The sequence below is a fragment of the Lethenteron reissneri genome, chromosome 18, assembly GCF_015708825.2.
Source record: "Lethenteron reissneri isolate LAM-NWPU_2019-01 chromosome 18, ASM1570882v1, whole genome shotgun sequence".
Lineage (NCBI taxonomy): Eukaryota > Metazoa > Chordata > Hyperoartia > Petromyzontiformes > Petromyzontidae > Lethenteron > Lethenteron reissneri.
In genome coordinates, this window is record NC_083796.1 from 273,114 (window position 1) to 413,592 (window position 140,479).

The following is a 140,479-nucleotide window of genomic DNA, read 5'->3' on the forward strand; positions in this document are numbered from 1 at the left end:
AGAGCCGGGTGTAGCTACTAGACTAGAGCTGGGTGTAGCTGCTAGACTAGAGCCGGGTGTAGCTACTGGACTAGAGCCAGGTGTAACTACTAGCCTAGAGCCGGGTGTAGCTACTAGACTAGAGCCAGGTGTAACTACTAGCCTAGAGCCGGGTGTAGCTACTAGACTAGAGCCGGGTGTAGCTACTAGACTAGAGCTGGGTGTAGCTGCTAGACTAGAGCCGGGTGTAGCTACTAGACTAGAGCCAGATATAGCTACTAGACTATAGCCAGGTGTAGCTACTGGACTAGAGCCGGGTGTAGCTACTAGACTAGAGCCGGTGTAGCTACTAGACTAGAGCCGGGTGTAGCTACTAGACTAGAGCCGGGTGTAGCTACTAAACTAGAGCCGGGTGTAGCTACTAGACTAGAGCCGGGTGTAGCTACTAGACTAGAGCCGGGTGTAGCTACTAGACTAGAGCCGGTGTAGCTACTGGACTAGAGCCGGGTGTAGCTACTAGACTAGAGCCGGGTGTAGCTACTAGACTAGAGCCGGTGTAGCTACTAGACTAGAGCCGGGTGTAACTACTAGACTAGAGCCGGGTGTAGCTACTAGACTAGAGCCGGGTGTAGCTACTGGACTAGAGCCGGGTGTAGCTACTGGACTAGAGCCGGGTGTAGCTACTAGACTAGAGCCGGGTGTAGCTACTAGACTAGAGCCGGTGTAGCTACTGGACTAGAGCCGGGTGTAGCTACTAGACTAGAGCCGGGTGTAGCTACTGGACTAGAGCCGGGTGTAGCTACTAGACTAGAGCCGGTGTAGCTACTAGACTAGAGCCGGGTGTAACTACTAGACTAGAGCCGGGTGTAGCTACTAGACTAGAGCCGGGTGTAGCTACTGGACTAGAGCCGGGTGTAGCTACTGGACTAGAGCCGGGTGTAGCTACTAGACTAGAGCTGGGTGTAGCTGCTAGACTAGAGCCGGGTGTAGCTACTGGACTAGAGCCAGGTGTAACTACTAGCCTAGAGCCGGGTGTAGCTACTAGACTAGAGCCAGGTGTAACTACTAGCCTAGAGCCGGGTGTAGCTACTAGACTAGAGCTGGGTGTAGCTGCTAGACTAGAGCCGGGTGTAGCTACTAGACTAGAGCCAGGTATAGCTACTAGACTATAGCCAGGTGTAGCTACTGGACTAGAGCCGGGTGTAGCTACTAGACTAGAGCTGGTGTAGCTACTAGACTAGAGCCGGGTGTAGCTACTAAACTAGAGCCGGGTGTAGCTACTAAACTAGAGCCGGGTGTAGCTACTAGACTAGAGCCGGGTGTAGCTACTAAACTAGAGCCGGGTGTAGCTAATAGACTAGAGCCGGGTGTAGCTACTAAACTAGAGCCAGGTGTAGCTACTAGACTAGAGCCGGGTGTAGCTACTAGACTAGAGCCGGGTGTAGCTATTAGACTAGAGCCGGTGTAGCTACTGGACTAGAGCCGGGTGTAGCTACTAGACTAGAGCCGGGTGTAGCTACTGGACTAGAGCCGGGTGTAGCTACTAGACTAGAGCCGGTGTAGCTACTAGACTAGAGCCGGGTGTAACTACTAGACTAGAGCTGGGTGTAGCTACTAGACTAGAGCCGGGTGTAGCTACTGGACTAGAGCCGGGTGTAGCTACTGGACTAGAGCCGGGTGTAGCTACTAGACTAGAGCCGGTGTAGCTACTAGACTAGAGCCGGGTGTAGCTACTAGACTAGAGCCGGTGTAGCTACTGGACTAGAGCCGGGTGTAGCTACTAGACTAGAGCCGGGTGTAGCTACTGGACTAGAGCCGGGTGTAGCTACTGGACTAGAGCCGGTGTAGCTTCTAGACTAGAGCCGGGTGTAACTACTAGACTAGAGCCGGGTGTAGCTACTAGACTAGAGCCGGGTGTAGCTACTGGACTAGAGCCGGGTGTAGCTACTGGACTAGAGCCGGGTGTAGCTACTGGACTAGAGCCGGGTGTAGCTACTAGACTAGAGCCGGGTGTAGCTACTAGACTAGAGCCGGGTGTGGCTACTAGACTAGAGCCGGGTGTAGCTACTAGACTAGAGCCGGGTGTAGCTACTGGACTAGAGCCGGGTGTAGCTACTGGACTAGAGCCGGGTGTATCTACTGGACTAGAGCCGGGTGTAGCTACTGGACTAGAGCCGGGTGTAGCTACTGGACTAGAGCCGGGTGTAGCTACTAGACTAGAGCCGGGTGTAGCTACTAGACTAGAGCCGGGTGTAGCTACTAGACTAGAGCCGGGTGTGGCTACTAGACTAGAGCCGGGTGTGGCTACTAGACTAGAGCCGGGTGTAGCTACTAGACTAGAGCCGGGTGTAGCTACTAGACTAGAGCCGGTGTAGCTACTAGACTAGAGCTGGGTGTAGCTACTAGACTAGAGCCGGGTGTAGCTACTAGACTAGAGCCGGGTGAAGTCTCTGCGCTTCGGTCACGTGTTTGTTCAAGTGAAACGTGTCCGGCTGTGCGAGCACGTGACCTTGAGGCACAATGTCAGATGGTTGTATCTGATCCCCCCCCTCCTCCCTGCCATGAACCCCCTCCACCCCCACATAAGCTAATCTCCCCCACCCCTCCCACCCATAGAATCATTGTTGAATCACTGCCCCTGTGCCCTTGTCCATTGGGCCAATCGCCCTTTGCACGGCGGCAGGAGGCGGTGATGGACGTCGTGATAGCGATGGTTGTGATTGTGGCGGTGATGGGTACCGTGATTGCATGAAGTGTTACACGTGAGTTAATGTCATCGCTGATTAAACGCAAGTGTTATTTGTAGCCGGCACAAGTCCCGCCTGTTGCCGGACACCCAAACCCGTGGTGGAGGCCGTCCGCATGCCCCACCGCCTGTCCGCTGCCGCCCCTCCGGACAATCAGCGCCTTCCCACAGCCGACACTCAACACGGAGGGCAGTCTCACCACGACGACGTTTCAGACAATGACCCTTCATAGCACATGAATGTGTGTCCCCGCCATCCCGCCCCCGCCACCAGGTCAGGATGACTTCGAGATGAGGCGATCCACGCGCCCTTGTCCAGCACAGACCCTTGAACCCCGACCGTGATCCACAGTGGAATTTGGAAAAAAAAGAATAATATACACGTGTGTGCACAAGCGTGTGCGAGTGTACGTGAGTGCGAGTGTGTATGTATGCGTTACACGCATACGTACAAAGACAAAGACCCCCCCCCCTCCCATAGCCTTAACAGACTGTTGAGGTCAGTGCTGTTAGTGAGCACTTATGAAGGCCAACATACATACACACCTGCACTACGTACCCCTCAACCCCAGTTCCAACCCGGTGGTCCAAGTTGGATTTCTGCCCATGGCCAACACGAGTGACGATTATCTGAACCAGTCCTGGTCCTCCCCTAGGTCGACTCAACCTCAAATAAGTACCTGGTGTGGTGCGTAAACATCGCCACTCGGGATACAAAGGCGGTCGAACGTGGTGCTGGCCACTCACCCCCTCGTATGCCGTGCCAGCCTTCATAGGTGCTCGCGAACAGCACTTGTCCCTACAGTCTATTCAGGCTACACGGGGGATATTTGTCTTTGTGTAACACATAGCACCTGGATCACTTCAAAGTGCATCTAGCCCGGCACGAGCGCTGTGGTGACGTCTCGGCCATTGTGTGGCGACTGGCGGCTGCTGTTGTGTTGTCTTTATATATATGTGTGTGTTTGTGTCTGTCTATTTTTATCTGCACATTCTTGAGGTGTGGAAAGCTGACTCCCATGCTACTTGTGGGCTCACCATCCTATCCCAGCGAAGCGAGCAATGCTGGGGAAGTAGTGTTATCGTTTGATGTCGAGATTAGCAATCCACGACGTCAAGTGAGACACAGTGAATGGTTGTGAAGCCACCGGGAATGGACTTCTAAGGCCAGGAGCCCCTAAGTTAATCCATTCCCAGTGGATATTTACTGCTTCAACCGAGATCCTAAAGGCAAGGGATTTGATCGCTTTCTTGACGATAACTGCGCAGGGTTTCCAATTGGGCAAACTTGCTTTAGCAGGAGGACCACGCGAAGGTTCCCGTCTCACGCCGAAAATGAACATCAGTTAGAGAAATGGAGTCGGCAAGGCTGCTGATTCATATGACTTCAGTGATTTCCTGTCCCAGATGATGGCGAAAGTGGGCCCCTCGGGATAGGTCATCTTGTTAGATGGCTTTTTTGCCAGTGGGGGCCATGATGCAGGCAGCTGTCAAATACCGCGTTGTGCAATATTCAACTAAGGGCGCTCGCTGTACTCTGCATTGTTGATGTTTTTGTGTGGCCTCAGTGCACGCTTTGTGGTGACGTCACTACCACTTAGTGGCGAAGGGCGGCTGTTATTGTGTGCGTGTGTGGTGGCGTGTGTGTACATAAATGTGTGTGTGTACATGCGTAAGAGTGCGCATGTGTATGTACTGGCCAAATCACCCAGCCACGTGTGGTGTCGGCCTTTGCTCGCTATCATAACTTCCCCCCCAGTCTGTGAAAGGCTATGCGGGATTTAATTTATTTATTTTTTATTTTAATTACATTTTTCATCTACGTGACTTTACCGAAAGAACCAAAGAATGCTATGGGGGAAATTTATCTTTGCAAACGTCTGCGTCTTATTGTGGAGGCGCAGGAGTTTGCACATTGAAGTTTGAACCCCGCCAGCCGAGTTCAGTTGCGGGTCAGGGACAGCATCAGTGGCGCGTTGTGTGAAAACCATCGGAGGAAATGTAGGACTGCATGGGTCTTCGCAATCATTGGGGCTCATCAGTGAGCCGATTCCACATTAGAGCTGCCAGAGAGCGCCCAGGGTTAAATATGACGTCGTGATTGTCAGGGCTCATCGTTGAGCCATTTCCAGCCCCTGGGCACCTAACGATTACACTTTAGAGCTGGGATATATGATCCAATACTGGCCCCAGACGTGGAACGATGAGTCCATTATTATGATGATGATGTCAATTGACCCAGCAAGGCCTGACTGTGAGTCTCAATACTGTTCTTCAGGAGGGTCATGCACAGATTTTGCAGCAGTAAACGGTGTTGCATTTACTGCTGCTGTGTGATCCCAGTTGAGTGATTTGCAGATAAGTATTCCGCATTGGGGATGTGATTTGGCTAATACCAGTCCTCCCCTTCAGGACAGATGAGGACACAAACTCAATACAGAAAGGCAGCGCCAGAATTGAGAATTGAACCCAGGGCCCTCTTACTGTGAGGCGTGAGTGTCACCACGGCGCCGCCAACACCCTGCATCAATTGTTTCCGCCCAGCTGTAATTCGGATCGGTGCATGGCGAGAAGATCTCAGGCTGGGCACAGTTGCTGGAAACAGAATGAACATCACACGCAGATGCACAGCATCGCGCGTACACAGGTTCTATCCAGACCAGCAGCTGAAAGTAACTGCAAGTGGGATACATGTCATTTGAAATCCAGTCCGAGCTGTAAATAAACTCCAATGTTCGTGTGGCTGGAGGTGGATGTGAAGGTTGAAGCGATCCTCTGGCGAACATCTAGCGGCGCTGCGACAGTCGAAGGGGGTAAATGATTACACGCCTCGTGCCGAGTCAGCGACCCCAACCTGGACCGCGATCAGTACACAAAGATAACGATCCCCCCACATAGCCTTCACAGGCTGATGGGGCAAGAGCTGCAGACGTATAGCTCCTATGAAGGCCGGAACGGCACACTCATGAGGGGAGTACTGTGACTAGCACCACGCACGCCCGGCCGCCTTTGTCACCCCATGTTAACACCACACCAAGTAGTGGCTTTATTGACCTCGGGGAGCTCCAGGACAGGTCCAGATATTCGCTACCGACATTGGCCGTGAATGGGAATCGAACCTCGGTTGCTTCCTACTCAGAACTGTGTTCGTAGTGCGTTTCTCCCGGTGTGAATCTTGATAATAGACACACTCGCCATTAACTGGCTGAATACATCCCCAAGTAAGGAAAACCAATGCGGCAGGATCCTGTTGGAAGCGAGGCCTCCTGCTTGTCGTGGCTGGCCTGGATAAATAAATAAAGCGAGGGGCATGGAGGTCGAGACACCCCATCGTGGCCTGCGGCAAGGTTTGTCCGCGGTGGCTATGAGATGTTAACTACCTCGCCTGGTATACAGGAGGTCGAGGGATCTATCCCGACCCTGACGCCTGCTGCTGCTGTATATTTTGAGTTTGCGTGTCTCTCTTCCCGTGGCCATGTGGATTTTTCTCCGGGTCCTCCGGCTTTTTCCTTTCCATTTAGATTCGACGCGTGTTTAGATAATTTGGCTGCTATACATTCCCACGCGATAAGCCACTTCGCTGAGCTATCATCTGTGGCCAGGTCTCCTCTGAAAAAGGCTATATAGCTCAGTGAGCCCAACATGGTAAAGAAAAAATGTTTCATTTAGTTTTAGTTCCGCTGCCACAGATGACTGCATGCGCCGGCATTTCGCCGCAAAGTGAAGGTGAGTGGGGCAAGGTGAGGGGGGCAAGGTGAGGGGGGCGAGGTGAGTGGGGCAAGGTGAGGGGGGCGAGGTGAGTGGGGCAAGGTGAGGGGGGCGAGGTGAGTGGGGCAAGGTGAGGGGGGCGAGGTGAGTGGGGCAAGGTGAGGGGGGCGAGGTGAGTGGGGCAAGGTGAGGGGGGCGAGGTGAGTGGGGCAAGGTGAGGGGGGCGAGGTGAGTGGGGCAAGGTGAGGGGGGCGAGGTGAGTGGGGCAAGGTGAGGGGGGTGAGGTGAGTGGGGCAAGGTGAGGGGGGCGAAGTGAGTGGGGCAAGGTGAGGGGGGCGAGGTGAGTGGGGCAAGGTGAGGGGGGCGAGGTGAGTGGGGCAAGGTGAGGGGGGCGAGGTGAGTGGGGCAAGGTGAGGGGGGCGAGGTGAGGGGGGCAAGGTGAGGGGGGCGAGGTGAGTGGGGCAAGGTGAGGGGGGCGAGGTGAGTGGGGCAAGGTGAGGGGGGCGAGGTGAGTGGGGCAAGGTGAGGGGGGCGAAGTGAGTGGGGCGAGGTGAGTGGGGCAAGGTGAGGGGGGCGAGGTGAGTGGGGCAAGGTGAGGGGGGCGAGACGGCGTTTACACGAGGGGACAGACAGGTTTACGATCACACGACGTGGTGAGGCTGAGAGTGTGATTGTGTGTGCGTGCGTGCGTAAGCGGCGCATATCTGAACCGGTCCTGGACCACGTCCCCTAGGTCTACTCGGCCTTAAGTGAGTATGTACTGCATATTTGTGCGGTGTGTAAGCATCAGCAATGGGGAGACCAAGGCGGCTGGCCGTGGGGCTGTGCCAGCAGTCTGTATAAACGTCGCACGGGCGACGCGGAACCATTGCCTCTGTGTTGTGGGCGCCTAAGTTCACAATACAGTACCGTACAACCACCTCTGTTGTCAACCGCTCCCACCCCTTCCACATGTGGGGGGCGTGGCGTTGAGAGGGGGGAGTGGCTTCAGAAAGGGGCGTGACCTCTAGGCAAAGAGGCGTGGTCTTCGTGTCTGGGCCTCGGCGTGGAAGGGGAGTGAGGGCGTGGCCTGTGTACAGCGGCGAGGCGTGGCTTGCGTGGCGGGGGCGTGGTGATGTCAGAGCCCCGCCCTCCACGCGGAGCACGCGGCAACTCCAACAGCAACAAGTTGGGGGCTGCTGCTGCTGCTGCCGTGGAGGAATTCACGGTGGTGGTGCTGGGGCGGGTCCCCTTTTCTCTACCGAGACCCCTGAGCCACGCACCCCTTCGTCGCCGCTCCTCTTACCTCGAGTGCCACCCCGAGCGGCGGCGACCCCCGAGGGAGGAGCGGACACCCCTCACCCCGTCCCAATCACCCCTCACCCCGTCCCAATCACCCCGTGAATACGTCTCGAGACAGCGAGGGGGACGCTCGCCGCGCGCCCGTGGCTACCATGCTGCCTCTGCTGGCCGCCGTGGTGGTGGGGGGCGCCCTGCTGGTGCTCCTGCTGTCGGGGTACGCCCCGAGCCGCGTGTTGTCCGCCTGCACGGACACGCTGTACGAGACGCGGCAGCTGTTCCGCACGCTCCGGATGGCCGCGCGCCTCGCCGGCTACGCGCGGCGTCGGCCGACCTTCACCATCGTGCAGCGGCTGCTGCAGCAGGCGCGGGAGCGGCCGCGGCGGCCCTTCGTCGTCTGCGACGGCCACGCCACGCTCACGTACGAGGCCGCCGAGCGGGAGAGCCGCCGGCTCGCGTGGCTGTTGAAGCGGCGCGCCGGGCTCGTGGCGGGCAGCACCGTGGCGCTGCTGGTGGGGAACGAGCCGCTGTTCGTGCTCGCGTGGATGGCCCTGGCCCGGATCGGCTGCACCGCCGCCTTCCTCAACCACAACCTCCGCGCGCGCTCCCTGCTGCACTGCCTCTCGTGCAGCGGGGCCACCACGCTGCTCGCCGGGCACGGTGAGGGGCGAGGGGTGGAGGATGGAGTGGAGGGAGGGATGGAGTGGAGGGAGGGAGGATGGAGTGGAGGGAGGGAGGGAGGATGGAGTGGAGGGAGGGAGGATGGAGTGGAGGGAGGGAGGATGGAGTGGAGGGAGGGAGGGAGGATGGAGTGGAGGGAGGGAGGGAGGATGGAGTGGAGGGAGGGAGGGAGGATGGAGTGGACGGAGGGAGGGAGGATGGAGTGGAGGGAGGGATGATGGAGTGGGGCTCTGAGACCAGACCACAGGTGTCGTACTGTGTGGGGGGCGGTGGTGCAGCGGTGAACGCCGCTGCGCTACGAACCCGGCGACCCGAGTTCGATTCCCGCTCACGACCAACACCGGTGACGATTATCTGAACAGATTCTGAGCCTGCTCTAGGTCGAATTGGTGCGGTGTGTAATCAGCAGCAGTGGGGAGACAAAGGCGGCTGGGCGTGGTGTCCTTAGGGGCCATCCATGTAGTGTAGTAGTAAGTTGACAATCTATCAACTTGACCCCCCTCCCTGTGCTCACGCGGACTTCTTACACCCCCCCCCCCAGCTGCGTACGTACAGCTTGACGCACCCCCCCCCCCCCCCCCCCGAATCCTATAGAACGGCCGATATTTCATCCACGCAGAAACTATCCAGGATGAATAATATTAACGTGCTTAAGCAAACAGATAAGTCCACCGCCGGACTATCTAACTCATTTGAAGGCCAATGTAGACACATTATTGAGGCTCCACTCCCCCTCCCCCCCGTTTCCTATGCGCACATTGTCAGTAGAGCCCCCATACGCAAGTGAACGCGTTTGGGTTAACACCCCCTCCCCCCTCCATGCGTACGTACTAAATGGATGGCCCCTTTATTCTTGGTGCTTTCAGGGTCCCTGACCCTGCCCTTATAATCATAAAGGACCTTGATGATGATGGGCAAAGCTGCGTGTCGGGAGTCTGAGCCATTCTCTCTGTTTCTCTCTCTTGGGATGCGACGGCGATGTCCTCTGGTCCCTACACCATTGAACATCTTCTCTGACCACACAATTCGAGACGCTTGCCAAGGCTGCACCGGAGGAATTTCCATCTGGTACAGATACAAAGGGAGGCTGATTGATGTCCGGGTGCAGTAAAGGGATGGCTCTCTATTGGTCAACCACGTTGTGCATGCTGATGATCTGGTAATTACTGCTCACTCTGAGGAGTTGGAAAATATGGTAGTGCTATGGTTACTGCACTGCAAATTCGATTCCTGCTCTTGACCAAAACCAGTGACGATTATCTGAATCGGTCCTGGGCTTCCCCTTGGTCGACTCAGCCTCAAATGAGTACCTGGTGTTGTGTGTGGTAAACATCGCCACTAGGGAGACAAAAGCGGCCGGCCGTGGTGCTGGTCACCCACCCCCTCGTGTGCCGTGCGGGCCTTCATAGGAGCTCACTAACAGCACTGACCCCAACAGTCTGTTAACAGGCTTGACGGGGGTCTTTGTCCGCAAAGGTTGAGATGCCACTGACTGCCTCGCCCTGTCCCCCCCGCCCGCCCCGCACCACGGTACCAGCCACTGAGACAGGCTGGGGACCTGAAAGTTAAAACTTATAACGAAACGATGTAAAATGGGGAATTTTCCCCTATATGAAAAGTGGGAAATGGGGGATGGATATGAACTGTAAGAAGGTAAACATTGCCTGCGTGATCTAAAGCGGGTGCAATTTCACCCATAAGAAACAATAGATTAAGGTTGGGATAGGGACCATAACTTAGGGAAATGTTGTGCTTCATAGCTAGCAACCAAAAACACTTGTCCAATACCCTTGGTTCTTTCGGTAAAGTCACGTAGGTAAAGAAAATAATGAATAAAAATAAAATAAAACATAACAGATAAAAATGAATTAAATTAAATCACGACGTTTCGATTGCAACACAAGCAATCGTCATCAGGTGTGAACACCACAGCAAGAAAATTGATACTAAAGTGGGAGAGATGCCAGGAAGCTATATAAGTCAAAGAGGGGGGAGAACGGAGGTGGGGGGGGGGGTAGGGAGCGAGGGGAGGGCGCCTCGTGGACGCCAGGGACTGGGAACGCGAAACTGGGCGGGTGGGGGGGGAAGTTGGCGGGGCCAGAAGCGAGAGGCGGAGTGAGCGAGAGGCGGAGTGAGCGAGAGGCGGAGTGAGCGAGAGGCGGAGTGAGCGAGAGGCGGAGTGAGCGAGAGGCGGAGTGAGCGAGAGGCGGAGTGAGCGAGAGGCGGAGTGAGCGAGAGGCGGAGTGAGCGAGAGGCGGAGTGAGCGAGAGGCGGAGTGAGCGAGAGGCGGAGTGAGCGAGAGGCGGAGTGAGCGAGAGGCGGAGTGAGCGAGAGGCGGAGTGAGCGAGAGGCGGAGTGAGCGAGAGGCGGAGTGAGCGAGAGGCGGAGTGAGCGAGAGGCGGAGTGAGCGAGAGATGCACGGGGAGGGAAAAAGAGAGCGACGCAGCAGCTACGAACTGCTGCCAAAACCAATGAGGGCACCCAAAGTGAAATGCAGCGCTGCTAAACGCTGGGGATGCAATTAACTCGGTAAAATAGACTGGTATCCGATAAATAAGATGGGACAACTATGAACAATTTAATGTTTTCACCTGGTTAATAACATCTTTCCAATGATTGCTCAATTTGTATCCTCGGTTGAAGTTATGTCTATGTATATCTGGATGGCTTCATGAACAAACCTTTGATAGTAGCCAGATGGCTTGCAGAGCACTTTGGTCTCGGAGAAGACAATATCATGAGAGCCCGCAGCATTGTAGCAATGATCAGCCACGGCGGAAGAGATCGTCCTGCCGTGTTTCAAATCTGCCTTGTGCTCGCAAATACGGTCTGATACATGTCGTTCTGTTTCCCCAATGTAACAATCGCCATAGATGCAACTCAGTTTGTAGACTCCAGGGTATTGCATATCAGGAATTACATCCTTTACGGATGGGATTAGATCACGGATTTTCTGTACTGGATCTTGTGTTTGTTTAAGATTTTGAAAATCTTTTTGGTAACTCCTGCTATGTATGGTAACGTGATGGTTTTGATCGGAGTCTCATGGGGTTGTTTCTCCATAGTTGGAGAAATAGCTTTGCGGATAATACGGTCCGAATATCCATTCATCTTACAACACAATGTACACCTTTAGAATACATTTTGAGTTCAAGGACCTTTAAACAGCATATATACTTACCAAATACTTAATTGAGATGTTTTTTTATGATAATTTCCAAGCAGCCCTGTACACTTGAAAAGTTTTCCTACTTTTTTTTTATAGAAAACTTCTTTGTGACATTTTTAAACAATGTCTCAAACAGGAAACCATTTTTAGCGTAAAAAAGCACAGAATCTTAAGCAGCATTTTTACGACCTTACCTTGAGGAGTGGATGAGTTGTGCTTGATTGAAGAATTTGTTGGGAGAGGATTAGGCCGATTACAATGAACACAACGCGAGAGAACACGATGGGACTGAGAAGCAGCAGCAGCAGATAGTATGCTGGGAATAGGTGCTAAGATGGTGGTGCATGTGTGAAATACAAGTTACAATACGTTTTCTATACTAAGCTGAACTGACTCGAAAGCGATGTATGTGCAGGCACGTTTTACGTTGGGTTTCTCAAAAAGTCAGCGACGTGAGTGCGAAACGTGTATCGCGGCGACGTACATTGGGATCCCCTTTATAGTACTTCATGTACAGTATACCCATGAAAGGCCAAAACTAACCCCCTGCGATAGGTCGAAAGCACGAACGATAAACTCGCGATATTCAAGGGTCTCCTGTATTTGTGAAACTACATAAAAAGGGGAGACTTAAATCGGGGTATTACTATATCTTTTCATCAATTGTGTAACACTGTACATAAGCTACATGTTCTGTCTTTCCATACGAAGCTCCGGTTCTTCTCAGCCTACAGTTATGCCCTCCCTTCTTGCTCTATGCTTGCGAAATGTGGAGCCCTTTGAATTAACTTTGCCAGTTAAAAATATTCAGGCTGGTCTTCCGACTATCCATCCTGGGTTTAACCAGACTTGATTGCAGTGTGAGGAGTTCACATACCCTAGAAATATCTGGAAACAATCCCATGATTAGTGAGCTCCTCCAGCATGCAAAGCTGTGTTTGCTGGGTCATGTTACCTGTATTCCCAGCCACCACATGCTCAAGCAGCTTCTGTTTGGCCAGATGAAGGGGCTAAACTGCCACAGCACACGCTAGAGCACAGATGGGCTGATGTTACAGGAGGATGTGGAGCTGAGTAGACTTGCTAATGACTGGTACCAGCGGTGTCAAGATTGGTCTCTGTGGAGGAGGCTCGTAAAGGACTCTACTGGGCAGTTGGAGGCAGTCGCCCTCCAACAACAGCGCAGAGCAGAGGAGCGCTCACAACAATGAGCAGAGCGCCATGCGGCTAAAACACAGCAAGTTGGCACAGAGGGGAGCACAGGTGGTGCTTCTGCCAGTCATCTCGGTCAGTCAACCCATAACACCCGAGTCTTTCCTATGACCATCTGCCAGCAAGCCTTCGACACTTCAAGGAACAGCCTCGGAGTTCACCTAGCTTGGCACAAGTGCCGTGGTGACGTCACCTCCACTTAATGGAAAACGGTGGCTGTTGTATAATGGGTGAGTGCAGAGCTGGGCCAGGTACAGAATACCTGGTTCGGTCAGGGGGAGGGCCTCTGGGCTGGAGGGTGGAGACTGTGGGGGAGGGGCTGCCGATTTTAATCTGGATGGGATCATCCCCGATGACGTCACCGGATCCCTGGACAATTAGATAGAGTGGAATTAGGGGTGGAGGGAGCGAGGTGAGCGTGGGGTGAGGGAGAGCGGAAGGTGGAGTGAGGTGAGGGTGCAGAGAGAGGTGTCTACCTGTCCATCATTGCAAGGTCACCTGATTAATAGTAGTGGAGCAGTGACAGTAGTGATGCTGTGGTAGTGACCAGTGGACGTGCGGTGAGGTCAATGGCTGGGGAGGCACTGGCTCGTGTCAGAGCCAGATTTACACACTGAGGGGGGCGTGGCCTCACGGAGGGGGCGTGGTCTCACGGAGGGGGGCGTGTTAGACACGTCCCCCTCAGTGAGGCATTTATGATAGCTGCCTCCCCTGGTGCTTTTTCATTGCAGTTTCATGACGAGACCAGCGAACCTGAATATCTTTATACACATACGTTAAATAAGTAACCTCAGGCATGTCCAAAGTCCGGCCCGGGGGCCAATCACGGCCCGCGGTCAGAGTTCATACGGCCCGCAGCTTCGGTCTTATAATGTGTTATTTATGGCTCGCTAGCTCTGTCAGAATAAATAAATCATTAAACTTTAAAGATGTTATTCCTCTTTCCGCCACACGGTGGCAGCACCATTATAATGCTCTCTGCTCACACCAAGGCCTTTGGAACCAAACTGCAACTTTTCCAAAGACACTTGTCCCAAACAGAGCCCTGCACCGCGCACTTCTCAGCTTTGAAAGAGGTCATTGACAGTTTCCCACAAGACAACATCGGTGCGCAAATGAAGAGTTATGCAACAGCTATCGCATCTCTTTCTGTGGAATTTAACAAACGCTTTCGGGACTTTGCAGTTATTGAAAAGGACATGTTGCTTTTCTCTTCTCCCATCTCCGTGGACCCTGATGATGCTCCTCCACAGCTGCATCTGGAGCTCATTGAGCTGCAGTTTGACGATGAGTGCCGCGGGAAACACCAGCAGTGTTCTCTTGTTGACTTTTACCGGCAGCTGGACAAAAGCAGGTTTCCAGAAATGCGGTCATTCGCTAAGAAAATGCTGATGTTATTCGGCTCTACATATTTGTGTGAGCAAACATTCTCAGTCATGAACTTAAATAAGAAAAGATTTAGGTCAAGGATGAGTGACTCCAAATTGCGTGGCATTTTATGCATCTCAACCACTGCCCTCAAGCCTGACCTGGTCTCTTTACTGAAATCTAGATCTCAGTATCGCCCTTCTCATTAGTGTCAGCAAGTTATCTGTTCCTTGATCAATCTGAAATTGAGTGTTTTGAACGGTAACATCTGTCACTAATAACAGTGAAAAGCCTAAAGCACACTAATGCACTTGGACTTATGGCACTTGTTTTTATTAAACTCTTGAATAAGATTTGGTTATAACTGTTGATGTTATGTACCTGTAGATGTGACACAAACTCTTGCTTTCTGAAAGATCTTGTAAAAGACAAAATTCACTTGTTTTAACGTTTAATGATAACAGACCACGTTGCATTACTTATAACTCCTGTTTAAAATGTTCATGAGGCAAATTAATTTAACTAATGGAAATTTAAGGAATTCTATACAGTTTGTTCAATGTTACATGACTGAATGAAAGGCAGAATTGTGTATTTAGAGTTGTTCACGTCTGCCTGAGCGGCTTATATTTGGTTACATTGTCATTTGAAAAATAAAGGTAATTTTGACAATGATAATTGTTTTATAACGGTGTGTTTTCACGTAACTTTTGAGGTAAAAATGTCGGAAGGAACTATTGGCCCCCGGGCATCTTCACTTTATCAAATTTGGCCCTCTTTGCAAAAAGTTTGGACACCCCTGAGTTACCTGGAGTATGGAAAGCGAGGACATGAAATGAAGGGGTCTACAAACATTAAATTGGTGACAGACGCGCGCTTATTGCCCACGCTCCATCCAGTTACTGGACGGGGATGGTGCTTTTTCTGTAGGATTTTATTGTTTATGTATGCGATGTTTAGATTTGTGTACAATGAATTTTAGGTGTATCTTGTAATCTTCTTGTTTGTTGCGGTTGCACCCAAATCAAGAGCCGAATGGCTCGCAGGGTAAATCCTAATAAATGAAACTGAAATACTGAGGGGTTGCGCAATCAGAGGGGAGGCTGAGCTCGTCACAGCCTCACCTCTAGTCTCTTCCTGTATTTGTAGCGGAGCTCCGTAAATTTGGCGATTTTTACTATAAAAATTTTGGAATATTACAGAAATGACATAACACAGATCAGTGGGGAAATGTTAATATTTATTTTATTTGATTATTCTTTTTATTTATTTTTTGTAACAGCTATTTTCATTGGAGTATGTCAGGTGAGGCTCTGCCTCCCCTGACTGCACGTCCCTGGTAGTGATGTGATGATAGTGTAGTGGGCTCAAATGGAGACTCAGACGGACTCATGGAGGCAACACGTGTATTTCCATTAACACAATGCGAAGGGGTAACTGCCCCTTCACCAGATAGTACCTATGGTGGTGGACCACCGGGCTATCTACTCGATAACACTTCTAGCTCCAGCGGACCCGACCCCAGCTCGGGTCCGAGTCCCCGTGCTGTAGAACGTGGAACGTCGACGTGTCGTCTTAGGATGACAACAGCAGCAGGTGCCGCTCAGCGCTCCGGCTTATAACCTCTGTGGCGGGGGTCGCTCTGCCCCTCGCCACGTCCACCTTTCCCTGTAGGGGCTGGCACTGCACGCAGAGTGTGGTACCATCCCTCACTGTCATACAGTGCTCACCGAGCCCCACCTAGGGCTGGTACTGTATCCCCAGCGATGTCAATCCATCGCACGCCATGCCACTTCTGGCCCGGCTTCACACAGTGACATCCCACGATGTCACTACAATAGTACTGTGGTGGTGGTGGGGTGGTGGTTGTGAGCTATGTGGTGATGCGGCAGTGGTAATGTTGCGTTGTTGTGCGACGCGGTATTTGAGTAAATGTAGTGTGGTGGTGTGGCGGAGAGTAAATCTGTACGGTGTGGTGGTTGTGGTAGCAGTGTGGTTGTGGTAATAACGCTTTGATGTGGTGGCGGTGGTGTCATGGTAGTGATACTAGCGTGTGGCAGTGGTTGTGGTGGTGGTTGTAATACTAGCGTGGCGGTGGTGGCGATGGCACAGACATGGCGGAGCTGCTGGAGCAGGTCCTGCCGGACGCGCGCAGTAGCGGCGTCACCGCCTGGTTCCTCGGCTCCTCCTCCCCGCTGCCCGGGGTGGGGGCCCTGGAAGGACCTGACGACGCGATGAGGGGCCCGGACCCCAATGGGGAAGCCGACGGAGGGGACCCCCTGCCTCCACTGCCGGAGGACAGCTGTGAGGACGTGAAGATGGACTCCAGCTTCGTGTACATCTACACGTCTGGGACCACGGGTGCGTGGACATCCTCGTTCCGAACCCTAGGCCCGAGTCCTCGCCCCGAACTCTTGACTCGAATCCTCACCTTTGCTTCTAACTCAGAGACCTTTTTCGTTTACTCTGGCCATTTTGGTGACCCCCAGGTCAATCAGACAAATGAGACTCATCTTGGTCTCCTGATTTCTCACTGGTAAATTGAACCCTTTGCTCTTAATCTCTTACCCCAAACTACAACCCCAAAACCCCTAGTCCAAACTAGAACCCCGAGAGATAGCCTTTAAAGTCTAACCCCGAACGCGAACCCTAAACTCTAAGCCCCAACCCCTACTCCTGACGCCGCAAGATTCATCACCCCTAACCGCTACGTTCCACACCGTCAACTCTCTCCGCCCCCCGCCCTCTCAGGTCTCCCGAAGGCGGCGATTGTGAACCAATTACGGTTCTGGCGCGGCGCGATGCTGCTGGAGGCATGTGGTGTGACGGAGCACGACGTTGTGTACTCGCCTCTGCCGCTCTACCACAGCGCCGCGTCGCTCATCGGCATCGGAGGCTGCATCAACCTGGGTGTGTGCGGGAGGGGGGTGGTGGGGGTGGTTCACATGTGGTAAACGTGGTGGCTAGGGTGGGTGGTGGTAAGGGATGGGTGGCGGTGATTAAGGTGGGTGGTGGTGGTAAGGAATGGGTGGTGGTGGTTAGGGTGGGTGGTGGTGCTAAAAGCCACGTGTGTCGTCTGTACGGGCCACGTGTCACACGTCTGCGCATGCATGTGTGCTTATGTAGCACGTGTGTGTGTACGTGTGGTTTGTCAGCGGAGGTCTCACTCCGAATCAGTCGAGCGGCAATATCTTTTTATCGGTTGCGTAACTATGTATGGAAGCTGCCTGGTCTGTCGCTCCGCACGAAGCTTCAGGTCTTCTCGGCCACAGTCATTCCCTCTCTTCTCTACGCTTGCGAAACGTGGACCCCCCTAATGGAGCATCTTTGCCGGTTAGAAACATTTAGGCTGGTCTGCTTACGATACATCCTGGGTTTAACCAAGCTGGATTGTGTGAGGAGCTCACAAATCCTTGAAAGATCTGGGCAAAGTCTCATCGGTGAGCTCCTCCGGCAGGCAAGGCTGCGTTGGCTGGATCATGTAGCCTGCATGCCCAGCCACCGCATGCCTAAACAGCTTTTGTTTGGCCGGATCGAGGGGGCTAAACAGGCGCAGCATGGGCTAGAGAAGAGATGGAGTGATGTGGTACAGGAGGACGTGGAGCTGAGTGGACTTTCCGATGACTGGTACCAGCGGTGTCAAGATCGGCCTCAGTGGAGGAGGCTCATGAAGGACGCTACTGGGCAGTTGGAGGCAGTCGCCCTCCAACAACAACGGAGGGCGGAAGAGCGACGCTCACAACAACGAGCGGAGCGCCGGGTGGCTAAAGCGCAGCAAGTAGGCACAGTAGGGGGCACAGGTGGTAATTCAGCCACTCATCTCAGTCATCTCAGTCAGTCGACCCGTGGCACCTGGGTCTGCCCCGTGACCTCCTGCCAGCGGGCGTTCGACACTTCACGTGGCCTCAAGATGCACATGGCCTGGCACAAGCGTCATGGTGACGTCACCGCCACTTACTGGCGAATGTCGGTTGTTGTTGTACGCGTGTTCTTGTACACGTGTGTACGTGGCAGGCGCCACGCTGGTGCTGCGGAAGAAGTTCTCTGCAAGCCACTTCTGGAGCGACTGCCGCAAGCATGATGTCACCGTGGTGCAGTATATTGGGGAGTTGCTGCGCTACCTCTGTAACCAGCCCAAGGTGCGTGTGTGCGTGCGCACGTGTGTGCAGGTGTTAGGAGCGGTGACGCAGCAGTTATCGCTGCACTCCGCTATGAACCCGGGTAATAACTGGTGAATGTTTTAATTGATCTTGGGTCTCCCCTAGGTTTACTCGGCCTCAAATTAGTACCTGGTGTGGTGTGTAGACGCCATGCAGCCAGCCTATGGTGCACAGTGCACACGTGTGTTTATGCGTAGGCAGAATTGTGTAAATGTGTGTAGAGATGGGCACTATCTAAATGACATGTAATTTAAACATGTGTAGTGACATTGAATTGGTCACTATGGAGCAGAGCGCTGGTTGCTGGCAGAGAAGGGGATCTGCAGTTGCAGCAGCCCTGTCTGTCAGCAGGTCACGTGATAAGCCAGAGAGAGGGATGTAGGGGAAAGGTTACAGAGGGCGCACGTGAGGGAAGCCCGGGAACCCGCGAGTAGCTTCTAGAAAGGGGGTGTGGCTGGGACGGAGCGAGGCCACGCTGGGAGGATAAAAGGGGACCCCGAGCAAGAGCTCGGGGCTGTCGCCTGGAGTGGGATCCCCTCATCGTGCTGCTGGAGTCTTCGCCGCCGCTTCACCTGCTCGGCGTCGTCAGTCAGGCAGTCTGCCAGCTGTTGATCGTTTGTGTGGACTGTGAAGGCTGTTAATAAATAGAGTGCCTCCTACGCTTAGTGTCACTACACATGTAATTGAATCACATTTGTAATTGGTAATTTGTGCCTACGTTGCATCACTCCAGTAATGCTACCATGTTTTGGTCATCTCTGCCTGATGCGTGTACACAAGACATGCGTGTACAAGTGGCAAATTGCTGACACGCGCACACAGAGGCAGCCGTGTGGTGTGCGTGTGGGGTGTGTGATATGTCAGGTGTGTGTGTGCAGTGTGTGATATGTTGGGTGTATGTTAGGTGTGTGTGTCAGGTGTATGAGTGTATGTGGGGTGTGTCGGGTGTGTGGGTGTATGTTTCGTGTGTGCGTGGGGTTTGTGGGGTGTGTGTGCGTGGGGTGTGTTAGGTGTGTGTCGTGTGTGGGGTTTGTTAGGTGTGTTGTGTGCTAAGTGTGTTTCGTGTGTGTGTGGGTTTGTCGGGTGTGTGTGGGGTGTGTGTGTGGGGCATGGTGTGTGTGTGGTGTGTGTCTGGTGTGTGTGTGGGGCGTGGGGTGTGTGTGGTGTGTGTGTGGCGTGGTGTGTGTGTGGTGTGTGTGTGGGGCGTGGGGTGTGTGTGGGGTGTGTGTGTGTGGGGCGTGTCGGGTGTGTGTGTGTGGGGTGTGTGTGTGGGGTGTGTGTGGATTGTGTGTGTGTGTGTGGGGTGTGTGTGGGGCGTGTCGGGTGTGTGTGTGGGGCGTGTGGGGTGTGTGTGTGTGGGGTGTGTATGTGTGTGTGTGGGGTGTGTGTGTGTGGGGTGTGTGTGTGTGTGGGGTGTGTGTGTGTGTGTGAGGCGTGTCTGGTGTGTGTGTGGGGCGTGTCGGATGTGTGTGTGTGGGGCGTGTCGGATGTGTGTGTGTGGGGCTTGTCGGGGTGTGTGTGGGGGGTGTGTGTGTGTGGGGTGTGTGTGTGTGGGGCGTGTCGGGTGGGTGTGTGGGGTGTGTGTGTGGGTGTGTGTGTGTGTGGGGTGTGTGGGTGTGTGTGTGTGTGGGGCGTGTCGGGTGTGTGTGTGTGGGGCGTGTCGGGTGTGTGTGGGGGGTGTGTGTGTGGGGTGTGTGTGGGGTGTGTGTGTGTGGGGTGTGTGTTTGGGGCATGTCGGGTGTGTGGGGCGTGTCGGGTGTGTGTGTGTGTGGGGTGTGTGTGTGGGGCGTGTCGGGTGTGTGTGTGTGGGGCGTGTGTGTGGGGCGTGTCGGGTGTGTGTGTGGGGGGTGTGTGTGTGTGTGTGCGGCGTGTCGGGTGTGTGTATGTGGGGCGTGTGGGGTGTGTGTGTGTGGGGCGTGTCGGGTGTGTGTGTGGGGTGTGTGTGTGTGTGGGGGGTGTGTGTGGGGTGTGTGTGTGTCGGGTGTGTGTGTGGGGTGTGTGTGTGTCGGGTGTGTGTGTGTGTGTGTGTGGGGCGTGTCGGGTGTGTGTGTGTGTGGGGCGTGTCGGGTGTGTGTGTGTGTGTGTGGGGCGTGTCGGGTGTGTGTGTGTGTGGGGCGTGTCGGGTGTGTGTGTGTGTGGGGCGTGTCGGGTGTGTGTGGGGCGTGTCGGGTGTGTGTGTGTGTGGGGCGTGTCGGGTGTTTGTGTGTGGGGCGTGTCGGGTGTTTGTGTGTGGGGCGTGTGGGGTGTGTGTGTGGCGTGTGGGGTGTGTGTGTGTGTGGGGTGTGGGGGTGTGTGTGTGTGGGCGTGTGGGGTGTGTGTGTGTGTGGGCGTGTGGGGGGTGTGTGGGGGGCGTGTGGGGTGTGTGTGGAATGTTTGTGTGTGGGGTGTGTGGGGTGTGTGTGTGTGGGGGGCGTGTCGGGTGTGTGTGGGGGACGTGTGGGGTGTGTGTGTGGGGGGGGGGGGGCGTGTCGGGTGTGTGTGTGGGGGGCGTGTCGGGTGTGTGTGGGGGACGTGTGGGGTGTGTGTGTGTGGGACGTGTGGGGTGTGTGTGTGTGTGGGGGGGGCGTGTCGGGTGCGTGTATGTGGGGCGTGTGGGGTGTGTCGGGTGTGTGGGGAGCAGCTGATAACGCGGGGGGGGGGGGTGGCAGGGACATGCGGACTTTAGTCTCGAACACAGTGCTTGTGCGTGTGTGCTTGTGCATGTTTGTACCTATGTGCATAGCTATGTGCGTGCATGTGTCCCTGTAGGAAACGGTAGTGTTGTGGTTAGCACACTGTGCTATGAACCCGGGGTCCAGAGCGTGATTCGCGCTCATGGCCAACACTATTATCTGAACTGGTTCTTTGTCTTCTCTAGGTCGACTCAGCCTCAAATGAGTACCCGGTGCGGTGTGTAAACATCGCCACAGGGGAGACAAAGGCGGTCGGGCGTGGTTTTGGCCACCCACCCCTCGTTTGCCGTGCCTCTTTTTATAGGTGCTCCCCAACAGCACTTGCCCCAACAGTCTGGTGAAGGCTATACAGGGATCTTTGTAGCTGTGCGTGCGTGTGTGTATGTAACTGTGTGCGACGCTCACAACAAAGAGCAGAGCGCTGGGTGGATAAAATACAGCGAGTTGGCACAGTAGGGGTGCCACAGGTGGTGTGTCTGCCAGTCATGTCAGTCAACCCATGGCACCTTGATCTGTCCAGTGACTTCCTGCCAGCGAGCCTTCCACACTTCACATGACCTGAAACTGCACCTAGCCTGGCACAAACGCTGTTGTGATGTCACCGCTACTTGGTCATGAATGGCGGCTGTTGTTGTGGTGGTGATGTGTGGTGTGCATTGTGTCTAGGCCGGGCAGTCGGGTGGTGTGGCAGTGTGGTTGTGACCGAGCAGCAAGATGGTGTGGCCGGGCGGTGTGGGCGAACCGTGTAGCCAGGTGGGGTGGCCGTGGAGGGCGGGAGGTGGTGTGGCTCTATGTAAACTCTTGTTTCGATGGATGCTGATGCTCGGCAAGGTGCCAAACCCCCCCTCTACCCGTCTTCCCACCCCCAAATGCCCGCACAGAGGTCGACTGTTAGACAAGCCCAGACAAAGATCCCCCGTATAGCCTTAGCAATGGTGAATATCACCTCCGATTAGAACGGTTGGCTACGTACGGTGGGAAAGACGTTCAACATACATACATACATGTAGGGGAAAGTGCTGTTAGCGTGTAGCACCTATGAAGGCCGGCATAGCACACGAGAGGGTGGGTGGCCAACACCGCGCCCGGCCGCCTTTGTCTCCAAAGTCGAAATGTTTGCACACGACCCCAGGTACACATTTGAGGCTTAGTCGACCTAGGGCAGGCCCAGGACTGTTTCAGACAATCATCACTGGTGGTCGCCGTGTTTGTAGCGCAGCACGCTAACCGCTACACGACCGCTCTCCCGTGGTTACACAATTCCAGACACGCTCATAAACAGACAAAGATAAAGATCCCCTGCATATCTTAAACAGACTGTTGGGGCAACGACTGTTGGCGAGCACTTACACACACACACCTGCTGTACTTTGTACTTGTCTACGCGGGAGAGCCACACTGAGTCACAGGCCTCTTTTTGAGGAGGGACCTGCTGCATTGGGCTTTTATTTTAAGATGTTTTCAGCCAATGAATGAAGAGTGTTTAAAACAAACACGAGTCCAAACACCACGACGAGCAAAATCAGAATCTTTCTTATCCTCAAAGATATCCATGAGCTATTGCGCTCTTTTTCAAACATGCATACATACGAATACAATAGCTGCTGCTCACTACCCGGTGGTGTTTATCTCACCAGGGCCCATGTGCCAGGCTAGGTACACTTTTCAGAAATTTCAAGGGTGTCACAGGCTCCCTGGCAGGAAGTCATAGGACAGGCCCCAGAGCTGTGGGTTAAATGGCACCGGGTGGTGGTGGTGGTACGCTCACCGCATGTTGCGCCGTCCTGGTCATTGCCCCGGTGGTGCCGTATTGACCGTAACAATGCCACACAGTGGACGTCATTCGCGAGAGTTGGCCATTGTGTGCCAGCGTCACGGTCAAAATTATGTGTAAATTACACTGCACATGACGCACACAGCAGGAGTATCATCATCGCCCCCTACTGCGAAATCTCGGCAGAACCCTCCTGAAAGAGAGTCCTGAGACTCGATGAGGCTTTACTGAGCAAACGAGTGGAGCGATGGTAATAGACTGAGGTGAGTGGCAGATGCAACTCTGACTCGTGGGGAGCGTGAGGTGTAGGTAGGATGATGCGATAAATCGCACAGGCAGGTGCTGTTCCGTGGGGCTGATTGTGGCACATTCCAGGTTCAGCAGCAGAGTCTCCAACGCCTTCTCATAGTGAGCAGAAATTACTACATCAGCATAACAGGGTTGATCAGCCATGCCTAGACATTACATAAACACACACACACACTTATTTAATCAAACTGTGCATGCACACAAAGATAAATATACCCCGTATTTCCCTAACAGACTTGGGGCAAGTGCTGTTAGCGAGCACCTATGAATGCCGGCAGTGGTGATGATTTTTACACGCCACACAAGGTGCTCATTTGAGGCTGCGTCGACCGAGCGTAGGCCAAGGATGGGTTCAGATAATCGTCACTGGTGTTGGCTGTGAGCGGGAATCGCAGTGTGCTAACCACTACACTACCGCTCCCCAGACACGCACACACTTATACATACACACTTATACGTAAACACGTAGAGTTCACACCCCCATGCACCCACCCTCTCCCGTACCCTCTCTTCACACCTCATCATCTTTCATCTTGCGTGAGCCATAACCCAGATCTTGTGACTTTGTCATGTCCTGCAACCCCAGTGTTGTGACCTATGATTCCAATCTGTTGGTCTATCGTATGAGTGTTGTTAAGCATCACGCCGTGCCCTTGACCCCATTCACTCATGTGACCTCGTGACCTGCCTCGTGGGACCCCTGTAACTTCCTCGTGACTTCCCTATCGCTCACTCCATGACCCTTCTCCGGCCATAACTGCCCCTCTCCCCCCCCCCCCCTGCCTTAACCCCCCCCCCCGCCCCAGCGCCCCGGCGAGTCTGAGCACGGTGTGCGCATGGCCGTGGGGAACGGGCTGCGCCAGGACGTGTGGCAGGACTTCTTGGATCGCTTTGGTCCGATCCGTGTGTGCGAGTTCTACGCGGCCACCGAGGGCAACATCGGCCTCCTTAACCACCGCGGCAAACCGGGGGCCATTGGCTACATCGGCTTGCTGTCCAAGGTGTGCGTGGCGGGCAGGGAGTCGTGCGTGGGGTGGTGGTGGGGGGCCATGGGCGGTGGTGGGGGGAGGTTGCGGGAGACGCGCACGCGGACTTGTGGCGACAGGCGGGGATATGCAGAGTGATGTGGAGACGTGCGGGAAGACACTGAGTGCCTTGGGGAGATGTGGGGACATGCGGGGAGGTTTGGGGACTCACGGAGGCACGTGGGAAGTTGTGGGGAGAGATAGGGAGATGCAGAGAGACACGGGGAGGTGTGGGAGACTTGGGGAGACTCTGGGAGACAAGGAGACGAGTGGAAACGCAGAGAAAGACTTGCACCATTGGCCCCATCGGATGATGCGTAGAGGGATACGCAGGAGCCTTTGTGGGTGTGGAAACACGGGAGGGGGACAACATGGGTGACACTGGGATACAGGGATTCACGTGCATCTGCAGGATCTGGAATGTGCAGCGTTGTTATGCTTGTAGTTGTTGTTGCAATATGGCTCAGTGTCGTGGTTGTGCTATGGTTGTAGATCATGTTCCCATTGGCGGTGTTGCGTTACGACATGGAGAAGGAGGAGCCGTGGCGGGGCCCGGAGGGGTGGTGCGAGCGGGTGCGGCCCGGTAACCACTGCAACCACAACCATCACCGCAACCACCACAAGAACAATAACAACCACAACCGGCCTCGACGCTGGCAATGACCACACTGGTGACGGCGATGACGTTGATGACTAGCGCGATATTCACAATGGTCCGCTTTGGTGCTGCCGTGGTCCCCAGGCGAGGTGGGCCTGCTGGTGGGATACGTGACGCCGCGATCGCCGTTCTCGGGCTACGCGGGGAACCGTTCGCAATCCGAGCGGAAGCTCCTGCACGGAGTGTTCCGCCGTGGTGACGTCTACTTCAACACGGGTGACCTGATCCGCGTGGAGCACGACGGATACGTCTACTTCAGCGACCGCACGGGAGATACGTTCAGGTGGGTATATGCACGAGTACACACACACGGATACGGGGACACGTGACTACGTAGGTACACACACACATGGGTAGTGGGACACGTGGGTACACACACGTGTCCGGGGGTATGTGAGTACACGCACACACGGGTACGGGGACACGTGATTACATGAGTACACACACGTGATAGGGCGGTGATGTGTGTGTACATGCGTGTTTGCATGCATATGATTGTGGGGAGCGATGGCGCACCGGTTAGTGCGCTGCACTACAAACCCTGCGACCCGAGTTCAATTCCCGCTCACGACCAATACCAGTGACGATTGTCTGAACTGGTCCTGGGCCTCTCCTAAGTCGACTTTAGCCTTAAATGTGTACCTGGTGCAGTGTGTATAAAACATCAGCACTGGGGAGACAAATACGGCTGACCGCACCATCCCCTAGTGTGTTGTCCAAGCCTTTATTGGTGCTACTCGCTCACAGAACTTGCCCCAATAGTATGTTAAAGGCTACACGGGGGACCTTTGTCTGTGTGTGTAGGTGGAAGGGAGAGAATGTGGCGACGCTTGAGGTCGCCGACGTGCTCAGCCTGACAGAGCAAGTCGCCGAGGTCAACGTGTACGGGGTCACCGTGCCAGGTGCGGTGGTGACGGTGCCGGATGGGTCATGGTGCTGGCTGCTCGATGATCATGGTGCTGGCTGCGTGATGGTGCTGGCTGCTTGATGGTGCTGCCTGCGTGATGGTGATGGTGCCGGTGCTAGGAACACGGGCGCAATGGTATTTGCTCTTGCTCCTGGTCGTCGATCGTTGATTGCCGAAGGGGCCACGGTGACCCAGAGCGCATGCTCCCCAGGTCGCGGTGTGCGCACGGCACTGCATGTTGTGTGGTGAAAGCGGTGGTTGAGTGGTTGAGCTTGAGTGCGGTTGATTACCATGCAGTTGTACTATGGTTGATGTGCATTGTTTGTGCTCTGGTTGACGCGCGTGGTGGTTGTGCCATGGTTGACGCGCGTGGTGGTTGTGCCATGGTTGACGCGCGTGGTGGTTGTGCCGTGGTTGACGCGCGTGGTGGTTGTGCCGTGGTTGACGCTCTCGTGCTGGTTGTGCCGTGGCTGTGATGGCTGCGTCCAGGCCATGAGGGCCGCGTGGGGATGGCGGCACTGGTCTTGCGCGATGGCCGCTCCTCGCTGGACGGGGCGGCGCTCGCTCGCCACGTGGTGCTCCACCTCCCCACCTATGCTCGTCCTCGCTTCCTGCGCATCCAGGTGAGTACCACCCCCCCCCCCCCATAACGCAACACCCCCTTTTAGGAAAAACAAGGGCCCGGTGAAACCCTCTTCCCCTGACCTCTGACCCCTAATGGCCCCTTGCCCAACCTGTTCTCTGATCCCACATGACCCCTGACCTCTCACTTCTGATACTTTGTGTCCTCCAGTGATGGATCCAAGAAAAGGGGGCGAATGCCCCCCATCTTGAGACCCCGATGAGTGGATATTTATTGCTGTTGTTATAGTGCCTTGCCAATTGCCAAAATTCTGAAGGACTCTGTGTGTAAGAGAAACGAGGAGTGACGTTCTTGCATTGTATTGCCAGAGAGACAACAGGCAGTGTTGCTTAATTCATATCGAGGCCCTATTTAACGAGGTTCACACTTTGTGACCACCCCTCTTTCCCACACCCTTAAAGTTTTCAGATTTGCCTCAGCTGCCCTCTGACCCCCACCTTCTTATGGAACCACTCCTGCCCCCTCCTTCCCACCCCCTCCCCTCCTGGCAGGAGGAGCTGGAGATGACGGGCACGATGAAGCAGCGCAAGGTGCGGCTGGTGTCTGAGGGGTTCGACCCCGGGTCGATGCACGACCCCCTCTACGTGCTGGACGATGCGGAGGGGGCGTATGTGCCGCTCACCTCCTCGCTGTACCACAAACTCGTCACAGGCGCCGTCAAGTTGTGACGCACGTGCCAGCACACACACACGCAGACAGACTAAACACACGCAGACACAAAGACAAAGGTCTCCCGGGGCAAGTGCTGTTATCGAGCACCTATGAAAGCGAGTTATGGCACACGGGTAACCTGGAACACGCCCGGTAACCTATCATTTATACACCCCACCAGGTACTGTACTCGTTGAATGCTGAGCCGGCCTTGGGGCGGCCCAAGACTAGTTCGGATATTCACTACTGTTATTGGAAATTAACTCCGGTCACCAGGGTTGTTGCGCAGAATACTAACCACCACACTTCTACTCCTATTTTCACTACGTAAGGCAAACGCACACACAGACACGTACGCGCTGATACGGACACACGTGCACACTCACACAATCGAACTAGCACTCACTCGCTCATGTTCGTGCAGTCACACACACAGAGATGGCCACTCTTTGCACACGTAGGCAATTGGGACCAAGTGCTGCTTGCGAGCACCAATTTAGGCCCGCGTCGGTAATTCCACCCAGCAGGTGCCACCAAGCGTGGCTGTTGTCCGTCGCACTGGGTTGAGACCTCCGTTGGTGAGCTACGTTGATGACCTGAACGTATTTAACGCTTTTGCAGTGAGCTGGATGTGAATGGCACTGGCTTTGAGGGGCTGTGTACAAGCCAGTTTGGCGTGACGAATGGGGTTCCGATTGGACGCGGTTTGTGATGAGTCGGTTTTGTATGCTAGCTCGGGTGAGCCGGCTTAATTCGTTGTCACGAATTAGTTGAGTTCTTAGGGACGACTTTGGTTCATAGTGACCAGGGCGCTAGGTTTATAGTCCCTGTGGTTTACGAGCCAGCCTCGTAATGAGTCCAGTTTCTCATTAGTCTGGATTACAGCAGTGGCACTGCTGCCACAGCACTACGGAGCGAGTTTCTTGAATTCCCCCCCCACTACCCCTGTCCGCCCAGCAGCAGCGTAAATGAGTTCATCACAGCTAAGTCGATCGACAGGTAGCTTGTAGTGGGTTGAAGTGTGGGTACTCTTATCTCTTTCAAGACGTGTGGTCAGCGTGCAAGAGAAGGCCAAATATCCTCCCATGGGGTTCTCTTTGAGAGTCCCCTCTGTTGGAGGAGGCCCCTTCTGCCAATAGTGGCATGAGCGAGAAGTTGCAGGGCTGCACCTGTTATAATGAAGCAGGGCTATAATTGATGAGGATTATAGACCAGCGTTATAGTTTGTGGTTCATAGGCCTGGTGTGTCAAGAGCCAGGCTTACAGGAGGTGGGGTAGTTTATAATGAGCCGGGGTTAAGACCCACTTGAGTTTCTCTGCCCATGGAACAGCAGTATAGCCATCGTGATGCCACGCCACGGTGATCAGGCAGGGCCTCCTGTCTCCTCCACCGGAGTGTGGGTCATGGAGACAGACAATACGACAGGACTAGTCACCACGAGTAGTAGTTCTACACACGAGCAGTAATTACACACACGAGTAGTAGTTCTACACACGAGCAGTAATTACACACACGAGCAGTAATTACACACACGAGTAGTAGTTCTACACACGAGCAGTAATTACACACACGAGCAGTAATTACACACACGAGTAGTAGTTCTACACACGAGCAGTAATTACACACACGAGCAGTAATTACACACACGAGCAGTAATTACACACACGAGCAGTAATTACACACACGAGCAGTAATTACACACACGAGCAGTAATTACACACACGAGTAGTAGTTCTACACACGAGCAGTAATTACACACACGAGCAGTAATTACACACACGAGTAGTAGTTCTACACACGAGCAGTAATTACACAGACGAGCAGTAATTACACACACGAGCAGTAATTACACACACGAGCAGTAATTACACACACGAGTAGTAATTACACACACGAGTAGTAATTACACACACGAGCAGTAATTACACACACGAGTAGTAATTACACACACGAGTAGTAATTACACACACGAGCAGTAGTTCTACACACGAGCAGTAATTACACACACGAGCAGTAGTTCTACACACGAGCAGTAATTACACACACGAGCAGTAATTACACACACGAGCAGTAGTTCTACACACGAGTAGTAATTACACACACGAGCAGTAATTACACACACGAGCAGTAGTTCTACACACGAGTAGTAATTACACACACGAGTAGTAGTTACACACACGAGCAGTAGTTCTACACACGAGTAGTAATTACACACACGAGCAGTAATTACACACACGAGTAGTAGTTCTACACACGAGCAGTGATTACACACACGAGCAGTAATTACACACACGAGCAGTAATTCTACACACGAGTAGTAATTACACACACGAGCAGTAATTACACACACGAGCAGTAATTCTACACACGAGTAGTAATTACACACACGAGCAGTAATTCTACACACGAGCAGTAATTACACACACGAGTAGTAGTTCTACACACGAGCAGTAATTACACACACGAGCAGTAATTACACACACGAGCAGTAATTCTACACACGAGTAGTAATTACACACACGAGCAGTAAATCTACACACGAGCAGTAATTCTACACACGAGCAGTAATTACACACGAGTAGTAGTTCTACACACGAGCAGTAATTCTACACACGAGCAGTAATTACACACACGAGCAGTAATTACACACACGAGCAGTAATTCTACACACGAGTAGTAATTACACACACGAGCAGTAAATCTACACACGAGCAGTAATTACACACACGAGTAGTAGTTACACACACGAGCAGTAATTCTACACACGAGCAGTAATTACACACACGAGTAGTAGTTACACACACGAGCAGTAATTACACACACGAGTAGTAGTTACACACACGAGTAGTAGTTCTACACACGAGCAGTAATTACACACACGAGCAGTAATTACACACACGAGCAGTAATTACACACACGAGTAGTAGTTACACACACGAGCAGTAATTACACACACGAGTAGTAGTTACACACACGAGCAGTAGTTCTACACACGAGTAGTAATTACACACACGAGCAGTAATTACACACACGAGTAGTAGTTCTACACACGAGCAGTAATTACACACACGAGCAGTAATTACACACACGAGCAGTAATTACACACACGAGTAGTAGTTACACACACGAGCAGTAATTACACACACGAGTAGTAGTTACACACACGAGCAGTAGTTCTACACACGAGTAGTAATTACACACACGAGCAGTAATTACACACACGAGTAGTAGTTCTACACACGAGCAGTAATTACACACACGAGTAGTAGTTCTACACACGAGCAGTAATTACACACACGAGTAGTAGTTCTACACACGAGTAGTAGTTACACACACGAGCAGTAATTACACACACGAGCAGTAATTACACACACGAGCAGTAATTACACACACGAGCAGTAATTACACACACGAGTAGTAATTACACACACGAGTAGTAGTTCTACACACGAGTAGTAGTTACACACACGAGCAGTAATTACACACACGAGTAGTAGTTACACACACGAGCAGTAATTACACACACGAGCAGTAATTACACACACGAGTAGTAGTTCTACACACGAGTAGTAATTACACACACGAGCAGTAATTACACACACGAGCAGTAATTACACACACGAGCAGGAATTCTACACACGAGTAGTAGTTCTACACACGAGCAGTAATTACGCACAATAATCACTGTAAAACAACTGTAAAGGTAGCAGAAATAAGATGCCAATCGCTGCAATACGAACTGTGGATGCCAGTCATGGTACATGGCAAAGGTTCAACAATGATTTTTACCGATTATGTTCGGTATTCACATCGTTCATAGAGTGCAGGGCCACCACAGAAGCATAACCGTGTCTTACAGATCGGTAGCGTCTTCCAGGAGGGAGTGAGGTTGCTTTGTGACGCTGGCACGCAATGGCCTGCTCGCTTCAGGTGACGTCACAGGGCTCGGACTGCACGTGGTGTGTTTGGGTGAACACACTGGGCAGCATTAACGGGGGTGGCCTGCCAGGATCGGACCGAAAAACCTCTGCACCGACCGGCGAACGCACTGCCACTGGGCCTTGCATGTGTTGCCTGCGTCATTACTCTTATTCGTGTCCGACCTGCAGAATTCTCTGTCAGAGCCTCAGGTTTACAGAGAAAGCGTTGGGATTGTTTGTATCCGCTGTGAATGTTATGGGCGATGTGCAAGGAACAACTGCCGCTGCTGTTTTCACTTTTGTCAGATTAATTTTTTATGAAGACTAATTTTAACCGTTTTATAAACGTGCTATCATTCTGATTTTATGACGCTGCGAGAGACGGAGACTGCGTGAATAAATAACACAACGAGGCGAAGATGAGAGCAGAGTTGTATTCGTGGTTTGTTCACACGGATCATCAACCGGGCGCCGATTGTTCACCCGGGAAAGCTTCCCCGAGCCTCGAGGCTCTGTACCGCCCTCTCCTGCCAATTTATTTTTTACCAGGTAAGGCTCGGCTGTATCGCTCACAGAAACGACCTGGCCACAATTGATAGCCAAATGTAGTGTCTTATCATGGGGAAATGTATAGCAGTCATCTCCATATATATAAAAGGCAAAGTTGTGATTGTGTGTCTGTTCAAAATGTTTAGCGTTCTTCCCGACATGCAACAAACTTGAAAATTGCCATGTGGGTACTTTCCAGACTGTACACCATGCTAAAATTATAAAAATACACTAATTGTTTTTGGGAGGGAGGGGGGGGGAGCTCAATAATGCATATATTTTTTGCATGGCGCAAGTGAGCTGTGACGTCAAATATGTCACGTGACCCGCGCATGTGGAAGCATAACGCATTGTCTTGTCGTGATTAGCGTGCTGCGCTACGAACCCGGCGACCCGAGTTCGATTCCCACTCACGGCCATCACCGGTGACGATTAGTGGGTAACTCCCAGACTGTACACAATGCAAAAAGTATAAAAATAGACTTCTGTATTTGGGGGGGGGGGGGGCGCAATAATGGATATATTTGGCACGGCAAGTGAGCGGTGACGTCATCTGTGATGTCACCCGCATGCGGAAGTGTTACGCAATGTGCTTGTTGACGTCACGCATCCCCCAACGCTCCGCGTAGGCCGACTATCCCGCACAAATGCGCTGTCTCGATTTTCTAAGTCAACGCAACTATTTTCAGCTCGCTCTTAAGTATAAAGCAGACAATACATCTGTTGTGTGAAGCAGCAAAAACTCTCGAACGCTGATGTCATGAAACTTTCACAGCTTTTGCTGTCGGGAATTTCTAATAGCAATTTTTAGCTCTCACGTCATTCCCTTCCCGAGTTGTCTAAACCGTTTAGCGCACTTCCCGACATGCTACAAACTTGACATTTGGCATGTGGGTCGCTTCCAGACTACACAATGCTAAAAGTCTAAAACTAGTCTAAAAATAGACTTTTATATTTGGGGGGGGGGGGCGCAATAATGGATATACAGTAATGTATTGTTTGTTGACCTGCCCCTGAACATGTGAAAAAATAGATGTATAGCTCATCGGATTCCTCCAGTATAAATACTATATTCTGATTATCCACTTTGTATGTTGAACTTATTTTGCACCGTACGTAGCCAATCGTGCTAATCAGAGGTGCGGGGGAAGGACAACACATTAAACACAATACTCAGTTTTTAAGAAATGCGTTTTAAATCGATATTTAAAAGTGCATAGTTGCAGTAGATTCCTAATTTTGTCAGGAAGCGCGTTCCAGACGGCCGCAAAGCGCATACAAAAGCACGCGATGCAGTGGCCGTCTTTGTTCGATGGCCCGCCAAAAGCCGCGGCGAGTTCGCGTGATTGATGGGTTCTCCTCCTTGACGAGATCGGCAACGTCTTGTTTGTTGTGCTTCATTTGTGGCGAGCGCTTCGGATGTAATGAGTGCCACCTCTGTCCCTGCTGGAAATATGTACCATCAAGGGCCATTGCTCGAAACGTCGCCTGTTGTCCGCGTTTCCGCTGGAAAGCCCCAAAACGCGCGCGGCGCTGCTCTTGGCACGCCGGGAAGGCGTCAGCGGCACGGAGCGGCACGGGAGAGAGGAGGAGGAGGAGGCAGCAGCGGCACGGAGCCCCCCCCCCCCCATGAGAGGAGGCAGCGGGAGCAGCGGCAGTGGCGGAGGCTGCCACCTGGAGGTAAACCCCCTCGCATCTGACACCACAGACGGAGACCGGATGTTTTTATCACGTGACCAGCCCCGCCGGGCACCATCCGGAACCACGTGACGCGGTCCTTCCCCGCCCCGCCCCCCCCGCAATTGGCGACGTCCGCCCGCCCGCAGGAGAGGAAATCCCCTCGGCCGAGTCGGTACCGCGCGCATCCCCCTCGCCGAGTCCGGGGCCACCCGTCCGGGTCCCCTCCCCGCGCCGCGCCGCGCGTCCCGCCGCCGCCGCCGCCGTGAGTCGAAGCCCCCGGGGGGAGAACCCCCCCTGCCCCCCCCCTGCCCCCCCCCTGCCCCCCCTGCCCTGCCCCCCCTGCCCTGCCCCCCCCGCCCCGGCTGCCCCCCCCCGCCCCGGCTGCCCCCCCCCCCGCCCCGGCTGCCCCCCCTGCCCTGCCCCCCCTGCCCTGCCCCCCCCCGCCCCGGCTGCCCCCCCCCCCCCGCCCCGGCTGCCCCCCCCCCCCCCGCCCCGGCTGCCCCCCCCCCCCCCGCCCCGGCTGCCCCCCCTGCCCTGCCCCCCCCGCCCCCCCTGCCCTGCCCCCCCCGCCCCGGCTGCCCCCCCGCCCCGGCTGCGTTTAGAATCCGCGGCCCAAACCAGGCGAGCTCTGCGCGCCGTGATTGGCCGAGCCGCGAGCGCGTGACGCGCGCGGACCAATCGGAGGCGGCGGCGCCTCAGCCGCTAACTCGGCAACTAACGCGAATTCGTGAACTCGCCGTGTTCAATAACTCGCCAATACTTAACCCGTACATTGATTAGCTATGTGATTAGCGACACTAACTCAGAAGCTGGCTTCACTGATGCAGCCAAACTAATTCAGTCACGCAGTCACTAAAATAGCAACTCAGTAACTACACGATTACAAATATTGACTTAAAGCTTTCGTGACTGCAGGAATTCATTTTCTTTGCGTCTTTCGGTAAAGTCACGTCGATGGGTTCAAATTAATGAATATAATAAATGACCTATACGTGACTTCGCCGAAAGACCCAAAGAATAGACGGATACAGCCACAGCCATGGACACCATCTGACCCGGGCGATGACTTCCACCTTGACCCCTGACCTCCGCCCTCTGACCCTGACGTCTCATCATCGTCACCTCCAATATCATCCCTTCCAGATTCTCCCCACGCCGTCCCAGCTCCACCGGTGCTAGCACCACCAGGAGCGTTCACGATGCCGGTCCTCACCGAGTTCTCCAACAAGAAGCCGCTGCACGTGTGCGCCTCGCTGGGCGAACTCAACAGCCTGGCGCAGGTGAAGATCGAGAAGACCAAGTCCCCGCGGGGGTGAGCGCCCTCCCGCCCTTCTCACAACCACAACTCACGCCACTTCACTCACTCACTCACTCGCACCTTCCTACTCACACCGATACTCAAGAGAAAGACAAAGACCCCCCGTGTAGCCTGAGCAGACTGTTGGGGCGAGTGCTGTTAGCGAGCACCTGTGAAGGCGGGTACGGCACACGAGGGGGTGGGTGGCCAACACCACTCACTGCCGCATTTGTCTCCCTCGAGGCGATGTTTACACACCGCGCCAGGTCCTCATTTGAGGCTGAGTCGACCTAGGGGAGGTCCAGGACTGGTTCAGATAATCGTCACCGATGTTGGCTGTTAGCGGGAATCGAACTCGGGGTGCCAGGTTGGTAGCGCAGCGTGCTAACCGCTCCACCATCGCTCACACCTTCACACCCACACCTACAATCATACCGTCCTGCTAACACCCTCCTCGCTCATGCCAACACTCACACCTTCACGCTCACACTCGTGCTCACAACTGCATACCTGTCAACCCCTTATCAGTGCCTACCTTATTACAGACCAATTCAGACCTTATTGGTCAGCCCGTGGCATTATAAATCTCAACGTTCATCCTGCAAAGTCCCATCACAAGGGAGAAACACAAACAAATAGACAAAAACATGTTTTGCTCGTATTGAAACTGCCGTACGCCGCATGGACCTGAAAACTCAATTTCCCTGTACAAAAATACGGGTCAACCTTATGGGTTGATATGTATGCAACTGTGCTCACGAGAATGTCTGCAAGAGGCAGACATGCCTAATGAGGGTGGGCAGCTTTTTTCACTGTAGACCAACAGTCAGCCTGGATCTATTAGTACAGTAGTGTGCGCTATCCTGTAATAGAGTTCAACACAAGACTGGTACCAGACCTTGGTACAAATCAATTCCTTCCACCCAAATACAGGTGGCGATTGACGGATTAGCATCCTGCCACCCAGATGGCAACCCTATGCCCGCGCGTGAAGTGCTCCTGCTGTGAAAATGATGGTGTAGCCGAGCGCAGGCCCTATCCCCAACCCTTACCCTAACCCCTGTCCCTTACCCCTTGCCCTCATCTCATCCCTCACGCGACGGTCTTGGGCTTGCAGCTACGCGCAGTCGGCAAGTAAAGTGCTGAAGAAAGCGGAGGAGTATGGGCTGGAGCGCGACGAGGAGAACGCCTACATGCTCTACATGCGCTTCCTGCATATTGTCGACCACCTGCGCAAGACGCCAGAGTTCTTACAGGACAAGGTGAGGGTGACGCTCGCTCCATACAGCCTCTGCCCGAGTGGAAAGTCCTCGGCTCAGATTCCCTGGACCATGTCTGAGCATCACCATTTCACTGAAATCCCAGCTGCCACCCACCCTCTCTCACAATCGTTGAGGAACCACAGTTGAGCATGAAGGCAGCAGCCAGGCGGCGATTAGTCAGCACTACTAACAATTGCCCAGGCTCTGGATCCTCTGTATAATCAGATGTTTTCAGCCAACGAATGAGTGTATACATGTGCGAAGAAACCAGAGCACCTGGAGAAAACCCACGTGAGCGAGGAGGCAACACTTGCCCATCACACAGAAGGGACAGATGACATTAGTCCGCACTTTGCTGTACTGTCTTAGGAAAACCAGGCTTCTCCTCGGCACCCACGGGAAGGGGTTTTTGCAAACATATGTATGCGATCCACCAACCCTCCCTTCCTCCATTATGCTGGATTGCAGACAGCCACATGCATAGCCACCACCACCACATCTGCTTTTTCGAGATTGTTATGATTATATTTTGCTCCTCCTAAACCTGCTTTAGAACTTCCTCATTCTTCGAATTCTCCATCCAACGGAACGTAATTGCCAAATGCGCGTCCAGAGGCCTACAACACAAAGTGAGCATCAGTATAGAGCGCTGGTGATCGTACATCAGGGGAGAACGAACGCGGTTCTTGGATCAAGCAAGGTTGTAGAGGCGATGCCCATGACAAAATAACCCGGGGTGCATCCCGTATTAAAAGCTATTCAGGGTTGAGCCTGGATCGTGCTTGGATGGGCAACCACCGTCATGCATGAAGCAGGTGTTATTGACTATAGAGGTGCTATGTGGCGGGAGCAGAGGACAGTGCGGCAGACTATATTATTTTACTGTGCTATGCTCTAATGGCTTATGTTTCCTGCCTTTCGGGGAGTAACGAAATGGCTGCACGTGTGGATAGAGGAGGTGGGAGGGAGTCCTAAGCTTCAGCTGTGCAGTGATGGGGGCAGGAGGGAGAGAGATGCTCGGTCAAACGGTGTCAGTGGGCGAAATGGAGCATGGCTGAGGGGAAACAATCTGGCAGAACGAGTCTCTGCCACGGGTGATGAAATCAGTCCTTGAAGGGCGTACGGTCAACGAGTATCAAGGAAGTCACTGACCGACGGAACGCTACGCCTGTTGTTGGTCGTGTGTGTGTTGCTGTGACTTGCAGTGTATGTATATATGTTGATCTTTCACACCGTAGTTAGCCAACAGTGATAATTGGAGTGTGGTGGTTGAACACAGTGTGGATGAGATGGAACAGTGTCTGGTAGCCCGAGTCCTCAACTCAGCTGGAGGAATCTATGAGTGAAGTTCACGGAAACAATAGCCATAGTAGCAGCGATAGAAGAGTGCTAAAGAGGCGACTGACCATCAATGAAAGAGTGACTGGAGTGAACCGCTGAGTGCTGGACCGTCGTTCAATATAAGAGAAGGAAGTGGACTGATGATGGCACACTGTGTCCACCGTATCCTTGAAGTAGGATCAGCTGGTGCTGACGTGTGCTGTGTCTGCTGTCTCCTTATCTTCAGGGGTTCTTCCTGTCTATGCTGGGGAGCGACAACTTTAGCAAGGCTGTGAGAGAGGCAGAGCGACTCTCCGAGAGCCTCAAAAACAGGCAAGGTCTGGGTTGGCGTAGCTGCGAGCACTCACAGGCTGCTCGCTCAGCTCGTGCGACACGTTTAACCCTGGTTGAGAGTTAGCTTCACATCTAGGTGTTCTCAGCCACGACCATGGTTCGTGAGTTTGGGTTTGGCTGCGTGATCTGACAAAATCGTTCAATTGGAATTACACACATGCCAGCAATCATCGCCCTCTTTTGGCAGACTTGTGCCCGCAGGCCAGGTGCTGAGTCACCTTGTGCCGCACGGGGACAGGTGCCACCGGGGGTGCCCTTTTAAATGTTGAATATGAGGTGTAAGTGGCCTCTCTCTTGTAAAGACCTATGTGTCATCTAGGTGTAAGGAGGGTGGCCCTATCATTAACAAATTAACATTACGATTATTACATTTGTATGGGAGATGGTTGTGTGTGTGGTTGCTCATGAGGCTGCGTGCGTGAGTAGATATGAGGAGGCCGAGGTTCGGCAGCGGTTGGAGGAGCGAGAGCGAGTGGCCGAGGAGGACGCCGCTTTCAGGGATGAAGGGGTCGGAGACGACGACTATGACGACGCGGATGACGACGACAACTTTTATCGGAGGCACGGCCCCCTGGGCAATGGCACTGCCACAGGCGGCACGCGGCCCCCGGAGACCAGGAAACGCAGGGTACGCGCACCTACCCAAATGTATACTCGCGCATGTACATGTACACACCCATGCATACACGTTCACACTCACATGTACATGCCTGCACGTACATCGCAATTGGTGTGCTTACTTTAGAACGTGAGGGTGTAGATGTGCGTGCTTGTTTCGTGCTTGTTTCGTGCATTTCCATGGGCGCATGTTTTCTTTGTGCAGTAGGAATTCACGAATGAACCAAAGGCTGCCTTGAGGGACTCCGTGAGCAGCGTGTAAATGTGTGTGTGGATGTGAGCAGCGTGTAAATGCGAGTGTGTGTCGTTGGCAGTCGGGGTCGCCTGGCTCTCGGTCTCAGCCGGGCGCAGAGGTTGTGCCGACAGAATCGAATTCCCACACCGGTGAGTGACACCTCACTCACCTCTTCATCCCCCCTCACCCTGAGTTTCCCACGCTCGGAGAGTTCTGCCAGCAGCACGGTTATTTAATACATCGGTAAATCTGCCTGTGATTGGTTCATTGCCTCAGCTACCCGGCTAACATGAAAATAATTTACGCAAGAAAAGTCACCGTTTTCCACGTGTGCCACTGGTGTGGAGGTGACAGGATGGGGCTTCGCGACCCCACCAGTATCGGCAGCCGAATGATGCCGGGTGTGGCTCACCCACACACTTACCCATTCAGTCACCCACTTACCACACTCGAGCGTCACCACGCTTCTCTCTCTATTCTTTAGGTCTTTTGACAAAGTCACGTAGATAGGTTACAATTAATAAAAATGTGATAAACAAAAAACTACGACGTTTCGATCACAACACAAACGATTGTCATCAGGAGGAATACAGAGGGGAAAGCTGCTAAAAGCAGACTGTTTTAAAGGTTTAAAATGGGTGTAGCCCAAGGGTCATAAACGAAGTGGGCGGGGCTAGTGATGTTAATGTGAGAGATTAGCATGTTAATGTAAGAGATTAGCATGTTAATGTAAGAGATTAGCATGTTAATGTAAGAGATTAGCATGTTAATGTAAGAGATTAGCATGTTAATGTAAGAGATTAGCATGTTAATGTAAGAGATTAGCATGTTAATGTAAGAGATTAGCATGTTAATGTAAGAGATCGCAGAGCCACCACCACGTCGAGGTCGGCGTGCGGAGGTGGCTGTGTTGGTGTGAGAAATTTAACCTGTTAATGTAAAATCGGAAAATTACAACTAACATCGGAAGGTGGCAGGATGGGAATATCACAGCCAGTTATGACTTAAACTGGTTGATAACGTCCTACCAATGATTGCTAAGTTTGTAACCATTTTCTCGGTTTAAATTGTGTCTGTGTATATATGGATTGCTTCATGAACGATTCTTTGTTGATAGCCAGTGGGCTTACAAAGTACCTTCATCTTAGAGAAATCAATTTCGTGTGAGCCAACCGCATTTCAACAATGATCAGCCACGGCCGACGTGTTGGTCCTACCGTGTTTCAAATCTGCCTTATGCTCACGACCACGGTCCAAGACTAGTTGTTTACTTTCCCCAATGTAACTACTGCCGCAGACACAGCTTAGTTTGTTGACGCCATGGTATTGCATATCGGGGATCCTATCTTTCACAGATGGGATCAGATCACGAATTTTATGTACTGTGTTGGGGTGATAGCTTGACAGATTGTGTGGTTCGAATATCCATTCAGCTTGACAGCTTGGTGCACGTATTTCAGTTCACTGGCTAGGTGATGATGGTCGGAGATACATCGAGCTCTGTGGTGTAGAGTTTTGAGGAGGGAATTCTTTTGGGATGGTTGGTGGTGGGAGTCCGGTTTTAGGTAGGCATCCCTATGAGTTGCTTTCTTGTAGACATAGTGTACCATTCAGCCATCTGGTCTCTTTTCGATTAGATCATCATTTTCCACCTCCATGGTGAATTTGATGGCTGGGTGTATGGAATTAATGTGGTTGAGGAATTGGTTCAGAGCTGGTCGGCCATGTGGCCAGATGACGAACGTGTCATCTACGTACCTCTTCCACAAGGATGGAAGTAAAGTGGAGGCCTGGATGGCATCTGTCTCAAAATTTTCCATGAAAACATTGGCTACAACCAGAGATAAGGAAGAACCCAATGGGGTGCCTTAAACTTGTTTGTAAAATGTTCCATTCCAGGTGAAGTATGTATTGGTGAGGCAGTGTCTAACCAAGGCCAGTACATCAGCATTAAATCCTTGTTGGACTAAATTTTGGTGTCGGGCACAGGAACTTTGGTGAACAAAGAAACTACATCTAAACTAACGAGCAACTCACCTGGAGATAGTGAGATGTCCTTAATTAAGGATACCAAGTGAGCTGAGTTAAGTACAGATGAGGTGGTCTTACCAGTGAATGGTTGCAAAGTCTCAGACAGAAACCGGGCTAGTTTGTATGTGGGTGAGTCAATGGTAGAGACGATAGGACGAAGGGGTGTACCTTCTTTATGGATTTTTGGTAATCCATACAATCTGGGAGGTCGAGCAGCAGAGGGTTTTAAGGAAAACCTTTGGTTTGTTTAATTAATGAAGCCGAATCAGTGATGATGCTGTTGGTTTTTGTAACGAGGCTGTTGGTGGGATCTCTTGAAATGTTTGTGTAGCTACCATCATTAAGTAGGTCCTCAATTTTGTTATTGTATGTGTTTTTGTCCATGATGACTGTGGCATTGCCCTTGTCGGCTGAGAGGATGACGATATCATCCCTCTTTTTTTAATTGAGATAGCTCAAAACGTTCATCCTCTCTCTGTTTGTTCTCTCGCACCACTCCACTTTGGATTTCCCACCCACCATCGTCTCGTTCCCCCCCCCCCCCTCGCAAGTTCTTCCAATAATAACCTTGCTCAATTCCAGAAACATGTTACACTCTTATCTATTACACCTGCGACAGTGCTCGTGCTGACACACGGGGTCTGTGCGCGTGCGTGTATGCGCGTAGGCCCCTGCCGTACCAGCATCACGCCGCAGCAGCTCTATTCTATGCTCAGCGGCAGTGACGTCCAGCTGGTGCTGATGGACGCACGGCCCTCCATCGACTACGCGGCCTCCCACATCATGTCAGTCCGCTGCATCAGCGTACCGGAGGAGGCCATCAACCCGGGGTGAGTGAGAACATGACATTACCAGCCACCATTCGCCACCCGGTGGCGGTGTCATCACCAACGCCCTTGTACCAGGCTAGGTGTCCTTGGAAGTCATCACGGGCGCTTGCTGCTGGCAGGAGGTGATGGGACAGACCCAGGTACCATGGGGTGACTGACCTAAGATTGCTGGCAGATGCACCACCTGAGCTCCCCAATGTGCCAACTGCTCACACACGCACACCTGTGCCCAAAATGTCGCTTATTGTATATTTTTCGTGTTATTTTTACCTGTTGTCTTTGAAAATGTTGAGTTATTTTGTTAATTGTGCTTGTGCATAATTGGCAATGTAGCAGCTGCAGCAGCACCAGACGATATATCCACTGTTGGTTTGGTGCAGGACCACAGTGGCGCAGATAGAGGTAGGCCTGCCCCAGGAGTCGCTGTCGCTGTGGGGCGACCGGGGCAGGGTGGACTACGTGCTGCTCCTGGACTGGAGGAGCCGCCCAGAGGACGTTTTGCTGGGAACGACGCTGCACAGCCTACGCGACGCCATCTACAAGGTGACAACGGCGGGGGACGGGGAGACACGACGGGGGCGGGGGGGGCACGATGGGGGGGAGGAACAATACGGACACGATACGAGACGATACTTGACAGTAGAGGAATGTGCAATGATGTGACGGGGGAACGCAACAGGTCACAATGAGAACACAACTGTAGAAGTTGGCACAACACACATGGGGGCACAACAAAACAGCAAAGCACAAAATGAATACAAATAATTGAGGACCAAAATGCCAAACGATGGAGGAAAGTAACACGACGGATGACCAAGGCCTGACACAAAGATAATTCCTCGACCGCGTCGCCGCAGAGCTTAGCGCAACGCAACACGACACGGCTCGTATGCACGTCGCATGTGCAGCTGTTTCCCTGTGTGTCTCGTGGATCGTGCGTGCAGTGGGACAGCATGACGATCCTGCGCAGCCAGCCGCTGGTGCTGGAGGGTGGCTACGAGAACTGGCTGCTGCACTACCCCATGTGGTGCAGCGAGCCACATGTGCATGTGCCAGCCAGGCCGGGGCCACCCAGCACCCAGCCTGATCTCTGTATGCACGCACGCACGCACCCACCTAATCGCACACACACACGCAATCACCCACGCATACATGCACCTACCTAATTACCCATGCACCCACGCATGCACCCATCCAATTACCCCTGAATGCATACCATACTGGCACACATACTGTCATTCGCACGTCATACATGCACACTGTCTTCACTCCTGCCCATCATAACCTGTAAGCACAATCAATATGCACACCTAGCATCACCTATACCCACCATCACCCCACACTCTCTAAACTCACTCCACTCACCATTGCTCACCTCCCTCATTTCACTAACCCTCCAATTGCCCTCTTGCTTATTGGGTGACTCCACATTTCTCTCTCCCATCACTCACAGTGGAACTTAACTACCCCTCACTGGAGGAGCCCCCACCTCCCCCGACCCCGGCCCCTCCCCCTGCCCCTCCCCCCACCGTGCGGGACGTGGGGTCCTCCACTCTCGTCGCGGGTGTCCGGCCGGAGCCCGAGCAGAGTGGTGGTGGCGCCACTGCCTCCGCCGCGGCAAGCGCCCCAGGGGGCTCTCTGGATGCCCTGCCCTCGGGCCTTCCCACTGCTGCAGCCAAGAGCATTCCTCAGGTACCGAAGAAGGCCCGCCGCAGTCATAATATAGCAGCGCAGGGCACCGTCACCATCGCATCACAACACCGTGTGCCCGTTGAAACGGGCAGCCCTCTCGCAATGGTGGACGAGCAATCGAACCGATAATAATTATCGTTGGTGGCTCCGACACGGTAAGTAACTTCAAGGTACAGTAAAACCTTGGATTGCGAGTAACTTGGTCTGCGAGTGTTTTGCAAGACGAGCAATTTTTTAAATTAAATATTCATTTGATAAACGAGCGATGTCTTGCAATACGAGCAGTACGTACAGTACACGCTTTGTCTGCCGAGCGTCACGCGATCACAACTGAGCCAATGGTTCTCTCGCTGCGGGATTGTGGGTAATCGTCTCCCATGCTCGGTCTCAGTCGGCGTGCCTCACTCGTATAGTCAACATCCGTGCGAGCGTATACTGCTTACTGTAGCGTTGTGACGACGAGTGTGTGCGTAAAGCATTTTTTAATTTTGTGTCCAAGTGTAGTGACTGTTCTTTAGTAACTGTACTGCAAGTGAAAGTCGTCCGACACAATAACCCTCCTCTCCTCTCTCTCGTCTCCCTCACACCAGCCACGATTAAATCTAATTCATACATTTGGTTACTTTATATTAAATTTAAATAATACAAATATTAAAAGGTATTTTGTATTAATCATTTTTATATGAGTCCAATATTTTTGGGCTGTGGAACGAATCATCTGTGTTTCCATTATTTCTTATGGGGAAATTCTCTTTGATATACGAGTGCTTTGGATTACGAACACGTTTCCGGAACGAATTATGCTCACAATCCAAAGTTTTACTGTATTTATTAAATCTTCGGTACAGCCACCCTCTCTTCCCGCGGATGTCGACCCGCTCGTGTGGCTGCGCTGCCCCGCGCCACGTGGCGCTCACCCCTCTCGCTAATGCACCGCCTGGCTGGCGGTGCGCTATCGGGCGGCTGGAGGTCGAGCCGCCACGTGGCAGGTGGAATGGCGGGGCAGCAGCGACGGGGAGCTCCTCTTCCATCTTCAACCACCGACCCCGCACGTTGCTGTACCCCCGGCTTATATTCCCTTCTCGGAGGCTAAGCCCCGCCTCTGGCCACGCCCCTCCTGGAACCTTCGAGAACGTTTCGGAGGCTTCCCTGCTAGATCCACCCATTCACCTTTCCCCCAGATAGAATCACTACTCTAGATAATACGTGGACTGTATCAATGTAAATGTAACCCCACAATAATCCAGGAGATGGCGCTCTCTTATTACATTGGTACAACTTTACCCATGAAAGCTCTGCGAAGCTTCAAAATAATCATTGGCTTACATTACATCTTACCTTACATCGTGGACGATATGAGTAGCAAAATGAACACGCAAACGATGATACCCCTCCTTCACATGTCGGTCTTTCCACGTAAAAACATATTTGTACACATCCCATCCGCCACACGGCCTTCCTTCTGGGAGTGCATCATTTCAGCAGTATTGGTTGTACACAAACCAAACTCTGGTCAGGTTTTGATATTAATTGTCTCATCAGCATGGTCCAGCTCACTTGAAGCAATGCTGGTGAACTGCCAGCTGTTACAGGCAAGGGCCCGCTCTGAAATATGGGTGCTCGAAGGTACTGCCAAGCTTTTAATCAGGACGGCAATTACTGCGTGTTTCTTGCGTGTTTCCAAATCGAGGAGAGCCCAGCTCTCTTGACGGTGTGGACCTGAGACGTTGAGGTGTCTGCGGTGTGATCTGTTCGTCTCTGTGATGACTGAGCGCAGGTGGACCGCTCCAAGAAGCCGGCAGTGGCGACCGCGGGGCCCAACCCGGTGCCCGCCCGGGCCGCCGGGTTTGCGGCCGCGGCAGTGCCCGGCCCGGAGCGGCTGTCTGCGCGCGAGCGCGAGGAGATTGCGCGCAACGCCGCAGGCATCAAGGAGAAGGCGCGCGTGGAGAAGGAGAAGAGGATGAAGGCCGAGGAGGTGAGGAAAAGGAGGGCAGCGGAGGAGGAAGAGAAGAGGAAGTGGGCAGAGGAGGAAAAGAGGAAGACGGAGGAGAGGAGGAAGTTGGAGGACGAGGAAAGGGCGAGGAAAGACCACGTGGAGAGAACACGGAGAGCGCGTTTAGAGAAGGAGGAAAAAGAGAAGGATCGAGCAGTGCCCTCCCCCGCTATCGGATCTGCCAAAGAGAGCCCTCCACCCCATGCGCCGGTACGTGCTCCTCATGTCTGTCGAGTGGAGGGTGTGAGTGGGTAGCGCTGGACAATTCCTGTTGGCAAAAATCTAAACCGCACATATAAATCCCATGGTTTTATCACGGAAGATTTCTTCAGAAATCCCAATTCCTCTGTGAGCGATTCCCATGTTAACGTCTCTTCAGCCGCAGACAAATAATTCTCGGGATGGTTCCTTGGCTGTCAATCCCCGTTTATGTCACTGCTAAACCCAACTTCTCCATGCGTACAGTTGTTGAGCGCAGGCCCAAAGGTCCAAAATGTCACGCTTCTATCGCTACCACCGTGGTTACCGTTGATTCCTCCACCCTTGTTGAGGAGTCGGTTTGCCAAACACTTGTCTCATTCACACTATGTTCAACACACTCAAGTCACCCATTCAACTTCAACAAAAACAGTCGCCATTAGCCACTAAGTGGTGATGACATCACCACAGCTTTTGTGCCAGGCTAGGTGTACTTTGAGTCCACGTGAAGTGAGGATGGTTCGCTGGCGGTAGGTCATGGGACAGACCCAGGTGTTACGAATTGACTGAGATGGCTGTGAGATGCACCACCTGTGCTCCCTATTATGTCAAATTGCTGTGTTTTAGCCACCTGACACTCCGCTCATTATTGTGAGCATCGCTCCTCTGCCTGCCGCTGTTTGAGAGCGACTGCCTCCAATCGCCCAATAGCGTCCTTCACGAACCTCCTCCATGACGGCCAATCTTGACTCCTGGTAGCAGTCATCGACAAGTACAATCAGTGGCACATCCTCACCGACTCTCTCCCCCACTGAACCTCCCACTATCCCGTGAGGAATCCCGTTTGATTCCTGTAATTCACGATTCGGGGCTGCCGTCGATTGTGCGAATCACCCGGCGCTAGCAAGAGTTCATGACGCGAAATGCGTGAACATGTGGGAGCCGCCCCTGTCCGTTTGTGACGATGACATCAGCAGGACGTGCGAGCAGAACGGCTGCGCCAGCAGCAGGAGGAAGCGGAGAATCGGCAGCGCGAGGAAGCCGAGCGGGTCTCCAGGATTCGCGAGAAGGCGGAGCAGGATCAGCGTGGCAGGATGCAGGTAGCGGGCGATGAGGGCAGCACTTCCTATTTGTGAGGAGCGGTACTTCTTGTTCGGAGGGACGGCACTTTTTGTTTTAGGAGGGGCAGCACTTATTTGAAGTGGGGGCGGCAATTCGTTTAAAGGCATACGGAGGCAAACATGGTGTGACCTCGTGTGCGCTGGTTGACAGCCCGCACACCACTCACACCAACTGCACCAACCCCACACCAACCGTATGAGCCACACCCCAACCGCATCACAAATACAAATTGCAGACTAATCCACCAACCACATACGAAATGCAACAAATAAACACCAAACACACAAACTAACTACACTGCTCCTCCCCTATTTAAGCTTCTGCAGGGTAAGCGCACACGCACAGACCAATGTGTGCACGTGTGGACACACGTGCACACACGCGTCTCCGGGTCTTCACGCGCGAGCGCTGTTCACGCTCAAATATTCACGTGCAGCATGCGTTTACCGCCCCCGCTCATTTCCAGGACGGCCGCATGGGACCGTCGCGCCACACCCCGGACAGTCATACCGACGTCCGCCCGACCCAGCCGGCCCCTACGGCCCGCACCGCCGCGACCCAGGGGGGCGAGCGGGACCGGCCGCGCCTGCAGCGCTCGTTCTCTTCGCCCAATGTTGCCCAGCTGGGGATGGACATTGACGAGGAGGACGAGCGGACGGTGGTGGACGGGGGGCCTCGCCCCAAGCCACAGTTCGACCGCGCCAGCAAGTACGTGGGCCCGCAGCGAGGTGCCTGCATGGGGTGGGGGGGGCGCACACGGGCACAAGCGTCATGCACCGATGCTTGCCAGTGTGTTTTCTTTAACGATTAGGCTTTCACAGCTGATGTTAGGATTCGCAAATGATTTTTGGGACGGGCCACATAATTGTCTGCCCAAAATTATGTGGCGATGCCCTTCACCATCCGACGCAGCCAAACATATTAAACCATCGCGTTTTGTGCAAGTGTTTCACGACGCGCCAATAGTTTTTGTTTCAGCTCACTCACCGGTGAGTTCCAGAACAATTCTCACGTTGGCTAAACTTGGCTTCAAGTTTCCGATGAGTTGCTGCCCCAGCAGCACTAACATGTACCTGACAGCAATGGTGATTGATACCTCAAACTGGTCCTGGACTTCCTCTAGGTCCTTTGTTTAAGCATCACCACCGGGAGGAGACAAAGGTGGCTGGGCGTGGTACCAGCCACACCACACCTTTGTCGGTGCCGCACCATGCCACATTTCACGGGTGCTGCTCGCTAACAGCGATTGCTCCAGCAGCCTGCGTAGGCCACATGGGGGATCTTTACCTTTATGCGTTGTGCGTGCGTCAGGCCAGTGCCTGCGGCGGTGGTGCGGGCGCAGTCCTCAGCGATTCTGCCGATGCGCCACCTCAACCCGACATACGGTAGAATGGGCCGCGCGCTTACGGGCCTACGCAACCTGGGCAACACGTGCTACATGAACTCGGTGGTGCAGTGCCTGAGCAACACCACGTCGCTCGCAGAGTACTTCCTCACTTCGCAGTACGTCAACAACATCAACAGGTGCGAGTGTGGGGTGCCCGGCGGGGTGTACCTCGTACGGGTGTCGTGCGCGGCGTGCGTGGGAAGACTGTAGGCATTGTGCTTGTGATTTGCAGGTGTTGAGTGCGTGTGAGAAGTTTTTGGCTGTAACTTGCGAGTGGCGTATCTGTGTGTGCAGTGTGCGTGCAGTGCGCATGGGGTGTGTAAGCGGTTGCGACGCAGGAAGGGTGTGCGTGTCCGCACTCTCAAAGCCTTCATGTTCTCACACACACTCTCCTGACACGCACTTCTTGATAACTGATACCAGCGGTACCAAGATCGGCCTCTGTGGAGGAGGCTCGTGAAGGATTGTTCTGAGCAGTTGGAGGCAATTGCCCTAAAGCAACAGCGGAGGGCAGAGGAGCGACACTCTCAACTACTGGCAGAGTGCCTGGCAGCCAAAACGCAGCGAGTTGGCACAGTGGAGTGCAGGTAGTGCATCTGCCAGTTGTCTCAGTCAGTCAACCACTAGCACCTGGGTCTCTCTCGTGACCTACCCGGCGAGCCTTCGCCTCAAAGTGCACCTAACCTGTAACAAGTTCCGTGGTGCTGTCAGCATCACTTCGCGGCACACATTAACAATTGCAAATGTTGTTCAGGAACAACCCCCTTGGCCGCAAGGGCCAGGTGGTGGAGGAGTTTGCAGTTATTGTGCGCGCACTCTGGTCGGGCCAGTACCGCTCCATCACCCCCCGCGACTTCAAGTTCATGATTGGCCGTCTCAACGATCAATTCTGTGGCACGGAGCAACACGACTCGCAGGAGCTGCTCATCTTTCTGCTCGACGGGCTGCACGAGGACCTCAACCAGGCGAGCCCTAGCAGCCCGCCCTCACAGCACCGAGTCGCAACACTCTTTCAGAATCAGAATATTTATTTATCCTGGAGGAATTCGATGAGCTTTTAAGCTCTTTTTCACAGATGTCCAGTAGGGGTGTGTAAGAACGTTACAAAAACAAATAATACAAAAACAAACAATGCAATAACATGATAGTAGTAGGGGGTGATATTGCTGTTGTGTGATCCCAATTGAGTAATTTTCAAGGAATTTTTCGGCATTGAGATGTTTTGCCGATACCAATTAGCTATGCAAGGAGACCAGAGAACCTGGAGGAAACCCATGCAGAACCGGGCGAAATCATACATAATCCGCTCTCGCGCACACGTTTACTCGCACTCACATGTAAACTCGAACACAGAAAGGTGCCTGAGCAATGCCCGCTCGCAGGCCACTATCTGCGTCACCTTGTGCCGCACAGGGACCTTTGCTACTGGGTGTGCCCTTAGAATTATTTAAGTTAAGATGAGGCGTAAGGCGCTGTGAGTTGCCGAGGCTTTTAAACGTGCAGCATACAAATAGCCGGATGATATGTTCAACTTCTTTCGCACTGTACATAGCTAACTGTGCTAATCTGAGGTGATGCTGATTACGACAACGTTGATGATGATGGTGGTGATGGTTGTTGTGCGCAGGCAAAGCGAGTGCGCGTGAAGGAGGAGAAGACGGAGCACCTGTCCGACTCAATGGCGGCAAAGCTCGCGTGGGACGCGTACAAGCACATCAACGAGTCCGTCCTTGTCACCCTCTTCCACGGGCAGTTCCGCTCCACCATCAAGTGTCTCACCTGCCAGAAGGTGTCGCGCACCTTCGAGGTCTTCATGAACTTGACGCTGCACCTGCCTTCCGACACCACCTCCAAGTGCACGCTGCAGGTGATGACGCCGACGATGATGATTACGATGGTGACATTGACGACGATTGAGTTCGTGTTCGCGCTGTCGTTCTTGTAGCAGGAAGGCGCTACTGTGCTTCACAGGCAGTCCGCATATGTTTCACAGTCGGGGGTGATGCTGTTGCTGTGTGTAATTCCAGTGGGTAGTTTGCAGGGTAACTGTATTCATTAGATATTTAACGTGATTTTTAACGTCCACTGTGAAGCAGATGGCGCGTAGTAGCATATGGTCAATACATCCTGCAGTAATTCAAACCGCGAAACCTCTGCAAAGAGCGGCGAATGCGCTGCCGCTGGGCCACGTCACTGCGCCAAAGGATGGCGATAGCAGGGTGTCTGTGTGAGGATGGCTCAGCCCTGTGCAGCTTCAACTTATGATCTGACACGATCGGGCGCCATTCTGGGCGATGTCATGACATGCGGTGGCGCAGGGGTTTGCGCACTGGGCCAAGAACCAGGGAGATTGATTCCATGCCAGGGCTAAACCGCGGTGGTGAATGATATCTGAACCCTGTACCAGGCCTCCCTTACAGGGGCGTGCTCTCATTCAATACCTGGTATGGTGTCTAAAAATTTGCACGAGGGAGGCAGAGGTGACCAGGCGTGTGGCGCTGGCCGCACCAGCCTCTGGTAGGTGCGCCGCGGTGCCCTTAATAGGTGCTCGCTAACCACACTTGCCCCGATTGTCTGTGTTGCCTACACGGGGGGCCATCGTCTCGTCCCTCCGCCCGCAGGACTGCCTGCAGATGTTCTCCAAACCCGAGAAGATGACAGATGCCAACCGCTACCTGTGCAGCCACTGCAAGCAGCGGCGCGAGTCTGTCAAGACGATGGAGATCTGGAGGCTGCCACCCGTGCTAATCATCCATCTAAAGCGGTACGGAACCCCCCTGCCCCCCGCCGGTACCCAGTTAATGACAGTTACCCTTGGCGACAGAATGCAGCGGTCACCGTAGAGATTAGATGCCACCGCCATTGCAACTCCTTACTCTGACACCTTCCACCCTGCGCTAGATCCTGCAGGTGCTGCTGCACCGGAGATGCATGGCGACTTCCGAGATCTGCCCTGACAGCCTCCCACCATCTGCTCTTAGACTCGCACACAGAGACCTTCGGACTCTCACAGAGACCCATAGAATTTCCCTGACAGTCTCCCACTGTCTGGACTTAAGTCTTCTCTTCCACTTGGTCGCCGAACTTGTGAAGACCACTCCAATGCCAGTCTTGGCAATTGGCCCGCCCCCAACCTGCCACTTCACATCTACAACCCTCACCGGTTCTGTGTTCTTCCGGGTGTCTGCATGGCTTCTTCTGTGTTGCCATGAAATTCCCAGCGTCCGTCTTATAGAAGTTATTCACTACACATATCATTAGTTTTATAATCAATTGCATTGGGACAGATCAACTCCCACATTCAACCTTCACTCAGTGGGAGGTCGCTCATTCTCCTCTGCTGCTCCCATTGTCTGGAACTCCCTTCCCCCTGTTCAGGTCCACGCTCCAGACCTCCATTTTCTCCTCTGACTGATTCGTAATTAGTTACTTTTGGGTTAGATTGTGAAGGGATAATGCCAATTTTAAGGTATACCCTCCACCATTAGACTGAGCCAATCAAATCAAGTTGTCACAACCACAGCACTCGTGATAGTGATTGTGTTGATTGATCTCCACCCGGTTCGCATGGAGCCACCAGTGCTCATGGAGCCACCGGTTCACACGCTGAGTCCAAAACACGGGAGGGCAGCAGTGGCCTCAATTACTCTCGTGTGTTTGGTCACGATTGCACACACGTGTGAACTCGTGGATGTTCGCCCATGCTCACCCGTGTGCAGATTCTCCTACTCGGGCCGCTGGAAGCAAAAGCTGCAGACGAACGTGGGCTTCCCGCTCACGTCGCTGGACATGAAGCCGTACATCATCAACAAAGAGAATCGATACTCCGAGTACAACCTGTACGCCGTATCGGTGAGAGTCGCCCACCCACTCAACCGCTCATTCACTCGTTCACGCAACTCGTTCACTCAACCTTGCCCACTCAACCACTCACTGCCTACCTCCCCCGCCACCTCAACTGCTCGCTGCCTCCCTCTCCACGTAAGGGGCGGTGACATGCCGAGCAGAAGCTCATTCACCGCTCGTTCAAGGGGTTCTCAGTTCGAATCCGGAGGGCCGACCTTGTTAATACTGCAGGTGTCATCATCATCATCATCATCTGTGACATCATTACCCACAGCATCATCACCCACAGCATCATTAACCATTTCACCGTGACCTATTGCGTCGTCACCCACAGTGACTGCCCTGGTTAATGCTACGTGGTGTGTTAACCCTACTGCACTTCACACTGTCTGCTTCACACATTAAAAATCACGTGATATTCAATGAAGAGTAGGCTATTGTGTGCCTCTGTCATGATCCAAATTTAGAAAATCACTTGCAAAGTTAATTGATGATTAATTTGTATAACGCTTAGAAATTGTAGAGTCTCGAAATTGAGCGAGGCTTTCCTGGGTGAACATCCGGAATGATACGGTTTTTGAAAATTACCTTTGTTTACCCAAGAAATCCTCAAGATAATTTTCAGGAGGGTCCTGCCCAGTGATTGGCAGCAGTAGGGGGCAATGCTACTGCTGTGTGCAATCTCAATTGAGTAACTTGTCGCTATTTTACACAATTGGGATATCTCTGTTCCCTTCCCCTATTCAATTGTTGGTTCTCCCCAGAATCACTACGGCTCTCTGGATGGCGGCCACTATACAGCGTACGCGCACAACACGGTCCGCGACAGCTGGTTCAAGTTCGATGACCACGAGGTGGAGTTCATCTACCCCAAGAACGTGTCGACCTCCGCAGGATACATCCTTTTCTACTCAGCCCTCCCACAACAACCCCCCCGCATGGACATATTCTAGCCACATGGCTAGCCACACGACTCATCGCTCGTATTGGCCGGCTAGTTGCTCACCTAGTCAATTCACCAGCTGGTCTTTTTAATCATCCAGCTATTCTTACTCGTAGCCAGTCGATCTCTTTAGCTATCTGAGTAGCCTCTCTCTTAGCCAAGCAGTAATCAATACGGTTAAGTAGGCACCTAGTAAGCGAAACAGAAATATGGTGGAATGTGTAACTCGCAAGTCCGTCAGGTATTGAGTAGCAAGCTGAACGGTTAACCGGCTGGTCAGCCAAGCCAGTGGAGATGCCTGTGGGTCAACCAATTACCTGAGCAGCCGGCTAGTTGGGGGCCACAGCCATGCAGGGTTTAACCCAGGGCCTAATTTCATCTGGGTCTGTACCAGGTCAGTGACCTGTAAAATAATTATGCACCCAGCACACCACATCCAGTGCGGCTTATCGCTATGGCTGTGGCTACTGCTGATCTCATTCCACCCTCTCCAGTCTCCCAGAGGACTCGGAGAATGTTCAGTGACAAATGATGCCGTGGAGCAGTCCACGTGGGGACGCGGTATTCCACGGTCACGAGACCACGGCCTCGCACAGCGGGTGATTGTTCGCTGATGCCGTGTGTTGGGTGAACTGCGTTATGGCTTTTGTTGAAAAGGAAGCGTGCACTTTCAGCTCCGCGCGGCGATGCTGCGGCAGGCCCTGCACCGTGATGCCGGTGGAGTCGAGTTCCTGCTGCTCCCCGTGGGTGTTGCTCGTGTGGAGGAGGAGCAAGTAAGGGATTGGAGTCACGTCCGAGGTGATCTTCAGAGGCGGCTGGAGCTCGCAGTCTTTTCCTATATTAAGCATTGGCCCCCACGTAACCCATTTCGGCCGGTGGTGGCGCAGTGGTGACATTTGCACCTTACAGGAAGGAGAGCCTGGGTTCAATTCCTGAATCGGGGGCCTTTCTGTGTGGAGTTTGTACTCCTTGTTCTGGTTCTGCATGGGTTTCCTCTGAAATGTTTGGTTTCCTATAGATAAAAATAAACCACACAAATAACTAAATTGAGATCCCACACACAGCAGCAAACTTGGCAGGACCCTCCTGAATAAAGAGTCTTGAAACTCTGAGGCTTTCCTGGGTAAACAAGCGTAGTCATAAAATTCGTTCATTCCAAAAAGAAGGTTCTCGTCAAGAAAATGTTTTCCCTACGATTTGATGCCGGCACCCGCGTTGAATGTTCGCACAGTATATTATGCGGGTGTCGACACTAAGAGAAACGTGGTTCATGTCGAAGAGAATATTCTGTATCCTTGCATCTCCGTGCTCGTGTTGGGTCAACAATGGTGAGGTATTGGGGTGTATATACGGTGGTGACGCGGACCGTTTCTGTCGATTCTGTTCGTCATTGAAGCTTTTATCTTCGGCTGCTGGCGGGGGTTGGCGGCTGGCGCCGTGCGTTTGCCGGCCGTCGTTCGTCCCGCCTTGCTTTAAATAAACGCGGCTGTCTCCTCCTGGCTCCTGTCTCCCTTGGTGCGGCTGTGCAGAGTGCTTGCCGTGGCCGCCTCAGGTTGTGGGAGGTGCCGAGGGCCTCGCGGGACACTTGCAGCGTCCCGTGGCCTCTCGGGGTGGTGGGGATCCCCTGGGATTTTAGGGTCTCAGGTTTCACAATCGCCTCTCATGGAGGCTGTGGCTTCTTTGAGCCGCTCGCATTGGGTAGCATTTCTCACTGGTGGTGCAACAGGGCATCAATAATATTTACTAAATATCACTTGCAAATTATTCAATTGAGACCACAGCATCCGCGGTGGTGAGATGTTAACTTTCTGGTATACAGGAGGTCGTGAGTTAAATCACGACCCTGAGGCCTTTATTGGAGTTTGCATGTTCTCCATGATGTTGCGTCGATTTTTCTTTGGGTCCTCCGGTTTTAACCTCCACATTTAGAATCCATTTGCGTTTCGAGTATTTGGCTGATCAAAATGTTCACATAAGCCACTTGGTTTGAACTGTCATTTGTGATAGCCATATAGCCCAGTGGGCCTTGGTAAAATAAAAATGAGTTTAGTTTAACATCGTGCCGTCTGCTGTAAAATGTGGACGGGACCCTACTGAACATAGCCCCAAGTGGAGAAAACCGATAAGCGGTTTTCTAGTGCTATGGTTTTCTGATCGATGAAGCCAACTCTCACGTGACCGCGTGCCGCACGGGATTCGACGGAGCTCCTGCAGCCACTGGAGGCGCACACAGGTCCCAGTTACTTCAGCCTGAAGACGCCCCCCACACACACGTGTATACAGCAACACAGCCGATGCGTTATGGCAAAACCATCGGCAGTTCCTGATGAACTGTACCCTGGTTATCTTGTCGTGGGTCACTGTCAAAATAAATCTGAGAGACTGGCCGACTCGGGTTGTGATCGGAAGTGGCGCAAGTGAATTGGACAACAACTGAAGCTGCCAGGGTCCCCTGAGTTCCGCGTCACCGTGACAGAGCTATGCGCCAAACCAGGACTCACATCTCATCACAGAGAGGGAGGAGGGCCCTCGCCTTTGAACATCTGGCAGTTCAGCATTGGCCAAAGCGAGCCTGCCTCAGAATGTCGAAATCTGACCAGAGTTTGTGTTGAACCAATCAATGGTTCATGCAATCCTGACTCTGCTGATGAGACTCTGGATGTCGAAACCGGCGCAGAGCGATGATGCACTCCCTGAAGGAAGTCCGTGTGGATGGTTGGTTGCGTACCACACTCATGCTGTCCTGTATTGTTCACGTTGCCTTCAGGGGCAGGTCAAGGAAGCAGGAGGCGAATCCCCTGATTTTGACGTTGCTGCAGTTGAGGGGTTCGGGCAGCAGGGGTCGCCCTGGCCCCCACACGCCCCGCACCCAGGGCCTCGCCATGGCCGGGTTTCCAGCGTCTTTACGGAGCCTTGGACCCCTGTGCGAGGCGGCCCTGGGGGGGCTCCCCCTGCCAGGGGGTCCCGAGTGCGGGGGCCCAGGTGGGGCCGCCCGGGTGCTGCTGCTGGGGTTGGAACTGGGGACCCCTGGTAACCTGGCTCCCCGAGAATCGGGAACCTCGGAGCTGTGGGCCCCCGAGACGGGGACTCCTGGAACCCCCCCCGGCCCCTTGGCGACCCCCCGGTTGGACCTGGCACTGCTGTCGGCGAGCGCGGTGCGGGCTCTGTGTGCGGGGCTCCACGGGGGCCCGGCGGGGGCCGGGCACCCGTCGGGCCCCGACTCCAACTGGGATCGGCGGCCACGGCCACACGGGGTGCGCTGCACTGGCCCAGGTGAGAGGGCGACTCACGGACACAAAGCCCCCCCCCCGCCACCCCGTGTAGACTTCAGCGGGCTCTTGCGGTAAGTCCTGTTAGGGAGTAGCATCTATGAAGGGGTGATGTGGCCATCACCACGCCCGGCCGCCTTTGTCTCCCAAATGCTGTTGTTCAATGCACACCACATCAAGACCTATACTCGTTTAAGGCTGAGTCGACCTCGGGGGGGCAGCATCGTCCCACTGTCAGATATCATCATCGGGTATCATATATCATGCTGTGTTGGTCGCGCTGCTGGGATTGTTACCGTCACCATTCCGCCTGAATACCCAGGAAACTCAGTGACGTGACTCCACCTCCTGTCTAGCCGGCGAGATGTTAACTCCCTCGCCTCGTGTGCGGGAGGTCGTGGGTTCTATCCAGACCCTGACGCCTGCTGTGTGTCTGCGTGTCTTTCTCTCCCCGTGGTCGCGTGGATTTTGCTCCGGGTCTTCCGGTTTCCCCCTCCACATTTAGAATCAACATCATGCGTCTAGTGCAGGGGTCGGCAACCAAAATAACAAGAAGAGCCATTTCTTTCCAATTCGGTACAAAATTCAGTATTTCAAGAGCCGCAATGCATCTGAGTACATACTGTACATACGTACATATCGTCAAGAAGCAGCCCGTAAAGAGCCGCATGCGGCTCCGGAGCCGTAGGTTGCCGACCCCTGGTTTAGAGTATTTGGCTGCTATACCTTTCCACATGATAAGCCACTTCGTTGAGCTATCATTTGTGGCCAGGTCGCTTCTGAAAAGAGCTATCGAGCTCAGTGGGCCTCAGCTGGTAAAATATACTGGCCCAACGCTCCAGTCTGCCTCAGCAGCAGATCATGCTTTCCCACTTGATGATGGACGCTTGTGTTGCGCCCGAAACGTCGGGAATTATTTCATTTTACACCTACGTGACTTTACCGAAACAAACCAAAGAGTATGACTCTTGGTTCTTTTGTATTGTGAATTAGAGCTTTGCATCGAAATAGAACCCATATCTCAAAGAGAGAGACCGTGCCTGTAACATCTGGCAGTTGACCAGCATTGACCAGCAAGCAAAGCCCGACTCTGCTGATGAGACACTGAAGGTCGAAACTGGTCGAAAGTTTGCTTGTGTTGAACCAATGCTGCCTGGATTATACACTCCCAGAAAGAGGGCGGTGTGGCTGATGGGATTTGTGAAATACTTGCATAGTTTGTGTGCAGGATCACCTGCGCGTGTGGAGGACTGCCCTGGCCCGGTGCTCCAGGAGGGCTACCGATCCGTGCTGAGGGAGCTCCTGGGCACCACGGGAACCCTAGGCTCCCTGCTGGTGGGTACAGCTCGTGGGGCCCGTGTTATACTCCTAACCCTGTTCCAATGTTACCCTGGTTACCGCGTGGATCCATATCTCACTGAATACATTGTGCCCCCCCCCGTACCTAGGACGCCCTCCTGTGCTCCCCTGAGGGTCTCCTGTCCCACTGCGCAGTGCAGGTCGCCACCGCGCTGTGCCTGCTCCTGGAGAGGGAGGAGGTGAGGTCGCACGGAGCTACCGGGGTCACGGGTTCGTGGGGGTCACGTGTGTGCGTGCCAGCTCGGGGGAGGAGGCTGTGCCCCGATGGACGCCTGGACTCGTTAGAGAGTTAGCGGTCCCTCCAGCAATCGGAGGAGCCGTCGCGGTTCACAGTCACGGTTCGTATTGCCCTCATGTCGTCTGTGCCTCTCTGCATCTCGTTTGTCGAGTTTTGTCGGCACTGTGGGCACCAACGCGGGCGCGAGGCCCGCTCAGTGGTTCGGTCAATTCGGAGAGACGGCACTTGCGTTTCAGGATTCATGGATAGGGTAAACTACTTGGAGGTCAGGAATAGAGTAGGTTGTGATGGGTGGGACCTCTTGACCTTGATCGCCCTCCTGTCATTTCTGTTTGCAGGTGCCGAATTTTGAGACGAGCGCGTGGGTGAGCGCGTGGGTGAGCGCGTGCGTGTCTCGGCTGACGGGGGCCCTGAGCAGGACCCAGCTGGCCACCCTGGGGCAGGCCGAGGCGGCGTGGGCCCTGAGCGACCTTGTGAGCGCCCTCGCCCGGGAGGAGGCCTCCAGCGGCCGGACCTCAGGTCCGTGATTTTCGGATGCAGATCACGCGTGGGGTTTTCCAGCATGAGCGATTTCGTATGGCCCAGCACTAAACGCATCAGCCTTCTCGGCCAAGGCGACAATGTCGCATGGACTCACCTCTCTTTTCGGATGACGCTGTGATCTCCCGTTGCCTGAAGGCAAATTAAAAATCTCCATGGTCATTGTGTCCAGAGGGCCTGGCACACGTCCTGCGCTTTCTGGATCCGGTGTGGCCGACTCTCATGGACCGGGTCTTCACCCACGCCCCCCAAATACCATCGCCACCGCCACCACAGCAACCGCTGCTGCTGCTGGCGCTACTGGAGCTGCAGGACGCCCTTGTGCGCTCGGGGAGTCCAGGCGCCGCCAGTCGCTTTCCCTTCAGCTGCGACGGTGCCCGCTGCTTGCTGAGCTTTCTGGCACGGCCGGCCGCCCCCTATCCAGCCGTGCGCCGGCTCGCTGGCCATCTCAAGCGCTGGCTGGTGCGGAGCGCACGGCGGCGCGCCGACACCTCCTGCAACGCACACCCCACCGGCGTACACCGGTGTGCGGACGCAGAGGGTGTGGTGTGCCTAGCACGGACACTGGTGCATGCAGTGCACACGGGCTTGCTGCAGAGCATCCACATCCATCGTGCGGCATACCACCTCGGGGGCCAGGCCAGCTCCTCTCCACCCTGGGAGGAGAGTGCTGCCTCACAGTTACACCGGGAGGAGCAGCTGTGTATGGGAAGCTGCCACATCAGCTCTGATAGGTCGTCAGGAGTCCCGTCCTCGTACTTTGAGTGGCCGGCCATTGACCTCGTGACTCTGCGGGGGGTGGTGCTGTCCGTATTAGTGGCGGCCGTGGTGTGTGCGGCCAACCTGGACTCTGGTAAGCTTGGCCATTGACCTTTGACCCTCAACCCTTTACCACCACACAATGCTAAGCCGCAAGGTTTATAATGGCCTTGTTGCAGAGACTGAGCTCGCATCACCGAGATCACGAGGGTTGGTGGATCACACAGATGTTGTGGAACTCCCCATGGGTGTCGAGGAGCTATTCCCGAGTTTGTCAGAAGGCGGAACAGCAACATGTGGACTCCACTTGTTCCATCTACATGGGATAGTCTCTTGCTCAAGTGGTTTTTTTCTGGGTGCCCTTGTTTCTTCCCACATGTAAACACTCAATTGGTCATTAACACCTTAATATATAGTGGACTACAGAGCTTGGAAGGGAGCAATTTGGCACCAAGCTCGCCATGTAATTAATGCCTTCCTCAATTTATCATCCCTTGCGCCTCTGAGTGTGTGTGCATGTGTCTTTGCTAGGGAGCGGTAGTGTAACCTGGCGACTCGAGTTTGATTCCTGCTCACTGTCAACACCAGTGACGATTATCTGAACCGGTCCTGGGCCTCCCTTAGGAGTACCTGATGTGGTGTGTAAACCATAACGAGGGAGACAAATGCGGCCGGGCATAGTGTTGGCCACACACCCCCTCGTGTATCGTGGCAGCTTTTATAGGTTCTTGCGAACAGCACTTGCCACAACAGTCTGTGTAGGCTACACGGGGGTCTTTGTCTGTGTGTGCTCAGCGGGCGTGCGGACGTGCGTGGGGGCCGCCGCCCGTTTTGCGCTTGGGTTCCTCGACGGCCCCGCGGGCCCCTGCACCTCCTCACCGCTGACCTCCCACCGGTGCCTGTGGCTCGTGACCCTGTTTGGAGACCAGGACGACGATCTGGTGGAGGCGGCCATGAGCCTCCTGCTGCTGCGACCCCACCTTGACCCGTGAGCTACTGTCACCGCTAACACCACCGCCAGCACCGCCGTATGTGTGTATACGTTTCACTCTGAAATGCGTCGTCACACTTAAGCTCCCTCGCCGTTTGACCTCACAATTTGAGATTAGTTTTTTCCCGGTCCGGCTTATCTGGATGGACAATCCGGAAGATATATTTCCACTCCTGGCACACCACATCCAGCATGGTCACTCGATATGACTGTCGCTACTGCTACTGCTAGTTACAAAACCCCACCCTTGACGGGAGACCCGAATAATATTTAGTGGGAAATGCATCCAAGCTTCTGATGATGACGATGGTGATGACGTCTCATCGTGCTCTCCAGCGACGATGACGAGGACGATGGCGGCGGTGCTGCCATCCCGTGGAGTGAGCGCGTCGGCGTCGGCGCAGTCTGCGCCTTCGTGAGCATCGTGCGCCACGCTTGCTTCAGCCCCGTGGTGCTACTCGACCTGCTCATCTCCAGCGAGACGCGCTTCCTGCAGCTGCTTGTACTGGTGCTGCGCCATGTGCGTGCCACACCGCATGCCCTGGCACAGGCTTGCCTCACCGCCGACCTTCACGGCCACACTGGCCCCACCGGCGCCACCTCCCCGCCCACCAGGATTCACCGTGGCCAGGGTGACCAACGCAAACCACCGCCGCCACGGGGAGAGGAGCGGAGCCCCGAGCGGAGGAGCCAGAGACGGCGTCAGAACAGTGTCTGCAAGCAAGGGGCAGTGGCGGAGGAGGAACTCGGGAAGAAAAAGCTGCGCCGGCTTGTCGACTACGAGTCCTCGGAGGACGACGCCGATGGCGGCGAACGAGGGACGCACTGGGCGAGTGGTCCTGAGAGCCGGCAACTCTGCCTTCGTGACGACGAAAATGGTGCTCGTGTAAACGAGGATAACGATGAGAGTGACGATGATGATGAGAGTGACGATGACCATCTCAATGATAGTGATGTCGATGACGGCGACGACAGTGATAACGATGACAATGAAAGCAGCGATGCTGCCGAAGGTGTGCATGGCGACGACGCCGTGGCCGATCTAGACGAGGTAGATGATGATGTAGGCGGTGGCGTGGTGGCGCCGGTGCCCACGCTGCTGTCCGTGCTCCACTGCCTCTCGGGGCTGCAGCTCCGCGTACAGCGCCTGTGCCGGCGCCATCTCTTCCCGTACGACGCGCGGCCACTGCTCAGGCTGCTGAGCCAGGCGCAGGCCTCCTGCGCAGGCCTCTGCTCCAGCTCAAGACCTTCCTCTTCTCCCCTGCCTGTGAATACCTCTAGCGCTTCCACAGACTCTCACAGAGACCCATAGAGACCTACGGCTGCTTGTCTAAAATAAACGTGCCCACTCGTTCTGTGCAGAGTCCTGAGATGCCGTCGCATTTAGACACTGCTATGCAAGCCCTGTTTGTCGTATACGGACGGATCTGTGTGGTAGTGGCAGTGGAGTGCTCTTGCCTACAACAGCTGTCAACTGGGTGGCATCTGTTTAACAGGCATAACCCTGCTGAGGAGACCGAAAGTTGAAACCGATCCAGAATTTGCTGCCTAAACAAAATCCGCTGGAAGACATTGGTCCACGGACCCGATGGGGCTAGGCTATCTTTACATGGCGAGACGGACTCTGGTCATTTACAGAGTGTCTTGTAAGGGCGTCTTAGTGTGGCTCTGAGTGTCTGCCACATTCACCCCCTCCATTGCCAATTGCTTTGCCTCTCAGACATCAAGTTTATCTTTTGAAACCTGGTGAGAACTCAAGGGACTGGAATTTATCTCATTTGTAAGAGTGAATAAGTGGGAAAACAATTTAGATGAGTAAGTTCAAGTTTCAAGTTTATTTTGAGATCAAGTCATTTGCAAGTAACCTGGGTCACCAAAATGACAAAAACACAGAAATTTAAGAATGCATTTCTGATCTTCAATCTCCCGGTCACCTCGCAGCCCCAGTCCTTCACCTGGAAACTCCAGGTGGCCACCCATCGCAGTCCTGAGCAGGCTCACATCTGTTTAGCTTCCTACAGGTGAAGAAATCTGGCGCATTCACGGTGCTATTTGGTAAGATCTTATCCAAGGGGTCTCCATACTGCTCCACATCAGAAAAACTGGAACACAAAATGTTCATTCGTATCAGAGCACAATGGTTGACTGTCACATCACAGAAATGGGCAGTGGTGCAAATAACAATAAATGCAACATTCGTCAATAACACTGAAAATTAATTTCTTTATAATGTATTTTTGTGTTTTGTTTGTCCATCCCCTGCACCCTGATTAGCACAGTTAGCTACATACGGTAGGAAAGACGTTCAACACATACATAAACGGAAAAATATGAGGCTACATTTCTGGCAATGGCCCATCAGAGGACTGCAGAGATCGGGGGTCGAATTTTGCACTGGCTCCTCACCACAGCACGGCGAGATGTTCAGTACCTCGCCTGGTATGTAGGTCGTGGGTTCGATCCTAACCCCGATGCCTGTATATTTGGAGTTTGCATGTTTTCCCCATGGTTATGTGGATTTTTCTCCAGGTTCTCCAGTTTTTCCCTCCACATTTAGTAAGATGCGTGCCAGAGCTTTTGTGTGCTATAAATTTCCACATAAGCCACTTCGTGGAGCTATCATTTGTGGCCAGGTCACTTCTGAAAAAAGAGCACTATAGCTCAGTGGGCCTTACCTGGTAAAATAAAACTTTAGTGGTTCCGCCTCGGGCCTCCCCCCGAGAGTGAGCAAATACCATGCGGTGGTTTCACGTTACAAGCTGACATTAAGGCCATTATATTGTTCACGCTCATTCAAGCCATCAAATCAAACCCACCGAGGCATGCAGACGTTCACCACCTCCTGAATCCAGGTCTTGGGACCTGTTTCCAGACTGTGCGTAAAGTCAAACATCAAACTTGTGACACGCAGTCAACTCCTTAAAAAGCATGAATCAACAGAGCTCTGTTTACACCTCGAGCTTGGTAATCGTGCCACAAAACCCAACACGCTGTTGTATAAACATCGAGTTGTTGCACGGAGTTGCAAGTTCTTGTGGTTGCGTGCTTTCAGATGCGCTTCTGCAGCCATCCAGAACGCTCCTTCCAATATCAGGAATTCACTAGAGCATTTTTACATTTAGATTTAAAACTAATTTCTTTAGAACTGCGTTTTGTATTTAGCTTGTCCTTCCCCTGCACCTCCGATTCACATGGTTGGCTATTCTGGCAAATCGCCCGATGATGCTGGATACAGGCAATTACCAGCGAAACGTCGTACTAAAATTGTAAATGTTGTGGATTTACTATCCAACACACCAGTGGGCTGAAGTAGTAACTGATTGGCGTTTTGTTTACGTGACAAATCCCTTACTAATTGGCTGTGTCGGGTGGTGGAGGGTTACGACACATACGCGATCTAACCCACAAACCTTTATTATGAATAATATTGGTCGCGAAAGCCTACGGGTTAAATGGTTGGTTAAGCAAAATAAGTTCAACATACACACAGCGGAAGAGGCGATTCACAATTTGATCGAAAGCCAGGAACTCATCATCAGTCGTGGCCATCAGAAGTGACAAACCGTGTGCTCAATGGCCAAGTGGCCACCGCCGGCTGGCAATTTAAGCAGTGAAGAAGTAAACAGTGGGAGGAAGATACGTTTACAGGAGCGCGACAGAGAAACAAAGAAAGAACGAAGCGTGAGAGCTGGAGAAGAGTGGAAACTCCATGGAGGGACTGTAGCACTCGAGACCCAGCAGCAGCGTTCCCACAACTCTGGGAGCCGTGCCAGGCGCTGTCGAGTTGCGTGGCTCTGAGCCTGATATGAGGGAGGCGAGGGGGAATTAGAGCCCTCGCCACCAGGAAACGGTCAGGCAGTGCCAGGTCCGGAGCAGCGCCGATGGATGGCCTCGCATGAGTAAGCCTCTCATCACGCGGCCACGACTGACGAGGTGCACAAAGTCAGCGACACTCACTCTGGCTGGCGTCCATGCAGGGGGTATCAGCAGAGCCGTGCAAATAACTCGTCTTGTCCACGAGATTAATCATAACTATTCCCCGATACTCCTGAAATAAATTGCTTCAACGAATATTTGTACTGGACATGAGTTTCTCTCGAGGGTGGATACAGGACTGATGAGTGAAGAGGTGAGCTCGCTTTCGTTAACAAGTCAGGCCACCCACCAACAGTTAAAACCCTCGTCATCATCAGCCATGATTTATCCGCTGCTGGATGAAGGCATACTCAAGCCAGCGTTATCTCAGTTGCTGAGCTGATTTCATCGTTCTATCTCAGCGGTATACGTCTCCTGCCTACACCCGAGTAGGGCATATCCTGAAACGTCGCCTATGATATACTGTACCGGTGTACTCTCACTTTTGTTCTCTCCACGTGCGTGTACACACGTGCACATTACACTGACACACGTGTCTGTAACACGAGTGCTGTCCTGTTTGCTCCCACATCTTTACTGCCCACCGACACTGACCACAGTGGTGGACTAAGGTCAAATAAACCAAAGGCACGGGGAGGCCCTCATCCAGCAGTGGATAGTGTACATCATTGTGAGTTGCGTGAAGGCGCAGTGACACGATGCGAACTCGTACCGGTAAGATGTGCCACCTCCTCCCTGCTCTGAGCCTTCACTTTGCACGTTATACTGGTAGGAACGAAGTGGACCAGCCTACAATAGATTATATCGTCCGTCCGATGTCCGTCCGTCCGTGTAGCAACATCGCCCCCTACTGCAAACACTTGGCATGACCCTACAAAAACCTTTAGACTCAGTGACGCTTTCCTGGCTAAACAAGTGACATTCCCTTATAATTCCCTCAGATAGCTTTTAATTAAAACATTTAAATTAATGAGGCTTTCCTGGCTAAACAAGTGTAACATTCCCTTATAATTCCCTGATAGCTTTTAATTAAAACTTTTAAATTCAAATTTTACTCACAGCGCCCTAAAGCCTACAGCTAGGCCTAAAGCCTCGAACTACGCCTCAAACTCTCCCTTCGTATCGTACCCCCGCGTGTGTGCAAGGGAGTTAATGTTTAACAATGTTACATTCCCTGATGCTTTTAAATAGAAACATTTAAATTTAAAGCTTTTACATAAATCATTAAAACATTTAATTTTAAAATTAACTCACGGCGGCCTAAAGCCTACAGCTAGGCCTAAAGCCTAGAACTAGGCCTCAATCTCTCCCTTCGTATCGTCCGATTCGGTGTAGCAACATCGCCCCCTACTGCAAACACTTGGCAGGACCCTACAAAAACCTTTAGACTCAGTGGGGCTTTCCTGGCTAAACAAGTGTAATAATACATTATGTTTATATTCTTTGGTTATTCGTTCCTACCAGCCCACCCCGCAGGGTCCTGTTTATTCACCTCCTTCCTCCAACTCACCTTCCTCTTCTCATTTTTCTGATCATCTCACCTCTTTCCACTCCGTTCTCTAAGCTCATGTTCTCACTTCCTCCTCCCTCACCTCGTCCTACACCTCCCTCACCTCGTCCCACACCTCCCCCACCTCGTCCCACACCTCCCTCACCTCGTCCCACCCTCCCTCACCTCGTCCCACCCTCACCTCGTCCCACCCTCACCTCGTCCCACACCTCCCCCACCTCGTCCCACCCTCCCCTCACCTCGTCCCACCCTCCCCTCACCTCGTCCCACCCTCCCCTCACCTCGTCCCACCCTCCCCTCACCTCGTCCCACCCTCCCCTCACCTCGTCCCACTCCTCCCTCACCTCGTCCCACCCTCCCCTCACCTCGTCCCACCCTCCCCTCACCTCGTCCCACACCTCCCTCACCTCGTCCCACCCTCACCTCACCTCGTCCCACACCTCCCTCACCTCGTCCCACACCTCCCTCACCTCGTCCCACCCTCACCTCGTCCCACCCTCACCTCGTCCCACACCTCCCTCACCTCGTCCCACTCCTCCCTCACCTCGTCCCACCCTCCCCTCACCTCGTCCCACACCTCCCTCACCTCGTCCCACCCTCCCCTCACCTCGTCCCAAACCTCCCTCACCTCGTCCCACACCTCCCTCACCTCGTCCCACCCCTCCCTCACCTCGTCCCACCCCTCCCTCACCTCGTCCCACCCTCCCCTCACCTCGTCCCACCCTCCCCTCACCTCGTCCCACCCTCCCCTCACCTCGTCCCACACCTCCCTCACCTCGTCCCACCCTCCCCTCACCTCGTCCACCCTCCCCTCACCTCGTCCCACCCTCCCCTCACCTCGTCCCACACCTCCCTCACCTCGTCCCACCCCTCCCTCACCTCGTCCCACCCCTCCCTCACCTCGTCCCACCCCTCCCTCACCTCGTCCCACCCCTCCCTCACCTCGTCCCACCCTCCCCTCACCTCGTCCCAAACCTCCCTCACCTCGTCCCACACCTCCCCTCACCTCGTCCCACCCTCCCCTCACCTCGTCCCACCCCTCCCTCACCTCGTCCCACCCCTCCCTCACCTCGTCCCAAACCTCCCTCACCTCGTCCCACCCTCCCCTCACCTCGTCCCACCCTCCCCTCACCTCGTCCCACACCTCCCTCACCTCGTCCCACTCCTCCCTCACCTCGTCCCACCCTCCCCTCACCTCGTCCCACCCTCCCCTCACCTCGTCCCACCCTCCCCTCACCTCGTCCCACACCTCCATCACCTCGTCCCACCCTCCCCTCACCTCGTCCCACCCTCCCCTCACCTCGTCCCACCCTCCCCTCACCTCGTCCCACACCTCCCTCACCTCGTCCCACCCCTCCCTCACCTCGTCCCACACCTCCCCCTCTCCCACCTCTTCTTTTCCCACCTCTCCAATCTCGGTCAGGACCGGTTTGGGTCACGTGCCGCTCTCCCAAACATGTTCCGGGCCTACCCCGGAAGCGGACGTGACGTCATGGAGTCAACACGATACAAGACCCACGATACATCGCGATACGACGGCTGCATTGATCGCATTGGCCGCTTTGCATAGCTCCGTGACTTTACCGAAAGACCCAAGAATATATATATTCATGTAATTTATACATTTACAATGGCTCAATTACGTCCAGATCAACTCATCCTCACCCCTTATCTGCTCACCTTATCTGTTCCTCACCTATTTTTTACCCCAACCTCATTCATATTCCCTTCTTCTGTTTGCCACCCTCGCCTCATCTGTCCCTCACTACACTCGATCCATCGTCTGTTCCGGGGCTGGTGCGGGTCTCTCTGTGGGGAGGCCCTCATCCAGCAGTGGATACACTAAGCCTGGTTGATGCTGACAATGCTGTTGCTGAGAATGTTGATTTTGGGCTAATGCTTGCTGCTCATGATGCTGCTGATTATGCGGATGATAAAGTTGCTGATGATGATAATGATGTTGCGAAGAATGTTACTAATGGGGATGAAGATATCGGTGATGTTCGTGCTCCAGCTGTGCACGTGGCGGGCGGTGACGTCACGGCCCAGGGCGGCGTGCCGAGAGTCGACCGCGCCTCGCGGTGACGTCACGGCCCAGGGCGGCGTGCCGAGAGTCGACCGCGCCTCGCGGTGACGTCACGGCCCAGGGCGGCGTGCCGAGAGTCGATCGCGCCGAGACTGGGCCCGGCTCCCCTCCTCGCCTCTCACCTCGTCCCGCGGCTCTTCCCACCTCGCGTCTCGTCCCTCGTCTCCCACCTCGTGTCTCCCCTCTATTATACCCCCCACCCACCCGGCGCCCACCGGTCCCCCACTTTAAACTCCCCCCGTCTCGCACCCTGCGACTCGCAACCTCTTCTCCCATCTCCCACTCGAGCTGCCGTTTCTCCTCGACTCCCTCATCTCGGATCCCTTCCGCGCGGCCACCACCCATTCCATCTCCTCGTCTTATCTCCTCATCTCCCACCGTCTCCCCCTGCCCGCCTTCCCCTCTCGGGGTCCCCGGGGCACAGGTCCGGGGGGGTTGGCCACTCCGAGGGGACCCAGGGGACCCCCCCCCCCCCGGGGCCGTGACTGCGCTGTGAGCTCCTGCGAAGGACGCGGGCGAAGAGGTGGTGGTGGTGGTGAAGAGGAGGGGGAGAGGTGACCCGCTAGGACCCCCGAGGAAGGCGGAGGAGCGATGAGGCTGCGCAAGTTGGTGGTCGTGTGCTTCGGCGCCACGTTCTGCGTGGCCGTCTTCTCGCTCTACCTCATGCTCGACCGGGTGCACTTCGACCGCACCAAGAGCGGGGACCCCGCCAAGGTGAGGGCGAGCGGTGAGGGGTAAGGAGACACAGGGGTCGTCTTGGTGATTGGGGGTCAAGAAGTTGGTGTCATGGTGAGGAGAGGGGTGAGGAATTGTGAGTGAGGGGTCGTGCTCGAGGGGGTCCGTTCCGGGGTTCGTTTCTCGCGTCCGTGGTGCTCCGCGACCTGGTCTCACCGAGCAGGTGGCACGTGACTCGCAGTTGCCACGTGGGATGAGGGGTGGGAGGTGTGATGAGGGGTGGGAGGTGTGATGAGGGGTGGGAGGTGTGATGAGGGGGAGGTGTGATGAGGGGAGGTGTGATGAGGGGTGGGAGGTGTGATGAGGGGAGGTGTGATGAGGGGTGGGAGGTGTGATGAGGGGAGGTGTGATGAGGGGTGGGAGGTGTGATGAGGGGAGGGTGTGATGAGGGGTGGGAGGTGTGATGAGGGGAGGTGTGATGAGGGGTGGGAGGTGTGATGAGGGGAGGTGTGATGAGGGGTGGGAGGTGTGATGAAGGGAGGTGTGATGAGGGGTGGGAGGTGTGATGAGGGGAGGTGTGATGAGGGGTGGGAGGTGTGATGAGGGGAGGGTGTGATGAGGGGTAGGAGGTGTGATGAGGGGAGGTGTGATGAGGGGAGGTGTGATGAGGGGTAGGAGGTGTGATGAGGGGAGGTGTGATGAGGGGTGGGAGGTGTGATGAGGGGAGGGTGTGATGAGGGGTAGGAGGGTGTGATGAGGGGAGGTGTGATGAGGGTGGAGGTGTGATGAGGGGTGGGAGGTTGTGATGAGGGGGAGGTGTGATGAGGAGGGTGTGATGAGGGGTGGGAGGTGTGATGAGGGGGGGGAGGTGTGATGAGGGGAGGGTGTGATGAGGGGTGGGAGGTGTGATGAGGGGGGGAGGTGTGATGAGGGGGGGGGAGGTGTGATGAGGGAGGTGTGATGAGGGGTGGGAGGTGTGATGAGGGGTGGAGGTGTGATGAGGGGAGGGTGGGAGGTGTGATGAGGGGTGGGAGGTGTGATGAGGGGGGGTGTGATGAGGGGTGGGAGGTGTGATGAGGGGAGGTGTGATGAGGGGTGGGAGGTGTGATGAGGGGTGGGAGGTGTGATGAGGGGTGGGAGGTGTGATGAGGGGTGGGAGGTGTGATGAGGGGGAGGGTGTGATGAGGGGTGGGAGGTGTGATGAGGGGGAGGAGGTGTGATGAGGGGTGGTGTGATGAGGGGTGGGAGGTGTGATGAGGGGGGGAGGTGTGATGAGGGGAGGGTGTGATGAGGGGAGGGTGTGATGAGGGGTGGGAGGTGTGATGAGGGGAGGGTGTGATGAGGGGTGGGAGGTGTGATAAGGGGTGGGAGGTGTGATGAGGGGGGGGAGGTGTGATGAGGGGAGGGTGTGATGAGGGGGAGGGTGTGATGAGGGGTGGGAGGTGTGATGAGGGGAGGTGTGATGAGGGGTGGGAGGTGTGATGAGGGGAGGTGTGATGAGGGGTGGGAGGTGTGATGAGGGGAGGGTGTGATGAGGGGTAGGAGGTGTGATGAGGGGAGGTGTGATGAGGGGAGGTGTGATGAGGGGTAGGAGGTGTGATGAGGGGAGGTGTGATGAGGGGTGGGAGGTGTGATGAGGGGAGGGTGTGATGAGGGGTAGGAGGTGTGATGAGGGGAGGTGTGATGAGGGGTAGGAGGTGTGATGAGGGGAGGTGTGATGAGGGGTGGGAGGTGTGATGAGGGGAGGGTGTGATGAGGGGTAGGAGGTGTGATGAGGGGTGGGAGGTGGATGAGGGGAGGTGTGATGAGGGGTGGGAGTGTGATGAGGGGTGGGAGGTGTGATGAGGGGAGGGTGTGATGAGGGGTAGGAGGTGTGATGAGGGGAGGTGTGATGAGGGGAGGTGTGATGAGGGGAGGTGTGATGAGGGGTGGGAGGTGTGATGAGGGGAGGGTGTGATGAGGGGTAGGAGGTGTGATGAGGGGAGGTGTGATGAGGGGTAGGAGGTGTGATGAGGGGAGGTGTGATGAGGGGTGGGAGGTGTGATGAGGGGAGGGTGTGATGAGGGGTAGGAGGTGTGATGAGGGGAGGTGTGATGAGGGGAGGTGTGATGAGGGGTGGGAGGTGTGATGAGGGGTGGGAGGTGTGATGAGGGGAGGGTGTGATGAGGGGTGGGAGGTGTGATGAGGGGGGGAGGTGTGATGAGGGGAGGGTGTGATGAGGGTGGGAGGTGTGATGAGGGGGGGGAGGTGTGATGAGGGGGGGGAGGTGTGATGAGGGGGGGGAGGTGTGATGAGGGGAGGTGTGATGAGGGGTGGGAGGTGTGATGAGGGGTGGGAGGTGTGATGAGGGGAGGGTGGGAGGTGTGATGAGGGGTGGGAGGTGTGATGAGGGGAGGGTGTGATGAGGGAGGTGTGATGAGGGGTGGGAGGTGTGATGAGGGGTGGAGGTGTGATGAGGGGTGGGAGGTGTGATGAGGGGAGGGTGTGATGAGGGGTGGGAGGTGTGATGAGGGGGAGGAGGTGTAATGAGGGGTGGTGTGATGAGGGGTGGGAGGTGTGATGAGGGGGGGGAGGTGTGATGAGGGGGAGGTGTGATGAGGGGAGGGTGTGATGAGGGGTGGGAGGTGTGATGAGGGGAGGGTGTGATGAGGGGTGGGAGGTGTGATAAGGGGTGGGAGGTGTGATGAGGGGGGGAGGTGTGATGAGGGGAGGGTGGTGATGAGGGGTGGGAGGTGTGATGAGGGGTGGGAGGTGTGATGAGGGGAGGGTGTGATGAGGGTGGGAGGTGTGGATGAGGGGTGGGAGGTGTGATGAGGGGGGGGAGGTGTGATGAGGGGAGGGTGTGATGAGGGGTGGGAGGTGTGATGAGGGGTGGGAGGTGTGATGAGGGGAGGGGTGTGATGAGGGGTGGGAGGTGTGATGAGGGGTGGGAGGTGTGATGAGGGTGGGAGGTGTGATGAGGGGAGGGTGTGATGAGAGGTGGGAGGTATGATGAGGGGTGGGAGGTGTGATGAGGGGTGGGAGGTGTGATGAGGGGAGGGTGTGATGAGGGGTGGGAGGTGTGATGAGGGGGGGGAGGTGTGATGAGGGGAGGGTGTGATGAGGGAGGGTGTGATGAGGGGTGGGAGGTGTGATGAGGGGTGGGAGGTGTGATGAGGGGTGGAGGTGTGATGAGGGGAGGTGTGATGAGGGGTGGGAGTTGTGATGAGGGGAGGGTGTGATGAGGGGAGGGTGTGATGAGGGGGTGGGAGGTGTGATGAGGGGAGGGAGGTGTGATGAGGGGAGGGTGTGATGAGGGGTGGGAGGTGTGATGAGGGGAGGTGTGGATGAGGGGTGGGAGGTGTGATGAGGGGAGGGAGGTGTGATGAGGGGAGGTGTGATGAGGGGTGGGAGGTGTGATGAGGGGAGGTGTGATGAGGGGTGGGAGGTGTGATGAGGGGTGGGAGGTGTGATGAGGGGTGGGAGGTGTGATGAGGGGTGGGAGGTGTGATGAGGGGTGGGAGGTGTGATGAGGGGTGGGAGGTGTGATGAGGGGTGGGAGGTGTGATGAGGGGTGGGAGGTGTGATGAGGGGAGGGAGGTGTGATGAGGGGTGGGAGGTGTGATGAGGGGAGGGTGTGATGAGGGGAGGGTGTGATGAGGGGTGGGAGGTGTGATGAGGGGAGGGAGGTGTGATGAGGGAGAGGTGTGATGAGGGGGAGGTGTGATGAGGGGTGGGAGGTGTGATGAGGGGAGGGTGTGATGAGGGGAGGGTGTGATGAGGGGGAGGTGTGATGAGGGGGAGGTGTGATGAGGGGGAGGTGTGATGAGGGGAGGGTGATGAGGTTGGTGAGGATGGTGTGATGAGGGGGAGGTGTGATGAGGTTGGTGGGAGATGAGGGGGAGGTGTGATGAGGGGAAGTTTTGATGAGGGGAGGTGTGATGGGTGGGCGTGGTAAAGGTCAGTGTGTCACTGCGTGGGTTCCCACTCCTCGCTTGCTGTGGTTCAGGGTGGCTGTTTCATTGGCGCGGCTGCCAAGATCTCGCTTCACGTGGCGCCAGGCCGCTCACCTGCTCCTTCAGCTTGGCCAGTGGGAGGGGGAGCGGTCTCTCTCCCCACGCGGTTGCCGAATCTCTCATGACTTGGCCCATCCTCCCTCCTTCCGGGGTTCATAAATTCAGCACTCACCACTTTGTTGGGAAGTCGGCAACAGTAGTTGTCCGACGGACCCGCCCACCAAAGGAACGTGGCATGTCCACCACTGGGTCTACAGGGCTGTAAATGAGCACCAATGCCTCGATGATCATTTTAGCAGGAAATTGTTCCTCCGTATACAAGATCCCACGCAAAGCATTTACAGACTCAAGTAGACAAGCAGACAAGCCGCTGCTTCCTTCACATACCTGTCGCTAAACATTTTTGTTACTATTCCTGTTTTACCAGGGTAGGGCCCACTGAACTATGTAGCTCTTTTTCAGAAGCGACCTGGTCAAATAATAGCTCAACAAAGTGGCTTTTCACGTGGAAGTGTATAGCAGCCAAATACTCAAAATGCATGTTTCTAAATGTGGAGGGAAAAACTGGAGGACCCGGAGAAAAATTCGCAGGGAGAACATGCAAACTCCAAATATGCAGGTGTCAGGGTCGGTATCAAAAGCACGACCTCCTGCATGCCAGGTGAGGTAGTTAACATGTCGCCACCATGGCGTCCTAAATGATGCAACTTTTGTCTATACATCCCATCAGCCACATGGTCTTCCATCTGGGAATATAGAATCCCAGTAGAATTGGTTCAACGCAAACAAAACTCTGGAACAATTTCGACAATCAGTGTCTCATCAACAGTCAGGCTGGTTGGAACCAATGCTGGTGAACTGCCAGATGTTACAGGCAAGCCCTCTCTGCGAGATATGGGTCCTATTTCGACACAGCTCAATACGCTATACAACGCAACATGGTCATTACCGTCGTGGAAAATGTAAACGCCAAGCAGAGTGTGGTGTTTGGTGATTAAATTAGCAGCCAGTAATTATGTGATGATATCCTGCCTCGATTATTGTCGCCTATTGACTTAAAGAGACTGGTTCATGCTTTTTTGTTCTCCTGACTTAATTACTGCTTCGCATTACTGTTCGGGATTCTGAGGAAGGTGCTCAGTAGATTCCAGCTTGTTCAGAATGCAGCTGCTGGAGTGCTTACGAACACACCGTTTCGTGAGCACATCACACCTGCTCTCTTGTCTTTGCACTGGCTACCAGTCAAGTATCAAGTGGTCTATAAGACGACGCTGCTGCTGACCTACAAGGCTTTCAGTGGGTTAGCCCCACAATATTTGTGTGAACTGATTCGTGTTTACACTCCAACGAGGTCCCTGAGACCTTCAGATGGCCTTCTTGTAAGTACTCCAAGGTCAAGGCTCATTTACTGGGGTGAACAGACTTTTGTCATTGCAGTTCTCAGACTATGGACACTTCGCCTTTGGTAATAATGCACTCAGAGTAGTTGGCCTTCACCCCCTAGTACTGGCTGTGCACCCTGCAGGTCCTGTTTATCTCCTGCTTACCATACACGGGGCGCATTGGGATCTACGGATGAAATGCGCTTTACAGATGTAGATTATTATGAGCGAGTTATGTCACATGCCTCTGCAAGTGGAATTATCATCACCCAAGGTCTAGTGGCTGGAGTCCAGGGTTAGTTCCCAGCCCCTCGCCCCAGCACTTCTCTCCCGTCCCCATGGCCTTCAAACTCTGGGCTGGGACCCCCACTGTGGGATGCGCCCCGAAGTCTTGGCCGTGAGGTTGGGGTGAGTTGAGGAGGGCCCCTTCCCTCTCCCATGGAGTTTACGTAATTGAAGTGGTTACAACTGGTTTACTTTCATCGATATACTTTTAACCCTACGAAAAACCAGTTAAAATTGCCAACGCATTCAGCTTGTAACTTAGAAACGAGGGCGAGTGAACAACGGCAGTGATTTAGGCCGGTGTGCTGTTTGTACGTTTGCGTGAGCCATTTGATGCATTTGTTACTGCCATTCCACTGCAATCAGTCACAGGTTCCAGATCTTGGAAACCGGTAACTTATTCTGAAACTGGTTACGGATTTCCGGGCTTTGGTGAGTACCCACTCGGGATGGGTAGCTTAAGTTTCCGTGAACGTCGCCTCACCTGAGGTCAGAGTTAATGCCTCACAGGTGTGCGTTTCACATACCTGGCTGTGTGTGTGTCTTTTTTATTGGTGAACATGTGTGCTTGTGAGGCAAACACGGAGAGAAGAAGGATGCTTGTGTGGCGATCGAAACATTGTGATCTATTATTATTTTTCTACTTACGTGACTTTAGCGAAAGAACCAAAGAGTATAGTGAGAGAGAGACCAACACAGAGAGAGAACACAAGGGAAACGGACAGAATGATGGAGATTAACACGGAGAGAAAGAACACAAGAGAGACGAACAGAGAGAGAACAAGAGAGACACACGGAAAGAGAGAACAAGAGACAAACGCGGAGAGCGAGAGAGACGTGGGCATAGGGAGGAAGTCCCGCACGGGGCTCCGGTGCTCTGTGAGCAGCATGCTCTGGGTGCCGCCGGAGGCTGCAAGAGTCTGGCAAAGCTTTCACTGTTGAGGCGAATAAAAAACCGTGTTCGACTCCACTGACATTCGTTCACCCGTTCACCCTCGTGTAAACGATCAACACCCCTCGTGCAGGGCCTCTCGCCCCCTGTGCCCATGCCCTCGGCACTTCTGTGTGTTTACCAGTTTCTAATCCCCGGTTTGAAGTTACTGGGGTAGTCATCTGCGTCTTCACTTTTCCATCTCTCCGGATTTACTCGGCTCTGACCCGTGCACTTAAGTCACCGGTAAACTATCCATGCTCTATTCCTCCGACTCTCTGGGTTTGCCAATCACTGAACCAGACGACCTTTAAGAGTTACATCCTGGGGTGGTAACACGACCTAATGGCAGCTCTTTTGCCACATTTTGCAGAGGTCCACGGTTCGAATTTGGTGGGTAGTTCCAGTTAATATTGCTGGTGTAATCGTCCATCATCAACAACAAGTGGCTCAGTGGTTGAGTGGGCTGCTTGCAATCACTCCCTCTCTCCTTTGCCATTGCCCGAAACACCACCGACATTTATACCCCTAGTTTTAAAATTTGGATGGCAGGGTGACGGCACTGTGGTAACACTCACCGCAAGAAGGACCTGGGTTAGATTCCTGAATTGGGCACCTTTCTGTGTGGAGTTTGTATGTTCTCCCTCTCTTCTTTATGGGTTTCAGCCAGGTTCTCCGGGTTCCTCCCATAGCAAAAAAATCACGAATAATTTAACCGGTATTGGTCAAATACCAATGCTGAAACATTCTCTACAATTGATTACATTGGAATCACGCATGGCAGCAACATCACCCCCTACTACTGCGATAATTTGGCAGGACCCTCCTGAAAAAACAATTCTTAAGGCTTGGTTCTGCACAGGTCTGACTTTTTGACCTAAGACCCAACCCAACCTGACCCGTGATGACTTGACCCACCCTGCTTTCATTATAACTGCGACCCACCAGACACGACCTGCTTTCATTAAACCCAACGACCCAACCTGACACCTCCAGTAACTATAAATGGTCTCGGCTCCTAAATAGGAATTCTGTAAAACACGTAACCCACACGTGGCTCACGTTATGCGCCCTACTGATCGTGCACCGTGGTCATTATTATGGAGCCACGAGTCCACGCACAGTTTGTGTAATGAGAGGAAAGAGTGGAAACATTTAACATTGTGCGAATCGTAGTGTCTTCCCGTGTCTCGGGACAAACACGGAACTCAATAAAAAATAATGATGGTGGTAGTTCATGGCAGGCGACCTACGGTGAATATGATCCGACCTGCCCCCGACCCTCAAGCCGTAAAGACAACTCCGCTCCAACCCGAAACCAAGTGGCCCTGTGGGCACCCGACCCAACACAGCACTCCACAGTGAGGCTTTCCTGGGTAATAAAGCGGAATTACAATAATTTGATTAAATCGCTGGGTGTGTGTGGGAAGGTCTGTGGGCGGTGTGTGTGGGCTGTGTTGGTGCTGGCATCGGCTCCTACGTCGTCCTCACGGTCCGTTACCTGGCCGACAGGGCCCCTTGCTGGAGCTCCACCAGCGTCTGAAGCAGCTGGAGCAGCTGCTAGAAGACAACCACCAGATGATCGGCCACCTGCGTGACTCGGTGCAGGCGCTGGGCGGCTCGGGGCCTGGGCGGCTTAGCGGCGACGTCGATCTGGGAGGAGGCGGCGGCGGGGGCTCGAACCAGGGAACCGACAGTGGTGGCCTCTACCCGTGGCGGCTCACCAACGGCACGTGGGTGCTGCCCCAAATGGTGGCCTGGGCAGCGCGGGGTCCTGCAGGGCCGGTGGGTCTGGCAGAGGAGTGCCGGGAGCCGAGGGGGGACTCGCCGGCAAAGGCCGACGTGAAGGTGAGAAGGCGGCGAGGTGACGTGTGGGCCAGGCACGTTGCAGCACAGGGTGAGTGTGTGGATGAGTAGGAGACTGCGTGAGGGTCGTCAGGGCACTGCACCATGAACTCTGCAATCTGAGTTTAATTACCACTCACGACCAACAAGCAGGACTGCAGCCGGAACCTGCACTGCCAATAATTGCCCAAACTCCGTGGTCCTATACGTGTGTGTGCGTTGCGCTCAGATGATGGATGTGTACGAGTTGCTGGCGTTTGATAACCCTGACGGCGGTGCCTGGAAGCAGGGGTTTGACATCACGTATGAAGACGCGGCGTGGGAGTCCACTCCGCTGCAGGTCTACGTGGTGCCGCACTCGCACAACGACCCAGGTGTGTGCACACACACAGGTGTAACCGCAGATGCGCAGGTGTAACCACACACACGCACAGTAATAGTTAACAAATAAATTACAAAGATCTCCCATAGCCATTAAAAGACTGTTGGGGCAAGGGCTTTTAGCGAGCACCTATGAAGGTCGGTACGGCACACGAGGGGGTGGGTGGCCAGCACCACGCCTGGCTGCCTTGGTCTCCCCAGTGGTGATATTTACACTTCACACCAGGTACTAATTTAAGGCTGAGTCGACCTAGGGGAGGCCCAGGACCGGTTGAGATTATCGTCACCGGTGTTGGCTGCGAGCGGGATTTGAACTCAGGTTCATAGTGTAGCACGCTAATCGCTACACTACCGCATGTAACCATATACACAGGTGTCCCCAGAACAACACCAGCTGCCATTCCCGTGCGCATGTATGACCATGTAGGGAGCATTGTCGCAGTCGTTAGCATGCTGCGCTATAAACCCAGTGACCCAAGTTTGAAACCCACTGGGCCAATAACAGCTCCCCTCGGTCGGCTTAGTCTCAAATGAGTACCTGGTGTGGTGTGTAAACATCAGCACTGGGGAGAAAGTGGCCAAGCGGGGTGCTGGTCATCCATCCCCCTCGTGTGCCACGCTGGCCTTCATAGGTGCTTGTTAACAGCACTTGCCTTGACAGTCTGTTAAGGCCACACGGGGGGGCTCTTTGTCTTTGCAGGCTGGATTAAGACGTTTGAGGGGTATTTCGTGGAGCAGACAAAGCGGATCCTGGACAACGCGATGGTGAAGTTGGCGGAGGACTCGCGCCGCCGCTTCATCTGGGCTGAGGTCTCCTACCTCGCCAAGTGGTGGGAGGGCGCAGATGCCGCACAACGCGCTACCGCAAAGCGGTGAGGCCGCCGCACTCACTGCACTCAGCGCGCTTACCGGGTCACCACACTGATGGGGAGCACTCCACTTACCTCCCCGCACTCGCAGGGAACATAGCACACACGGGGAACACCGCACTCACCACACTTGTGGGCTAATACATTACGCAATAATAACAAGGGTGGCTCCTGCGATGATGCTGCTGGTGATATTGATGACAACGCAGTAATAACCAGAGCATCCTGACGGATTTGAACTGCTAAACTCCGCTTCAAGCAGCGAACGCGCTGCCGCTGGGCCGCATCACCGCCCCCTCATCCTCCTCATCTCCTCCCCGTGCCCCCCTTGGCCCCCTATTTGCGTGAGCCCAGGCTGATTGACAGCGGGCAGCTGGAGATCGTGACCGGTGGCTGGGTCATGCCCGACGAGGCCAATGTCCACGTGTGGGCCATGCTGGACCAGATGCTGGAGGGCCACCAGTGGCTGGAGAGGCACTTGGGCGTGCGGCCACGCTCGGGCTGGGCCATCGACCCGTTCGGGCACAGCCCTACCAACGCGTACCTTCTCCGCAATGCCGGCATCCAGAACATGCTCATCCAGAGGACTCACTACTCCGTCAAGAAGCACCTGGCTCACGAGCGCAGCCTCGAGTTCCACTGGCGCCAGAGCTGGGGTGAGTGGCAGCCAGACGCTGGTGTTCATCATCGCCACTCCTACACTTGTTTACTCAGGAGAAGCCTTGCCGAGTCCTGGGAATATTTTTCAGGAGCGTCCTGTCGAGTTTTCGCAGTCAGGAGTGATGATTGCCGCTGCTACCGTGTGCTCCCAATTGAGTAACTTTTTGCGGCGTCATTGTTAACAATGTGCAAATTTGGACCATGGCGCTGTCACGCGACGGCCTACTCTTGTGAATGCTGTCAAGGGATCTTTAATAGTTACAGTATTATTTTTCTTAACCCTTTCCCGTTTGGAGACGCCTGCAAGTTGCAGGGTGGGTCCCGTTTACCGCTGAATCTCAGAACAAGCAAACGGTCAGCATTAATTTTATTTAGAGAGGCGTAGCGCTGCCGTTTTTAAAGACATTGCACTGTACTCACCGCAGAGAACTGTAGGGACACGACTGCACTCTGCCAAACTGTGCCACACGCCCTCCCGCATGGCCTTTTACTTCCGATTCCATATGGAACTAGCTGTACTACCCGGCTTCGCCCGGGACTTGTATCCATCACGGCCGGCCGCCTTTGTCTCCCCAGTGGCGATGTTAATACGCTACAGCAGTTACTCGTTTGAGGCAGAGTCGACCTAGGGGAGGTTCAAATAATCGTCACGGGTGGTGGCCGTGAGCGGGAATGGAACTGGGTTCGCCGGGTTGGTAGCGCAGCGTAGCGTTAAGCACTACACCCACCACTCCTCACACACCACACACGCACAGACACACACACAGACACACACACAGACACACGCAGACACACACAGACAGAGACACACACACACACAGACAGCACGCTAACCACTACACTACCGCTCCCCACACACCACACACGCACACACACAGACACACACACAGACACACACACAGACACACACACACACACAGACACACACACACAGACACAGGCAGCACGCTAAGCACTACACTACCGTTCCCCCTACACAACACACGCGCGCGTCCATAGGTACACATACACGCGCTTGCTGCAGACACACACGACTTTCAGGGTGCGTACGGCAGTAAACGACTGAAATAATAAAGCGGCAATGCTGCGCAAGGAACGCCTTAGACCTGCAAAACATTTGTGTAATGCGAGCGTAAAGACACAAACTCATACAAACACATACACAATACACACACACATACATGCAGACACACAGACAGACACATAACACACATACATACACACACATACACAGAAACACATACACACACATACATAGACACACACATACATACACCCAAGCACATGCACACACGTACATACATACACACATACCCACATACATACACACACACACAAACACATACACATACATACAGACACACAGACATACACATAAACACATACACACATACACATGACCCGGCTTCGCCCGGGACTTGGATCCACGATGCCCGGCCGCCTTTGTCTCCCCAGTGACGATGTTCACACACGACAGCAGTTACGCGTTTGAGGCTGAGTGGACCTAGGGGAGGGCCAGGTCCATTTCAAATAATCGTCAGCGGTGGTGGGCGTGAGTTGGAATCGAACTGGGGTCGCTAAACCAGCTTAATGACTATTTGTACAAAGAACATATAAAGAATCGATTATAATAACCAGGCTACAGTCCACATTATAGACTGCCAGTACACGCAGTCAGCTTCATAAGCAGGCTAGAGTGTACATGATAGAGTGGCAGTACGCTCACCGAGCTTAATAAGCAGGCTACAGTCTACATGATAGACTGGCAGTACGCTGACCCAGCTTAATGACTATTTGTACAGTGAACATTTAAGTAATCGATTGTTGGCGCGTTGGGTTTAAAAGTAATATTAATTGCACACATTGTGGTGGTGGTGGAGTGAAGAGTAGGAAAAATTTTGATGAATTTACCTCAGAGTGGCGTGGTGGGTGTCGAGGCCTAGTAGCGTGCAGAGCCTGCGGCCTCGCCAAAATTGTCCAGCCGGCAGAGGCAGGGTACGGGTGGCGTGCCTTCCCCCCCCCCCCCTCAGCGCTCCAACAAAACTGTGTAATGGCTATTATTTAATTATTTACGGAGCCTATGAAAGTGGCGAAGGCGTGGCTAGCCGTTGGCAGGGGCAACCGCCGTCCAATGAAACTGCAGCCCTTGGCGAAGGCGTCGCTAGCCGTTGCCAGGTCCAATGAAAGCGGCGAAGGCGTCGCTAGCCGTTGCCAGGGGCAACCGCCGTCCAATGAAAGTGCGTATGGTCCGAAATCCACACACACACACACAGACAGATAGACAGACATGCACGATTTTATATATATAGATTAACTCAATTCCAATCGGAATCGATTCCGTTCTGATGATGTAAACGTACGAATTGGAATGGAATCGGAAGAAAAGCTGATGATGTATTACGCACCGCAGTATTAACCAGGGTGGCCGCTGACTTCGAACCGTGAAATCTACAACAAGGAGCGAACCCGCTACCGCTGGTCCACATCATCTCGCACGTGGCCTTTAACGCAGTTCCGTTGAAGAAGTAATGGTTGATGGATCACACACAGACGTATGAAACTCCCTCCTGCCCATGAGAGTCAAGGTCGCCATCTCCTTGCTTATGGCCAGGATACGATGCCAGTACAACAAGTGGGTTAATTATATCTGTACGGGGAATTAGTGTTACCCCCTGACATGGGTAGGTTTTCTTCTGGGGACACCAGCTTCATACCACGTGTATGAAGACTATAAATGGAGTTGACCAAATATCCCAATGTAGGGCCACAGAGCTTGGGCAATTACTGGTAACACCAATTTTGGCTGCCTTCCCACTTTCTGTTGTTTTCCGTGCCTCTGAATCGTTCTCTGAATCGTTCGATCTATGAGAGTGAACGAAAACTGTGCGTATTACAAATGTTGTGTCATTTAGAGCATCAGTGGGCTGGGGCATCAGTGGGCTCGAGTGACCAGGCATGAATCCCCCTGTATATGTAAATGAATCGTTATGTGCACGCGTAAAGTCTCGGTTACAGCAGCTGGAAGGTGATTTCCTTTTCATTCAAACTTTATGCAAAACTGTCAATAGGCAAGATGGGTAAACAGATGGGAAGGGCGGCGCAGGGTGGCACAACCATTATATACGAGGCGGCGTGTGGGAGGGAGGCGGAAGGGAGCAAATCAGACAAATTAAAAATGGGAGACAAAACCACATGCACACAGGGAGCCCATGACACCTCCTGCCGCACGCTTGTCCCTCAAAGCATTTGGTTTGCAGTGGTAACGAGCCGAGGCGGCGTCGCACAAGAATGACGTCTCGTAGAGCCGTGCTCACGCCGTACTAGCGGCGATGTCGCCAACCGCAGTCCCTTTAGCGGTGGTTTTATATCGCCAAGTTTCGGGCAGCAACGTTGCGATCACTTCTGTCCAGGTTCAGTCCCCCATAGCAACACAACTCACTACAGTTTCATTCGTATTGGAAAGAGCAAACTGTTGATCTGTGGATCTGTTTCAACATTTGGTGTCTCAGGTTTGCTTGAATCAATGCTGCCAGGTGTTCATTGGTACAGTCCTTCTGGAAGAGTTTTGTTTACGTTGAACCAAAGCCGCAGAAGTGATATACTCCCATAAGGAAGGCCGTGTGACTGATGGCATCTGTACAAAATACTTTTATGTAGATGGACAGATGTCTGAAGGTGAACGCGTAATGTCTACCGAGTTATTTTGTTACCGATCTTCACCACTGCGCAAGATAACGTATTACCCCAGACTTTGAATCTGTCTGCCCTGTTACAATTGCACGTTACATTCTTGGCTTTAATCGTGAAGATCGGATACCTTAGGTGGGGGAGAGGGCTGGGAAAGGGAACACCAGGGGTGAGTGGTCACGCTGCCCATCATCGGCAGAACCTGAGCGGGCGTCTGTCTGCATGTCCGCTTGTGCGCTGTGCCACAGACTCGGGGTCCAGCACAGACATTCTGTGCCACATGATGCCGTTCTACAGCTACGACGTCCCGCACACATGCGGGCCTGACCCCCGTGTCTGCTGCCAGTTTGACTTCAAGCGCCTCCCGGGCGGCCGCGTCAACTGCCCCTGGCGTGTCCCACCCCGCGCCATCACTGATGACAACGTGGAGGAGAGGTTGGCATGCGTTCCGCCCTACCCACCGCGTGTCCCACCCCCCACGCTCCACCCTACCCACCGCGTGTCCAACCCCCCGTGCTCCACCCTACCCACCGTGCTCCACCCTACCCACCGCGTGTCCCACCCACCGTGCTCCACCCTACCCACCGCGTGTCCCACCCCACGCGCTCCACCCTACCCACCACGTGTCCCACCCACCATGCTCCACCCTACCCACCACGTGTCCCACCCACCATGCTCCACCCTACCCACCGCGTGTCCCACCCCACGCGCTCCACCCTACCCACCACGTGTCCCACCCCACACGCTCCACCCTACCCACCGTGTGTCCCACCCCACACGCTCCACCCTACCCACCGCGTGTCCCACCCCACGCGCTCCACCCTACCCACCACGTGTCCCACCCCACATGCTCCACCCTACCCACCGCGTGTCCCACCCCACACGCTCCACCCTACCCACCGCGTGTCCCACCCCACACGCTCCACCCTACCCACCGCGTGTCCCACCCCACGCGCTCCACCCTACCCACCGCGTGTCCCCCCCCCACGCTCCACCCTACCCACCGCGTGTTCCACCCCACACGCTCCACCCTACCCACCGTGTGTCCCACCCCACGCGCTCCACCCTACCCACCACGTGTCCCACCCCACGCGCTCCACCCTACCCACCACGTGTCCCACCCCACGCGCTCCACCCTACCCACCGCGTGTCCCACCCCACGCGCTCCACCCTACCCACCGCGTGTCCCACCCCACACGCTCCACCCTACCCACCGCGTGTCCCACCCCACGCGCTCCACCCTACCCACTGTGTGTCCCACCCCACGCGCTCCACCCTACCCACCACGTGTCCCACCCCACACGCTCCACCCTACCCACCACGTGTCCCACCCCACGCGCTCCACCCTACCCACCGCGTGTCCCACCCCACGCGCTCCACCCTACCCACCGCGTGTCCCACCCCACACGCTCCACCCTACCCACCGCGTGTCCCACCCCACGCGCTCCACCCTACCCACCACGTGTCCCACCCCACACGCTCCACCCTACCCACTGTGTGTCCCACCCCACGCGCTCCACCCTACCCACCGCGTGTCCCACCCTACACGCTCCACCCTACCCACCGCGTGTCCCACCCCACACGCTCCACCCTACCCACCGCGTGTCCCACCCCACGCGCTCCACCCTACCCACCGCGTGTCCCACCCCACACGCTCCACCCTACCCACCACGTGTCCCACCCCACACGCTCCACCCTACCCACCGCGTGTCCCACCCCACGCGCTCCACCCTACCCACCGTGCTCCACCCTACCCACCGCGTGTCCCACCCCACGCGCTCCACCCTACCCACCGCGTGTCCCACCCCACACGCTCCACCCTACCCACCACGTGTCCCACCCCACACGCTCCACCCTACCCACCGCGTGTCCCACCCCACGCGCTCCACCCTACCCACCGTGCTCCACCCTACCCACCACGTGTCCCACCCCACACGCTCCACCCTACCCACCGCGTGTCCCACCCCACGCGCTCCACCCTACCCACCGTGCTCCACCCTACCCACTGTGTGTCCCACCCCACACGCTCCACCCTACCCACCGTGTGTCCCACCCCACGCGCTCCACCCTACCCACTGTGTGTCCCACCCCACACGCTCCACCCTACCCACCGTGTGTCCCACCCCACGCGCTCCACCCTACCCACTGTGTGTCCCACCCCACACGCTCCACCCTACCCACCGCGTGTCCCACCCCACGCGCTCCACCCTACCCACTGTGTGTCCCACCCCACACGCTCCACCCTACCCACCGTGTGTCCCACCCCACGCGCTCCACCCTACCCACTGTGTGTCCCACCCCACGCGCTCCACCCTACCCACCGTGTGTCCCACCCCACACGCTCCACCCTCCCCACCGCGTGTCCCACCCCACGTGCTCCACCCTACCCACCGTGTGTCCCACCCCACGTGCTCCACCCTACCCACTGTGTGTCCCACCCCACGCGCTCCACCCTACCCACCGTGTGTCCCACCCCACACGCTCCACCCTCCCCACCGCGTGTCCCACCCCACGTGCTCCACCCTACCCACTGTGTGTCCCACCCCACGCGCTCCACCCTCCCCACCGTGTGTCCCACCCCACGCGCTCCACCCTACCCACCGTGTGTCCCACCCCACGCGCTCCACCCTCCCCACCGTGTGTCCCACCCCACGCGCTCCACCCTACCCACCGTGTGTCCCACCCCACGCGCTCCACCCTACCCACTGTGTGTCCCACCCCACGCGCTCCACCCTCCCCACCGCGTGTCCCACCCCACGCGCTCCACCCTACCCACCGTGTGTCCCACCCCACGCGCTCCACCCTCCCCACCGCGTGTCCCACCCCACACGCTCCACCCTACCCACTGTGTGTCCCACCCCATGCGCTCCACCCTACCCACCGTGTGTCCCACCCCACGCGCTCCACCCTACCCACTGTGTGTCCCACCCCACGCGCTCCACCCTCCCCACCGTGTGTCCCACCCCACGCGCTCCACCCTCCCCACCGTGTGTCCCACCCCACGCGCTCCACCCTACCCACTGTGTGTCCCACCCCACGCGCTCCACCCTACCCACTGTGTGTCCCACCCCACTCGCTCCACCCTACCCACCGTGTGTCCCACCCCACGCGCTCCACCCTACCCACTGTGTGTCCCACCCCACTCGCTCCACCCTACCCACTGTGTGTCCTACCCCACGCGCTCCACCCTACCCACCGCGTGTCCCACCCCACGTGCTCCACCCTACCCACTGTGTGTCCCACCCCACTCGCTCCACCCTACCCACTGTGTGTCCCACCCCACTCGCTCCACCCTACCCACCACGTGTCCCACCCCACACTCTCCACCCTACCCACCGCGTGTCCCACCCCACACGCTCCACCCTACCCACCGCGTGTCCCACCCCACTCGCTCCACCCTACCCACCACGTGTCCCACCCCACACGCTCCACCCTACCCACCGCGTGTCCCACCCCACACGCTCCACCCTACCCACCGCGTGTCCCACCCCACTCGCTCCACCCTACCCACCGCGTGTCCCACCCCACACGCTCCACCCTACCCACCGCGTGTCCCACCCCACTTGCTCCACCCTACCCACCGCGTGTCCCACCCCACACGCTCCACCCTACCCACCGCGTGTGCCACCCCATGTGTTCCACCCTACCCAAGTTTTTGCAGGAGGGGCGACGATTGCTAGTGCATGTGTAATGCTAATTGATTCGGATCAAGTTGAGCTATGATGCTGGCATGCAGATGTCATTCGCAAGAGTAGACCGTCTCGGAATCTTTAACGTCCGCTGTGAGTGAAGCAGATCGCGTGTTGTATTTTACAGTTAATACACATCGCAGTATTAATCAGAGCGGTCACTTGGTTTGAACTGTGAACCTCTGCAAGGTCGTGGCTGTGCCTTCATCATCCGTGTGTCTCCATGCGGCATTTCCCATTTCTCCCGTGCACGTATTCTATCGTCCCCTTGTGTCCTCTCCTTGTGTCCCCCCTCCGCGTGTCCCCCCCGTGTGTCCCCTTGTCTCCGTCTCCATGTGTCCCTCTGTCCCTGTGCTGCAGGGCCCGGTTGCTGCTCGATCAGTACCGCAAGAAGTCGCGCCTTTTCCGCTCGCCCGTGCTGCTCGTTCCCCTGGGCGATGACTTCCGCTACGACACGGCGCAGGAGTGGGACCAGCAGTTCCACAACTACCAGCGCCTCTTCGACTACATCAACACTCACCCCGAGCTACACGCGCGAGTGCGTCACCTGCCCATCCGCTCGCGCACTCACCACGCCGTCGCCCGTGCACACACACACATTCATCCAGTTGAGGTTGCTCATTCACGCATTATTCTACTGACTCGCTCATCATTTCATTCACTCATTCACTCATCCACTCTCTTGTCAGTTATCCATCCCCTCGCTCATTCGCTCATCCATCCATTCATTCGCTCACTACCTTATTCGCTTATCCTCTCAGTCGCTTCCCATCCACTCACTCACCTATCCACTCGCTCACCTATCCCCTTCCCCCTATATATCCGTACGCCACCGCAGGCTCAGTTTGGGACGCTCTCCGAGTATTTCGATGCAATGCGGGCTGCCCGGCTGGGCCCTCCGGCCGCCCCGGCGCTGCCAGTGCTGAGTGGCGACTTCTTCTCGTACGCCGACCGCGACGACCACTACTGGACCGGCTTCTACACCACGCGGCCGTTCTACAAGCACCTGGACCGCCTCGTGGAGGCGCGGCTCCGGTAACCCCCCACCCCCCCGCTTGCCCCTCCACAGCTTACAGCCCCTCGAGCCACGGTTCTGAGCGGGCGCAGTTATTTACGTTCACAAATGGGGAACGAACGAGGACCACCTCGTTGGTTGTTTTTGTTTAGCCATGCTTGCAGAACACAGCCTCAAAGGCCCAAAAGTTCAAGTGGCCAGCAACAAACAGCACTGTCAGAGTTAAGAGTAAATACATAACTTAATTTAAGCAAGGGGAAGAGGTTAGGTTATCGGCAGTGTGGTGTGCAAGTGAGTGAGTTTGTGGGTGAGTGAGTGAGGGAGTGAATGAGTGGGTGGGTGGGTGAGTGGGTAAGTAAATATGAGTGGGGCAGTGGTGGAGTCGGTGAGTCAGTGAGCGGGTGGGGGAGTGAGTGTGTTGTTGTAACCTGCACAGTAGGCCTCGGCAAGGTAAGGTAAATGACCCTTTTTACCGGGTAAAAGGGTAATGGTGTCGACATGCCAAGGGGAAAGGTAAAAGGTCGGGTAAAGGTAGCTCGGAAGAATTATCCGGTAGGGTAAAGATAGCGCGAAGTATTACCCGGTAAATACGGTACCTTGTTTACCGCTAGAAGCTCCGTGGCGGATTCCGTGGCCTCCATTTAATAAGTAATATTTTTAACAAACACGCTTTTATGAAATGTTACTAGTAATGGCAGAACTCCACAACTCCAGGAAGTGGCCCCGAGTCTTGCCATAACGTAAGGGGCCGTGGTGATTTACAGCCAACGTCAGTTGAGCGTGGACAATTAGAGCCAAGCCAAAACATAACGTATACAAAAGATCGTTTAAAAATATGTATTTTTTTAGTGATATAATATAGTATTGTCACCATTATGACATACGTATACCAAGTTTGCAGTCGATACCACATTAGGAAGTGGGTTAAAATTGAGTTACAAGATTTGAGGATATGACAGCGACGACAACAATGACAACAACGACAACAATGACAACAACGACAACAACAACAATAACGACAACAACAGACAGTCATGATAATTGGTTCTTTACCCTTCTATCTGGCAACAAAACTGACACCTTTTTGCAAGGAGTCATGTTTGCATAGACCGCAGTACCTGCAGTCATAAATACAAACAAAAGACATAACTCTGATAATGTGCACTGTCCTTGAAGTTGATTGGTCCACACCCGAGACAGCTTTCCTTCGAGCCTAGTCTCATATGGGTTGGACCAGATGACGCCAAAAGGCGCACAACTCAAGGACAATGCACCATCAGAGTATGAGAGCTCGGGGCAAGCATCTACACTATGGGGACCTCATTTGCCAGTAAAAATATGATAATTGTATTTTTACTGGCAAATGAGGTCCCCATAGTGTAGATGCTTGCCCCGAGCTCTCATACTCTGATGGTGCATTGTCCTTGAGTTGTGCGCCTTTTGGCGTCATCTGGTCCAACCCATATGAGACTAGGCTCGAAGGAAAGCTGTCTCGGGTGTGGACCAATCAACTTCAAGGACAGTGCACATTATCAGAGTTATGTCTTTTGTTTGTATTTATGACTGCAGGTATTGCGGTCTATGCAAACATGACTCCTTGCAAAAAGGTGTCAGTTTTGTTGCCAGATAGAAGGGTAAAGAACCAATTATCATATTTTTACTGGCAAATGAGGTCCCCATAGTGTAGATGCTTGCCCCGAGCTCTCATACTCTGATGGTGCATTGTCCTTGAGTTGTGCGCCTTTTGGCGTCATCTGGTCCAACCCATATGAGACTAGGCTCGAAGGAAAGCTGTCTCGGGTGTGGACCAATCAACTTCAAGGACAGTGCACATTATCAGAGTTATGTCTTTTGTTTGTATTTATGACTGCAGGTATTGCGGTCTATGCAAACATGACTCCTTGCAAAAAGGTGTCAGTTTTGTTGCCAGATAGAAGGGTAAAGAACCAATTATCATATTTTTACTGGCAAATGAGGTCCCCATAGAACAGACAGTCAGTTCAAAGAAAGCGTGTAAAATTGGAATCATCGAGAGTATTCTATATGAATAAAGCGCTCTACCTAGTATTTACCGTTATAAGCCTTTTTCATGTCGTAGTTCCCCAGTAATTACCCTGTAATCGGGTAATTTGTATGGGGTAAGGGTAAAAGGTGGGGTAAAAGGTAGGCTCGTTGCTTTTTTCCTTTTAACTTTTACCTTACCTTGCCGAGGCCTACTGCACAGTATGGATGAGACACGTCAGTCTGGTGAGTTAGTTGTTGTTTTGACTTTCAATCTGGAAGCCCTGAACAGTAACTATGGTAGTAGAACCTCTGATTATCACGGGTCGCTACGTGCGGTGCCAAAGAAGTTCAAAATACCTCCAATATAAGAGTGATAAGGTAGTGACTGTCGGTGAGCAGGTGACTGGAGTGAATAGATGAATGCTGAATCATCAGTCACCCTGACTTTGACTTCTATCCACTGCAGCAGTGAGGTAGGACTGGGTGCTTCAGCCCAGATGTGACAGCAGCAATGGCAAGATTCCAACTTGGGCAAAATTTTGTGTCGTTTGTGTAGCAGCAGTGGTAATTGTTCAGAGGTAAAGACAGATTTGACTTCTTCGATGCCTCCTGTCTTCAGAGTCTGGTGAATATGGTGCAGTGCCATCTGTTCATCATTTCACTGATCACTGCCCATAGCGCTACTCCCACACAGAAGGCACGGACAATACGACAGGTGAAGTGTGTCACGAGCGTGCTGCGCTACGAACCCAGTAACCTGAGTTCAGTTCCTGGTTACGGCCAACATCAGCGATGAATATCTGAGCTAGACCTGTGACTCCCCTCAGTCGACGCTGCCTTAAACTAGTACCTCCTGTGGTGTGTCAACATCAGCACCGGGGATACAAAAAGGTCGGTCGTGGTGCCACGCTGCCTCCTTGTGCATCGTGCCGGCCTTCATAGGTGCTTGCTAACAGCACTTGCCCCGACGGTTTTGTCGAGGCTCCACCGGGGACCTTTGTCTTTGTGCGTGCAGAGCGGCGGAGATTGCCTACTCGCTGGCGCTGTCGTACGCGCGCGGGGGCCCCGTGGGAGCCCCCGCGGTGGCACCCCCCCCATGGGCCCACGACGGAATGCGGCGTCTGGTCGGGGCTCGACGGAACCTGGGCCTCTTTCAGCACCACGACGCGATCACCGGCACCTCCAAGGACCCCGTCGTCCTCGACTATGGAAATCGGTGGGGCCAGGCGGGTGGGCAGATGTGGCTGAATAGGTGGGCAAGTGGATAGTTGTGGCCCAGGTGGGCGGGTGGACTAGGTGTGGCCAGCGCTAGGTGGGCAGATGAGCAGGATGGGTGTATGGGTGGTTGGGATCAGACAAGTGTGGCCGGAAGCCAGTGTGGGGTACGGCACAACGGGCAGGATGGGGTGGAGATGGCCGGGTGCAGTGGGTTGAGACCGGGAGGGTTGGTGAGACCGGACGGGCGGGTGAGCGCGGGTGAGGGTGTTGAGGCTGACCTTGCACTGCGCTTCTCGCCAACGGGGCCGTTCCTCCTCCCACAGGCTGCACCAGGCCCTGAACGACCTCAATGGTGTCATCTCGGACGCCGCCGTGTTCCTGCTCGCCGAGGGGGCCGAGGGGGCCGAGGGGACCAGCGGAGCCTCCGTCCCTCTTGTTCTGGTGATGCAGGCACACAAAGACGCACACCACCACAACAACAACAACCACCGTCATTCACTCATCAGTGGCGGTGACTTCACCATGGCGTGAAGTGTGAGGCTAGGTGCACGATATGAGGCCATCCCGTGAAGTGTGTAAGCCTCTCGCTGCTGGCAGGAGGTTATGCGACAGACACGAAACTAAACTAAGCGTTTTATTTTACCAGGTAAGGCCACCGAGCTATATAGCTATTTTCACAAGCGACCTGGTTACAAATGATAGCTCAACAAAGTGGATTATCTTTTAGACTCTGTCTTATCGACAGACATGTTCTTCACCTGAGGACGGCTGCTTGCGTTGTGGCCGAAACGTCGTGAGAATTATTTTATTATGTTTTATTTTTATTATTTTATTACTTCCCTTCTACGTGACTTTACCGAAAGAACCAAGAAGAAGAAAAAAAAAGTGGATTATCGTGGATAAATTAATAGCAGCCAAATACGCTAAACACATTTTGATTCGAAATGTGGAGGGAAACACCGGAAGACCCAGAGAAAAATCCACGCGACCACAGGGAGAGAGAGAGAGACATGCAAACTTCAAATATACAGGTGTCAGGGTCAGGATCGAACCCACAACCTCCTCCAAACAAGGCGAGGTAGTAAACATCTCGCTACTGCGACCCAGGTTTTACTGGTTGACTGAGATGAATGGCAGACACACACACGTGCACGAACGCACACGCGATTGATTGTCCAGCACTCACCGATTCACTCCTTTCACTCGCTTACCGGCAGTCAGTGGCCTCCTTATCACTCTGCTATCGCTACTAACATCGTTGTAATTTTTGTTCCCGTGAACTTCACTCATTGATTCCTCCACCCGTGTTGAAGACACTGACTGCAGATCTCAACAGGACACTCACCGACACTCACCTTCTCACGAATTCTCGCACTAACCCACTTGCCCACACTCTCACTCACCAACTCACTCACTAAACTTGCTCAGTCACACACCTGCTCTCTCATCCGCTTTTTCACTCGCCCACTCGTGCACTTACTCACTCAACTCGCTCGCCTGTGAGCACAGATTCCCGTTCGCACACGCGAACATCTGTTCACCCCCTCCCTCGGCCCCCGCGAGCATCTGTGACTGGCTCCTGCCTGGGGGGAGAGAGGGGGTGCATGTGTGAGTGTGCCGATATGGAGAGCGTTAGCGCAGTGGTTAGCGCACTGCGCTGTGAACCCGGCAACATGAGTTAGATTCCCGCTTATGGCCAACATCATTCCTGGGACTCCCCTTGGTCAACCTGGTACAGTGTGTAAAAAACTCATCACTGGGGAGACAAATGCGGCCGGGCGTGGTGCTGGCCACATGACCCCCTCATGTGCCATGTTGGCGTTCATTGGTGCTTGCAAACGCCACTTGCCCTGTTTGTTAAAGGCTATACAGGATATCTTTGTCTTTGTGTGTGTGCGATTGCAGGATGAATTCAGGCCTAATCAGGATTCCCTGCCAGGCAAGGTGCTCATAGCCCTCTCCTCCACACCCAGGTGATGGTTTCCACCTCTCCGTGCGCGCATGCGTCCGTGCGCGCATGCGTCCGTCCGAGCGTGAGCGAGTGAGTGAGTGGGTGAGTAAATGAGTGAGTGAATGAATTAGTTGCTGAGTGAGTGTGCTGCTGTGTGGTGGTTGAACACAGTATGAATGAGACGAAACAGTCAGTCTGGTAGACCTCAACGTGGTATTGATTGGTGGTGCTGGTATTGATTTGGGAGGCTGATAATTGACTCATTAATTCTGCCAAAAAGACGCCGTCTTGTCCATGCCATGCTGAGGACGGCGACGCGGCTTGGCGGCAGCGCGTTCGTCGCTTATCACGGAGGGTCACGGTTCGAATCCGGCAGCTGCCCTGTTTATTACTGCGGGTGTAATGTTCATCGTAATACTACGCGCCATCCACTTCAAAGTGGACGGAAAAGATGCCCTGACGTCGTTCAAAAGAGTAGCCCATTGTGTGCCGGCGTCAGGATCCGAATTTGGAGAATTCGAAAATTTACACTGCAGTTTACTTAATTGGGACTACACACAACAGCAGCAGCAGCAGCAGCAGCAGCAATCGTCACCCCCTACTGGCAGACTATTGCCTGTTTGCAGGCCAGGTGCTAAGTCACCTTGTGCCCACAGAAACAGCTGCCACTTGGGGTACCCTTTGAGGTGTATTGAGATGATGAGATGCCCCGGTGTACAGGCGGGCAGCTCGATCAAAAACACAACTTATGACCATTCTGCTTTGAGGACCAGCACCTGGTTGGCCATGGCTATGACAGCACCTCACCAGATACCACCAGAGTTATTGTCCACCTTTACACAGACTGTTTCATCTCACCGACCCTCTCACCACACTGCAGGTTACTTCACTTCTGTCTATTTCTTCTCTCGCACTGCTCCACTGTGGAATTCCTTCCTCCCATCATCGTCTCTCTCTCCACCAAGCTCTCATCGTCATAACCTCGCTCGATAAAAAAAAAATACGTGTTACAGTCTTATCTGTTACAACTTCAATAGTAGTGCTGTTTGTTGTTGTGGCCTCTCAACGTTTTGGCCTTGGGGCCCCTGTTCTCAGCAACTGTATACAAAAAAGTCCACACGACAATCCGCACTTCAGCAAAAATGTCTTTCCTGGGTAAATAGGCCGTGGAACAATAATCTACAAAGTCCCCCACATGCAGTGCACGGGGATAGAGAATGTTTGTGTTGGACAATGTCATGTTTGATGTGGTGTGAGGTGGGGGTCGTGGGACACTGGGGTCATTGTCAGTCAACCAAGCGGGTGGTGTGCATGCGTGCACGAGTGTACCCGTAAGCAGATGTGTTTATGTGTGCATGCATGCGTGCATGCCTGAATGTGTGTGTGCTCATCTGTGTGGGGAGGGTAGTGTAGTGGTTCGCGCACTGGGCTACAAACCCGGCAACATCGATTATGAATATCTCAACCGGTCCCAGTCTTCCCCAAGGTCGACTCAGCCTTAAATGCGTAGCTTGTGTGGTCTGTCAACATCAACATCGGGGAGACGGAGACGGCCGGGCATAGTGTTGGCTGCACCACTCCCTCATGTGCCATGGCTACCTTCATTGGTGCTCACTAATGGCACTTGGCCCAGCAGCTTGTCATAGGGCTGTGGTTGTCCTTATAACAGAGCTGCTCATTGGGGTCTCTTTGAGGCTTCACGGAGGTATGTGTGTGTGTGTGCGGCAGGCCGGTGGTGGTGTACAACACGCTGGCACAGGAGCGTGTGTGTGTAGTGTGCGTGCACGTTAGTACCCAGCGCGCACGCGTGCGTCACCTGGACGGCCGCGCCGTACTCGCGCAGATCGGCCCGGTGTGGACGGCGGACGCTGACACGGTGCCTGACACGTATCAGGTGATCCGCACAACAACAACCGCCGCCGCCATTCACCACTAAGTGGTAGTTACGTCACCATGGTTGTCTCCCTCGTGGCCATGTTTACACCACGCATGCACACTCGCACACGCAGACACCACCCACTCCACAGCGCATACTCAACGACAACTTCTCACGCACAGCCTCTTGCGCGCACGCGCCCCACCACTGACCACGGCCCCCTTCGCCCTCCCACACCCCCAGCTCTCGTTCCTCGTCCGGCTGCCGCCCCTGGCCCTGGTGACCTTTGAACTGTGGGAGGCGTCGGACCCACGCGTGACGGTGCTGGCCAACACCACGCTGTTCGGGGTGGCCCCCGGGCGTGGCCCACAGAGGGGTGGCCTGCTCGGCGTGGACGTGAGGGCGGCCCCACCGCCCAGCGGCCTCAGCATCCACAACATGCACGCCACGCTTCGCTTCGGCGGCCCCAAGGGCTTCCTGCAGGTGAGCGCCTCCATTGACCTCAACGGGGGCCGTCACCCTGGCCACAGCGTGGGCCACAATGCCAGTCACAACATGTGCGTCTGTGTGTGTCTGGCACCTCTCGATCGTGAATGGCAGTGGCGGTCGTTTTGGTTTGCGCAGGGTGTGCGGCTGTGTGGGGCCACGCAAGAGCAGGCAGTGCACGTGGACCTAGCCTGGTATGGCACGCGCGGAGCGCGCGACAAAAGCGGAGCGTACCTCTTCCTGCCCGACGGGGACGCCAAGGTGCCTCTCCAAACACACACGGCAACTACCACCACTACCATCGCTACAAACGCTAATGCCACTGCTACCACCACCACTACATTTACCATAGCTTTCAACCACTGCCACCACTATTAGAACCACCACCGCCACCACCACAAAGACCACCATTAACACCACTACCACTAAACACCACCACCATCGACATGACCATCGAACACCACCATGTCTCCGCTTCCGCTCCCCCAGCCGTATGAGACCGAGGTGGAGCCCGTGGTGCGGCTCGCCGAGGGGCCGCTCTTTTCCGAGGTGACGTCGTACCTCCCGCACGTCACGCACACCGTGCGGCTCTACAACCTCCCCGGTGAGCACTGTGCGGCTCAGGAGTCTGGGGCGGGGCTTGGAAGGGGGCAGGGGGGGAAGGGGTGGGGTTGGGGGGTGAGCGCTCGGTGCTGTCAGAAACTAAGACTATTAAAATAACATAACCATCTCCGGTTTAACGGTGGCTTGCGACACGGATGGAAATATCACCGTGGTCGTGACAGTGGTCGTGTGGTGTGGTAGGGGTGGAGGGGCTCTCGCTGGAGGTCACCAACGTGGTGGACATTCACTCCGAGGTCAACCACGAGCTGGTTATGGTGCTCACAACCGACCTGCAGAACCAGGACATCTTCTACACGGACCTCAACGGGTTCCAGGTGTCACACGCTCACAACAACAACAACCGCCATTTGCCACTAAGTGGCGGTGACATCACCACGACGCTTGTGCCAGGCCATGTGCACCTTGAGGCCACGTGAAGTGTCGAACGCCCACTGGCAGGAGGTCACGGGGCAGACCCAGTTGCCACGGGTCGACTGACTGAGATGACCGAGATGACTGGCTGATGCACCACCTGTGCCCCTACTATGTTGTGAGCGTCACTCCTCCGCCCTCTGTTGTTGTTGGAGGGCGACTGCCTCCAACTGCCCAGTAGCGTCCTTCACGAGCCTCCTCCACAGAGGCCGATCTTGACACCGCTGGTACCAGTCATCGGCAAGTCCACCTAGCTCCACATCCTCCACACGCGCACTCACGCACATAGGCATGCACACACGCTCACGCAACAATGGTCGCTATTCGCCACAAAGTGCCACCGACATCACCACAGTGCTTGTGGCAGGCGAGGTGCACTTTGAGGCCATACGAAGTGTGGAGGTCATAGGATAGACCCAAGTGCCATGCATTGACTGACTGAGATGACTGGCAGATGCACTGCCTGTACACTCCACTGCGCGACCTTGCTGCGTTTTAGCCGCCCGGCGCTCCACTCTTTGTTGTCATCGTCGCCGCTCTGCCCGCCGCTGTTGTTGGAAGGCGACTGCTATCCTCAGCCACACACGCGCACCGTCACTCACCAGCACCCCCTCTCTCGGTGACACCCCAGATGCAGCGGCGCCGCTTCTGGAAAAAGCTCCCGCTGCAGGCGAACGTGTATCAGATGACGAGCGCCGCCGTGCTGCAGGACCCCGAGCGGCGCCTCTCGCTCCTGTCAGCGCAGGCCCTTGGCGTGGCCGGCATGCGACCAGGTGCGTGCTGATGCTGCAATGACAAGAGGAGTGCTAGGAATTTCATGATCAAAATAATAATAATATATAGAGAGAGAGAGATAGATATATAGAGGTATATCTAACGTCATCCATGTAAACTGCAGGGAAAAGCACGCAAGTAGAAATGGTAAGGCGCCACAGTTTTTCCCACAAAGGTCTTGGCGATCGTTCATGGCCACCGCGAATTGTAACGGTCAATAACCACCGCAGGATTCACCAGGCTGGCCTGCTGGATGCGGGCCGCGGACCTCCGCAACAGTGAGCAGCAAACGCACTTCTGCTGGGGCGCCGTGTGTCTGCCCCCATGTAGGGGAGCTGCAGGTGTTCCTGGATCGCCGCCTTATGCAAGATGACAACCGGGGCCTGGGCCAAGGCATCAAGGACAACAAGCCGACACTTTCACGCTTCCGCCTGCTGCCCGAGCGGCGCTCGCGGCATGACTCGGTACCGGGGGCGGCGCGTGGGACACGTGCGTGCGTGCATGCGTGTGTTATGGTGTGGGGAGCAGTGGTACAGTGTTTAGTGCATTACGCTACGAGCCCGTGACCCGAGTTTGATTCGTGCTTACAGACAATATCGATTTTGAATATCTGAACCAGTACTGGGCCTCCCCTAGGTCGACTCAGCCTAAAATCAATACCTGGTGCGACATTGAGGAGACAGGCGGCCGGGGCATGTCATTGGCCACACCTAGACCCTCATGTACCATTCCGGCCTTCATAGGCACTCGCTCACCTTACTTGCACAAACAGTCTTTTAAGGACATGTGGAAGATTTTGTCTTTGTAGACACCCATGTGTTTCTGTGCAAGTGTCTATTCATCTCTATGTGGTCGTCTCCGTGTGTGCGTCTCTGTGTGTGCCTGTATGTTGTGTGGAGTGGTAGTGTAGCGGTTAGCACTCTGCGCTATGAACCTGGCAACTCGGATTCGATTCCTGCTAACGGTCAACACCAGTGACAATTATTTGGACTCCCCTAGGTCGACTCCGCCTCAAATGAGTACCTGGTGCGGTGTGTAAACATCGCCACTGGGGAGACAAAGGCGGTCGGGCGTGTTTCTGGCCACCCATCCCCTCGTGTACCATTCCGGCCTTCATAGGTGCTCGCTAAAAGCACTTGCCCCTCGAGTCTGTTAAGGCTACCTCGGGGGATATTTTATCTTTGTGCGTGTATATACCCGTGTATCCATTCGGTGCATGCGTGCGTCTCTGCGTGCTGACTGCTCGGCGCCTGCAGGGCGGTTCCCTTTCCCTGCTGGGTCACGTGACGTCGGACGTCCTCAACCACCCTGCGCTGCTGCTGCTGGGAGAGCCGGCGCCGCGGGGTTCAGCCGCTCCGCTCGCCCAGCTGACGCCGCTCGCCACCCCACTGCCCTGCGACCTCTACCTCCTCAACCTGCGCACCCTGCAGGCCACGGTGCGTGTACACACAGCGGAACCAGCAGCCGCCACTCACCACCGAGTGGTGGCGACATCACAAAGGCGACCGGGCATGCTGCTGGCCACCCACCCCCACGTGTGCCATCCCGGCCTGCATAGGTTCTCACTAACAGCACTTGCCTCAAAAGTCTGCTAAGGCTATACAGGGGGTCTTTGTCTTTGCTTTGTGTGTGCAGGAGGGAGGGGGACCCTCTGAAGACATGGCTCTGATTCTGCATCGCCGGGGTTACGACTGCTGGCTGGAGCCAACCCACTACCTGCTCAACTGCAACAGGACAGGGGGAAAGGTGTGTGTATGTATGCTGCGTCGTGTGTATTATGCTTGGATGCATGGATATGTCTGAATGCATGTGTGGTACATGTGAATGTGTATGTATGTCACGTGTCTGCATGTTGTCTATGTGGTGCGTACGCTTGTATCCATGTGTGTTCAAGCGTTTGTGTGATCTGCGTCATGTGTTTGTATTTGTGTGAGCTGTCTATGCTGTGTGTGTGCTCTTAAGATTTGCTCTAGATGCCCCTTGTAGACTTATTACTGTTATCTTTACCCTAAAGCTAATCCAGCCTCGCTGGAGTTGCATAAAGATCTACTCTGGGCGGTCTTCGTGTGCAAAGTTCTGACAGCCAGATAAGCTCGGTGTTTCAACAACATTCTCCATCAGTTATAAAGCCCAAGATGCATTCAGTGAACCTCTGATTGCCCGATGACCGTTCCTGAATTGCGAACTCAGACTGGTTTCAGGGCAATCTCTTGCGCAGCACCCACACTCAAAATGTCCTCATGGCCTATCTTAGTATTCCACATCCACATTCTCTAGTCACGTGTGAGTTTGGGCCATGATGCAGGATCGATGTTCTGTGACTGCCACCACTGCTGACGGTCTTGGGCTGCGGTCGTCCTGGTAACAGAGCTGCAAGTGTGTAGGTGTGTATCTGAGCGTGCTTGCGTTCGCTTGGCGTGTACGCTCGCGCACGCACGCGCGCACTCGCGGCCACCTGCATGGACCCTCCAGCTCACTCCCTTTCTCTCACCCCCCGTCTCCGCCTCAGCTCAACCTCTCCTCAGTCTTCCGTGACCTGACCTTCATCAAAGCGGCGCCCGCCTCCCTCACGCTGCTCTACCCGGCGCCAGTGCCGGGCGTCGGCGTCGAGGACCCGGCGGCGGCAGAGGAGCGCGGCGTCGAGCCCGTGCACGAGCTGGTGCTGCGGCCCATGGAGCTGGCGACGGCGAGGGTGGCGCTTGCCAGGGCTCACCCCGCGGCACGGGGCTCGCTGGCCGGGGCAGCGCGGCCGGCCGATCCCGGCACGCCGTGAGCGCCGGCGTGATGCCGGCGGGTCGCTATGGTGCGGTGTGAGGCCGGGAGGACAAAGGGACCGAGGGGCAGCGCTAACACCGCGCGTTTTACATTTTTCTAACTGGATCGTCTGTGCGGGAGGTGTCAACACCCGTATCGGATCGCACACTACTACCGGACCGCATCGGATCGTAACACACACGACTACCGGACCGCATCGGATCGGATCACACGCTCGACAAAATCAAATGGAAACAAATTGCACCGGAATGACCTGTTGGAGCGCATGCTTATTCGTGGACTCTCGCAGCTCAGCAGAACTCACCTAGGCTCACCTAGGCTCACCTCCCACGCCCATCCTGGTACTCGATGGCGATGGCCGTGGAATTGTCCTCACTCCTGTGACCTAATGGGAACAGGCTTGGACTCTGCACATGTGTGCACGCATGTGTGTGCGTGTGTGTGCATGTGTGGTGTGTGTGTGCGCAGCGATTGTTTGTGTATACCCGCCAGCACTCACAGAAGGCAGTGCATTTATACACCTCACACTCGCATGCCTCGCATACCACTCCCATTAACACACAGTCCATATATGCACCCCACACTCATGCACATACATGACACACATACACCAGACACTATATATACACACACACACATCACACATAGAAATACACCACACACTATATACACAAAAACACTGGAGTGACTAGACACACCACACGCACATCCGTGTGCACGCTCAGTTCCTCTCCACTGCATAGCTGCCATGGACTCATGGCTCCAGGGGACGCATCTTTCAGCTGAGCACAGTCCCAGGGACTGGAGCCTCCTTCACTTTGCGGACTCCAGCGCCCTAATATCAGGCGACTGAGACTCCCTCTAGCAGATGGGAAAATTGTGGATTGGATTCCCGAGCGTGAATCGGACTGAAATGGAGGAGTGAGGAGTGTTGATGAGACTAGGTTGTGGAGTGGAGGAGTGTGGATTGGACTGGACTCGATGTGCACTGTGAGTGTGCCCTAAGAGAGGGGTCCTCACCTTCAATACTGCGACACCGCACCCTCTAGCAAGTGCGGTGCATCTGCTGAGTGCGGTGTTTCGAGCGAGTGCGGAGCCCCTGAGTGGTGCTCTCTAGCGAGTGCGGGGCTCCTGTTGAGTGCGGTGCACTACGCTCAGGCATTTCAGGTGCAACTCAGCTCAGGAAATTTAATCTTGTCTCCGGCTCTCGGCTGCGGGGAAGTTCTTGTGTTCCCAACTTCACTTGATTAACTTTGACCTCGCGTGACCCCTCCATCTTCCGGGGGGGCAGGGCGGGGTGGCCGTTTGCCTCGAGCCGAGTGCTCCAGTGTGATTTTGTATTGAGAGTTGGATACGGGTGGATGTAGGTCGATTTGCTTTAGGCACAAGGACTGCAGTGAGAAGCGAGGAGGTGGGGAGGGGGGAGCCTTGGCCCCCACACCTCATTGTCAGACTACGTGGAGCTGACGAGGGATTCCGTCCTGCGCTGCGTGATTAATTCTGATTTTGGGGTTTGTCCCTGTGGGTTGTGATTTGGTGGGGGGGAATGGGGGGGGGGTGCAATTGGTGTGTCTCGGGCAATTCATGACCGGTGTTTCCCAGTCGCCAGTTGTCACCGATCTCCGTTCAGACAACGCTGCTGCTGCTGCCCGAGCAGTGGTGCACAAGCCGAGCCAGCCCAACACGTTCCCTGTCAATAAGACCGCGGGCGCATGTGTGGCTTTCATGGAACGCATTCAGCAGGTAACGTTTTGAGCAATGAAGGGCCATTTCCCAAAACGTTGCCTATTGTATATATTTGACCTTTAAAGCCACCGTGTTATTGACACACAACGCGTTGAGTTTTTCATTCGAATGCAGGCTGTTTTGGTAAGCACACACATGCTGCACGGCCGGAGAGTTGTTAAACTTGTTCTACGTGGCGTTAGAGTGCGGACTGGCATCAGGATGTGTTTAGCAATCATTAGGCGTGCGCAGTGTGTAACTGCTTCGGTTGTATTAAGATAATATCCCGTTGCGTGCACATCTGTCAGCGTACACGCACACAGTGGGGGGAGTGGTAGCGCAGCGGTTAGCGAACTGCGCTACTAAAACTGGTCAAATTAGTGAGTTCGATTCCTGCTCACAGCCAACATCAGTGGTGAGTGGTATCTGAACTGGTCCTGGGCTTCCCCTAGTTCGACCCGGATTTAAAGAAGAACCCGACGTGGCAAGCTGCTCACTCCACACCACTTGCTTCCAGTTTGTAGGCTACACCGTGGACCTTTGTCTTTATGCACATGTACCACGTGACGTGGGGTAAGCTCAATTAAAGGTCCCGCTTTCCGTCACCAGGGGACGAATTTAGCAATAATCAGGTGCGTGCAGCGTGTAACGCCATTTGGATGGGGATTAGAAGACGCAGGGTGGGTAGTCAAGCCTGGAGTGTGGAACCTCTGCTGTCCCCTCATCACAGGGGTCGGCGTGCACTGGGTGTTTTTTGGGCGCGTATGTGGAGAGCAGTGGCGCAGCGGGTTAGCGCTGCACTGCGCTACGAACCCAGAAGCCCGAGTTCGACTCCTGCTCTCTCGGCCAACTGACGAATATCTGAACCGGTTCTGGGCCTTGCCTAGGATTGACTCGGCCTTAAATGAGTCCTGTACCTGGTTGGGATGTGTAAACATCAGCACAGGGGAGACAAAGGCGGTCGGACGTCGTTCAGGCCGCACTACCCCCTTGTGTGCTGTTCCGGCCTTCATATGTGCTCGCTAACAGCACTTGCCTCAACAGCCTGTGTGGGCTACACGGGATACTTTTGTGTGGGGTTTTTTGGATGAATTTAAAGGTATTTAATAAATGAACGTCAATCACGTGACATTCATGGTGCACTGTCGGTACAGCATAAAACCTTAAACCCACCTCACCAATCGTGTGGCAGTGCAGATGATGGTGATGATTACCAAAGTAGTCATTCTCACCGTTTCGTCTCATCCCATACTCTTTAACCACCATACTTCAAGCCACAACAACACCACTCTCCTACTCATCCGGTCACTCACTTTTACAACCGCTCCCCGCTCGTCCACTCACCCGCTCGCTCACTCAGTCATTTATGCACCCACTTGTTTCGTTATACCATGGTTACTGTTCCCGTTAACTTATTGATTCCTATACCCATGTTGAGGGCTCCACAATAGCATCTCACTCACCCAATCGTTAACCCACTCGCTAGATAAACCTCTCACCCGCTCACTCGCCACGCTGCAGGTCACCGCACTTCTCTCTCGCCTCGGCTTATTCCTTCTGGCCGCTTAACGTCCTGGGCCATTGGGCACCTGTGCTCGGCAACTGTGATTTAAAATACACCTTAGACGCTCTCCATCCTCGTTACATCATCCTCGATACGCCAGGAGCCCCCCAGTCGCTGATATGTGGTGGTGGCGATGTGGTTCAGAGAAGAGGGGATCGGGGGTGAGGTGGACCGTGAGGTTCCCATTCTCCGTGAGGTTCAGGGATGGAGGAAACGGGGGTCATTGAGGGGTCGACTCTCGGGGTGTCGGGGCCGCGCGTCCATTGCTAGGCACTTCAGTTGTGCCTGCTGCCTGCCTTGACTGGCTGTGTGGCTGTCTGCCTTGACTGCCTGTGTGGCTGTCTACCTTGACTGCCTGTGCGTGCTGTCTGCCTTGACTGCCTGTGTGGCTGTCTGCCTTGACTGCCTGTGTGGCTGTCTGCCTTGACTGCCTGTGCGTGCTGTCTGCCTTGACTGCCTGTGCGTGCTGTCTGCCTTGACTGCCTGTGTGGCTGTCTGCCTTGACTGCCTGTGCGTACTGTCTGCCTTGACTGCCTGTGTGGCTGTCTGCCTTGACTGCCTGTGTGTGCTGTCTGCCTTGACTGACTGTGCGGCTGTCTGCCTTGACTGGCTGTGCGTGCTGTCTGCCTTGACTGCCTGTGTGGCTGTCTGCCTTGACTGCCTGTGTGGCTGTCTGCCTTGACTGCCTGTGTGGCTGTCTGCCTTGACTGCCTGTGCGTGCTGTCTGCCTTGACTGCCTGTGTGGCTGCCTGCCTTGACTGGCTGTGCGGCTGTCTGCCTTGACTGGCTGTGCGGCTGTCTGCCTTGACTGGCTGTGCAGCTGTCTGCCTTGACTGGCTGTGTGGCTGTCTGCCTTGACTGGCTGTGTGGCTGTCTGCCTTGACTGCCTGTGCGGCTGTCTGCCTTGACTGCCTGTGTGGCTGTCTGCCTTGACTGCCTGTGTGGCTGTCTGCCTTGACTGCCTGTGTGGCTGTCTACCTTGACTGCCTGTGCGTGCTGTCTGCCTTGACTGCCTGTGCGTGCTGTCTGCCTTGACTGCCTGTGTGGCTGTCTGCCTTGACTGCCTGTGTGGCTGTCTGCCTTGACTGCCTGTGTGGCTGTCTGCCTTGACTGCCTGTGCGTGCTGTCTGCCTTGACTGCCTGTGCGTGCTGTCTGCCTTGACTGGCTGTGTGGCTGTCTGCCTTGACTGCCTGTGTGGCTGTCTACCTTGACTGCCTGTGCGTGCTGTCTGCCTTGACTGGCTGTGCGGCTGTCTGCTTGTGCGTGCTGTCTGCCTTGACTGCCTGTGCGTGCTGTCTGCCTTGACTGGCTGTGTGGCTGTCTGCCTTGACTGCCTGTGCGTGCTGTCTACCTTGACTGCCTGTGTGGCTGTCTGCCTTGACTGCCTGTGTGGCTGTCTGCCTTGACTGCCTGTGTGGCTGTCTGCCTTGACTGCCTGTGCGTGCTGTCTGCCTTGACTGCCTGTGTGTGCTGTCTGCCTTGACTGACTGTGCGGCTGTCTGCCTTGACTGGCTGTGCGGCTGTCTGCCTTGACTGCCTGTGCGTGCTGTCTGCCTTGACTGGCTGTGCGGGCTGTCTGCCTTGACTGCCTGTGCATGCTGTCTGCCTTGACTGACTGTGCGGCTGTCTGCCTTGACTGCCTGTGCGTGCTGTCTGCCTTGACTGGCTGTGCGGCTGTCTGCCTTGACTGCCTGTGCGTGCTGTCTGCCTTGACTGGCTGTGCGGGCTGTCTGCCTTGACTGCCTGTGTGGCTGTCTGCCTTGACTGCCTGTGTGGCTGTCTGCCTTGACTGCCTGTGCGTGCTGTCTGCCTTGACTGCCTGTGCGTGCTGTCTGCCTTGACTGACTGTGCGGCTGTCTGCCTTGACTGGCTGTGCGGCTGTCTGCCTTGACTGCCTGTGCGTGCTGTCTGCCTTGACTGACTGTGCGGGCTGTCTGCCTTGACTGCCTGTGTGGCTGTCTGCCTTGACTGGCTGTGTGGCTGTCTGCCTTGACTGGCTGTGTGGCTGTCTGCCTTGACTGGCTGTGTGACTGTCTGCCTTGACTGCCTGTGCGACTGTCTGCCTTGACTGCCTGTGTGGCTGTCTGCCTTGACTGCCTGTGCGTGCTGTCTGCCTTGACTGCCTGTGCGTGCTGTCTGCCTTGACTGACTGTGCGGCTGTCTGCCTTGACTGGCTGTGTGGCTGTCTGCCTTGACTAGCTGTGTGGCTGTCTGCCTTGACTGGCTGTGTGGCTGTCTGCCTTGACTGGCTGTGTGGCTGTCTGCCTTGACTGGCTGTGCGTGCTGTCTGCCTTGACTGGCTGTGTGGCTGTCTGCCTTGACTGGCTGTGCGTGCTGTCTGCCTTGACTGCCTGTGTGGCTGCCTGCCTTGACTGCCTGTGCGTGCTGTCTGCCTTGACTGGCTGTGTGGCTGTCTGCCTTGACTAGCTGTGTGGCTGTCTGCCTTGACTGGCTGTGTGGCTGTCTGCCTTGACTAGCTGTGTGGCTGTCTGCCTTGACTGGCTGTGTGGCTGTCTGCCTTGACTGGCTGTGTGTGCTGTCTGCCTTGACTGGCTGTGCGGCTATCTGCCTTGACTGCCTGTGCCTGCTGTCTGCCTTGACTGGCTGTGCCTGCTGTCTGCCTTGACTGCCTGTGTGGCTGCCTGCCTTGACTGCCTATGTGGCTGTCTGCCTTGACTGCCTGTGCGTGCTGTCTGCCTTGACTGCCTGTGTGTGCTGTCTGCCTTGACTGACTGTGCGGCTGTCTGCCTTGACTGGCTGTGCGTGCTGTCTGCCTTGACTGCCTGTGTGGCTGTCTGCCTTGACTGCCTGTGTGGCTGTCTGCCTTGACTGCCTGTGCGTGTTGTCTGCCTTGACTGACTGTGCGGGCTGTCTGCCTTGACTGCCTGTGTGGCTGCCTGCCTTGACTGGCTGTGCGGCTGTCTGCCTTGACTGCCTGTGCGGCTGTCTGCCTTGACTGGCTGTGCGGCTGTCTGCCTTGACTGGCTGTGCGGCTGTCTGCCTTGACTGGCTGTGTGGCTGTCTGCCTTGACTGCCTGTGTGGCTGTCTGCCTTGACTGCCTGTGTGGCTGTCTGCCTTGACTGCCTGTGTGGCTGTCTGCCTTGACTGCCTGTGTGGCTGTCTACCTTGACTGCCTGTGCGTGCTGTCTGCCTTGACTGCCTGTGCGTGCTGTCTGCCTTGACTGCCTGTGTGGCTGTCTGCCTTGACTGCCTGTGTGGCTGTCTGCCTTGACTGCCTGTGTGGCTGTCTGCCTTGACTGCCTGTGCGTGCTGTCTGCCTTGACTGCCTGTGCGTGCTGTCTGCCTTGACTGGCTGTGTGGCTGTCTGCCTTGACTGCCTGTGTGGCTGTCTGCCTTGACTGCCTGTGCGTGCTGTCTGCCTTGACTGGCTGTGCGGCTGTCTGCTTGTGCGTGCTGTCTGCCTTGACTGCCTGTGCGTGCTGTCTGCCTTGACTGGCTGTGTGGCTGTCTGCCTTGACTGCCTGTGCGTGCTGTCTACCTTGACTGCCTGTGTGGCTGTCTGCCTTGACTGCCTGTGTGGCTGTCTGCCTTGACTGCCTGTGTGGCTGTCTGCCTTGACTGCCTGTGCGTGCTGTCTGCCTTGACTGCCTGTGCGTGCTGTCTGCCTTGACTGACTGTGCGGCTGTCTGCCTTGACTGGCTGTGCGGCTGTCTGCCTTGACTGCCTGTGCGTGCTGTCTGCCTTGACTGGCTGTGCGGGCTGTCTGCCTTGACTGCCTGTGCGTGCTGTCTGCCTTGACTGACTGTGCGGCTGTCTGCCTTGACTGCCTGTGCGTGCTGTCTGCCTTGACTGGCTGTGCGGCTGTCTGCCTTGACTGCCTCTGCGTGCTGTCTGCCTTGACTGGCTGTGCGGGCTGTCTGCCTTGACTGCCTGTGTGGCTGTCTGCCTTGACTGCCTGTGTGGCTGTCTGCCTTGACTGCCTGTGCGTGCTGTCTGCCTTGACTGCCTGTGCGTGCTGTCTGCCTTGACTGACTGTGCGGCTGTCTGCCTTGACTGGCTGTGCGGCTGTCTGCCTTGACTGGCTGTGCGGCTGTCTGCCTTGACTGCCTGTGCGTGCTGTCTGCCTTGACTGACTGTGCGGGCTGTCTGCCTTGACTGCCTGTGTGGCTGTCTGCCTTGACTGGCTGTGTGGCTGTCTGCCTTGACTGGCTGTGTGGCTGTCTGCCTTGACTGGCTGTGTGACTGTCTGCCTTGACTGCCTGTGCGACTGTCTGCCTTGACTGCCTGTGTGGCTGTCTGCCTTGACTGCCTGTGCGTGCTGTCTGCCTTGACTGCCTGTGCGTGCTGTCTGCCTTGACTGACTGTGCGGCTGTCTGCCTTGACTGGCTGTGTGGCTGTCTGCCTTGACTAGCTGTGTGGCTGTCTGCCTTGACTGGCTGTGTGGCTGTCTGCCTTGACTGGCTGTGTGGCTGTCTGCCTTGACTGGCTGTGCGTGCTGTCTGCCTTGACTGGCTGTGTGGCTGTCTGCCTTGACTGGCTGTGCGTGCTGTCTGCCTTGACTGCCTGTGTGGCTGCCTGCCTTGACTGCCTGTGCGTGCTGTCTGCCTTGACTGGCTGTGTGGCTGTCTGCCTTGACTAGCTGTGTGGCTGTCTGCCTTGACTGGCTGTGTGGCTGTCTGCCTTGACTAGCTGTGTGGCTGTCTGCCTTGACTGGCTGTGTGGCTGTCTGCCTTGACTGGCTGTGTGTGCTGTCTGCCTTGACTGGCTGTGCGGCTATCTGCCTTGACTGCCTGTGCCTGCTGTCTGCCTTGACTGGCTGTGCCTGCTGTCTGCCTTGACTGCCTGTGTGGCTGCCTGCCTTGACTGCCTATGTGGCTGTCTGCCTTGACTGCCTGTGCGTGCTGTCTGCCTTGACTGCCTGTGTGTGCTGTCTGCCTTGACTGACTGTGCGGCTGTCTGCCTTGACTGGCTGTGCGTGCTGTCTGCCTTGACTGCCTGTGTGGCTGTCTGCCTTGACTGCCTGTGTGGCTGTCTGCCTTGACTGCCTGTGCGTGTTGTCTGCCTTGACTGACTGTGCGGGCTGTCTGCCTTGACTGACTGTGCGTGCTGTCTGCCTTGACTGACTGTGCGGGCTGTCTGCCTTGACTGACTGTGCGGGCTGTCTGCCTTGACTGACTGTGCGGCTGTCTGCCTTGACTGGCTGTGCGGCTGTCTGCCTTGACTGCCTGTGCGTGCTGTCTGCCTTGACTGGCTGTGCGGCTGTCTGCCTTGACTGGCTGTGTGGCTGTCTGCCTTGACTGGCTGTGCGGCTGTCTGCCTTGACTGCCTGTGTGGCTGCCTGCCTTGACTGCCTGTGCGTGCTGTCTGCCTTGACTGGCTGTGTGGCTGTCTGCCTTGACTAGCTGTGTGGCTGTCTGCTTGTGCGTGCTGTCTGCCTTGACTGCTTGTGCGTGCTGTCTGCCTGTGCGTGCTGTCTGCTGTGACTGCCTGTGCGGCTGTCTGAGCGTGCTGTCCGCTGCCACTGCCTGTGTGGCTGTTTGCCCGTGTGTGCTGTCTGCTGTTGACTGCTTGTGCGTGCTGTCCGCCTGTGCTTGCTGTGTGCGCCGAGCTGTCACCTTGCTGCTCCCCGTCCCCCAATTCACAAGTTTCTCTCTCTCATGTTTTCAACGCCTCGGGGAAAAAAAACATCGACCCCTGAGAGAGGCTGGGAGAGAGAGAGAGTCGGAGAGAATAGACAGGCGGGGGCGGGGGGCGGAGAGAGACGGGGAAAAGGAGAGAGAGAGGAGAGAAGCAAGAGACGCGGAGAGAGAAAGAGCGGAGAGGGAAGAGAGGTGAGTGCTCTCTCCATCCTTGGCCCTCCTCTGATCCCCCGTGACCCCCCCCCTTCCCCGCGATATCCGGGGACCTTCGACTGCGTTTCGGGATCGGTGGAGACGAGGTCAGGGCCGCCCCCCTCTGCCGCGTGCACCGCACGGGGAAACCAGTCGGGGGATCCGAGGGATCACGAGGAGCCCGTGAAGGTGCGCGGGGGGGGGGGGGGGGTGCGCGGGGGGGGTCGCAGGATGATTCAGCCACCGCTGTTGCCGAGGCTTCTGTGGGGCCGCGGGCTCGGCCCTTGGGGGACCCGACCACTGAAGAGAGGGCTGCCCCGCCCCCCGTCTCCCCGCTTGCCAGGCTGATGCGACACCGCGAGAATTGTGATAACGATGATTATGTAACGCCGCGTCCCGCCGGCGGGGTGCTGAGTGCGGGGTGCTGAGCGTGCGGGCAGTAGCAGCTGAGTGCGGGGTGTCGTGTGCAGGGTGTTTAGGGTGCTGGTGCTGTGGACCGGGTGTAGTGTTCAGGTTGCTGAGTGTAGGGTGCGTGGTGCCGGGTTCTCGGTGTACGGTGCTGGGTGTACGGTGCTGGGTGTACGGTGCTGTGTGCGTGGTGCTGCGTGTACGGTGCTGTGTGCGTGGTGCAGGTTGCTGGGTGTAGGGTGCGTGGTGCCGGGTTCTCGGTGTACGGTGCTGTGTGCGTGGTGCTGCGTGTACGGTGCTGTGTGCATGGTGCAGGGTGCTGGGTGGAGGGTGCTGGGTTTCCTCCCACAGACTCAGTAACCTAACGGCGAATTATGTATAGCAGTCAGCTGATTACCTACATAGCTATGAACAAGTGTCATTGCCCGAAACGTCGCCTATGATATACCGTTTACGTTTCATGGTCAGGCCACAAATGTGTGGCGTTGTTGTCGTCTGTACACCACTGACGATGCAGTATCACGACCCCCACGTGACTCACATGTGACTCGCAGGTAACGGCCCCGCCCCCTGCCCCGCCCACCCAGGTGTGTAGCCCCGCCCCCTGGCCCGTGGCCATGCGGGGCCCGGACACCTCGGCGCTCGTGCGCGCAGTTCTGATCACGTGCCTCATACCAGGTAAGAACCACCCCTTCAGCCACCCACAGCCCCCTCCCCACCCACACCCCAACCCTCCCCTCTCACCCAGACCCCTCACCACCCAGACCCCTCCCCTCACCACCGAGACCCCTCACCACCCAGACCCCTCACCACCCACAACCCCCGCTGCTCACCACCCAAACCCCTCCCCTCACCACCCAGACCCCTCCCCTCACCACCCAGACCCCTCCCCTCACCACCCAGACCCCTCACCACCCATACCCCTCCCCTCACCACCCAGACCCCTCCCCTCACCACCCAAACCCCTCCCCTCACCACCCAGACCCCTCACCACCCAGACCCCTCCCCTCACCACCCAGACCCCTCCCCTCACCACCCAGACCCCTCCCCTCACCACCCAAACCCCTCCCCTCACCACCCAGACCCCTCCCCACCCAGACCCCTCCCCTCACCACCCAGACCCCTCACCACCCAGACCCCTCCCCTCACCACCCAAACCCCTCCCCTCACCACCCAGACCCCTCACCACCCAGACCCCTCCCCTCACCACCCAGACCCCTCCCCTCACCACCCAAACCCCTCCCTCACCACCCAGACCCCTCACCACCCAGACCCCTCCCCTCACCACCCAGACCCCTCCCCTCACCACCCAAACCCCTCCCCTCACCACCCAGACCCCTCACCACCCAGACCCCTCCCCTCACCACCGAGACCCACGTTCCACTGATTGGCCCCCCTCTCTGCTCCCCCCCCCCCCAGGATCGTTCCAGGGGGAGCACCAGCGCCGCCTCTACCGCGAGCTCCTGGGTCGCGCCTCGCCCCTGGAGCGCCCCGTGCAGAACGACTCCCACGCGCTAAGGGTGGACTTCATGCTCAGCCTCATGCAAGTGATGGACGTGGTGAGTGTTGGGGCCTCACCACCTCGATCCACCACTCATTTCTTGGTGAACATTGTGCATTTCGATGACGGTGACGAGTCTTTGAGAGCTTAGTTCGAGGGAGACGGCTGTCACTTTGTGGACGCGTCGCCCCGTCTCGATGCGCAGAAAATTGCGTGCTTCGGTTGCCGGTCGACGTTCGAAGCGAGGACTGCGACGCTCAAAGGAACGGCGTCTCCCCCTTGAGACGCGCGTCAAACAAATCACTCGAGACGCCGGAATGGCAGTAAGAGCAACTCATGCGAATGCTGTCGCAAGAGGTCAGACGTTTGGCGCAACGCTCCTTCGCTGACTACGCGTGACGAGCGAATGACCAGTCTCGACATAAAATAACCAACACCGTTGACTTCCCCACGAAGTTTTAAGCCATCGCCAGTACCGACATCACACATCATCATCGTCCATTACACATGCCTCATGGTCACGACCCCGATCACTCACAGCTCTATCATTCTCACCATTGCGAACCACCATCACAGTGATCATGCCCCAGGCCCAGCCCACATCACTCCCCCTTCTCCATCCATTACCACCATCACACCGCCCCCATCATCCCTCATCACCCCTCTTCCTCTAACATCCCTCCCTCCCGTCTCCCCCTCTCCTCCCTCCCCTCTGGTCCCTCTCCCATCCCCTGCCCCCCAAGCCGCCCCCTGCCTCCTCTCCCTCCCTCCCTCTGCTCCCTGACCCCTCCCCAGTCCCCCTCACTCCTCCACCCTCCCTCCTCTCTCCCCCTCTTCTCCCCCCCTCTGCCCCCTCCCCTCTGCTCCCTCTCCGTACCCCTGGTCTCCCCCGCCCCTCCCCGCACTTCCTCCATCTCCCCGTCCCCCAGGATGAGAAGAACCAAGTGCTCACCACGAACGTGTGGCTCCAGATGGTGAAGTATGGGGTGGGGGGGGGGTTGTTGTGGTGGTGGTTGTAGTGCTAGTAGTGTGATCATGGTGGTTGTAGTATTGTGGTCGTGGTGGTTGTAGTGGTGTGGTTTTGGTGTTAGTGGTGTTGTCGTGTTGTTAGTGGTGTTGTCGTGTGGTTGTCAGTCCCTCCAGAAAAAACGCGGAGTTTTTTGGTGATTGTTGCGGGCAAAAATCGTTGATTATGCGGCACGTTTTCTTAAAAAATGCGATGGAATATGCGGGATATTTATACAATTTTATGCGATTAAATTGCGGGAACTTGCAAAAACTGCGGTTTGATGAAAAAGAGAAAAAAAGTGATTCCCCCAACACCCTATTCACTAGGCTACTACTTTAATGTAAAGAGTCATTTCTTATTACTTCCTATGATAAGCAAGCATACTACATCACAGAAAGTGCTGGGAATATTTAAGTTCTCATCTTGTTTTATTTCAGACCTTAACAAACAGATGGCTCAAACTTACAAAACATTGAGTCGAACAAGTTCTGTAGCTTTACAAAATGAATATGCTACAACTTCTGTAAAAATGAATAAATAAAATATTAAAAAATAAAATGTGTGCTTCCTGTTTTACAGAGGTAGCTATACAAAACAGACATCTTCTGTTAAAATAAGTGTTTTCAGTGCACAGTAACGTAAGCAATACAGTAACAGTACAGTCTTACAGTAATGTAAATTTACATACTACTAACAAAAAAGTGCAATCTTACAACTGTAAAGTTGCATAAACTCCTGAATAAAACTAACTACGTAGCCTCTAACACTTCATAACGTTCCCATGGCAACAGGGGAAATGGCTGCGCTTGTGTGAAGTAAACGCAATATTTTTCAACTTTCTGCTAAGATACATGTGACTTTTTGCAACGAAAATGCGGGGATTATGAAATCATGCAAGCCCGCATATTTTGCGCGCGGAAATCTGCAATTTATGCGGCGAAAAAACGCGCCCCCCGCATAAATATGCGGACTTTGGCTGATTTTGCGTGGAATCTTGCGGTCGCATAATCGCGTTTTTCTGGAGGGACTGGGTTGTGGTGTTAGTGGCGTGGTTGTGGTGTTGTGGTCGTGGTGGTTGTGATATAACTGGTGGGTTCTTTTTGTTGTTGTGTTGTTGATTTGAACTTGGTGGATTGTTTGTCCTGGTTGTTTATCGTACCCGTGGTTGTTGATTATTGTTTATTTTGCTGATTGCTGTAGATTGAGTTGGATTGTGGTGGTGATTGTGGTGGTGGTTTGTGGTGAATGTAGAATTGGGTGGATTGTGGTTATTGTAGATTGTGGTGGTGGTTGTGGTGGTGGTTGTAGAACTGGGTGGATTGTGGTTATTGTAGATTGTGGTGGTGGTGGTTGTGGTGGTTGTAGAACTGGGTGGATTACTATCTGCAGTGGAACGCCTCGCGCACTCCGGGCGTCACCAAACTCCGCTTCAAACCCGAGCAGGTGTGGACCCCGGACATCCTGCTCTACAACAGGTGGGGAGGAATGATGGGGGGGGGGGGGTGAAAGGGGTTCAGGTTGATGTTATGTGTCCAGGTGAGAGCTCACGAGACCAGGACTGGAGTGTCATCGCACAAGTGACACTCCAAAGCAAAACTAATACAATAAAGTTACCGCAATTAAGCAAATAGCAATCAAAGCAATATCAACTGCGTCGTCACATGTGTAATTGTGTGGTTTTGTGTGGTTGTAGTGCAGATGAGAGGTTCGATGCCACATTTCACACGAGCGTCCTGGTCAACCACACGGGCGGGTGCCAATACATACCCCCAGGTACACACACACCCCCAGGTACACACACACCCCCAGGTACACACACACCCCCAGGTACACACACACCCCCAGGTACACACACACACCCCAGGTACACACACACCCCCAGGTACACACACACACCCCAGGTACACACACACCCCCAGGTACACACACACCCCCAGGTACACACACACACCCCAGGTACACACACACCCCCAGGTACACACACACCCCCAGGTACACACACACCCCCAGGTACACACACACACCCCAGGTACACACACACCCCAGGTACACACACACCCCAGGTACACACACACCCCAGGTACACACACACACCAGGTACACACACACCCCCAGGTACACACACACACCCCCAGGTACACACACACACCCCCAGGTACACACACACCCCCAGGTACACACACACCCCCAGGTACACACACACCCCCAGGTACACACACACACCCCAGGTACACACACACACCCCAGGTACACACACACCCCAGGTGCACACACACCCCCAGGTACACACACCCTAGGTGCACACACACCCCAGGTACACACACACCCCCAGGTACACACACACACCCCAGGTACACACACACCCCCAGGTACACACACACCCCCAGGTGCACACACAACCCCAGGTACACACACCCCCCAGGTACACACACACCCCAAGGTGCACACACACACCCCAGGTACACACACACCCCCAGGTACACACACACACCCCAGGTACACACACACCCCCAGGTGCACACACACCCCCAGGTACACACACACCCCGGGTACACACACACCCCAGGTACACACACACCCCCAGGTAAACACACCCCCCAGGTACACACACACCCCAAGGTGCACACACACCCTCAGGTACACACACACCCCCAGGTACACACACACCCCAGGTGCACACACACCCCAGGTGCACACACACCTCCAGGTGCACACACGCCCCCAGGTGCACACACGCCCCCAGGTGCACACACGCCCCCGGGTACACACACACCCCAGGTGCACACACACCTCCAGGTACACACACACCCCCAGGTACACACACACCCCCAGGTGCACACACACACACACCCCAGGTGCACACACACACACCCCCCAGGTGCACACACACACACACCCCAGGTGCACACACACACACACCCCAGGTGCACACACACACCCAGGTGCACACACACCCCAGGTTGCCGCACACCCCAGGTGCACGCACACCCCCAGGTACACACACCCCCCAGGTGCACACATACCCCCAGGTACACACAAACCCCGAGGTGCACACACACCCCAGGTGCACACACACACCCCAGGTGCACACACACACCCCAGGTGCACACACCCCCCCAGGTGCACACACACCCCAGGTGCACACACACCCCCAGGTACACACACACACCCCAGGTGCACACACACCCCCAGGTACACACACACCCCCAGGTACACACACACCCCCAGGTGCACACACACCCCAGGTGCACACACACCCCCAGGTGCACACACACCCCAGGTGCACACACACACACCCCAGGTGCACACACACCACACACACACCCCAGGTGCACACACACCCCAGGTGCACACACACCCCAGGTGCACACACACACACCCCAGGTGCACACACACACACACCCCAGGTGCACACACACACCCCAAGGTGCACACACACCCCCAGGTGCACACACCCCCAGGTGCACACACACCCCCAGGTGCACACACACCCCCAGGTGAACACACTCCCCAAGGTACACACACACCCCCAGGTGCACACACACCCCCAGGTGCACACACACCCCCAGGTGCACACACACCCCCAGGTACACACACCCCCAGGTGCACACACACCCCCAGGTACACACACACCCCCAGGTGCCCACACACCCCAGGTGCACACACACCCCCAGGTGCACACACACCCCCAGGTGCACACACACCCCCAGGTACACACACACCCCAGGTGCACACACACCCCCAGGTGCACACACACCCCCAGGTACACACATACCCCCAGGCGCACACACACCCCAGGCGCACACACACCCCCAGGTGCACACACACCCCAGGTGCACACACACCCCCAGGTGCACACACACCCCAGGTGCACACACACACACCCCAGGTGCACACACACACACCCCAGGTGCACACACACCCCAGGTGCACACACACACACCCCAGGTGCACACACACCCCAGGTGCACACACACACACCCCAAGGTGCACACACACCCCCAGGTGCACACACACCCCAGGTGCACACACACCCCCAGGTGCACACACACCCCCAGGTGCACACACCCCCCAGGTACACACACACCCCCAGGTGCCCACACACCCCAGGTGCACACACACCCCCAGGTGCACACACACCCCCAGGTGCACACACACCCCCAGGTGCACACACACACCCAGGTGCACACACACCCCCAGGTACACACATACCCCCAGGTGCACACACACCCCAGGTGCACACACACCCCCAGGTGCACACACACCCCCAGGTACACACACACCCCAGGTACACACACACCCCAGGTGCACACACACCGACAGGTGCACACACACACACACCCCAGGTGCACACACACACACACACACACCCCAGGTGCACACACACACACACACCCCAGGTGCACACACACACACACACACCCCAGGTGCACACACACCCCCAGGTGCACACAAACCCCAGGTGCACGCACACCCCAGGTGCACGCACACCCCCAGGTACACACACACCCCAGGTGCACACACACCCCCAGGTGCACACACACCCCCCCAGGTGCACACACACCGACAGGTGCACACACACCCCCAGGTGCACACACACCCCAAGGTGCACACTCCCCCAGGGGCACACACACCCCCAGGTGCATACACACCCCCAGGTGCATACACACCCCCAGGTGCATACACACCCACAGGTACACACACACCCCCAGGTGTATACACCCCCCCAGGTACACCCACCCCCAGGTACACACACACCCCCAGGTGCACACATACCCCCAGGTACAGTGAGGGAAAAAACTAATTGATCCCCTGCTGATTTTGTTTTCTTTTCCCACTGACAAAGAAATGATGAGTCTATAATTTTAATGGTAGGTTTATTTGAACAGTGAGAGACAGAATAACAACAACAAAATCCATAAAACCGCATGTCAAAAATTTTATAAATTGATTGGCATTTTAATGAGGGAAATAAGTATTTGACCCCTCTGCAAAACATGACTTAGTATTTTGTGGCAAAACCCTTGTTGGCAATCACAGAGGTCAGACGTTTCTTGTAGTTGGCCACCAGGTTTGCACACATCTCAGGAGGGATTTTGTCCCACTCCTCTTTTCAGATCTTCTCCAAGTCATTAAGGTTTCGAGGCTGACGTTTGGCAACTCGAACCTTCAGCTCCCTCCACAGATTTTCTATGAGATTAAGGTCTGGAGACTGGCTAGGCCACTCCAGGACCTTAATGTGCTTCTTCTTGAGCCACTCTTTTGTTGCCTTGGCCGTGTGTTTTGGGTCATTGTCATCCTGGAATACCCATCCACGACCCATTTTCAATGCCCTGGCTGAGGGAAGGAGGTTCTCACCCAAGATTTGACGGTACATGGCCCGTCCATCGTCCCTTTGATGGGGTGAAGTTGTCCTGTCCCCTTAGCAGAAAAACACCCCCAAAGCATAATGTTTCCACCTCCATGTTTGACGGTGGGGATGGTGTTCTTGGGGTCATAGGTAGCATTCCTCCTCCTCCAAACACGGCGAGTTGAGTTGATGCCAAAGAGCTCCATTTTGGTCTCATCTGACCACAACACTTTCACCCAGTTGTCCTCTGAATCATTCAGATGTTCATTGGCAAACTTCAGACGGGCATGTATATGTGCTTTCTTGAGCAGGGGGACCTTGCGGGCGCTGCAGGATTTCAGTTCTTCACGGCGTAGTGTGTTACCAACTGTTTTCTTGGTGACTATGGTCCCAGCTGCCTTGAGATCATTGACAATATCCTCCCGTGTAGTTCTGGGCAGATTCCTCACCGTTCTCATGATCATTGCAACTGCACGAGGTGAGATCTTGCATGGAGCCCCAGGCCGAGGGAGATTGATAGTTCTTTTGTGTTTCATTTGCGAATAATCGCACCAACTGTTGTCACCTTCTCACCAAGCTGCTTGGCGATGGTCTTGTAGCCCATTCCAGCCTTGTGTAGGTCTACAATCTTGTCCCTGACATCATTGGAGAGCTCTTTGGTCTTGGCCATGGTGGAGAGTTTGGAATCTGATTGATTGCTTCTGTGAACAGGTGTCTTTTATACAGGTAACAAGCTCAGATTAGGAGCACTCCCTTTAAGAGTGTGCTCCTAATCTCAGCTTGTTACCTGTATAAAAGACACCTGGGAGCCAGAAATATTTCTGATTGAGAGGAGGTCAAATACTTATTTCCCTCATTAAATCGCAAATCAATTAATAAAAAAATGTACGTGCGTTTTTCTGGATTTTTTGGTTGTTATTCTGTCTCTCACTGTTCAAATAAACCTACCATTAAAATTATAGACTGATCATTTCTTTGTCAGTGGGAAAACGTACAAAATCAGCAGGGGATCAAATACTTTTTTCCTTCACTGTACACACACCCCCAGGTGCACACACACCCCCAGGTGCACACACACACGAACCTCCAGGGCCCGGCCGGATTCGCTCGCCACTGACGTTGGCTGTGTGTCGGTGGCGCCCGTGCGCAGGCATCCTGAAGAGCTCCTGCAAGATCGACGTGCGGTGGTTCCCCTTCGACGTGCAGAGCTGCGACCTCAAGTTCGGCTCGTGGACGCACGACGGCTGGCTCATCGACCTGCACCTGCTGCACGCCGACACCTCGGGGTACCTGCCCAACGGGGAGTGGGATCTCATCGGTGAGCGCTGGGGCTCCGTGCGGCGCATCGCCGTGTGCCGTGTGGCATCGTGCGTGGCGCGGTGTTTTGTTCCCCGCTCGGCGCCATGCTGTACGTGGCTCGGGGTGCGATGCCCTGCGCATGGTGTGGTGTGCGGTGCACAGGCGTGGTGGGCAAGCGGAACGAGCTCTTCTACGAGTGCTGCCAGGAGCCGTACACGGACGTGACGTACACGCTGCTGCTGCGGCGCCGCACCCTCTACTATGCGCTCAACTTGCTGCTGCCCTGCATGCTGATCTCCGCACTTGCGCTGCTCGTCTTCCTGCTGCCCGCAGAGTCTGGAGAGAAGATCTCCCTTGGTGAACTCACGCACAACTGAGTCACAGGGTGGGCGGATGAGCTAGTGGTTATATTGACGATGCTTTTGCGAAGGGCACTTAAAGTTCGATTGATTGATGGCTAGATAAGTGGCTAGCTAAGTGAGTGGCCGGACAGGTGTGTGGCTGGCCGGGTGAGTGTCCGGCCGGGTGAGTGGCGGCGAGAGGATGAGCTCCTGTCCTTCTCGCTAACACTGGCCGGCATCTGTGTGAATAATTAATCAGTTGAGCTGCGATGTGTGCACTTGCTTTTGCTGAAACACGGCGCCATGCAGTCCCTCGCACCTCCGGGCACTTTTTGAGTGACGCTTCAGCTGAGTTCACAGAACTCGGCACCGGGGAGACAAAGGCGGCAGGGGTGTGGCATTGCCCACCCACGCCCGCGTGCTCAGTACAGGCCTTCATAGGTTCCACTCGCTGGCAGCACTTGCCCCAATAGCCCTTAGTGGGCTACCTGGGTGGTCTTTGCGTGCTTGTGTGTGCGTGCAGGCATCACGGTGCTGCTATCCCTAACCGTGTTTATGCTGCTCGTGGCCGAGATCATGCCGGCCACATCGGACTCTGTGCCGCTCATCGGTACTCGCACAACACCGCAGCACGCCAACCTACAGCACATCTCCCCACACGTCACGTGATCGCACCACACCGCATCAAAATGTCACCCCTCACACCGCCGCCCCACATCAAACCACACAACGAGCACATCACATACCGCACGAGAGCACACCCCAGTCTACTAGTCACCATGTCACACCGCTGCACATTGCTGCGCCGCACACATGATACAACATCATGCCAACCGTGGCGCAAGTGCTCCGTGTCCCCGCCCCCACCCCCCGCCCGCCCCCCCTGTGCAGGACAATACTTTGCCAGCACGCTGGTGATCGTGGGCTTCTCGGTGGTGGTGACCGTGCTGGTGCTGCAGTGCCACCACCACGACCCTGATGGCACCAGAATGCCCACCTGGGTGAGGGCGGCGCCAACACCACCGCCACCACCACTACTGCCACCACCAGCACCACTACCTGTTCAGGGGGGTCTTTGGGTTTGCACGTGCTTCTGTGTGTGAGCTTGTGAGCGAGTAGGTAAGCAAGTGTTTGAGTGGGTGAGTGAGTGTTGGGTAGTTGAGTGAGTGGGTGTGTGGGTGGAGCGGTAGTGTAGAGATTAGCGCACTGCACTATGAACCCAACGACCTGAGTTTGATTCTCGCTCACAGCCAACACCAGTGCTAATTATCTGAACAGGTCCTGGGCCACCCCTAGATCAACTAAGCCTCAAATGAGTACCTGTTGCAGTGTGTAAACATCGTCACGAGGGAGACAAATGCGGTGGTGCTGGTCACCCACCCCCTCAAGTCCCGTGCCGGTGCTTCAATAGGTGTTACTCGCCAACAGCCCTTGCCCCAACAGTCTGTTAAAGGCTACATGGGGGATCTTTGTCTTTGTATCGGTGAGTGAGCGGGTGAGTGGGTGAGTCAAATTCAAGTGCCTGGGAGATTATCTCACAGGAGGGAGGGCTGGGCCCAACGCTGTGGTTGGCTTGGGAGAATATTAGCCAGGGACATTTTAAAGAAATCAAGTTCCAGGTGTTTGGGCCATTAGCAGATTTGATAATGGCTGATGGTGATGATGGTGATGATGGTGATGATGGTGATGATGATGGTGGTGGTGGTGATAATGTTGTTGTTTCCAGGTGCGGGTGTTGCTGGTGCACTGGTGTGCCTGGTTGTTGCGGATGAAACAGCCGGTGAAAGATGCGAGGTCAGGCGGTCCCTATGGCAGCCCGGCGCCGTGGAAACCACCATGCCTGAGCGAGCACCCGGGGACCGGGGCCGACAGGGGCCAGGTGACCACCGCCATTCAACCACACAACCACAGCCATAACAACACCCGTGGCTACACCGGTTATCACAATCCTGACAACACTCAAGCAAGTACACTCATGATAACACCCATAACTACAGTCATGCACACTCACAACCACTCAACCACTCACAACCATTCAACCACACTCACAACCACCTAACTACACAACCACGCACAGCTGCTCAACACCGCGCGTTGATGTGCCCCACCACAGGGAGTCTCCGCGCAGTTCCGTGGCCGGAGCGTGGAGGAGCCGATGCATGAATACTTCCACCTTCAGCAGGGGGCCTACCTCCACCAGGGGGCCTACCTCCACCAGGGGTCCCAGCTCCACCAGGGGCCCCAGGCATGCAATCCCGTCGCACAGCAGCAGCAGCAGCACCTCCTCCAGGGGGACAGCTGCTGCCCTGGCTGCCCCAACATAGCAGGGGCAGCAGGAGGAGAAGGAGGAGCAGCCCGGCAGGAGTCCCCCTCGCAGAGCTGCGAGCTGGCTGGGCTGCTGGCGGAGGTGCACTACCTGGCGGAGCGAATGCGGGCAGCAGATGCGGGCGCCCGGCTCGGGGGGGAGTGGCGCTTCGCGGCGGCAGTGATTGACCGCCTGTGCCTCATCGCGTTCTCCATTGTCACCATCTCCTCCACGGCCGCAATCCTCGTGTCCGCGCCCAGCTTCATGCAGGCCATCACCAAGGACTTCGGGTGACGGGGATCACGGAGGAGGGGGGGGGGCAGAGGCGTAGCTAGGGGGGGCAGGGGGGTACATATGTCCCCGGGCGCCAAGGTAAAGGGGCGCCAAAATGAGGCTTACAACGTTACATTATAACTTATTGCGGCGGGCGCGGCAGCCTGAAACTACTGCACAAATTTACACCTCAATCTAAAAGTTTATATATCCCGCCACACACAGCCTACATGTCATGTAATTACATTTAGGTATGTGATTAAACGGGGGGGGGGGCGCCAATTTTATAGTTCGTCCCCGGGCGCAAAATATCCTAGCTACGCCACTGGGGGGGGGGGGGGGGGGGTAGGAGAAGGGGGGTGGAGGAGGAGGAAGAAGGAGAAGGGGGGTAGAGGAGGAGGGGTAGAGTACCCCCAATAATAATCATCGTCGTCATCATAATTATCAGGAGCAGTGTCATCGTCACACTAAACGCTCAGGTCTGACGGTGGCCACGGGGGCCGAATTGGTGCGAGGGTGCCCACCTGATCTGGCGTGAACCTGGGTGAGTGGTTGATGGGTTGCGTGGCTGTGAGAATGGAGGTGAATTCTAGCGGCTGCGCTGACCTCTCCCGCGCTGTGGGGGAGGTGGTGACCCTAGCAGAGGGAGAATGACGGCCTCCCACGAAAATATTCACAATCATCGTCGCCATCGCTATGTCCACCTGTATTCACACCTCACTTGTCCCGCTTGCTTGCCTGCAGGCAGGTGGTTTAATTTTGGCGAGCCGGAATATATAAATATATGTGTGTATGTGCTCGGCACACCATGTCCAGTATACTTTGTTAGGCTACGGCTGTGGCTGCTGCGAGTCGTGGGCAACCTCCCGCTGATTTCACCGAGAGTCAGAAAATATTGAGTGAAACATGTATTCGCTCACCTGCACTCACCTGCATGTACTCGCCTGTATGTGCTCACACACTTATACTAACATGTATGTAGTCACACACTTCAACTCCCGTGTGTGTACTCACACACATGTGCTCACCTGTATGTATTTACACACGTGTGCTCACCTGTATGTAGTTACACACGTGTACTCGCCTGTATATAAGGTACTCAACCACCTGTATTTATTCACACACATGTACTGCCCTGTATGTACTCACACACTTGTACTCCCCTATACCCACTTACCCGCAATCACCTCTACTCGCTGACCCGCACTCACGTATACTCACCTGTATTCACCTATACTCACTCACCTGTATACACTCACCTGCTTTCATCTGTATCAGGATCAATAAAGACCCTGAATTGAATCAAGATTTTTCCTGACCCCTGTGTGGGGTCCCGTAGGGGTACTTAGAGAGAGGGTATCACTGAGACGGGGTCCCTGGAGGGATCTTTGTCTGGCTCTGTGGAGGAGGCTCGTGAAGGACGCTACAGGGCAGTGCCAGGCTAGGTGCACTTTGAGGGTACTGGACGGTTGGAGGCAGTCGCCCTTCAACAATGGATGGTGGAGGAGCGATGCTGACAACAAGTGGAGCGCTGGGCGGATAAAACGCAGCGAGTTGCCGGTCATCTCAGTCAACCCGGGGCACCTGAGTCTGTCCCGTGATCTGCCAGCGAGCCTCAAGGTGCACCTAGTCTGGCACAAGCGCCTTGGTGTCGTCATCGCCACCGTGCTGCGCGTGTGTTAGATTCTGCGGAGCAGTGGCGCAGCGGTTTGCGCATTACGCCGCCACCTCAGCCACCCGAGTTCGACTTCCGCTTACGGGGGGTTCCAAAATCAGTTACGAAAATCTGAACCAGTCCTGGGTCTCCCCTAGGTCTACTCAGCGTTAAATTATTGCCCGGTGCGGTGTGTAAACTATAGCATCAAGAAGACAAAGGGTGCTGAGCGTGGTAGCGGCCACACCATCCCCTGATCGGTGCTGCTCACGAACAGCACTTGCCCCTGCGGTCTGTGCAGGCTACACAGGGGAGCTTTATCGCCTCTCGTGAGGAAAAGGGTCGATTGGGTGGGAGGGAGACGGGACCCGGTGGGGTGAGGGGAGACGCGGGCAGGAACCGAGCGATACACCGGGGACTGGGAGGAGACGGGGTCTGGAGGGTTCGATGCTTTCTTGTCTCCCGTCGTCTTCCTCCTTCCTCCACTCGCCCTCCCCCGGTCCCCTCGGGCGAGGGGTGGGCGAGTGGAGGAGATGAACCCGGGTTTCCGTCACTCGAGCGAAATTCCTCGTCAAGCGTTTCCGTCCAAAACAGCTCGGCAGACAGTTACAACAGCCCCCCCAAGCCTCCCCGCTACCCCCCCCCCCATCCTTCTGGCCCCCCTCTGGGGCCCCGCTGTGGGCCCCGCTGTGGCCCCGCTGTGGTCCCGCTGTGACCCCGCTGTGACCCCGCTGTGACCCCGCTGTGGACCCGCTGTGGCCCCGCCGTGGGCCCCGCCGTGGGCCCGCCGTGGGCCCGCTGTGGGCTCCGCCGTGGGCCCGCCGTGGGCCCGCCGTGGGCCCCGCCGTGGGCCCCGCCGTGGCCCCGCCGTGGCCCCGCCGTGGGCCCTGCCGTGGGCCCCGCCGTGGGCCCGCCGTGGGCCCCGCTGTGGCCCCGCTGTGGCCCCCGCTGTGGCCGTGGGCCCGCCGTGGGCCCCGCTGTGGCCCCGCTGTGGGCCCGCTGTGGGCCCGCTGTGGGCCCCGCTGTGGCCCCCGCTGTGGCCCCCGCTGTGGCCCCGCTGGGGCCCCGTTGGGGCCCCGCTGTGGCCGTGGGCCCGCCGTGGGCCCCGCTGTGGCCCCGCTGTGGCCCCGCTGTGGCCCCGCCGTGGGCCCCGCTGTGGCCCCGCTGTGGCCCCGCCGTGGGCCTGCTGTGGGCCCCGCTGTGACCCCGCTGTTGACCCCGCTGTGGGCCCCGCTGTGGGCCCGCCGTGGGCTGGCTGTTGCCCTCGGCCGGGAGTGGCGGCACGAGGCTGCACCGCCGTCGGCGGTCCAAGGCGCGACTCCCCCCAAGCGCGCCGCCTCTCTTATCAGATGCGAATTGCTCAGCATGGCCCAGAGGATCGCTCGTCTCACGGACGAGTGAGCTTCGCCAACCACGGCTGACACGTCGTTAAACGCTTGTATAACGCGTGGCTATGGATTTGTTTGGCTTGTATTGGGTGGTGGAGGGTCTTTACGACAACACATTTGGTCGGATCATCACGTGGCCGAGCCCAAAATTCAATTCTGAATCAAATAATTTGGCGATGCTGCCGCTGCTGCGTTGGCAGTGGTACACAAACAACAACAGCAGATTATTCGGCAACAACAACAACGCGTGCTTGCGCGTGGCCTTTAAATGATTGCACGTATACAGTACTAGGCGACGTTAGGTGGTGGTGGACAGTTGTGGTGGTTGACACACTGTGGTGTTTGATTGTGGTGGTTGTTGACACAGTGTGGGGTGGTGGTGGTTGGCACAGTGTGGTGGTGGTTGACGCAGTGTGGTGGTTGTTGACGCAGTGTAGGTGTTGTTGACGGCAGTGTGGGGGTGGTGGTGGGTGGCACAGTGTGGTGTGGTTGGTTGAAACCAGGGTTGGTTGGTTTGTATGACGCAGTGTGGTGGTTGTTGACAGCAGTGTGGTGGTGGTGGGGTTGGCACAGTGGGTGGTGTTGCACAGTGTGGTGGTTTTGACCGAGTGTGGGGGTTTGAACGCAGTGTGGGGGGTGGGTTGTGGTTGGACAGCAGTGTGGGTGGTTGTTTGACGCAGTGGTGGGGGTTGTTGACGCAGTGTGGTGGGTGTTGACAGCAGTGTGGGGGTTGTTGACAGCAGTGTGGTGGTTGTTGACGCCAGTGTGGTGGTTGTTGACGTCAGTGTGGTGGTTGTTGACAGCAGTGTGGGGTTGTTGACGCAGTGTGGTGGTTGTTGACACAGTTGTGGTGGTTGTTGACGCAGTGTGGTGGTTGTTGACGCAGTGTGGTGGTTGTTGACACAGTGTGGTGGTTGTTGACGCAGTGTGGTGGTTGTTGACGCAGTGTGGTGGTTGTTGACGCAGTGTGGTGGTTGTTGACGCAGTGTGGTGGTTGTTGACGCAGTGTGGTGGTTGTTGACGCAGTGTGGGGGTGGTGGTGGTTGGCACAGTGTGGTGGTGGTTGATAGTGTGGTGGTTGTTGACACAGTGTGGGGGTGGTGGTGGTTGACAGTGTGGTGGTTGTTGACACAGTGTGGCGGTGGTGGTGGTTGGCACAGTGTGGTGGTGGTTGACAGTGTGGTGGTTGTTGACAGTGTGGTGGTGGTTGACAGTGTGGTGGTTGTTGACAGTGTGGTGGTGGTTGACAGTGTGGTGGTTGTTGGCACAGTGTGGCGGTGGTGGTGGTTGGCACAGTGTGGTGGTGATCGATAGTGTGGTGGTGGTGGTTGACACGGTGTGGTGGTGGTAGACACAATGTGGTGGTGGTGGTGGTAGTTGATACAATGTGGTAGTGGTTGACAATGTGGGGGTGTCTTAATTTTGGAGCTTTCGTGACTGCAGGAATTATTATTTTGTTCTTTCGGTAAAATCATGTATAAAGATAAAATAATAAATTAAATAATAGCATACTACGACGTTTCGATTGCAACACAAGCAATCATCATCAGGTATAAAAGAAATAGCAACAAAAATCTAACCAGAAAACTATAGACAGACATATAAGCAGACAGACATCATAAAGATACACAGAGAGAGAACACGTATCGGCACAAATAGAGAGGTCGTCTCTGTGACGGGGCCTTAAATATAGAGAGAGGGCGGGGGCGGAGAGAGGGAGGGGCAGAGGAAAAATTAGCATGTCAATGAGTGGACAACAACGTGGTACGGTACGCAAGCTTGAAAATTAGGAGAAAGACACACTAAAATTAAAACAGGACCCTGCGGGGTGGGCTGGTAGGAATAATACTTAGTACCGGTACAGGGATATCGACCGGGTATAGAGGAGTTAAAGACAAAATTACTGTATTCTAGTGTAACGTTAATTAAAAGTGTTTGTTTTGACAAGAAACGCTGTGAGATTTAAAGACCCCTCACCACCAGCCCTCACCACCAGCCCCCACCACCAGCCCTCACCATCCCCCCACCACCAGCCCTCACCACCACCCCCCACCACCAGCCCTCACCACCACCCCCCACCACCAGCCCCCACCACCACCCCCCACCACCAGCCCTCACCACCACCCCCCACCACCACCCCCCACCACCACCAGCCCCCACCACCACCAGCCCCCACCACCACCAGCCCCCACCACCACCAGCCCCCACCACCACCTTCTGCACTAGGCCTCGCGAAGCCTGCCGCACTAGGCCTTGCGAAGCCTGCCGCACTAGGCCTCGTGCCGTGCTTTTCGTGCACAAATAAGATGATTAAATGTATCTCGTCTCTGTGTTAATAAATGTTTCTTGTCTCTGTGTTAAAAAAACGTGCTGCGTTTCAGGAAAGTATTTTTTTTTATAAACGTGCTGCGTTTCATCTCTGTGTTAAAAAGCCTGCCGCACTAGGCCTCGCGAAGCCTGCCGCACTAGGCCTCGCGCCGTGCTTTTCGTGCACAAATAAGGCGATTAAATGTATCTCGTCTCTGTGTTAATAAATGTTTCTTGTCTCTGTTAAAAAAACGTGCTGCGTTTCAGTAAAGTAATTTTTTTTTTAATAAACGTGCTGCGTTTCATCTCTGTGTCAATAAGCCTGCCGCACTAGGCCTCGCGAAGCCTGCCGCACTAGGCCTCGCGCCGTGCTTTTCGTGCACAAATAAGGCGATTAAATGTATCTCATCTCTGTGTTAATAAATGTTTCTTGTCTCTGTGTTAAAAAACGTGCTGCGTTTCAGTAAAGTAATTTTGAAGCGACGGCCATCTTGTTTAATTCACATCGCAGGGGGAGCGGGCGGCCATCTTGTTTAATTAACATTGCAGGGGGAGCGGGCGGCCATCTTGTCGGACAGGGTCATGCCAAGTGTTTGCAGTAGGGGGCGATGTTGATACACGGACGGACGGACGGACACATTAATCTATTGGTGGTCTGGTCCACTTCGTTCCTACCAGTATAACCTAGTAAAATATCGAAATGTAATGTAATGCAACACAGAGAGTCGGTCAACACACAATTAACGCATAGCCCGGTTGATTACGTATTTCAAAGATTGCTAAGTTAGAATTTAAGTGTGAAAATTCCAAAGAGAGGACCGTACCACGTCGTTGTCCACTCATTGACATGCTAATTTTTCCTCTGCCCCTCCCTCTCTCCGCCCCCGCCCTCTCTCTATATTTAAGGCCCCGTCACAGAGACGACCTCTCTATTTGTGCCGATACGTGTTCTCTCTCTGTGTATCTTTATGATGTCTGTCTGCTTATATGTCTGTCTATAGTTTTCTGGTTAGATTTTTGTTGCTATTTCTTTTATACCTGATGATGATTGCTTGTGTTGCAATCGAAACGTCGTAGTATGCTATTATTTAATTTATTATTTTATCTTCATACGTGACTTTACCGAAAGAACAAAAGAATGTGGTGGTGGTTGAGACAGTGTGGTGGTGGCAGTGATTGACACAATGTGGTGGTCCTGGTTGACAGTGTGGTGGTGGTTGACAGTTGTGGTGGTTGACACACTGTGGTGGTGGTTGATTGTGGTGGTGGTTGATACAGTGTGGTGGTTGTTGGCACAGTGTGGGGGTGGTGGTGGTTGACACGGTGTGCTGGTGGTTGACAATATGGTGGCGGTTGACGCAGTGTGTGGTAGAGACCGAGTCCTCAACAGGGGTGGAGGAATCATCGACTGAAGATCACGGGAAAGAGTGACCATGGTAGTAGTAGCAGTAACGAGAGAGGGGTATTGCCTCGGACGAGGACCCATATCTCACAGAGGGAAGTTCACCAGGTTGGGTTTAAGCAAAGCCCGACTGTGCTGATGCGAAACTGAACGTCGAAACCAGCCCAGATGTTGACTTTGTGTTTAACCAATACTGCATACATTGTGCACTGCCAGAAGGCCATGTGGCGCATGTCAAACAAGTTACTTGGAGGCGGAGTGCAATTTCTATTGCGATTTGTTGTGAGCGCCGCTCCTCTGCCCTCTGCTGTTGTTGGAAGGCAATTGCCTCCAACAGCAACGTCCTTCACGAGCCTCTTCTATCGAGGCTGATCTTGAGACCGCTGATGCCAGTGCTGGATTAAGCTAGGGTGGGGTCTGTAGCATATGTTATAAAGGGGCCCTAAATAAATAAATAAAAACATAAATATTAAAACACAAATGTTTTACTTGCATAGTAAAGTCATTTAATTATGTCATTTGCTATATAGCCCAATAATACGACAAATCGCTAACCTTTAACACCCAGTCGTTCATAAAAGGTGAAGGCAGTATAGTACTATAGTAATAGAGCAAGTGCAGATTCACTGAACCGGAATTGATAGCTTGAAAGCATTTAGCGCGGGACCCTTGAATGTGCGGGGCCTATAGCATATGCTACTTTTGCTACTCGGATAATCTGGCACTGGCTGATACCAGTCATCGGCAACTCCACTCAGCTCCGCATTCTCCCGTACCGCATCATTCCACCTCTTCTCTAGCCCGTGTCATGTCCGTTTAGCCCCCTCTGTCCGGGCAAACATAAGCTGCTTGGGCATGCGGTGGCCGGGCATGTTGACTACATGACCCAGCCAACGCAGCCTCGCCTTGCCAGAGGAGCTCACTGACGGGACTGTGTCCAGATATTTCAAGGATTTGTGAGCTCCTTATACTATCCAGTCTGATTAAACACAGGATGGATCTTAGGCAGGCCAGCCTGAAACGTTTCAAACCGGTGCAGATGTTGCTTTAAAGGGGTCCATGTTTAACAAGCATGGAGAATGGAGGGGGCATAACTGTGGCCGAAAACAAAATAGTCCTGCTTTGTTATTGTGGGGCGGATGGGCGAGTGACATGCTCCAGGTTCCGCAGCAAAATATCCAACTTCTCATCAGAGTGGACAGCAATTACCAGATTATCAACATGGTTGGCCAATAGGGAGCCATCCCTTGACTACACCCGGGCATCGATTAGCCCCCCATTGTATTTGTACTATATGGAAATTACATACTCCGACACAGCAATGGATTAGCATCTCGACCTACGCGGTCAAATATGTTGAATAGTTTAGGGGCCGAAGAACATCCCTGTCGCACCTCAAGGTGAACAGAAAATGCCTGCACCTCCCGACCACCCAGCATTACCTGAGCCTACCCACCATCATGAAGGTCCTTAATGATTCTGAGCAGAGGGTCAGTGATCCGGAAAGTAAGAATAATAACCCAGAGCCCTCGCCCACTGATAGTATCATAGGCCTTGACCAGGTCAAAAAACGTCCTGCAGAATACGGAGAGAGAATATGGTGTCTGTGCAGCACTGCCCCTGTCTGAAACCACATTGGCGCTCTACAAGTCTCTTCTCAGCGTGCCTGGCAAGGCGATGTTGAATAATCCTTTCCCGGCCTCACACTGTGGAGGGAGATGCCTCGGTAGTTTCAACCAGTGTGCGGAAACCATCCCGTGGTCCAGGCAGTCGTTTCGAAGTGATAATAGGGCAGCCTGCACACAAATGCCAACCTCGCTCAGCAGTTCGCTTGAGAAGTCATATCTGTCTGGAACTTTACCTTGTCTCATGCTCGTACTTCATCAAAAGATGAGCCACCCAGTCACAGGGCTTGGCTACTTCTGCAAGTATTTTAGGCACAGTTACCCCAGCAGGGTCAACCCTATATTGCCCCATGATACTGGTAGGAACGAAGTGAACCAGCCTACAATAGATTATATCGTCCGTCCGATGTCCGATTAGGTGTAGCAACATCGCCTCCTACTGCAAACACTTGGCATGACCCTACAAAAACCTTTAGACTCAGTGAGGCTTTCCTGGCTAAACAAGTGTAACATTCCCTTATAATTCCCTGAGATAGCTTTTAATTAAAACATTTAAATAAAAAATTAACTCACAGCGGCCTAAAGCCTACAGCTAGGCCTAAAGCCTAGAACTAGGCCTCAAACTCTCCCTTCGTATCGTCCGATTAGGTGTAGCAACATCGCCCCCTACTGCAAACACTTGGCAGGACCCTACAAAAACCTTTAGACTCAGTGAGGCTTTCCTGGCTAAACAAGTGTAATAATACATTATGTTTATATTCTTTGGTTATTCGTTCCTACCAGCCCACCCCGCAGGGACCTGTTGTTATTTGAGCTGAGGGGTTTCCCCTCCCCCAAAAGCCCACAGAGAGGCTCAGAAAATCTGGAAAACCTGTTCCTGGGAGTTGGAGACCGGATCACCGTTCTTTCCTTTTAGGGTGGTAATTGGTGTGGCACTGCAAGTACATTTTTAATGAAATTAAATAATTATTTGTGATCACGAGCTACTGAGGCAGTTTCCATCTCCTCAGCAACCTGCGACCACCACTCATCCTCGGAGCACCACACGGCTCTCCGAACCTCCGAGCGAAGGCTGCGGCAAGCTTCCTCATTCTTGGACATGGGATGTTGTAGACCATTAAGTCTTCAATCTGGGGTGCACGCAACCCCTGAGGGTGCAAGACGCCCTTTCTGGGGGTGCGAGACATGCCAAAAAATGTTTCGAAGATAAATAATCGAAAACACAATGAAGCATGGGCACGTAAGTCAAACTTTTGTTTAATCAAACCTAATATGTATGTATTGTAACATGAAACATTTTTTTTACGATTGAGAACCAAAGGGGTGCTGACTGCCCTGAAGGTGAAGAACCACTGCTGTAGACGGTGGGAAGTGGGCCTGACACTTTCTCTCAGCTAGCCAGAACTCCTCCGTCAGCCAGGTTTTTGAGGTCTGTACTCTGTACACAATGAAGCTATTCCAGCTGAACCTCACACATTTCTAATCAGCATCAGGCAGAGGTGGGGACGATGCCCACATCAGCTGGAATAGATCATTAAATCCTCACTTGCATCCTTCATCAGCGAGCCAAAACCAAGCTATTGTGGGTTTGAGTGCGTTCTGATGTGGACACCCACCACCGCAGTGGAAGAATGGCAGGCGCATCCACACGATGATAAAGACACACATGCACCACACACACCCCACACATGCCTCTCCGTTCACCCCCCTATCCCCACACCATCACGGATCCGTCACGCGTGTCCGTGACGGCGCATGGAGGCGTGTGTCTCTACATGTCTCTCTGTCCTCGTGTCTCCTTGTGCCGGTGTCTCCATATCTCGATGACTCCATGTCCCCAGATATCTCTCTGTCTCTCTGTCCCTGCGTCTCGATGTCTCCCTATCTCTAACGCTCCGTGTACCCGTGTGTCCAAGTCTCTGTCTCCGAGTCTGTCTACGGAGAGAAAGTGACGGAAGTGAGGAAACTCTCCTCTCCCCACTGCCCCCCTCCCCGTCTCCCTCTCCCCTCTGCCCCCCCCCGTCTCCCTCTCCCCTCTGCCCCCCCCCGTCTCCCTCTCCCCTCTGCCCCCCCCCGTCTCCCTCTCCCCTCTGTCCCCCTCCCCGTCTCCCTCTCCCTTTGCCCCCCTCCCGTCTCCCTCTCCCCTCTGCCCCCTCCCCGTCTCCCTCTCCCCTCTGCCCCCCCCCCGTCTCCCTCTCCCCTTTGCCCCCCTCCCCGTCTCCCTCTCCCCTCTGCCCCCCTCCCCGTCTCCCTCTCCCCTCTGTCCCCCTCCCCGTCTCCCTCTCCCCTTTGCCCCCCTCCCCGTCTCCCTCTCCCCTCTGCCCCCTCCCCGTCTCCCTCTCCCCTCTGCCCCCCTCCCCGTCTCCCTCTCCCCTCTGCCCCCCTCCCCGTCTCCCTCTCCCCTCTGCCCCCCCCCCCGTCTCCCTCTCCCCTTTGCCCCCCTCCCCGTCTCCCTCTCCCCTCTGCCCCCCTCCCCGTCTCCCTCTCCCCTTTGCCCCCCTCCCCGTCTCCCTCTCCCCTCTGCCCCCCTCCCCGTCTCCCTCTCCCCTCTGCCCCCCTCCCCGTCTCCCTCTCCCCTCTGCCCCCCTCCCCGTCTCCCTCTCCCCTTTGCCCCCCTCCCCGTCTCCCTCTCCCCTCTGCCCCCCTCCCCGTCTCCCTCTCCCCTCTGCCCCCCTCCCCGTCTCCCTCTCCCCTCTGCCCCCCCCCCGTCTCCCTCTCCCCTCTGTCCCCCCCCCCGTCTCCCTCTCCCCTCTGTCCCCCTCCCCGTCTCCCCCTCCCCTCTGCCCCCCCCCCCGTCTCCCTCTCCCCTCTGTCCCCCCCCCCGTCTCCCTCTCCGGGCCCCGCTGCCCCCGGCTCCAGGCTGAGGGGAGTCCACGGAGAACCAGACCAGCAACATTCTCTCTCCCTCCCTCCTCACATCTCCCTCCTCCTGCCTTTTACTCATCCTCGCATTCTCTCTCTCTCTCTCCCGTCTCTCCACCGCGCTCTCTTCCGCCTCCCACTCTCTCATTCTCCCTCCGGATCTCCTCGTATCCCACTCTCCCTCCGACTCTCTCTTCCACATCCCTCACGTCTCTATCTCTCATCGCATCCTGCCCCTCCTCTCACCCCTGGGGTCCCCACGAGGGGGCGATGGAATATCGAGTTTTCATTTCCCCCCGAGTCCCCCTCGAGTCCCCCTCGTGTCCCCCCCGAGTCCCCCTCGAGCCCCCCTCGTGTCCCCCTGAGTCCCCGTGTCGCCCCCCCCCCCGTCACGTTCCGCTCTGCCGAAGTAAAACACTGCGGTCAAAGACGCGGTCACGTGAGCACCCCCACCCCGCGCCCCCACCCCGCGCCCCCACCCCGCGCCCCCACCCCGCGCCCCCACCCCGCGCCCCCACCCCGCGCCCCCACCCCGCGCCCCCACCCCGCGCCCCCACCCCGCGCCCCCACCCCGCGCCCCCACCCCGCTCTATCTGCGGTTCGAGGCTTACAATGCCCGCTCTGACGCCGCATTGTTCCCCAGCAAATCCCACCACCACCGCTTGCCCCAACAGTCTGTTAAAAGCTATAGGGGGGGTTTCTGTTGTGTGAAGGGAGCGGTAGTGCAGTGGTTAACGCACTATGCTACGACCGAGTTCGAATCGCGCTCACGGCCAATATCGGTGATTGTTTTGCACTGCTCCGATGTCGACTGAGACGGGACGCGCTACCTCCCGCGGCGCATCATGAATTGAACATCAGCAGCGTGCGGTGGTGCTGGCCACACCACCGCCTCGCGCTCCCTGGTGGCCTTCACAAGGTTCCGCTGGCTAAACGGCACTTGCCCCAACAGTCTATAAGGCTACACGGATTATCTTTGTTTTGTGTATGAGTATAGATCGACTCAGCCTCAAATGAGGACCATCTGCGGTGTGTAAACATCATCGCTAAGAAAACAAAGGCGGCCGGGCGTGGTGTTGGCCACCCCCTCGTGTCCTGTGGCAGCCTTCACAGGTGCTCGCTAACAGCACTTGCCCCTACAGTCTGTTCAGGCGAAACGGGCAATCTTTGTCTTTGTATGTAGGTGTGTGTAGGTGTGTGTGGGTGTGTGTGTGTAGGTGTGTGTGGGTGTGTGTGTGTGTAGGTGTGTGTGTATGTAGGTGTGTGTGTATGTAGGTGTGTGTGGGTGTGTGTGTGTGTAGGTGTCTGGTCTCAGTTAGCTGATGAAAGTTGCAAGCGAGAATTTCATCATCGCTTGCAGCTGGGGTTGGCATCGTCCCCCACTCCACCTGATGTCGAGGGTAAATGGGCGAGGTTTAAGACTGTGACTCATGCAGCTGCAATGGCTGCTTTGGGTACGCGGTCCAGACCTCCCCAGAAACCCTGGCTGACAGAGGAGGTGTTCAGGTTAATTGAGAAAAAGCGACAGGCCCACTCTCATCGCCTACAGCATCCCACGTCAGAGAATGAGGAGGTTTACCGCAGCCTTCGCTCGGAAGTTCGGAGAGCCGTAAGGCGTTGTAAGGATGGGTGGTGGTCGCGGGTTGCTGAGGAGATGGAGTCTGCCTCAGTGGCCCGTGATCACAAATCACTATTTAACTCCATCAAAAAAGTAACCTGCAGCGCCACACCTATTACCATCATTAGAGGAAAAAACGGTGATCCAATCTCCGACCCCCAGGAACAGGTTTGCAGATTTTCTGAGCATTTCTGTGAGGTCCTGGGGGAGGGAAATTCTCTCAGCCAGGAAAACATCATGGCACAAAGTGGGGATAACCCTGCTGAGGCTGCGGTGCCTCAAATATTGGAAGAGGTCACCCCCTGTGAGTGGCTGGCTGAGGTTCCAGCTGTTGAGGAAGTACTGAGGGCGATCCGGAGTCTGAGACCAGGGAAGGCACCGGGCAGAGATGATCTCCCAAGCGAAATGCTGAGGGAGGGTGGCGTTTGTGCACAGACTGCCCTATATGACATCATAACAACAGTCTGGACCACTGGACGGGTTCCGCAGGACTGGAAGGATGCCCTGGTGGTCCCCCTCTTTAAGAAGGGGGACCGCACAGACTGTAACAACTACAGGGGCATCTCACTCCTCAGTGTGCCGGGTAAGGTCCTGGCAAGGATTATTCAACATCGCCTTGCTAGGCACGCTGAGGAGGGGCTTGCGGAGCCCCAATGCGGTTTCAGGAAAGGGCGGTCCTGCACAGATGCCATATTTTCTGTCCGTCTGCTACAGCAGAGGTGTAGGGAATTCCAAAAAGACCTACATCTCTGCTTTATTGACCTGGTCAAGGCCTATGATACCATCAGTAGGACTGGACTCTGGGTTGTTCTTCGTGCTTTCGGAGTCCCTGGCCCTCTGCTCACGATCATTAAGGACCTTCATGATGGTGAGCGGGCCCGGGTAAAACTACGTGGCCGGGAGTCGGAGCCTTTCCCTGTACACCTTGGGGTGCGACAGGGATGTCCTCTGGCTCCCACATTATTTAACATCTATTTTGACCGCGTAGTTCGTGAAGCCTTCAATAGCTGTACCGGGGGAATTTCCGTTTGGTACAGATATAATGGGAGGCTGATCGACGCCCGGGTGCGATCAAGGGATGGCTCCCTATTGGTCAACCACGTTATGTATGCCGATGATTTGGTAATAGCTGCTCATTCAGAAGAGGAGTTGGAGGCGCTGTTGCTGAGACTGGAGCGTGCCACTAAGAGGTGGGGCCTTACCATCAGCCCCACCAAAACCAAGCACCTGCCTGGGTATTTTGTACCATCGGACACTCCACCCCCACAACTCCCAATTGGTGATGGGGCAGTTGTGGAGAGAGTGGAGAGTTTCCCATACCTGGGCAGTATGCTTATGACCGGCTCCAGTCTATCAGCAGAGGTCTCACTCCGAATCAGTCGAGCGGCAATATCTTTTCATCGGTTGCGTAACGCTGTGTGGAAGCTACCTGGTCTGTCGCTCCGCACGAAGCTTCAGGTCTTCTCGGCCACGGTCATTCCCTCCCTTCTCTACGCTTGCGAGACGTGGACCCCCCTGGTGGAGCATCTTCGCCGGTTGGAAACATTTAGGCTGGCCTGCCTACGATCCATCCTGGGTTTAACCAGGCTGGATTGTGTGAGGAGCTCACAAATCCTTGAAAGATCTGGGCAAAGTCCCATCAGTGAGCTCCTCCGGCAGGCAAGGCTGCGTTGGCTGGGTCATGTAGCCCGCATGCCCAGCCACCGCATGCCTAAACAGCTTTTGTTCGGCCGGATCGAGGGGGCTAGACGGGCGCGGCACGGGCTGGAGAAGAGATGGAGTGATGTGGTACAGGAGGACGTGGAGCTGAGTGGACTTGCCGATGACTGGTACCAGCGGTGTCAAGATCGGCCTCAGTGGAGGAGGCTCGTGAAGGACGCTACTGGGCAGTTGGAGGCAGTCGCCCTCCAACAACAACGGAGGGCGGAGGAGCGACGCTCACAACAACGAGCGGAGCGCCGGGTGGCTAAAGCACAGCAAGTTGGCACAGTAGGGGGCACAGGTGGTGCATCAGCCAGTCATCTCGGTCATCTCGGTCAGTCGACCAGTGGCACCTGGGTCTGCCCCGTGACCTCCTGCCAGCGGGCTTTCGACACTTCACGTGGCCTCAAGGTGCACTTGGCCTGGCACAAGCATCGTGGTGACGTCACCGCCACTTAGTGGCGAATGGCGGTTGTTGTTGTTGTTGTAGGGGTGTAGGGTTGTGTGGGTGTGTAGGTGTGTGTAAGTGTGTTTAGGTGTGGGTGTGTATGGGTGTGTGTATGTAGGTGTATGTAGGTGTGTGTGGGTGTGTGTAGGTGCGTATAAGTGTGTGTGTAGGTGTGTGTGGATGTGTGTGTAGGGGTGTAGGGTTGTGTGGGTGTGTAGGTGTGTGTAAGTGTGTTTAGGTGTGGGTGTGTATGGGTGTGTGTATGTAGGTGTATGTAGGTGTGTGTGGGTGTGTGTAGGTGCGTATAAGTGTGTGTGTAGGTGTAGGTGTGTGTGGATGTGTAGGTGTGTGTAGGTGTGTGTGGATGTGTAGGTGTGTGTAGGTGTGTGTGGGTGTGTAGGTGTGTGTAGGTGTGTGTGGGTGTGTGTAAGTGTGTGTGTAGGTGTGTGTGGGTGTGTGTGTAGGTGTGTGTGGGTGTGTAGGTGTGTGTAAGTGTGTGTAGGTGTGTGTATGTGTGTGTACACGCACTCTCACCACCCGACCCTAATCCCACGCTCCGTTGCCAAGGAACCCCCCACCCCACCCCCACACGTGCGCCGCGTTCTCGCTTTACAGCGGTGGCGAGTCTGGGATGAATTTGGCGGAGCGGAGTGGGGGGCAGGGGGAGGGTGAGGGGCAGAGGGGAGGGTGGGGGGCATTTGTCACGAGGGGGGCGGGGGGGGGAACTACCTCAAACTACCCTCTCCCCCTCGACATGAGGCGCTAATAATTATCTACTCGTCGAAACGGACCTAGTGGCGCCACCCGGCGAGGCGGGGAAGGGGGCCTACAGGGGCGGTGAGGGGGAGCGTCAGTCCCCGCTGTGGTACCTGGTTGCCTTGGCAACGCGAGTACCTGCAGAGTGAGCAACACGTGACCCCCGCAATGAGAAATGGGTTCCTCATGCCCCCCCCCCACAACGCGACGGGACCACCCACCGCGTTGTGGGGAGGGGGGTCTCAGCCCGCCCCTCCCCCCGCGGTCCCCCCTCTCATCGTGTGGCGCGCGGGCAGCATTAATGGGCACGCGCCTAATTACCCCCCCCCCCCCCGGGCAGGGGTCGCGCGCGAGGGGAGACGCGCGTGACACGTGGAAGGGTAGGGGCGGGGCGGATCCCCCAGCGAGGGGCGGGGGGCGCCGTGCCCCTCCACCACTCCTCCCCCTTACCCCAGCCACGGCCAATGACAGCCACAGGGAACTCTCCCGGGGAGACGGGGAGGGGGGGGAGACGGGGGGAGAGGAGGGGGGGGAGACGGGGAGAGAGGAGGGGGGGGGAGACGGGGGGAGAGGAGGGGGGGGAGACGGGGGGGAGAGGAGGGGGGGGGGAGAGGAGGGGGGGGGGGGAGAGGAGGGGGGGGGGAGACGGGGGGAGGTGAGGGGAAACGGGGAGAGGGGGGGAAACGGGGAGAGGGGGGGGAACGGGGAGAGGGGGGGGAGACGGGGAGAGGGGGGGGGAGACGGGGAGAGGGGGGGGAGACGGGGAGAGGGGGGGGGAGACGGGGGGAGAGGAGGGGGGGGAGACGGGGAGAGGAGGGGGGGGAGACGGGGGGAGAGGAGGGGGGGGGGGAGACGGGGGGAGAGGAGGGGGGGGGGAGACGGGGGGAGAGGAGGGGGGGGGGAGACGGGGGGAGAGGAGGGGGGGGGACGGGGGGAGAGGAGGGGGGGGGAGACGGGGGAGAGGAGGGGGGGGGGGAGGGAGGGGGGGGGGGGGGAGGGGGGGGGGGAGAGGGGGGGGGGGGGGGGGGGGGAGAGGAGGGGGGGGGGGGGGAGAGGAGGGGGGGGGGGGGGGGGGGGAGAGGAGGGGGGGGGGGGGAGAGGAGGGGGGGGGGGGGGGGGGGGGGGGGGGGGGGGGGGGGGGGAGAGGAGGGGGGGGGAGAGGGGAGAGGGGGGGGGGGGGGAGGACGGGGAAGAGGGGGGGGGGGGACGGGGAGAGGGGGGGGAGACGGGGAGGGGGGGGAGACGGGAGAAGGGGGGGGGACGGGGAGAGGGGGGGGAGGACGGGGAGGGGGGGGAGACGGGGAGAGGGGGGGAGACGGGGAGAGGGGGGAGACGGGGAGAGGGGGGAGACGGGGAGGGGGGGGAGACGGGGAGAGGGGGGGGACGGGGAGAGGGGGGGGAGACGGGGATAGGGGGGGGAGACGGGGAGAGGGAGGGGGGGGGACGGGGAGAGGGGGGGGGACGGGGAGAGGGGGGGGAGACGGGGAGGGGGGGGGGAGACGGGGAGAGGGGGGGGGGGACGGGGAGAGGGGGGGGGGACGGGGAGAGGGGGGGAGACGGGGATAGGGGGGGGAGACGGGGAGAGGGGGGAGACGGGGAGAGGGGGGGGGGACGGGGGGAGGGGGGGAGACGGGGAGAGGGGGGGGGACGGGGAGAGGGGGGGGAGACGGGGAGGGGGGGGAGACGGGGAGAGGGGGGGGAGACGGGGAGACGGGGAGACGGGGAGACGGGGAGACGGGGAGACGGGGGGAGACGGGGATAGGGGGGGGGGAGAGGAGGGGGGGGATACGGGGAGAGGAGGGGGGGAGACGGGGAGAGGAGGGGGGGAGACGGGGAGAGGAGGGGGGGATACGGGGAGAGGGGGGGGAGACGGGAGAGCGGGGAGGGGCGAGAGAGAGAGGAGAGAATGGAGAGAGGGAGAGTGGAGAGATTAGAGGGAGGGGAGCGATAGGGAGAATGTAGGGGGTGGTAGGACGGGAGAGAGAGTTTGGGAGATCGTGGAAGAAGAGACGGGAGAGTGTAGGGAGAGCGAAGAGAGTAGGGAGGGAGATAAAGTGGAGGGAATAGAAGCGAGAGAAAGTGCGGGGTGGGGAGAGTGACAGGCAGGGAGGGAGGGAAAGTGGAGTCTCAGGCCGTGCGGGGAGAGGGGAGAGGCCTCCGTAGCGAAAGGGGGAGGAGAGAGCGTGGGAGAGAGCGTGGGAGAGAGCGTGGGAGAGAGCGTGGGAGAGAGGCCTCGGGAGAGTGAGGAGAGAGCATCAGGTCCTCTCCCTCCCTCCCTCTCTCGCGCTGCGGGCCCGGAGTCGGGGAGTCGCGTGATGGTGATGATGATGATGCTGAGGTTGCTGCTGATGATGGTGACGTTGGTGATGATGATGATGTTGTTGATGCTGTTACTGATAGTGAAGTTGACAATGATGATGTTGATGCTGATTGCGCTGTTGATTGAGATGTTGAAGTTAATGTTGCTGCTGCTGATGTTGGTGATGTTGCTGGTTGTTGGTAGATGTTCATGATGTTAATGGTGATGATGAAGTGTGTAGGAAATGATTATGTTAATGGTCATGATGTTGATGGTGTGTGTAGGTGATGTTTATGGTGGTGATGTGTGTAGGTGATGATGGTGGTGATGATGCATGTAGGCAATGTTAATGGTGATGGTGGTGATGTTTTGTGAAGGTGATGTTAATGGTGATGTTAATGATGATGGTGGTGATGTGTGTAGGTGATGTTAATGGTGATGGTGGTGATGTGTGTAGGTGATGTTAATCGTGGTGATGGTGGTGATGTGTGTAGGTGATGTTAATAGTGATGGTGGTGATGTGTGTAGGTGATGTTAATCGTGGTGATGGTGGTGATGTGTGTAGGTGATGTTAATAGTGATGGTGGTGATGTGTGTAGGTGATGTTAATGGTGATGGTGGTGGTGATGTGTGTAGGTGATGTTAATGGTGATGGTGGTGGTGATGTGTGTAGGTGATGTTAATAGTGATGGTGGTGATGTGTGTAGGTGATGTTAATCGTGATGGTGGTGGTGATGTGTGTAGGTGATGTTAATGGTGATGATGGTGGTGATGTGTGTAGGTGATGTTAATGGTGGTGATGTGTGTAGGTGATGTTAATGGTGATGGTGGTGGTGATGTGTGTAGGTGATGTTAATGGTGATGATGGTGGTGATGTGTGTAGGTGATGTTAATCGTGGTGATGGTGGTGATGTGTGTAGGTGACGTTAATCGTGGTGATGGTGGTGATGTGTGTAGGTGATGTTAATAGTGATGGTGGTGATGTGTGTAGGTGATGTTAATGGTGATGATGGTGGTGATGTGTGTAGGTGATGTTAATCGTGGTGATGGTGGTGATGTGTGTAGGTGATGTTAATAGTGATGGTGGTGATGTGTGTAGATGATGTTAATGGTGATGATGGTGGTGGTGTGTGTAGGTGATGTTAATGGTGATGGTGGTGATGTGTGTAGGTGATGTTAATCGTGGTGATGGTGGTGATGTGTGTAGGTGATGTTAATAGTGATGGTGGTGATGTGTGTAGGTGATGTTAATGGTGATGGTTGTGATGTGTGTAGGTGATGTTAATCGTGATGATGGTGGTGATGTGTGTAGGTGATGTTAATCGGGATGATGGTGGTGATGTGTGTAGGTGATGTTAATCGGGATGATGGTGGTGGTGTGTGTAGGTGATGTTAATAGTGATGATGGTGGTGGTGTGTGTAGGTGATGTTAATCGGGATGATGGTGGTGGTGTGTGTAGGTGATGTTAATGGTGATGATGGTGGTGATGTGTGTAGGTGATGTTAATGGTGATGATGGTGGTGATGTGTGTAGGTGATGTTAATAGTGATGGTGGTGATGTGTGTAGGTGATGTTAATGGTGATGGTGGTGATGTGTGTAGGTGATGTTAATCGTGGTGATGGTGGTGATGTGTGTAGGTGATGTTAATGGTGATGGTGATGATGTGTGTAGGTGATGTTAATTGTGATGGTGGTGGTGATGTGTGTAGGTGATGTTAATCGTGGTGATGGTGGTGATGTGTGTAGGTGATGTTAATGGTGATGGCGGTGGTGATGTGTGTAGGTGATGTTAATGGTGATGGTGGTGGTGATGTGTGTAGGTTATGTTAATGGTGATGGTGGTGGTGATGTGTGTAGGTGATGTTAATAGTGATGGTGGTGATGTGTGTAGGTGATGTTAATGGTGATGGTGGTGGTGTGTGTAGGTGATGTTAATCGTGATGATGGTGGTGATGTGTGTAGGTGATGTTAATGGTGATGGTGGTGGTGATGTGTGTAGGTGATGTTAATAGTGATGGTGGTGATGTGTGTAGGTGATGTTAATGGTGATGGTGGTGGTGATGTGTGTAGGTGATGTTAATGGTGATGGTGGTGGTGATGTGTGTAGGTGATGTTAATAGTGATGGTGGTGATGTGTGTAGGTGATGTTAATCGTGGTGATGGTGGTGATGTGTGTAGGTGATGTTAATAGTGATGGTGGTGGTGTGTGTAGGTGATGTTAATAGTGATGGTGGTGGTGTGTGTAGGTGATGTTAATCGGGATGATGGTGGTGATGTGTGTAGGTGATGTTAATCGGGATGATGGTGGTGATGTGTGTAGGTGATGTTCCCAATGCCTTAGGGAGCCCGCAGGGCGGGGGCGGGGGGGGATGGGGGGTGGGGGGAATCGCCCCCAGAGCTCACGCACCCCGCTCACCCGGTGAGGAGAGAGCACTCACAACCACTCACACCTGACGCTTACACCCACTTA

At 55.2% G+C, this 140,479-nt stretch overlaps 6 protein-coding genes and 1 long non-coding RNA gene across 13 annotated transcripts in view; 6 read left to right on the plus strand and 1 right to left on the minus strand.

Moving 5' to 3' along the window:
- The first annotated feature begins 7,554 nt into the window (after positions 1-7,554).
- LOC133343639 (long-chain fatty acid transport protein 2-like) lies at positions 7,555-31,284 on the plus strand. The gene is made up of 10 exons (XM_061553340.1): positions 7,555-8,371; positions 16,254-16,502; positions 16,893-17,051; positions 18,156-18,280; positions 23,863-24,057; positions 24,574-24,664; positions 24,824-25,022; positions 25,544-25,641; positions 26,136-26,269; positions 26,781-31,284. Exons 1-10 carry the CDS (start codon positions 7,867-7,869, stop codon positions 26,955-26,957), a joined length of 1,932 nt encoding a protein of 643 aa, XP_061409324.1. The 5' UTR covers positions 7,555-7,866; the 3' UTR covers positions 26,958-31,284.
- Positions 31,285-33,212: 1,928 nt separating this feature from the next.
- Positions 33,213-53,712, plus strand: USP8 (ubiquitin specific peptidase 8). 3 transcript variants are annotated; one of them, XM_061553341.1, is made up of 19 exons: positions 33,213-33,352; positions 34,234-34,402; positions 35,505-35,649; positions 37,217-37,302; positions 37,750-37,951; positions 38,256-38,325; positions 40,875-41,037; positions 41,418-41,580; positions 41,982-42,129; positions 42,491-42,729; positions 44,507-44,932; positions 45,895-46,020; positions 46,509-46,750; positions 47,354-47,566; positions 48,184-48,394; positions 49,057-49,296; positions 50,051-50,193; positions 51,149-51,281; positions 52,040-53,712. In XM_061553341.1, the coding sequence occupies exons 2-19, from the start codon at positions 34,290-34,292 to the stop codon at positions 52,226-52,228; spliced, it is 3,252 nt and encodes a 1,083-aa protein (XP_061409325.1). In that variant the 5' UTR covers positions 33,213-33,352; positions 34,234-34,289; the 3' UTR covers positions 52,229-53,712. The 3 variants fall into 3 exon arrangements, with proteins under 3 accessions (XP_061409325.1, XP_061409326.1, XP_061409327.1); XM_061553342.1 differs by having other exon boundaries at positions 45,898-46,020; XM_061553343.1 differs by lacking the exon at positions 45,895-46,020.
- A 1,333-nt stretch (positions 53,713-55,045) lies between these two features.
- Positions 55,046-60,737, plus strand: LOC133343641 (protein Lines homolog 1-like). Its single transcript, XM_061553344.1, has 7 exons — positions 55,046-55,491; positions 56,716-56,822; positions 56,936-57,025; positions 57,423-57,603; positions 57,797-58,477; positions 59,179-59,371; positions 59,711-60,737. Exons 1-7 carry the CDS (start codon positions 55,101-55,103, stop codon positions 60,684-60,686), a joined length of 2,619 nt encoding a protein of 872 aa, XP_061409328.1. The 5' UTR covers positions 55,046-55,100; the 3' UTR covers positions 60,687-60,737.
- Positions 60,738-61,190: 453 nt separating this feature from the next.
- On the minus strand, positions 61,191-64,857 carry LOC133343642 (uncharacterized). Its single transcript, XR_009755276.1, has 2 exons — positions 62,191-64,857; positions 61,191-61,476 (listed from the first exon to the last, which is right to left on the minus strand). It is a non-coding gene; the product is annotated as an uncharacterized LOC133343642 (long non-coding RNA).
- Positions 64,858-66,928: 2,071 nt separating this feature from the next.
- Positions 66,929-101,233, plus strand: LOC133343643 (alpha-mannosidase 2x-like). Of its 2 annotated transcripts, none has more exons than XM_061553345.1 (21): positions 66,929-67,560; positions 75,627-75,962; positions 76,189-76,333; positions 77,041-77,212; positions 77,564-77,865; positions 81,805-81,991; positions 85,606-85,783; positions 86,084-86,280; positions 89,280-89,480; positions 89,806-89,923; positions 91,388-91,455; positions 93,162-93,327; positions 93,553-93,792; positions 93,934-94,056; positions 94,285-94,399; positions 94,600-94,733; positions 95,462-95,603; positions 95,935-96,068; positions 96,861-97,040; positions 97,240-97,350; positions 98,114-101,233. In XM_061553345.1, the coding sequence occupies exons 1-21, from the start codon at positions 67,438-67,440 to the stop codon at positions 98,375-98,377; spliced, it is 3,636 nt and encodes a 1,211-aa protein (XP_061409329.1). In that variant the 5' UTR covers positions 66,929-67,437; the 3' UTR covers positions 98,378-101,233. The 2 variants fall into 2 exon arrangements, with proteins under 2 accessions (XP_061409329.1, XP_061409330.1); XM_061553346.1 differs by having other exon boundaries at positions 75,723-75,962.
- Positions 101,234-107,373: 6,140 nt separating this feature from the next.
- On the plus strand, positions 107,374-121,250 carry LOC133343645 (neuronal acetylcholine receptor subunit alpha-7-like). 2 transcript variants are annotated; one of them, XM_061553347.1, is made up of 12 exons: positions 107,374-107,462; positions 108,458-108,548; positions 109,290-109,429; positions 110,301-110,345; positions 111,746-111,855; positions 112,074-112,153; positions 116,881-117,048; positions 117,192-117,386; positions 117,894-117,980; positions 118,262-118,371; positions 119,097-119,249; positions 119,484-121,250. In XM_061553347.1, the coding sequence occupies exons 2-12, from the start codon at positions 108,488-108,490 to the stop codon at positions 119,967-119,969; spliced, it is 1,635 nt and encodes a 544-aa protein (XP_061409331.1). In that variant the 5' UTR covers positions 107,374-107,462; positions 108,458-108,487; the 3' UTR covers positions 119,970-121,250. The 2 variants fall into 2 exon arrangements, with proteins under 2 accessions (XP_061409331.1, XP_061409332.1); XM_061553348.1 differs by lacking the exon at positions 107,374-107,462 and adding an exon at positions 107,510-107,651.
- A 16,681-nt stretch (positions 121,251-137,931) lies between these two features.
- The window catches only part of LOC133343646 (thrombospondin type-1 domain-containing protein 4-like), a 17,333-nt gene continuing 14,785 nt past the window's right edge, over positions 137,932-140,479 (plus strand). The window contains exons 1-2 of one of the 3 annotated variants that reach the window (XM_061553352.1): positions 137,932-138,644; positions 139,321-140,428. In XM_061553352.1, the coding sequence (XP_061409336.1) occupies positions 140,379-140,428 (50 nt within the window). In that variant the 5' untranslated portion in view covers positions 137,932-138,644; positions 139,321-140,378. Of the gene's footprint in view, positions 138,645-139,320; positions 140,429-140,479 lie in introns of those variants that run through there. The other 2 variants (XM_061553349.1, XM_061553351.1) reach the window with 2 other exon arrangements.

What these genes read in the sequence shown, in the direction of transcription:
- LOC133343639 (XM_061553340.1), top strand. Translation starts at nt 7,867, where the DNA reads ATGCTGCCTCTGCTGGCCGCCGTGGTGGTGGGGGGCGCCCTGCTGGTG. An exon ending in CGGAGGCTGCATCAACCTGG is followed by an intron (nt 17,052 to 18,155) that starts GTGTGTGCGGGA and finishes TGTACGTGGCAG; the next exon opens with GCGCCACGCTGGTGCTGCGG. An exon ending in GTGCGAGCGGGTGCGGCCCG is followed by an intron (nt 24,665 to 24,823) that starts GTAACCACTGCA and finishes CGTGGTCCCCAG; the next exon opens with GCGAGGTGGGCCTGCTGGTG.
- LOC133343641 (XM_061553344.1), top strand. Translation starts at nt 55,101, where the DNA reads ATGGCCGGGTTTCCAGCGTCTTTACGGAGCCTTGGACCCCTGTGCGAG. An exon ending in CTCCAGCGGCCGGACCTCAG is followed by an intron (nt 57,604 to 57,796) that starts GTCCGTGATTTT and finishes CATTGTGTCCAG; the next exon opens with AGGGCCTGGCACACGTCCTG. An exon ending in CTGCGACCCCACCTTGACCC is followed by an intron (nt 59,372 to 59,710) that starts GTGAGCTACTGT and finishes CGTGCTCTCCAG; the next exon opens with CGACGATGACGAGGACGATG.
- USP8 (XM_061553341.1), top strand. Translation starts at nt 34,290, where the DNA reads ATGCCGGTCCTCACCGAGTTCTCCAACAAGAAGCCGCTGCACGTGTGC. An exon ending in GCCCTCCACCCCATGCGCCG is followed by an intron (nt 44,933 to 45,894) that starts GTACGTGCTCCT and finishes CGATGACATCAG; the next exon opens with CAGGACGTGCGAGCAGAACG. An exon ending in ACAACCTGTACGCCGTATCG is followed by an intron (nt 51,282 to 52,039) that starts GTGAGAGTCGCC and finishes GGTTCTCCCCAG; the next exon opens with AATCACTACGGCTCTCTGGA.
- LOC133343643 (XM_061553345.1), top strand. Translation starts at nt 67,438, where the DNA reads ATGAGGCTGCGCAAGTTGGTGGTCGTGTGCTTCGGCGCCACGTTCTGC. An exon ending in CAACGCGCTACCGCAAAGCG is followed by an intron (nt 77,213 to 77,563) that starts GTGAGGCCGCCG and finishes GCGTGAGCCCAG; the next exon opens with GCTGATTGACAGCGGGCAGC. An exon ending in CGGACCTCAACGGGTTCCAG is followed by an intron (nt 94,734 to 95,461) that starts GTGTCACACGCT and finishes GTGACACCCCAG; the next exon opens with ATGCAGCGGCGCCGCTTCTG.
- LOC133343645 (XM_061553347.1), top strand. Translation starts at nt 108,488, where the DNA reads ATGCGGGGCCCGGACACCTCGGCGCTCGTGCGCGCAGTTCTGATCACG. An exon ending in TCATGCAAGTGATGGACGTG is followed by an intron (nt 109,430 to 110,300) that starts GTGAGTGTTGGG and finishes CCCGTCCCCCAG; the next exon opens with GATGAGAAGAACCAAGTGCT. An exon ending in CCGGGGCCGACAGGGGCCAG is followed by an intron (nt 119,250 to 119,483) that starts GTGACCACCGCC and finishes GCCCCACCACAG; the next exon opens with GGAGTCTCCGCGCAGTTCCG.